The following is a 144,179-nucleotide window of genomic DNA, read 5'->3' as shown; positions in this document are numbered from 1 at the left end:
CCCCTGAACTGGAGAACAAGAGCAATCATTTCAGCAAAAGTTTCTGTATGGCAGTTGGAGAGAAGTGATGGTTTCCCCATGGATTAACGTTTCCTGACTTTGCTCTTCACACAAAGGTTACAACTACTTATGTTATATGCAAGCTATGCATAATAATTAGAAACAGGGTACATTGTCTAAATCATCGTACTTGTTAGCATTTCAATGCAGATATCATTTTAATCCTTGCATTTCTAATGTCAACAGTAGCTGCTTAGAGCTGTCATTGAAATCTTTAATTTCTCTCCTCTTCATATTGCATCTATGTGCACACATTTTTCATTGATTATGATTTGGCATTTCTTCTAGGTTTTTATAACCTTGCAGTAGATTTATGCACACAAGAACTTAAACTGGCAATCTAGGACATGCAACACAAGAGAGAAGATATGTTTGAATGAAAAGTATTGAAGTTAGTATTCTATTCAGTAGGATTATATAGCATAATAAAGGTCAGCTGTGATACATACTATTACATTAACATGCTAAAGGATGTGTAGTTGTAGTAGTAGACGATATGAAGGTTTTATTTATTATAAAAGCAGGTCATGCTTTAGGAATAAGTTTAGGATACCAATAGACAGACAGTGGTAGTGGATTATTGTAGGCTTATAGGAAAAACCATTTTCATGTCAGATGAAACAATCAATTTAAAGCTGGAGTCAGGATCTCAAATCCTCACAAAGCAAAGAAAAATATCTGAGGAGCTTTAGAAAGAAGCTTTCGTAAGGGCTTTGAGCTGGTGTGGTTGTTTCCATTAGCAGGTTTCTTGGTAATGGATCTATCCATTCATATTAAGCACATACTGAAAAGTCCTGACAGTGACAGTGACTTTTGCACCACATGCATAAAGAACATAAGTGTTTTCTGTGATGTGCCATAAATCAGGACATTCCCTGACAATTGAAAATAAACATTTTGACTTTTTTTGACCAATGATTGCCACCATCACCATAAAAGGGGGAAGAATTTCTCTTCTCTGTGGTTTCCTTATGGAAGGTGATGAGTGCTACAAAGTACTTAAGGCCCTGTACAAGTCAGTTCTGAAACACAGTTCATGCATTACTTATGAGATTTCACTGAAATGTAAATCTGAGCAATTTTCACTTGTTCCCTTGGTCTTAAATGAAGCAACATTTACTAAGTCCAAGGAATCTTTCTCAGAGTTCAAATTCTAAGGAAAAATGTGCAGTATGGTAAAAATTATTAATAAAAAATAAATACATGTCCAAGCAAATAAAGCTTCTGCACTAAAAATCTTCACATTTGTCTGTATTAATGTTTAATGTATTTGTAAAAAGCAGTCCTGTTTTGCAGAATATAGCCAAAAAAGTGTCCTGCAATCTACTAGCACTTATGATCACAGCATGGGTCCAAAGAGGATTGCCAGAAATGCATCATCCATGTTTGACAGATCAGAAGAACTGTACAGAGTATATTAAAGCCATATTATAGTTACTAAAAGGAATACAACAATATTTCTCTGTTAGGTCCAAAATTAGTGGCTAACTTATCGTTTGATTGGCTTAAGCACATAGGATATTAGCAGTAAGTGTTTTAGCTTGCTAAGAAAACTCAGTTATGACCTACAGAAACAAATTGCACAACAGGAACCTAGAAAAATTTTTTACATTATGCTAATTGTAATGTTTTATAAATGGCATGTCTTTCTATTCTAATAAAACAAAAATATACCTTGAAATACTATGATGTGCTCTACCATAACCAGTTTACATCCATGGTATAGAGAGCAAAGCACAGCATATAGTTTCTTAGGCATCTTTTAAAAATGTTTAATAATTTATCTGGAATTTTATATGATATGTAGCACTTAAAAACAATATGAATTTAGCACACAGACAGAATATACTTGCTCTTGCATTCAGATGATTTTGCAAAGGGTTATTTAGCGATATTGCTGCTGTTCCTGCATTTGTGCCCAGGTAGGAGCATCATGATTTGCCAGTGCAATGAAAAATATTTCCAGTCATGTTTAGAAGACATTTCAACTTCAGCTGAAAAAGACATTAAAAAGGGTTTTTTTTTAAACTAAAGATTACAGCTATCAGTAAAAATTTTAAAACACGGAATTCACACAGAATTTTAAAGTGTTAATATTAGAAGTAAATGTAACCCCAAATAAACATGTTAGATTCAGACACCTTGTGGAAATACAAGCTCAAGTTATTCTCCCTTGAAAGATAAAACAGAGCAGGGGATTTGAGCAGTCCCAAAGTTGTTATACATATGCACACGTGTCTAGTTATAATCTGAGAAATTAATTCTTTGTTATTGAACAAAAGCTTAATCTCCAAACTCCTCAGGGAAATAGCCTTAAACAGGTGAAAATAAAATACAATTAACAAAGAAGTGAAAGAATATGAAGAGTCATTTGAGACAGTAGAGAAAAAAGAAAAAAAAGGCAAAACAAATTAAATTTTCTAACCTGGATAAATCTTTGTGGAAATACTAAAACAAAAAAGGATAAGAGGAAGACATTAAATAGATTCAAAATTATGAGTGTACTAGAAAACATAGTACAATAAACTTCAACCCAGCCTCTTGGGGAAAGATTACAAATAAGAACTGTAAACTATAAGAGAAGTATTTTGTAGAAACTGTATGTTGTTCAAAAATAAAGCAATCTAACTTATCTTCCCAGATGCAATTTTCTACAATTTAATTTGGTAAGATAAGTATTGGTTTTGGTCTTTTAGCCAATTTCTGTCTAATTAGCTTTAATTGTAATGTTTACTTCTAATTGACATTCAGCAATTCTGAGTTATTCACTATCTAAAGAGCCTCAAAAATATCTTAAGTCAGAGCAACAAATTCAAATGCTGTTCAAAAATTCTCAAGATACTAAAGAAGAGATTCCAAAGTGATTGCAAACTTTTCTTCTCAAAGGAGGAGTCCAGGGTAACTTACAATCCACTCTTGTAGTTAATGGCTCCCACACAAGAGAAGCAGAGCATAGCACCACATCTCCAAAAGTAAGTACGATTGAACTGTAATTTGTAAGATAAGAGGGTTTCCAAATATGTAATGTGATTAGGAATGCGCTGTTGTACATCATGCAAAATTCACCTCTGTGTGTACAGCAACTGGTTTTAAAGGGCCAAGGAACAAACTGCATGTTGAGCATTTCCAAAAAAAAAAGTAAAAGTTTGTCAGACCAAGATTCCTTCCTATCAAATTACCTAGGATTGCAGTCTCCATAAGGGCAAATTCCTATTTACAGGACAGAATGGGCAGAACTTTGAACCACTTGAATATCAAATCCTCTATCATTAATTTGACAGCAAGGAAAAGTTAAGGCAAGGTCTCCAGTTTCACTTTACATCAGAGAGTATGGGTGTCTTTGTGCTGACTTCAATGTGCACACTAATACAGCAGTGGAGATGCAGTCATAGACTGGCAGCCATGTACTTCAACACCCAGCTTGAATTTTAGTTAATAGTCCCTGTGTTATTGCATATGTAGAAAGAGAGATACAAATATATTCATTTTATTCTTAGTGTGCTATAATCACACCTACATTTTACTTTGCAGTTATACCTTCAGAGAATAACTTTCAGGATTATTATTCTGGGAAAGTCCCCAGGAAAATGTCATTCAGCCTCTGTATCTTCTCTCCTATCCCTCTCTGTTGTATCCACCTTTCTTCCTCCTGAAATTTTCTCCTTCACACCAAAAGTTTACTATTACTTTGAAGTAACAGGAATCAAGGACAAGGGAGAGAGCTCGCTCTATCAGAGACAGTGTTGAAAAGTTCCTGAGGATGTGGGAGAGAGGAAAAAAAATTGTTGCAATCAAAGACAAAGAATTTGGAGGTTGGAATGCAAGGAATTTTGGACAAGCCAGAGGAAAGATGAGGGGAGGTATACATATATTTACACACATATTTGAGGGCCAAAAGGAAGGAAGATTGCATATCTACTGCAATAGGTTATTCACTAAATCCTCAATTTGCCTCCATTCAGTCAGCTTCTTGGTACCATTTCAAAATGTACCCAAGCCTAAATAAAACAGTTATAGAAAATATCTGCAAAGCTCTTCAGACTACAATAAATGGCAACATTCATCCAGAAACACAATGTTGATATATTTCATCCATTTAAAACCTTTCTTCCTTTTATCAAGTATATTTCAATCTTTATCGGGTCCTACAGCTAGAAAGAGGCTTCTTAAATTATAAATGTGGAAAAAAAAAATACGACTCTTTAGCTTGCAACGCTTTTAGGTTTAAGAATAAATGTGATTTAGAATATTCCTTTGTTGCATACAAGTTTTTAGTAACTGGAAGTCAAAGTCAGTGCACACTGAAAGAGCAATGTAGCCAGTTTGTCTCTAAGAAATTTAGGGCAGCTGAAAGGCTCCTCTCAGACAAACACACAACATACACATGTCCTAGAACTCCCATGGAAGAAACACTGTGCACTCCAATAAAGATTTCTACAGGTAAAAATGCTTTTTTTTTCTGCTTGCAGTTTGCAAAACCTTCTCATTGCAATCCTATAAATATTTATAAACATATTTTATATAAATATAAAATTTAAATCCTTTAAATCAAAAAGAAGCATAGTTGCTAATAATATCCAGATTGATGTCCCATCTTTGAAGAATCTCAGACGAGGGAAAACTTTATTCCTTTTCTTTTCATCACTACATTAACAAAGATGAGAAAGGACCACAATATCAATAAAGCCCCAATTGTGTCTCCAAATATATGTGTGTGATTCCACACTCCAAATTCAATAGCCCAGGCTTCACCCAGAAATGAAAACAGCAAGGCAGAGATTACATTTTGTTGATAGGAACAGACAGGACTGCAGATCTGCCAGTCATCTCACCATCTTGTATGGAGCAAGGAAATACAGTCTGGTGCCCAAGCTATTTCTCTTAGCCATAAAAGCAACAGCTTCTCCTAGACCCTGCACAGTGGTAGATGCTAGGTACCGTTTAAATAAAATAAATGTATGCATCACAGCAGAGGAGAGGGAGTGGAACTGGTACTTTTGTGCTAACCCTTCCTCTCTGAAAAACAGCAGCTCTGGTTTCTCTGAACAACTTAGTCCAGAAATAGATTGAAAATCAAGAAGGTAAGCTGAAGATCAGCTACTCAACAATTCAAAGTGATTCTAGAAGATTCTCAGCTAACGAAGTGTTGACTGTGCATATCTGCAAGTCAAGATCAGCAACAACAGCATGAAAATTCAGTGTTTCGCTAACATACAACAAGGGAATAAGTATTGAGCAGTGGAGGTAAGGAAAGCAGAGAGAGAGTTCAAATTATGCATAATCCTTGATCATGCATAATTCCTCCACATTTTTGCACCTTTATTCTGATTCCATGGAATTTCGTCTTCAGGGTGGGGGGAGAAGGGAGAGGCAAAAAAAGCACAGGTCTAGCCATCACAGTTATAGAGAAATCCTTTAGTTTGAATTATTTTCAAAAGGCAAGGAAGAAATTCACAGATGCAGGAAGATCAGAAACAAAAAGCAATGATACTAATTATTCCTTTCATGAGCAACACTAACCTAAAAGTGTGAGTTACACCCTCTTCCTCTCACGACAGCCTGACACAGAATACCCAACCAGAAAATAAACTGAGAAACCATACCATCAAAAGTTGAAAGATCTGTTCTGCTCAGGGCCAAAAGAGGTAACCAGCATCAGCTCCCTTGAATTCATCAGCTGTGATCCTTCCTTCCATTGGATTCTCGTCACAAACTTCTGATGACATCACTACATAGATTACAATGGTTTCTCTCGCAACCGGGGGGGCAAGAAATATGACAGCCAAAGATTCAAGCCTAATTAAAGTCATATTATTGCCAGGTTTAAAAAATAAACAAAAACAAAAAATCCTGAGTCCTGATCCATATATATATATATATATATATATAAAATTGTCCAGGTGGATGCTAAGATTTAATATTTCATAACAGGAATTATGATTATATTCTGAACACATGTAGAGCAGGTTATGTGATGATCACAGGTTAATTCAGTTTAGAAGGGATCTCAGCATGTCTCTAGTCTAACCTCCTGCTCAAAGCAGAGCCAGCTCAGAAGACAGACTGCTGGAACTTGACTCCATCTTCCTGATGACCTCCTCCTCCTCCTGCAAGCTGCTGTTAGGTGTCCTCAAAGCCATCTCTTCTCTAGGTTGAACAAACCCAGTTCCCTCAGTCTCTAATCACAGGACAAGTGCTACAGCCCCCTCATCATCTTTAAACTAGTTGAAAATTAGCTTCTAGGTAGAAATCAAACACATCACAAATTCCTTCATTCATCCAGTAACAACTTGAGGAGGAAACACAGTAGAAAGGTTAGAAATTAGGTAAGATACACTTTTTAGTAGTGGTGCTAAGATCTACACTGGTGCAGTCAAATACCAAACTGCTATACTGAAAAATAGTGCTATAGCATCTTATGTAGGAGATAATTCATAAAATCACAAAAAAAAAAAATCCAGTTAGAAGGAGACAATCTAGCTCAACTTCCTTCCAAAAGCAAGGTCAGCTATGAAGTCAGGGGTTTAATTCCTCAGTCATCTATTATCACTAGTGGCAGATGAAGAATTCAACCCTGTATTCAAAATTCCATTCCTTGCTAATTCACATGTTATTATAGGATTCTAAGGAACAAAAATATTTTATTGTGAACTTGGAAATTATAAGGCAAGAGGGAGGGGTAGCCATCTGTAGTAGAATACATTGCTTCTGTTTACATTCATCCCATCATTTTGTTTACAGTGAACCCTCCTGAACCTCTCCTTGTTAGATAGGATGCCTTCCCTTTGTGTTAAGCAGGCTTATGCTTGAAGTCAGAATAAGCAGATGGAAAGAAAACTTTTAACAACAAGAGTGCTTCTCCATTGTACTTATGATGACAAAACAGTACAAAGTGTCAGCAGTAGGCAGAGTCTCCTGCCATCTACAATATTAGGTATATTGCTGATTTTCTTAAATCCTGAGTAGGCTGCTTCTGAGCAACTTGAAACATGTAGAAAATTACTAAAAGACCTATTCAACTGAAGACAAAATTCAAGGGTAGTCTTTCATTCTACATTCTATCCTTTTGTGTATAATAAATACAAAAGAAGCAGTCAACCTACAGCCTTGGATCAGAGGTAGTGCACAAGTACTATTCATCTGCCTCTCTACTTGCTGTTTTGCAGTCAGGGCACCTCAGGCACAGGCAGGAAGGGAAATGAATGTCTCAAACAGGCAATTACAACTTGCTTCTAGCTGACCTCCTCAGGGTTGCATTCAGACATAGCGGTTTGCACAGCAGTTTCTGGACTCTGCTTCTAGATCTTCCTGAACACATGGGATTGCTGGAGAATTCTTGGGTACTCTGAGAGTCACCAAGGATCCTGCTGCTGCCAGAAAAGGATAGCTACAGAGACTGATGTCTCCAGCAAGCTCTAGCAGCCTCTAAGAAGATCTCATAGCTGCTCTTGATCAAAGGGTGTTATAGACCTAGTCAGGATATTAGGAAGGGTCAAGCACCCTTTCAGCAGGTACTACAGAGAGACCTAAAGTGCATTAGTTTCCACATAAGAGGGCCAAAAAATTTTTTGTATGTGCCTAGCCAGCAGTAGTGACATGACATAAGGCACAATTCCCACCAGTGACTGGAGCAACTAGTCCTGGCATCCTCTTCAAGGACTGAGGACTGCTTGGAAGAAAAAGGATCCACTCAACCAAGTGGAGCAAAAGCATCTTTGCCAATAGGCTGGACAGCCTGCTGAGGAGAGCTTTAAACCAGGAACAATTTGCTTTAAACCAAAGCAATTTCCAAGAGAGATGGCAGCACCCAATACAGAAAAGAAGTGATGGATGGGGTTGGTAAGTAAGTTGGTAAGTGCAATGTCATGTAGACAGAAAATACCTCAGTCTCAGCTGAAGAGGTTGCCCCAAGTATATGCAAAAAAATGAAATGCCAAAAGGACAGAAGACTGTACATGTTTTCTCTGAAATCCGTAAAGTGATACCTCTCTGAAATGCCTGTACACCAGAGTTAGCAGCATAGGGAACAACAACAGGAGTAATTAGATGGTCTGTATGCAGTTGCAGGGCTGCAACCTCATTCATCTGGAGATGTGGGGAAGTACACTCAGGTGCGGCAATGGGTGGACACATTATTAGGAAGCCTTATTAGGAATAGTGGATCAAGATAGATCCATCATTTGGAAGCTGAGGATGGTGAGGAGGTAGAGTTGCCCTTGATGTGAGAACAGTAGATGGGCGATGAGCCATCTGACACTTACAGGTTGAAGTCATTGGGTAGACCAAAATTGGTAATGTTGAGGTGAATGTCTGCTACCAACCACCTGATCAAGAGGAAATACTGGATTTTGTGGCCTTCTTCATTCAGCTGTAACAAGCCTCACTTGCACAGGCTCTGGTCCTCATGTGGACTTCGACCACTCCAACATCTGCTGAAGGGACAATACAGCAGAGCACAAGTGATTCATGATGTTTCGGAAGTGCCTTAATGCTGACTTTCTGACACCTGTAGTCAAGCAGCCAACAAAGATGATCTGTCGGACCTTATACTTACAAACAAGGAAGAGTTGATCAAGGCTGGGGACAGCCTTGGCTACACTGACCATGAGATGTGAAGCTCAGGATTCATGAAGGAGGAAGAACACAAATAGCAGGATCACAGCCGTGGAACTCAGGAGAGCAGACTACTGGCTTGTTCAGGAACCTGCTTAGAACAATCACATGGGTTATGACACTGAAGAGTCCAGAAGAACCGTTTGATTTTTCAAGGATCACTTACTCCACGTTCAAGAATGGTCTATCCTGATGTGCAGAAGGTCAAGCACAGGTGGCAGGGAACTCCTGAAAATCTCAGCTATAAAGAAAAGAAGAGATGGCAGCAAGGATAGTTGACTGGGGGGAATACACAGATACTGTACAAGTGTGGAGTGATAGTGTTAAATACACCAAAACCCAACTGGAGATGGATTTGGCAGAGAATCTACAGGGCTGTCAGCCTCGCTTCAGTCCCTGGGAGGGTAATGGAGCAAGCAACCTTGGAAGTAATTTCCAAAAATATGAAAGAAAAGGAGAGAGTAGTCAGTATGCATTTATGAAGCAGATACCTAAAGAGCCTTTTATGATGACATTTTTTCTTGACTTTAGCAAGGATTTTGACACTTTCTCCCGTAACTTTCTCATATATTGGTGAAATACAGAGTAGGTGAGTGGATAGTAAGGTGGATTGAAAACTGGTTGAACTGCCAGCCTCAGAGGGCTGTGATTTGCAGCACAAGGTCTGGTGGAGACCAATCCTTACCCTGGGGTTGATTCTGAGGCCAGTGTTGGTTACCATGTTCATTAGTGATCTGGAACATGAGCCTGCATGCACATGAATACGAAGAATGGCTGGTACACCAGGTGACTGTGTTACCATTTTCGAGCCACCTCAACTGCCTGAAAATTGAACCAACGAGGAGGTCATGAAGAGGGAACGGCAGAAGTCCTGCATCTCAGAAAGAATAATGTCATCCACCAGCACAGGCTAGGGGGCCAGCCAACTAGCTTGAAAGTAGCTCTGCAGAGACTCTGCAAAGGAAGGAATGAACAAGGTGACCATGAACCAGCAACATGCCCTTGCAGCAAATGCAACCAGCAGTCTCATAGTTTGTGTTAAAAGTGTTGCCAGAAAGCTGAGAGAGGTGACCTTTCTCTCAGCACTGGTGAAGCCACTGAATGCATTCCTGGAATCCCCAGTACAAGAGAGACATGGACATAGTGGAGCAACTCCATTTATGGGCCATGAGGACAATTAAGAGACAAGTATCTCTCCTATGAGGAAAAGCTGAGAGCTGGGACTCTGGAAAAAGAAGGTTCACACCTGATTCTGTCAGTAAAGAAGATGGAGACAGACTTAAGATAACAACTATAAATTCAAATACATGAAATTCTGTTTAATCATGGGGGGAAAAAAAAAGGAAAAACCCCACATTTTTAGCATGAAGGGGATTAAGCATTGGAACAGGTTTCCCAGAGAGGTTGTGGAGTCTTGGCCCTCGGAGATATTTAAAATCAGATTAAACACAGCCCTGAGAAACCTGTTCTAGCTGGCCTTTTCTTGGAGAAGTGGGACTGGGTGATCTCCAGATGTCCCTTTCCACATCAATGAGTCTGTGGTTCTGTGATCAGTTTGATTGCCTTTCCAAACATGTGACCAAAATGCAGGGACCTTTCATTGTGTCATGTGTACATTTGTGTTCACTTGATGGGAACAATCCTTTGTTTAACTATATTACAAGAATGCATTCATATCCATAACAGAAGAGGATCATGACCTATAAGCCCTGGAGTGCTGTAGGAACATGTGTATGCTGCACTGCACCGGAAACATTGGGAACTGCTGATGGAGTAGATTCTTTTAGTTAAAAAGCCTAAGCAGAGATGTTATAATTAGCTATGGATTCAAAGCTATATTTGCTGGTAGTAGAACTCCCAGGAAGAATTACTCTGATTTACAGTAATTTTCCACAGAGGATTTCAAACTTGACAAAAAAATTCTTATGAATTCATAATATAACAGCAGAGATGAGGAAAGTTTTCTGTGTTAGAATATTTTTGAAATATTTTTGCATCCTTTTTTTACTCTGATTACATACAAGACTGTGCTCGCTAACAAAAGAATTAGGAAGACTGAAAACACATTCACTAGAACCAGCTATGAACAAAAATACACTGTCTAGTTTGCAAAATATTTCTATTTTTCAGACTTTTCTATTTATTTTCACTGCTTTTAACCAGAAATCATTGGGAGGAAAGGGAAAAAAAAAAAAAAAAAAGAAAATCTGACTTCAGTCTATCCTATTGACTCTGGTACCTGCAAAAGAAAGTAGAGATGGAGATTCACTCTACTGCTCTGAATTAAACAAAGTAGGGACTTGAAGTCTGGTCTTCAGAATCCCAGTTAATGCCTTATGGGTTAATTCAGTGGAATATGTTAGGCAAAGAAAAAGTCTGTGGGGCTAATATGACTTTACTACGCCTTTACAACATCAAGCACTAAAATAAATCAGTTCTACAATTTGCACACTTTAGCTTCTTAGCTAAAGCTTCTGCTTAGCATTTTAATTTTTTAACATTTTATGGAACACAGAAAAATTAACAAGTCTAAAGGGATGTATTTCTAGATGAGGGTTTGTTTTTTGGAAAGGATTTTTTTCTACCACCAAGGACATTGCATAGAATGATTATAATGTTAACAGAAGTCCTTTTTAGGATAACAAAGCATTCTGAGGGATGAACTAGGTTAATTTTAAGAACAAAAGCCAGCAAGATAAAATAAGAAGCACCTGTGGCATCAGAAAGGTAGAACATATGATTCCTGATATAATAGCTGCTTGTGAATCTTATACCACCACACATTATAGCTATGTGATATATAGACACTTACCCACACATATGCACAGTGACATGCAGTATCACTCCTGTTTGCATAGCCACACTAAAGCTAGCTTTAAACTAACTAGGTAATTGTTAGCATAATCACAGCATCTCAGTGCAGACTGGGAGACCTACTTGAGAAATTTACTCAAGACCCTTTGCTAATCCCTACCAAGGCCTACACTTCCAAAGCAATAATAACAACTGTGTTTGAAACAGAATGTGTAAAACTAACCTTGTATATTGTCACAAGGCATACTTATTCAATACCACTGAAAGATATTCTCTAACATGTAAATCATCCATGGACAAAGAGAAGGAGCAGATTAAAGAGCTGCCAAACAGGCAGCGACCTTGTAAATTTATACCGCTTTTACTATCACCTAAGAAACATCTATCTGCATCTTTGTTCAAAGGTTCACATCACAATATTTCAGAAGATGCAGTCTCACCTGGCTAAGAAGCAGTCACAGTGAGGTATGGGGAGCCTATAAGAGCAAGATATTAATTTCAATCAACCAAGGCCCATTAACCAGACATCCTCTGGGATCCTTTCTTACGCCAACTGTCTGATTACTCTCTGTCTCTTTCCTAAGTCCAGAATATTTTTAAGGATCCCAGGATGTGGCAGGAGCTATGAAATTCAAGCTCTTCAAACTAGCTTTCCTCCAGAAAGAAGAGAGGCAAATGGATCAACATCTAATTGTTTCAACCATCGTGTTGTTTAATCACCAATTAGACCTCATTTCTCATCTGCTAACTTCAACCTATCGATTTCCACTCCTCTTGTTTACTATAAAGACATGTCTCCTCCCTGATCAGAGGAAGCAGTAACTGTGACCCCACATAAGTCCCAGGACAGCTGGCTGTGAGCCCGCTCCGGCTCAGCCCCGGCATCCCCATGAGCACACAGCTCTGCCTGTGCCTATGCCCAGAAGTCCACATGAGGAGCAGGGCATTTTATTGCAGGCATAGCTGCACACTAACAGGTCTGAAAGCTTCAGGCTAAAGTTGGCTCAGAGCAAACACCTGACTATGCAGATACTACAGCAGAAAGCAGCCCTCGGGTCGTGCCTGCAGAGCTCTCTGTTCGCATTACTTTTCTGACTTTTTCAGACTTTTCTTAGAATAATTCTACATAACAGGTTGGGATGGCACTTGGGGTAGCTATAGCTACATAACACCTTATGTAGGGGTTGTATAGATGCCTCTGCACCGTATAAGTACCAAACTCAAAGCCACCCTCAGTGACTGCCTGTCAGCTGTTCTTGGGTGAATATATTTTTAGCAATATCTCAGTATTCCTGATGCTAAGACACCTTCCTGACAAAGTTTTAAAATCATTGTCTCCACAAAATGTTTCAACTTCTACAAAATAATATTATCTGACAAAAAAATGGTGCATCCAGTAATGCTGAACAGTTCTACCAGTTTCTTAAAATAAGCAAAAACATCAGTATCAGAAACAATGAACTGCAGTGAAATGCATAGGAAAAAAGGTAAAAAGTGACAATGTAGCCCACAAATTAAACTCAAAAAAAGGTTTGCATTTATTGCCTGGCTATTTTTTCTGTTAACCAGTGTAAACCTACTGTTGGTGCAAGATGTTGAGTCACCACAGCTACTGCTGTACATTTTCTTGTTGCTGTGGTCTGAATGGGTTATTATTATCTACCTTTTCACAGTTTATATAGCTTATTGACACTACAAAATCAAATTTTTAACAAAAGGATGGTCTGTCATTTTGTGGAAGGTAATCTATCACAAAACTATGCTTCTTTATCTGCATCTATCAAAATAATCTGATTACTTCTAAGCTTTCCTAAACTATTCAGAAGGAAAAAACTGTTAGAATTAGGAGTTACGGTTATTATGTCATTCTAATGTGCTTAACAAAACAAATCATTACAAATTCAAACACTTTTGCAACATATATCTGTTGCAGGGGAATGGACATTAACATGGCAGCAAAACCAATTTCTTATGTTCAGGAGACACCCTAGAGGGCTGTCCTGGAACAGAACTTCAGTTCTGGATGGGCTTAAATCAGATAAAACCAGTTGAAGGAAATAAAATAAACTAGAATGTTGGAGAACAGAAACTTCAGCAGTTCCTATGAAGAAATGAAAAAATTGCGAACCTACCATCACAGATAGCTGTAGAGACACAGGCTGATTAACGAAAAAAATATAGCATCTGATTCTGTGTTTGGCTAGATGCTGAAAAGCAAAGTCCATTTATTTAGAAGAACAAGACGACAAAGATACAATCTGTTTAGAACAAGAATGTAATTTTCAGTTGCATGTCCACTTTCAGCAAGTGCAGTTGCTGCGGGAAAAACAGAAATCGAATCACACTTGCTGCTAAATACATATTTAATTGCTTATGTTTTTTTTATATTTTGTTTTGCACCAGACTGTTTACTCTGCTCATGATGATGTGGAATTAGTGTTGCAAAGTTTTCTGCTTCTCTTAGCCAGTCTTAAAGTGCCGCCTAGTGCATGTTTAAGGCAATATCCCAGCCTAACACAGAAATGCCAGGGCCGAGCACATAGAATATTCTGGCAGATTTTATTTCATGTAAAAACATCTCATTATCTCCCTCCAGTCAATTTCATCAAATTTTAGTGGTTGAAGTCGATTTTGCATCATCTCTGGGAATGAGTATTAGTAGAAGTTAATCCAATAAGGCCTTGGATTGATGTAAAGTAAGAAGAGGTACCAGTCCTTTTTAACCTGCACAGCTCTGACAGAGGAGGGAGAGCTTGTTAGGAAGGCTGGAGCACCCCGGGACCAGCTCTTGGCACTGGATCCCACCCACCAGGATGCTTGCAGTGACCCAACACAGCAGGCTGGACCCTACCCACAGAGCCATCAGCCCCACAGAGAATATCCTGACCCCAGACCTTCTCTTCCCTACTCAGCAAGAAAGGATAAGACCCTATGGTTCTGTTTGGATTTAGGAAAACAAAACTTACGGAATGGATTGAACTCTTCTGAGGCTTTGGAACAGAGTGACAGGGCCTGATACCATCCATAGAGTCACAGCTGGCTTCATCAAAGTAAGCAGCTACAGCAGTAGGTACTGCTAAAAGCTGCAGTTATTTAACCACATGCAGACATAGCATTTCACATCATCCTAACTGCTCATGTTTTCCTCAGGAGTGAACAAATCACTAGTGCTCTGTGACACAGTAAAGGAAAACAAAGAGGGATTATCCCTTTTTTTAATCACAAAAATAAAGAGATGTGGCTTCAAATCCTGTCAAGAATTACATGAAAAAATCTGAAACTCCCTGTGCTTCTAACTACCTGACTTTTGCTTTAACCACAGACTTCTCCCTCCCTTACAGAACAGAGTACACCCAAAATGATCTCTGCTTTTCATTCACTGATGAATTCACATATTCACATACCACTGCAGTGGTATGATAGAGTTTGTTTCTCAAATGCTTAAATATTACTCTTGATGTATAAGGATCTACCTGTCTTTTATGATACATTGTGATAAGCTAATTTCTTCTGCAGAGCTTTCCTAGAAATAAATTATACTGCAATATGGAAGTCAAATGGAAATAAACTGTTACAACATCTTCAGCTGCATAATAAAAAAAAAAAAAAAGAGAGAGTCCTTCGGACATCACTCTCACATATAAACCCAAAACCAGTTGAGGATCAATAAATACATCCAGCTGGCAAATCTCAGTGAAAAGATGTCCTTATAATTAGGGCAGCAGCATCTGCTTTCCCCATCCCTCCCTCATAGTAATCACTTCGATCTTGCCTGTTTAGATATTTAGCATTTACACTGATGAGAAGAATATAAATTCCCAGAGAAAAGCCACTGCACATATACATTGAGAATATTTTAACTCCTCTCAGTTTTCTCTTCTCTTTCAGATTAAATCAGATTTCACACTATGACTTTACCTTTTGTGGTTTTATTAATTTGTGCCTAATTACTCATAGAGCTCTTTTGGCTTGACATTATTCCTACTTGGGTTCTGTTAAAATATCTTCAACAGCTGTTCCAGATCAGTGTAAGAATTGATTTCACATTCTTTTTATCATCAGAATTAATGAAGAGAAAGAAGTACCTGTCTTGCTGTGTGGTCCATGGCAAGTGGTTTTGTCTCTGGATTTGAGTTTCTATGTCAGTACAACCTTCACAAAGACTCACCAACAATCTCCTTTTTACATTCATATAGCATTAATCACACCCAAAAAAATTCCAAGAAAATTACCAGCAGCAGTTTTATATGTGTCTTTTACTGGTATATTTAAAATTGATCTAGTGCAGAATCCAGTGTCATCAGACCACAGATAATAGGACCCAAAAGATTGTTAGTCCATCTGGTCAAGACAATAAGACTTTTTACTACAGGGTTTGAAAACACCTTATAATGTCACAGCAAGAAGTGCTATGCAGTAATGAATTAATTTATTTATATTTGCCACAAGCAGCTTGTTCTCTCATTCTCTTCCCTGTAACCAAATTACATATGCAAAGTAGGATCTGGTAGGATTGTTTTTCTCTGCATAAATATATACATACTGCTGTGTGCTTATATTAGAGAAGTCAAGGTCAAAAAAGTGTAGGTTCAATTTGAAGCAGCAGCTCCCACTGAGTTTCCCATAGGAGACCATTTAAAAACCTCTGCTGAAATAGAGCTTAGTTGCCAGAAGAGTCAAAGTGTCTGTGTCTGAATGCTTTCTTCTTAAACTTGTGCTTGGTGGAGTGCTGCATGGACTCAGCTTTTAAACACCTTTAAGTTTTCAAGGGGTTCAAATTTGGTAAAGACTGAGAACAGAATCACTGAAGTGTTGTTTGTAAGAGACCACTGAAGCTCTTCAGTCCAGTCTCACCCTCCAAGCAGAATTATCAGCAGAACTGAATCAAGTCATCAATAGAAACTCCTCAAGAGGTGGTCAGCTAGCTGGGTGCTGCACTGCACTCTTGGGAAGAAAGGATGGCTAACTTGACCCTCCCCATTCAGAAATTGTGGCCATTACCCCTGACATATCTGCACCTTCTGAGGAATATTTGGTTCTCTCATTTTCATAAGTCCTCCTCTTAAAGTAGTTGCAGACATCTACTAGATCACTCATTAGACTCCATGTGACTGTATGCAAGCCCAGCTCCCTCAAAGGGCACATGCCTTATACTCCATCTTGATGGCCCACTAACACATTCTCACTGAATAAATTACGTATTTACTTAATTGAAACATGGCTGTGATCTGAGTTAAAACTTCCTAAGTCACTGATTTTCATGTTTAAACATACTGTAATGCTGTGAACTCCTAAGCTGCAGCTAAGGCATCATCTGCTGGGCAGGACAGTACAGAGAATTTTTTTTTTAGAGGGTTTTTCTAATGCTATTATGCAAGAACTTACGCAGAGAAATTCATCCTCCCCACAGAGAATACTGTACTGTGGCTGATATTACCTCTAAGTACAGTTTAGGTCTAAACTGAAGTCCTTGCATGTATCTTGTTAATACGCCATACAGTTGTGCTTTGCACCCACCCCTGGATCATTTTGATGAGAGTCATATCACCTTACACAACTGAATAATGCCATATGCCATGCATTAATTAAATTGATCATATCTTAGTTCACCTTTTTCTAGATATTCTGAGGTTGCATAATGCCATGGTCAACTACGTCATTCTAATGGATCTTTGTAATAACTCCAGGTAAACCTTCAGTAGGTCTGGAAGAGGATTGACCCTCTTGAGAGGATTGAGCCACGTGAAAGATCAGTTAGCAGAAGCATACTGCTCTTGATACTATTGTTTGTCTTGGACCAAATGTATACAAGTTCAGTATTTTTACAACTAAAATCTGAAGTGAACTCATCAGCAGAATAACCACAGTCACAATTTCATTATCAAACTGAAAGGCTAGAAATTAGAATGTGGAATGTATTTTCAATATACAATCTACTGTTTAGCTCAAAGCAAGAGCAGCAGTGTCTGGCCTGGAAAGCACTCCTTGAATACCACCTAATGCTTAGGCTAACATAAGATCTCCTTCTGGTGGCTCTTGTGTCAGTCACTTCCTTTCCAGTCACTGGTCTAAAAATTGCCTTTTTATCCCTGAAAATTTTGACTTCAGAAAACCACTTAAGTAGCTTTAGTTCAGAACTGTGTCAGCTCCACTCTAGCCTGAGCTACATCATATTTTCCTCAGTCAGACCTATTTGATCCAATGCATCCAGTTCACTGGTTGTTTTGACATCTGCATTCAGAGAGCCATGCTATTCCAATATGGCAACAAACAAACAAACAAAATCACAGACTCTGACGAATAACAAATTTTGAAAAACAGAGAAAAGCTGCAACAATATTTATGATAGACACCACATCTCAAAATTTCATTTTAAGCCCTGAAAGATGGACTTCTATTTGTAGGTTGTATGGTCCAATTTATAGAGGCTCTTCTCTAATTTTGCACATGCATGTAAACAAGTGAGAAAACAACATTTTAATTTGCTCTCCCAAAAGGAAAACAGTTTAATCCTGGATCTGAAAGTTTTCTGGCTGCCTAAAGCCAGTGATAAAAACCTAAATCTACCCTACCTGCCAATATCTGTGTGCAGATAACTCATCTAGAATCACAAACGTTTTGGCTTAGTTTTAGTCTAGCAACTGTTTCTGAGGATTTCCATCACTTTTACACAAATGCGAATGTTTTCCATGCATCATTGCACATCAGCAACATTTTCCAATGTCTTTTTCCAATAAATTTTTACAGAAGACCACAGCAGGAAATTTTACATGCCCCATTGGGCTAGCAATCATTAAATATACAACATCCTAATGAAAGGCAGTTTACAATACCAGGAAAGAACTTTTCACACATTGACAACCAGTTTCTCAGCTTTTGAAAGCTGCACAAAAAGGCTTCCAGCTGCCATACAGTATTTGCCACCAAACAAAAACTAATCCTTGGCAAATGTCTTTGCAAAAAATAACTACAGAGGATAATAAAGTAGTTAAAAATGGAGTCACACCAACGAGAAAAACAAATACTAAAACAATCCTTTTTAGCCTTGTTTCCTATTTCAAATTGATATGGCTCACTCTTCCACATCATTCTCCCACCTGTGCAAACTTTGACGCAATATACCAATTTCCAGTCCTTCAGCACAGACAAATACGGTAAAAACTGTCCTGGACTCAGCCAAATTTCACACATCTCAGTATTCAATAGTACAGAACCCCAATTTTGTTCAGCGGAAGCTTAGTACAGGCTGACAAAGTAGTATTTTGGCATTCAACTATGTTTTTCATAAAATCCTGATCCATTCTTAAGTAAATCCCATTTCAAAAATCTGAGCAAGACAAAGAAGTATAGGTTCTCAAGGCTCTTGCCTTCACTTCCCCCTTGGCTGCACATGGACCTGTGACAGTCCTCAGGGAAGCAAGACCATGGTTATGGTCTGGACATTAACAACAGAGAGCAGAAGCCTTTCAAAAAGGCTTGCATTTCACTCTTTTTGGACTGCAGGAGCCAGTCAGCAAGGCACACAACAGTGTTAACCCCCTCCAACACTGCTAGAGGAACGGGTGAGACCTGTTCTCAGAGGAGGAATGTCGAGGGGTCAGGGAGGCCAGTGAAGCTGAACGGAAAGCATTCAGGGTTGTTATGGGCTGGGCATCAGCAGGGCAGCTGGGGCCATGCTTGGCAATGCACCAAGGAACAAATCCAGCCTGGCAAGAGTAATGAAAGAATCAGATGATTTGAATCAACATCAAAGGCTTTATCACAATCCCCTATCCAAATCCTACCCAAAAAGTATCTTGGCATTTGGGAAGGGAACTTAAGATGATACTTGTGGAAGAAATCCCTGTGGGAGTGGAACCATCATGCTGCGCTCCCGGTAAGAATCAATCCTCCCAGCCAAAGCCTGTATTCCCAGACAGCAAACTTCAACTTTCTCAGAAAAGATGGTGAGTTTGCAGCTATGTGATATGACTCAATGCAGAGCCAAAGGCAATGGCATGCATCTGACCTATTTTAAAACACAAAATGTGGAAATAACTCTCAGCAAGAAAATATGAGCTTTACTTGCAAGTGCAGGGAGGCCAAAGTAGTTCAATTATTTACCACCCAAGATGTTAAGGAGGAAAATAAGTCTCTCAGCTTCCAGTGTTGCTATAGAATCTCAGAAATATTCATGTCTCTAATTACTAGATGATGTTCCTAATATCCTTCACTAATACTCTCCTCTCATTTTTTCCCCTGATCATCAGCAATCTTAAACTACAAGTATCATGAACCAAACCCATTTAATACACGAATGGGGGTTTTTCTACATTGTGTTACATTATTTTCTTATTTACATTAGAAGTAATATATTATTTAAACATAAATTAGTTGGGATCAGAAAAATGCAATGTTAGAAACAAATAATAAAGGGACAAATGTGCATTTAACTTTCAACTAATTTATAATTTTGTAGTTCCACAAAAGAAAAATAGGCTTTTCCTGATCTCTACCTCAAAGCAAAAGAAAATATCACTAATGTGGAAACAGTACATAGGAAATGTGTAGAAATTATTTCCCTATTTCTTTTAGCCTGCCCCCAAGAACTCCACATTAAAAAAAAAACACCTCAAGCAGAGGCTTGTTTTAAGTATCTTTTACTTAAACATCTCTTTTTCAAAGCTGCACTTTTAAACAGAGGGAACAAAATTTTTATGTGCTGCATTTGTAACTTGCACTTCAAAAAAAAAAAAATCAATGGCAACGTGTTTTTCTTTTCTCTCTCTCTCCAAGGAACTTGTGCAAGAATCATCTTTCAGCATATCTGTTAAGCTTATTGGCCTGCTCAAAAAAGAAAAAGTAAAATAAAAGTACAGATGTCTAATGCTAGAATTACCTAAGGTAGCAAGAGCCAGCCAGGAGCCTGCCTCCAGTGACATCTATGAAGATGTCCTTTCAAAAAAAGGAAATGTTTGCTCCCTCTCATCACTGATTTTAATAAGATTCATTGGCTGAGACAGCTATTCATGCACAGCAGTTATGATCCCCTCAGACTTTCACTGACCTTCAGGGAATTAGAAAAGAAGGAACCAATTTCAATTCCTGAAAAGGAGGAGGGAGAAAGGCAAGCTCCCTCTTACGGTGTAAAGGTAAATACTTCAACAGAAAGAGCTCTGATGTTATAAAAGAATTCCTAACAGCAGGGAAGAAGGCATCAAATCAACTGCTGTCATTTTAAATATTTCCTACAAAGGAGGAAATATGCTTTAGTGCAATGAGATATCCAGCAGCGGATTTTTATGTAGCATGCTCAAGAATTAATCTCCACGTTCAACCCTGCACTACTACAGCTGAGTCAGCACCATTCTTTTAAATGACCTGATTCTGCAATCGCATTATTAATATCATGAAAATTACTTTCCTCTTTGCTGTTTTGTGCTATCAATGGAAAGCCACAGAACCAAAATGCATTAGCTCTCACAGGTCTCCTCTAGGATTATTTGCATCAATACAAACTGAATTAATCATGGAGACACTGGAATAATCACCAGTCTCATGCTAGTGCCAGAGCTATGTCAGGGGCTGGGGTTCACTTCTGTAAAATGTTTCATTTTATTTGTGTTATTGTCATCTGAACCATGCATATTTTATCATTCTCTACCAGGGTGATATCTTGTAATCTACATTATTATTCTTTTTTTATTTCTTGGCATATTTTAGATAGCTTTCTGCTTTATGTTTCCTAAGTTGTAAGCCTAAATTTTTAAGTGGCACATGCATCTGAAGACAGGAATTCATTACAAGAAATACCAACATAATGGAGACCCCCTTTGTTTTTGCAAGACTTTGACTCAACCTTTGATTTGTATAGCTGTATAGTGTTTTATATAGCTGCAGCTTTTAAATGCAAAGAGGAGAGACACTAACAGGGTACCAGAGGATTGCTCTGATGATCAGTAAAGTTTAACTCTTATTTCTGAGCAGTGTTACAATTCAAGTGGACTGCAAATGTGAAAAGCGAAGCGCTTCAGAAAAAGCACTCATGACAAAATTGATCAGTTCAAATCCAACTGAGCAGGTAACTAGTGGGTTAAAGGCAATTTGTGGAGTCTGTTTAGCAACCTAAATTCTAAAAAGTTCAGCATTTGTAGCAACATATTAGTAATCGTTTTAAATGTAGAAGAGCCTCAGATCACCAGGGTCAGAACTCAGATAAAAGTGCTGTATGTTTTGTCAACATGTTTAATCTGCAAAAGGAATATAAAAAGATAATTCATAAAACAAAAGTAACCAGACTTCTCAAAAGACAAAGAACATACTAGGAACACATTGAACATTGTGATATACTGCCTTAAAAAATTACACCTACCTCAAAAATAATGTATAAATACACATGAAAGAGAGCCAACAGATACAACAATAGTGACAATAAACAGTCTTAAACACTTATACACAAAAACAGGAGCCAAACAAATTACTTGTACTGAAAATGGTCATAGAAACTTATGTTTATGTCACTGCTAAACATGGTTCAAGCAAGTTTTCAACCATGAAAGAAAGATATCCTTATCAAAGAGAATTCAAAATAACCAAAGTGCCACATGGTTACCACAGGCTTTGGAAGAAGGACAGAGGGAGAAGCCATTGTCTTGCCCACCACTTTTCTGAGTCCTTCTGACTTCCAGGCCCCTGTTGCAGGGCATGGCAACATACGAATGATTTCCCAGAGACACAAAATTTCATGATGCAAACACCCTCTAAGCAAACTGTGGAAACAGTAAATGAATCACTATAGCAGAAATAATAAAACTGGAATAGCAGAAAGCCGCAGTGTACTAAAAACATACAATTGAAATGAACATTAACTTTTAGTGGAGTAAATATATTCATCTCTGCCTGAAAAGAGGCAAGACCTATCATTTATGAAGGGCAAGGCCTTTCATGAAAGTACAACAGCCAATTTACCCAAACATTTAACTGGCCTATTTTCTCATTAATTTTCTCCTGAAATGCTTTTTCTTCCTTGTATGTGGAAAACAATGCTTCACAGAAGTCCACATGGGGGGAAAAAATCAAGTATTTAATCCTACCCTGTTACTGTACAGATCCAGTTACCATAACAACTTGCTGTAGCCCTTCTCATAATAGGCTTAGCGTAGCTTGTCCACAAAACTATTTTGTGACTGGAGGTACAGCTAGTACGCTATTCCACATCCATGCAACCTCTCTGTTGCCAAAAATCAAATTTATTTCATTTTAAGTGTAAATATAGTTCACAATATTTGAGATTTTATGGCAAGAAAAGCCAGACTACAAGAAAGCTAGCAATCGCACCACCTATCTCTCAACATAGCTCTGCATTTGTCATTAAAAAAACAAACAAACAAATAAATAAATAAATAAATAATGCAAACCAACATAGCTGTTCATGTGCTTTAATATTTCATTGTGCCATCGTGCTTATAACAGGAAATACAGTATTTTCAATACGTGTGTGGATTTGTGGCTGTATTTTCAGGCCCATCTCAAAGTAGTAAAGGAGTAGTGCTGTCTCTAACTCTACAAGATAAATTCCACAAGATCTGTATGAAAGTTTCTGCCCTGGATGGTGCCTACTTCCCCATGAGAAGGAACTCTCTCAAAATGCGTGTGTGTGTGGGAACCAGGATGAAGGCGTGAAGTGGTCCTGACTTAAAGATGAAAAATCCCCACAATTCCACTGGTTTTACGTGTAATTGTCTGTGTTCTTCATTAGACTTTTTTACTACCTTGTCAATTGTTAGAGCAAAATTAGAGTCCATTTTCTGGGGTTTGTAATTTCTTTGTTTCTTTTTTAAAGGCATTTCCTGTTTTAAATCCTCCCCCACTGACGTTTAATTCTATCTAAATCATTTGTATCTGCAAAGTTCTTTGGGTTCTTCAGATCTGATGTGTGTTATTTTATGAAGCTTGAACTTTAAATCATTTCTAAATCAAAGTAAACAGCATGGCATATTTGGATTTAATTTGATGTGCAGATACCATTATTATCTAGTTAGCAATCTCCTCTCAATTTTAAGTATTTTTAAAAGATCACTAAGAGAAAAAATCTGCAGTATTTCAGTCAATGCATGCAAGTCTTTAGTTAACACAACATCTAACCTTAACTATGGATAGGTTTTGTCTCTTTAATTAATGAGTGATGAAGAACAGCCAGAATTTTTGCATATAGGCATACTAAGTGGTTCTAGTCTGATTGATCAGCACTTGCTGAGCAGAACTGGCAGGCTAGCAAGCACTGCTTTGGTGATATCAGCTCAGCTCTGACATCAGTAGATTCCCTACTACAAACTCACTTTTGGACCCATTAAAATGCTGGAAATTGCATTGTCAATAAAACCAGAAAAATGATATGAAAAGCAATAATTTCCAACTTTAAATAAAACTGTACTGAAATATTCCTTGGAAAAATAGCAGTATCAAAGTCTTGGCAAATCATTACTTTGTTCAACTTAATACTGCAACTTCCTCAATATTCAAAACTGAACAGTCTTCTGTGGAGGGAAATTCAATGTGAAAGACAAAGAGCTAATGAAATAACAGTACAAATTGAAGGTTATCAGAATCCTTACAATTATAGCAAACTCCATGGTCAAGGTAGGAGGTTTTACTGTACACAAACTAATGTCATGTTTCTCTTAAAAAGAAGTGTTATATATGGCCAACCCATTTAGATGAGGGAACAAAATACACACACCTTTAAGAACAGGAGTTTGCAACTCCTTTGCAAAACCCAAAGCTGTTGTGCAAGACACCAATTTGTAAAACACAGCCTGAACAAAAGGTGAGAATGAACTCCCTGGGAATTTAGTGCAAATGCAGTATTTGGAAAAATAAGTGGGATCGTGAGGTTCTGACACAAGGTATGGTGGAAGCCCAAGAGAATTTTAGTTAGCGATAGAAGGTCTGGAATACACAAACACCGAAACTGCTTCCTGTCCAGTAAAGCTAGACTTTCATGCATCTTTTCCATACATCTGTCACATGTGTATACAGGATGGTGCTAGAGGGTCATCTCGACCCTCCTCTGAACAAGCTTCAGCGTGGTCAACCATTTCAAAGAGCCAGAAGGCTAAAGACATCGATATCCTGAGATGCTGTGACAGCTGTACACCTACAAAACACATGGAGAAACAGGTGCAGAGCCACATCCAAGTATACATGCAAAGCCTGCTCTATTGTCAAAACATGACAAATGAGTTTGACCAAGTGAGCCTGTGCTTTATGCTTTTCTAAACACAGGTTTTTCACTGTATCTCTTTACAAGCAGCTGAATGTTGCACCAATTCATAATACCCTGAGTATTACCATTTGCAAACTGCTTCCAAGGAAATGAGTACTCAAAAATTTGTCGGAGACCTGATTAGATGGTGAAACGAATCAGTGTTAAAACAGCAATAGACTTCGATCAGTTTAAAAATTACTTGTTTGAACATCTGAAATCATTAGCGAGGTGCAAATGGGAGTGATATAATATAGTGTTGAGAGCAATTAGATTGGAGTTCATTTTGTAGTGTCTATTAAGTACATTATTTTTATCTGGCTTAGAAACACTATATTACTTGCATAATAGATGCAACATCCATTCTCCTTGAACATTATTATAGATGTCTTTTCAGTAGCATTCGTACATGTGAAAGCAGCAGTAAAAGTAGTATTTGCTCACAGCTTGATCTTTTTCTGGGAGAAAGCTGAAGATTTCAGTGGATCAAATACTTATTCTGCTTTCCAAGCTCTTTAGACATTTAGCCGAAGACCTACTAAAGTAGTCAATGCAGATGGAAATGAAACTTTAAGACCTAGATCTACATGGTATTTTGAATTGCTCTAGAAATATCCAGCTACACATATTAAATAGAATGTAACTTCCTTACAAAGTGCCATTAATCTGGAGGCTATACCTCCAATTTCTCCCCAAATTTACAGTATTACTTTTGAAATAAAGCCAAGTACAATGAAGAAGTTCCAAAGGGATTCTATTCAGAAAATATAGTGACCAAAGTCCCTGAGTTTTCCCTTATTTATCAAATTGATTTCATATTTTCTATGTGAAATTCTGATGATTGCCTCTCTGTCCTCTTCCCAGCAGTTTGCCTTTGTCTCCAATTAAATTAAAAAAATAAAATAAAGCTCTTTTTTATATCACTTTGCTGTAAAAAAACAACTGGGAAATACAGCTGATTTAATGGTAGCCTGTAGAAAAATATATGTATTGACTGTAGTGGTCTGAAAATCAAGATATATAGCTCAAAAGGGACCTATTGACAAACAACAGGGTTTTCAAAATATCATTGTTCCACATAGATTTTGATCTACTTCCATTAGAGTATATCACATTAAGGGCCTGATTCAAAGCAGTTTAAACTCAACAGGTTATTAGTGAGCTTTGCATCAGATCGCTAAGCCTGGAAGTCTATACACATGAAATAAAAAGTGCCATTTAGAAACCAATAGTAGGACTGCCTCTACGTGATTTGTGTGCAAAAGTAAAACCATGCAGAAACAGACTAGTAAATGGAGGACTTGTTCAGTTTTTTTCCTAGTGGTTGTGTTCACCATGAGTCAATTCTAATGCACAACACTTACTGATAAATGGACCACTTCAGTCACTCAGGTAGTTTTCCTCATAGGACCTACATGGGATATACAGAATTAAACTTCATTTATATACAGAAATTTGAGGCCTTAAATACGCTCACAAGCAGAAATTCCGTCACAGTAAGGGAAGCTACTAAGCTGAAACACAAAGTTCATAACCAGCTTTTTCAGCCCCAGCTCTTAAATCTCCTACTTACCCAGGCACTACTGAGATGTTTGTCTCTGTACCATTCCTAGATAAAAAGCTACAGCTTGCTTCAAGGAAAGATCAGTAGATCAGATCAGTGGCACCAGTGTGTTCCACAGTAGCTCTGGATGGGGATTCATCCTAAATCAGAGGGTAATTGCCTGTTTCTCAGAGTCCTATTCCAGGTTCCACAAGTAGAATTTCTTTTTTCTAGGGCAGCACTGACATGGGAATCGGCTTTGGCACATTAACCTTCATTATTTAATGTGGCAAACGTTCCTCATCTGCCAAATAATTTATGCCTGTTATTGAAGCTAAATCCTTAGAACAAACATATTAACTATATACAGAATCAGTTTCAAATAAATCACAATTTCTGCCCTGATGCCAAGTTTTCACTTGGGAGCTTAAATTTTTGTTGCCAGGCAAATAAAAAACTGCTGATCCCTTCATTATTAGCACTCTACAGCTATCAAACTATTACTTCTTATTCAAATATTTCCTAAAAACTCACCTTGCTGAAAGGCGTGATTGTGGGGGACTAAGTGCATGATCTTTCACCAAGCTTCATTCATCCTGTGTTTTCAGTCAGGTATTTTACAGGAGCCACACATATCAGTCTTTGTCATATGTTTATAAAGCACAGCGTACACCAATAATCAATAAAAGATGTAACAAAAGGTTAAGAAGCAGAGACAATTTAATCAGAAAAAGAGTTTTTCCCAGTGTCATAGGGATTTCCAATTTCTTTTTTTTGGTTTTCCCTCCTGCAGAACGTGATGCCATGGAAGACAGAACAAAGCAAGGCAATCCAGCTAGTGAGTTCCATCTAGTTCCCATCTGGAAGCTGATAAGAAAAAGATTAAGTAGAAATCATCCCAAAACATTTCAAGTGTGAATTATTTTTCTAAAGCAAAATGTTTCGTTGTGCCTGTGCAAAACACAAAATTGTATGTATTAAAAAACTCTACAGAAAACTAATCATGTTCAAAAAGTAAAAAGAATGACATTTTTATTCTGCAGATGGCGGGATAGAAAATAAAAAAACAAGCTTTTGATGCAATTTGTTCCTCCTAAAGAATTTAGTTTTTTTAGGGAGGGAGAGGTTTTGATAGTGTTTAATTTTAAACAATCAGTCCTTCAAAAACATCAAGTCCCTTAAAGCAGAACAATTAAAATAAAATAAAATAAAACACTAGTTTCTGCCCTTGCTGGAAGATGGGTAATTAAATAAAACCCAACAACAGTGAAAGCAAGAAGATTACACAGAGAGTTAAATAGAGAGAAGATCTCAGAGGACCTTACTAACAGATGTGGATGGTATATTACACCATTGTTATCAGGCAAAACTATTCTCTTTGCTTGTATATTAAGTTAATGTGTTAGTATTAATACTTAGGGATTTGAAAAATATACCAGATTTCAACTACCATCATATTTCTATATGTGCTAAGGATCAAGTCCCTTATGTCAGGATGCATCCTGCAAAGTATTAGCTACTTAGAAGTTATTCTCCTGTTCATCTACCTCCACATCTTGCAGGGTAACAGGACAAGAGTAGGGGAGAGAGGGGAGGCTGACATGGGTGGCAGCAACACTAATTCTGCCTAATTCTGACCCCTCACTGAGCCTCCATTTAGGCTCCCAACACCACCCACCCAACAGGGCTAAAGACAAGCAAAATTAGAGCAGTCCATTCAAAATATCCCCAGGACTGATCTGAATTGACAGTGTAGAGCTAAGGGCTGTGGCATGTGCACAAGTGGGGAGAAACAGCACCCAAGGGCCCCAGGTCTGACCCAGTCAAGAGAGAGGGAATCAAAACATTTCCTCATCTCCCCTACTGCAGCCTCATACTTCATTTGCATTCTCCAGTTTGACCCCCACTCAGCACCCCATGGGCCTTGCCAGGGGTTTGTCTTTGCATTCGGGCAACAATCCCCATCCTTTATATCCATTTCCCCTGAGCAGCTCCACAGAGAACCTCCCTGTGCCAGATCCAAGTGATACAAACAAGGGCAGGAGGCTCCTCAGTAGAACAAGGAGCCTTCCCCCCACCTCTGCAGTGAGAAACAGGAAACATGCATAATTAGTTAATTTAAACCCTCTAATGAGTGTTGTTTTATGTTCTGACATTAAAAGATGTAAGAATCATTTAAAACCTGGAAGGCAAATTCACTATTGGTGCAAACAGCTGACTCCAGTGACATTCAGCTTGTTTATGCAAGCAGTGAATTTGGCCTGCATGTAGTTTTTGCTCAATGCTTCTGTCAGACAATGCAGAACAAACAATATTTGGCTTCATCTCACTCTGGGCAGATCAACTATTTGCACCCAGGACTTTTTTCTTTGTTTGCCATTTCGAATTTTCCCCCAGCCCAGGCTTTGATGTACCTTTATAACAGCTGCAAAACACATTTCATGCCAAGGAGCAATTTGCAGGCACAGCACTAGACATTTCAGAGCATTGCTAGTTATTCATACAGTATTTTTTTGGCAGCTTTTCGAAAGATAATACCATAGAACTGTCGTCTCTCACAGAAACAAGTATTTTCATGCATTTGTCTTTTCTGTGAAAATAATTTATAATTTTTTACCACAACAGAAAACTCATCCTAGCAACATAGAAATTTTAAATCCAATAGTTTGCTTTTAATAGTGCTAATTCTAAAGCAGTCTTAATGAAAGCTATCTTGATGCGTGTGTACAAAGCATCTCTTGAAGGTAACAGAAATGAGGCAAAAAAAAAAAGCAACCCCATAAAAACACCTTACATCCCCCACTGCATGCTTCAGCTGACCTACCTTTCCCCAGGGAAAGGATGCAACGCATGATAAATCATATGCATGCTGTGAAAGCAAAGGCTCATCTCTCTGTTCCTGCTTTTTCTGTACAAAATGTACACAGAAGTACTTTTAACTTAGATAATAATTCCACATGAGAAAGGGTTTCTGTTAAGCAGACCTAGGTCTTATGCACTTCATTTACTTAAAACCAGGCTAGGAAGGCCCCGACCTTTGCCATTATTGAGTGACTGCACCATAAAGACAAGGTAAATAATTTTTGTTACCAAAAAAACCAAACCAACAAACAAAAAAAAGCATACCTTGCACACATTCTTTACTATCAGCAAAAAAAAAAAAAAAGCTGTTCATGCTAGCTTTGCTCAATGAAACGAGTTTTCATCACAGGTTAGCTTCTGGAATATAAGAGGATGATTTAGGTTTAGCTGCCTTTTAAGACCCAAATGTATTTCCTACAAAGTTGTCCAAGGACAGTTTCATCAGAGAATTTAAATTCCGTTGATAGTTAACTACTAATAATCCATTCCTACATGCCAGCAGCCCCAGGGCACCATTTCTATGCCTACTACCTTTCCTCAGTTCAGCAGGCACATCGCTGTTCTCTTACGTTGTGTTTCACGTCACAGACAGGCTGAGCCATCACCCTGAGCTACATTTTCAATGTAGAAATCAGACATTCAAATCTCATGTTCTGGAAGACATCCATTTCTACTCATCGAACCCTCCCCACCTCATTCACCTTGTCAAGAACTCATCTCATCAGACTTAAAGGCATCCTGATATTCTTGCTTTTAGGAAAGTATTAATTCATCGCCGGGATCTGGACTTGAGGCACTTCCAGAAGAACCTCCTGAGAAGTGCCACCTGCAGGACGTTTCAGCTCACCAGCGCAAGACCCCTCTGTCCTGGAAGGCAGGTCAGCCCTGCATGTGCAGGAAGGAGTGTCCTTCTCCCATCTGCTCCAGGCCCAGAACCTCTCTGGGAAACAGAGAAAAGGATAACAGCTGCCAACTCACCACTCCGCTCCTGCCCCCTCATGCGCCATCCCCAGCTGCCAGGCAATTTGATATTCACTTGGCAGCAAGCATCTTGTTCTCTCAGAGAAAGTAAACTAATTGCCATCATTATTACTGTTGTTTCTCATCCCATTTCTGCTTTGTGCCACTTGGCTCTTTTGATCATTCATCTTAAATATACACAGACTTCAATCCATTTGATTTATCAGTGTTGTATTCTGCAGCTTATTACTCTTTTCAGAAAGTACGTTTTCTCATAGTTTGATAGCATTTGGATAAGTAAGGAGTCAGTGTCTCCCACTGCACCTTATTTACTTTTCCCCTCCTTCCACATATCAGTTAATAAAAAAAATAAGGATGCAAAGTATAAGAAAATCTTATGAGATAAGCGTGGCTGCAGAAATATACAGAAAAGTTAAACACCATCACCTAGGAAATCAATAGTAAAGTTGGGAAAACTTCCAATCTCTTGATCTAAATCCAGCAATCTCAAAAATTGCTTTATTTTTAGCATCACCTTGGTTTCATTTATGACATATTTCTCATTTCAGTTGTTTGAAATACTTTCAACATGAAATTAAAAATAAGTGACAAGCTGTCCTTTATTTTCCTGGTTGAGTTTTAAATTAAAAAGAATAACCTAGCATCATCCTTACATCCTATATTTCAAAATTTAAGTTTGATTAAAAAAGAAAAGATTAAGTGAATAGCAGAAATTGTGGGTATTTTTTGTTTAAAATGAGGAAATTTTTATTTAAAAAAAGGGAAGGAAAATATCTACAAGTATTTCTCAACAATAACTTGCTGGAGATAGATACAAACATTTCAGTTCAATCTGGTGTACATAATATTAATTACACAAGAACAACAGTCAAATCCTAAGGATTCATTTCTCAGGGTCTTCTAATATTTAAAACTTTTCTTAGAAGCATTTTTGGCTAACTAGGTGGTAGGTGAAAGAGATACATATACCCAAAATGATCAGAGCAGGTAGTACAACAACTAGGTAGCTTTTGAGTTGTTATTTAAGAGACCCAGGTAGCAAAAAAATACAGCCAGTAAGGCAGCTGGATGCACAATTTATTTCCCGTCTCTTTTCTCCTAATAAAGACTACTTCTCTGTCGTAGCAGCAACATTCATTATATTTGGAGCAGTGAAACAATGAAAACATCATCATGCTGTAATTGGCCTGAGGGATGCTGACATGTCAGTTCTTTCAGTTAGAGGAAGATTGTGGCTCATTCCTGCAGCGATTCCCAATCAGAAACAGCTCTGCAGCTGCAAGTTCCTACACCTTTGTTATAGCTATTAGTCTGTCCCATCAGGCTTAGATATCCTAAAACGCAGTAAGCAAACTCAAAACTAATAATCAGTCATCCCTACTGGATTCCACTTTGGCTTGTAACAAATTGTGGGGTTTATGAACAATTACAATTAAATAATTTTGTGATGAAACTGTTATTGAGAGGCACCACAGAACAAAACCAGCTGCATAATTCAATTGGTTTTCTCACTAAAGATACATTGTTGATCAGTATTCTTCAAATCAAGGCCTTCTACCCTTGTGTCTTGTAAAAGACAAAGGACATTTCTCTAACCTCATTAAGTTCACAACAAAGACCAGAAGGAATACTCTCTTCAGTTTTAAAAAGATGACATATGGTGTGTTCCACAGGATTGTCAGAACTAATCTCTGAAATCTTCACCTTAAATTGGCTGACAACTGTGCTAAGCTAAAGTTATTTTTGTATTAACCCTTAGGAATACAAGCTCTTTCCAGATTGCCAGCAAATAGTAACCTTTGCAATTCCATTTTGCTGTCGATCTGAAAGGCTCAAGGCAGTATACATGTGCTAACCTTCAAAACATCCAGTAGGAGAGATAGCAAAGCCACTTTAAAGGTAGAAGTATAGAGTAACAAAAAGAATAAATAGATGGTAAGATAAGATTGCAATTCAAGGACAGAACTAACGTCCAAAGTCCTAGCTCATAGCTGCAGACAGTCGTCTGTCGTTAAATGAAGTATTTCCTAAGTATTTGCCAGATACACCACAACAAACTTCTGAAAACTAACACTTTCACATTCACAGAAAAACACCCACATAAGGCACTCACTCCAATTTTGTTGGCTTTATGAGAGCCGTTCTGGTTGGGACACAGAAAAATATTAGTTCCAACACTTCCATTCATGTACATCAAGAATTTTATGAAACCAGGGAGATCTCTGCCTAAACAGATAATCAAATTTCTATTATCCTGAGCAAAGACCCTGAGTGAGATGTTCAGATATACTGAGTAACTTGTTTCCCCTCTCCCACAAATCTATAAATGGCTATTCACAGATTCCATGAAGAAAGCTGATTAAACGCTAACATACTCAGTTATTACAGCCAGCAGTCATGTAGACAGAACAGGACTTCAGTAAAAGGGAAGTTTTTTTTAATTAAGTGCAAGAGTCACCAGCTTTAACTTCTCCCTCCATCATTTCTGATGGTCTCTTCTAGCTTTTGCCAAAGGCTGTTTCTACCATTACTATGTACGGTATCTAAAAAGATCAATAAGATCAGTGAACACTAGCAAAATCTGTTTTAACAATGCATCCAGACTTATATTTCTCAGAAACTAGACAATTTAGGCATTCCTTGGCTTAGTAGTAGAGAAAAGGAAAGCTCACATCTCCAGAAATCATTTCCCTTTGATCATTTCTTGATCAGACACAACAGCTTCCCTCAACTTCATCTAGAGAAGTTGCCTTAACCCTTCCTAGATTTTCAGTGCACTAAGGGATATTACAACATGTTACTGCTTCAAGGGGAGGTATTTTTCTCATAAAATATTTGACTAGAAAAAAAAGCTTTTTTGGAAGCAAGGAATATCTATTGTCCCCGAGATATTTCTGTGCCCTCAACCACAAGTTGGATTCCTACACATTTTTATCTCTAAACTTTGCTCCTCACAGCTTCTTCCTAGCTTTATTTCCATAAACAGCTACAAGCCATGCTTATTTTTGATCTGCATGTTCATTGTGCTTGACTGTAGTGTTAGCAATCACAGTCCATCTGGGTATGTCTTTTTTCTTTGTCTGACTACTGTTTACAGTAATTTGCCTCTGCATACTCCCCAAGCTGTGAATGTGGTTATTCAATCATGATACATAAATATCATTTCAGAGACAATTTCAGAATCAACAAAAAGCATAGGCAAAAAGATGGGCATTCCTTTCAGGAACAACAACAAAAAAATCTTCAGTTGGTGTTGTTCAGGCAACAGCATAAACTTATATCCAGTCTTGGGGACACATCACTCAGATTCTTGTGAAAAAAGAGTCATCAGAGTCGGAGACTCTCTGGCATGCACCAAGAATTCAGCTTGCAAGCTCCTCTAGGCAGAAGAAAAGAAACAAAGAAAGCATTCAAGTCCCTTTTATATCACATACACAAGTGAAAGAGAAAAAATAACACCAGCATAAACCCTTCATCTAGCAGCTCATCACCTCCATGGGAACCGCTATAGCAAATATTTCGCATCAGTTTCATATGGATCACAGACGAAAACTGGTTAACCATTTTCCCCTCACAAAGATCCTTGTCCTGAAACTGCTAGCATCTTTGTCATATAGGAGTTTCTTGTTTGACAACAAAAGAGAAGCTTAAACTTCAACAGTCCTGAAAATTAAGCCTCTAACTCTACTGTGTTGCAGCCTATTTTCAAAACTCACTGCATTCAAAGGAATTATAAATGTCTATCTACTGCTCAAAATCATACCCGTTGATTTTATGAAGGGGTTTTTTGCATCTGTACGGTCATAATAACATAGGTATGCCTAGATTTTTGCAAACTTTATTCCAATTATTCCTTAAAAATTAATAGTGGTCTTTTGCAGTAGACTAGTACAAGTTCAGAATCTATGGACTTTCTTATAGAGCTCTGAGGCATTATGTCTGAAAGAAATACAGACATTACTGCAGAAATCCACATCAACAGAACCCAGAAAGTGTTACAGCTGACAATACTATAAGGTTGTAGGATCAGACAGCCACAGGTGGCCTATAATTAATACCATTGCACTGACAAGCATATGCATGCATATATATATTGAAAATTATTTATGTGCATAAAACGATTTTGTCTTACATAATATTCATTACATATAAATTAATATGTAATATAACTAATTCTCTCCTATAACAATAATGGTTTCCAGTTAGACCTTACACACAGTAAAAGCTTAAGCCTGTGCCAAACCACATGTCAGCACTTATGAGCTAAGGCAATGCTATAACACTGTATCCATGAAGCACTGGCAGCCAGCAGGCCCTAGATTTGCAAACATCTAAAAATCCAAGCTTGTTTTACACCAGCTTTATTGGCAAAAGCATTTTGCTTTTAAACTGAAGTCTTAACCTTTCCAGGGCAACACCACTTTCTACTGCACTTTGCTGTTTCCAAATATAGGCAGAAACAGCCCTTTCTGTAGCAGGTTCACAGAAAGGTGTTCAGTACATTTCCAAGTGAAATACAAATCTATTTTCCCAAGCAAAGCAGTGAAATACCAAGGGTAGGGGAAACGGTTGCTGCTGGCCTTCAGTAAGATGATGTCTGCTATGTGAAACTACATAGCTGGCCAGGATCTGTGTCCCAAGATAAGTTTGTGACAGCCTCCAAAAATCATAGAGTGATAAGGTACTGTTTCAACACCATCTGTAGGTCCTAGCTCACGCTACCTTTCCTACTGGTTTCAGTGGTCCAATTGCTTTTACAGTGCAAGTCTTCTGGCCACACTCTGGTAGGTTCAGACTCCCCAAGTGTGTCCAGCCCCTTCTCTCTAGGTGGGGAAGCAGCTCTCTAAAACAACAGTGCACTCTTGTATGAACACGTAACTCCTGCAGACAGCCCAGCACAAAGGGACTCTCTCGTTCCTCCCTCACCACATTTCTACACTTCAATGTTTTATCAAAAGGTTTGTCTTCATGACCAAAACATATTTAGAATTCTCCTGGATGACTACAGAAGAGCAGGACCCCACACGCCTCCTACCTTTTCTTGACTTTTTATTCAGCAAAACTTCATTAAATCCTATCACTTAAATAACCATGACATTAACATGAACACTTGCCACCACTGTGTTACTTACTCTCCTTGTAACATCAGGTCTTTTTAACATAGAGCATCTCTGGGATGAGGACTAATTATTGCTTTGTGTTTGCACTCCAGCATGATTGAGCCCTACTTACAAGTGTTTAAAATAATAATTGCATACTTATATAAATTGCCACAGAGACAATTCAAGCACAACTACTTTTCTTCAGTGCATGTAGAAAAAATCTCACTTTACTGTCATTTGAAAAACAAGATATAGCACTGAGGACAATAGGAATTAACAAATTTAGAGATAGACAGAGATACACACATACATATATATAAGTCACTGTCTAAAACTTCAGGATCTAGGATGAAATTTTCATGACTAAATATGTTAATATCTGAACCAACTCTCTCGTGAAGAGAGAAAACAATGAAATAAAGCTCATGAAATAGGCATCCTTGAAATTTGACTTGAATGGAATTTCTTTTCCACTACTTGGGGTTGAATTAGCTTAACATTTGCAAGATGTAACATCATTGACTTTAAACTAGACGCAACATCTGATCTGGCCTCAAGTATCAGACACAACCAAAGCCATAGGGTTTTCCTAGCAGAGCAGATTTTTGCCTGGAAATTAAGTGTTAGTAGCTCCAGGTTTACCCAGTACTTCATATAAACGATGGCATACATTAATGTGACATAAGCTTTCCAATGAGTTCATGATAGAAACAGTGTTCATGAATCAGTGTGCCAAACTCATTCCTAGTAGTATCAACAACTCTCCATCAGACTATGAATAGTGCTGGGTTAGTATTGGGTTTTCAGAAATCAAAGAACCTGAGAAAAAGTGGATATTTTGATCTATGTAAATATTAAACTACACAAAATTATGATGAGACAGTTAAGATGATATAGATTATTACATTAACCTGCCTCAACAACCCGGAAGGAGGAAGGAAAGCCGGGCCATGAAAATCATCTGTAACTGTTTAATGTGGATGAAAACCAACAATTTAGAACTGATCACGTAATTCACAATTAGTGTGCAGTGTTAATGTGCAATGTACCTATATCAGACAGGCTTTACTATATTTTATAAAATATAGTATATAAAATTTATATAAATTTTGTATAAGATACAAAGATACCAAATAAGATACAAAATTTAGCATTTGTTGAGAGAGATGGAGTTTAAACACGGGTTTAGCATCTTAAAAAAGCCAACTTAGAATTTGAACAGCCTAACATATTACTGTACTAAATACCACAGTATTTTCAGAGAATATGAGTATGTTTGCCTAATTTCCTGAAATGTTATTAAGATACTAAAATTGCACGGGAAAGCATAACTGTGCCCTCTTGTGCACATTAGTAACACCATCATATGACAGACCTTGCACATGCCACATACTTCTCTGCCAGCTCAGTTTTCAGTTTATGAAACTTTTCATGGAATTTAGTTAACTCTGGGAATAAGTCCATAATGAATAGCACAAATGTGACAGATCAGAAGCAGCAAAGGGAGATGCACCGTAGGCCAGCCCTCCATCCCTACAGCTCATGAGCGCTGTTTGCCCACAGTACCCTCCAACACCCCTCACAGGCAGAGGAAATTATAAAGTTGAATTTTAGCTGAAGGGAAGAACAAAGTACGATACGCCTGCAGCACATGACTCATTCAATATCATTACCCCCAGGCCAGCAGTGTTGGGGAACATTGTTACAGGCAGTGATTAATGCCATCTTTAGTATTCTAAGCATAAGTGGGGCTTTTTTAATTGGCTATATGGGTGAGAATTTATTTTTTTTTTAATTAACAATAATGGAGCACAGTATCCAGAACTCCAAAGACTCTTTCCAAATAAAAAGTAGTTCTAGCAACAGTCTCTGAGCTTTTCTAACAGAGTGAAATAAGGTAACTCTGGCGTCATTGGAAAATAACGCTTGCTGAAGAATCCTGCTCTGTCCACAGGCTCACACATCCTTCTGAAGAGACCTACTGAAGATCTTCAGGTAAATTGTTCCCCATTCAGAGTCACACGACTAATCTCAACACCACTTAGACTAAGCCAAAACCAAAAGTTATTGATTCTCTCTGCTTTTCAGCAAGCTAATTTTGAGTGTCACATGGATGAACAGAGTACACGAGGGTCTGGCTGGATATAGCACTGGAGTTCTCTTTGTAGATGAGTTAGATTCCCTTTCTTCTCATAAATAATTTAAAATAAATTAGGATTTTCAATCTAGATAGTATAGTTTAATTACACTACAATTTTATGTCCAATAGTAAGCAAAAAAAAGAAAAAAAAATGAAACATCACAACAACAAATTTGATTAAGTTTTCAGTGTGTAGAACAGGAAGTAGGTTTTTTGTTCCCTTCCTATTCCCACCAGAGTATTTATATTCTTGACACAGTGTGACAGAACAGTACCTTAATAAGTAGGACATAACTGCTTTAAAATATATTTCAGTACTGAATAGGTATGACTAGGGTACAAGTGTTGGTGTCCAAATTACTTCTCGACAGAAGAAGGGAATCTTTACAGATGATTGCTTGACTTTTGTAGGATCTTAAAGAACATGTTAGACCCTTTTCCCATCCACATATTTTGTTCTCCCTATTGCTGTTCTTCGGTTGTCATAGCTGATAAAAAGTTAAACAGTGTTCCCCATTATAGAAGTAACATTGCATGTATTGGGATTAAGGCAATGAATACAAACTCGTAGTCACCAAAATTTTCAAAAACAGTACCAAGAAATGATGAGAATTTGTGTAAATATATTCTCATATAGAGACATATGCACACAAGAGAGTGCAGGTGATACCTAAAACACCACAGGACTTTATGAAGTAATAGGATTTGATCTTTAAAAAGAAAGAAAAAAAATTCTGAAAAAATAGTGTGACAATAAAAATACAATAGCAAGCTACAACCACAGTAGCTGCACTAGATATTGCATTATTATATTCTCTTTTCTGTGTATGTGACCTGTGTAGCCTCTCCAGAGACACTCATCTCCCTGTGGGCATAAGCTGTCCCACAGACTGTACAGATACCACTGCTCTGTGCGACCAACCACCTGTGATGCTTCAGGAGCTTCACTGAAGACACACAGACCCACTGAAACCAGAGGTGAATATGCCAGGTAAGCAACTTTCGGGGCTTACACCAGGCTGCGTTTACCTTCCCCACTCGAGCAACCAATCAGAAAGAGGAAGAATGTAAAATGACAAAATCCCTGAAGCCTACAAAAGAAAAATTAACAAAATAGCAAATCTAGATCTGCAGGAAAGCAAGCAGAGCCCCATTGACAGAAATGAAAGAGCCTGAGACAAGTTCAGGCACCCTCAATATTAGGACGGATAGGTTTCTTTGCTGTCTAAAATCCTTCTACTCCTGATACTATGAATAAATATTGTATTTTAAGAATCTGTGCAGATGAAGTGCATAAAAAATTAGTTTTGCAATTATGTCTTGAAATGTTTGGGGTTTTTTTTCCATGCTGATTAAAGAACTAACATAGGCCTTTTCTAGTAAAACATCAAGTATTCACATGTATTACTTAGCAGCCATTAAAAAGATAAAAATCTACCAAAATACAAGCAAATTGGTATTGAGCTACATCAAGAGCAGCTTAAAAACCCATTTCAACATGAGATGGAGAGAGTTTCAGCATATTGCACAAACTTTAAAAATCTCATTTTTGTATGGTTTGCAGAAAAAACACAAACTACACCCTGCAGCCACAGTCTGCTCCGATAAGAGTTTTATGAGACTAAGCATGATTTAAAATGGAGTAGTCTTTTTTTCATACATAATTTTCTGTTTCTCCCCATTCTATCTCTATTCCAGAAGTTAATTTTTCAGAAGTACTTTTCCCTTGAATTGGATTTTAAATACTCATCATTACAATTTTGTTAAGTAAGACTGCAAGCACAAATGCCTCTCTCAGTCAGGAAAAATATGTTGTGAGAAATAAAATTTTAAAGTTATTCAGTTTTCAGGTAGCATCTTTGCTTGGATTGTGTTTTCTTTTTTTTAACACACAAACAAAAAACCCTTAAAAAAATTTCCATAACTCCTGCAAATCCAGCCTGTAAATAGATCCAGTTTTTTCAAGAATCTCCAATCCCCTGTTGACACAATAATCCTTCATGATCCTTCAGCTTCCAGCATGTGCCACCTAACTAATCTCAACTTTCCCATTTTTAATAATTAATAATGTTCTAATATTAATCATTCTTCAACAATAGATGAGAGATGCATCTGCATGGATTTTGAAGTAGAAGGTTGAATCTTTATTAGCTGCAAGGTGATCCCCTCTTCCAAAAACGTTACCTTACTGGGCCTAGCCTGAGTTAAATTACTTCTTTCATCAGTCAAGGAATCACAGTTAGCACTTTTAAAGCAAATCCCTTGGCTCCTCTCCTCCTTATGAGGATAAGAATATATCGGCTATACCCTAAGACTCTGTTCATTATTTATCCCTGGAAGCTGATTTTCTCAGTTTTACTTTCCTTAAAAGAGTTGTAAATTGATAAACTATGTCCCTGCAATATGACCAATATGACAAATCCTAGTTTCACTTCCCTTTAAAGCAGAACTGTCCTTTAAAATGAAAGTAACGACACAGACACCTACTCTCTTTTCTTCCAGACAGAGAAAAACAATTCAGGTCAAAAATACACAGGCAAACCAGACATACAACCCTGAGATTAGCTCAGTTGGTTAGAGTACAGGGCTAATAACACTAAGGTTGTGATTTTGATCACTATTTGATCAGTTACAAGTTGGAGTCAATGATCAGAATATTCTGTGATATCTCCGTTGTATGGGAGAAGGGCAGGCAATGATTCCCAGTGGCTGCAGGAAGAAGACCAGACCCTCTCATTCAAAATGTGAGGGGAGTTACCATCCCATAATCAGAATTTTTAAGGGCAAGGCTATAAGGTAAACTTTAGCTAGGGGTCCATTTTAGGTGCGCTAACAATGATTAAATGTGTCAATTAATAACTAAGCAGTATTCCAGCATGCATCAAACTCCATTGAAACATCTTTTAATTCCAAAATGATTATCTTTGCTTTGATCAACCCCCATTAAAGCATGGAGGAGTTCAGCATTTACTTCATTTTCAGAATTTACTGTGTTGTAATGCTCCCTTTTAATAACTGGATTTGAGATGCAGCACAGACTACATATCTTCCTTCAGATAATATTTTGAAAACTACTCAACTTTAAATTATTTTTTCTGCCTCTCTGGGCTCTTTTTAGGTCTAAAAGCATCAGACCTACAATTTGTTATATTGCATTGTTATGCAATCACAGATTTCTCACACCTCTCTTTCCTCTGCTGGTCATCCCACAAACAACCACTACATAAAATGGCCTATGCTTCTGTTAAAAATGGGTTTTCCATAGAGAAAGCCTCAAATTGAGAATTAAAAAAAAAATAAAACTGAAAAAAAATTTCTGAAAACCAACTTCTCTCTTTTAATTAAAAGGAAAAATATTAAGTTGTCTTCAGGTTTTCTCAAGGACATTACAGCAGCCACACCAGACATCAGCTTTAGGTTCTGGAAACACACCTCAACAGATTTTTCCCTGATGAGTTCTGCAGAAGCACAGAGGGTCAGCCAGGTGGGCAGTCACCAGCAGAGCACATTGGTTTCAAGAGGCCAGGCAAATCGTTTCAATCACTGTGTTTGAGTACTAAAGCACCGAAACAATATTGCTGAAGGAAAATGAGGGGAACATTGATACAGAGGAAGGTCAAAGCACACAAACTGACATCTCAGGGAGAAGCAGAGACAATTTTATTGAATGCTATGTTAATAAGGGTGGAATAGACACCAATACTGTTCGCAGCTCACATAAATAACATTGTGTGCAATAGCTGGTAAAATGGTGGGTGTTAAGGTTTTGCTGATGCATTTTCTCCCAGAGAAAGTAAAGTCAAAAACCTTTTGTAGGATGGTTTCATAACACAGTCAAAAGCCGTTTGTAAGAGATAGCTTCATTAACATTAAAAAGATGTAAAAGTATGACATTCTTCTTGTACAGAGAACAGCTACAAAGGTAGTAACCCTCACCTCCTGAATATCACTTTACGTTACTTGATAGCAAACCCCTGTGGAAAACACATTAAACAATATTAGCATAGAGCTTCCTGTTTCACAGAGAACAGAATCTTCTCATAGTGACTAGAGCAAGATAGAAGAAAAATGATGTTGCAAAAGGTGACCTCTGAATAGTTTTATAGAGAACTGATAATATAAACCTACTCTCCCAGCACAAGAATTGCAGTGACTAGCTAAGGAGGATTAGTTCAATTCTCCTATAGCAAGGAGAAAGTATTTTGTTTAAATTTAAGAAACTACAAATTAAGAAATATGATTACATTAGGAAGAATTCAGTTTTGTATGACCTTTCCCATTGACAACAGGGTATGAGTAATCTATAGAAACACCAATCTTGTCATATCAAGCAGTGCATAGCAGCATTAATGCTGAAGACCTTCAAGACTCCCTTAATGATAAATGGTTGCACTGCAGTAGCACTAGTTAGCATGCAGAGTGTCCAAATCCCTTGAGAGACAAAATATTCCCACAAATATATATCACTGATTTTGGAAAGTTTTGGAAAGTAAACACAACAGATTTCGTACAAACAAACTGAGCAATTGAAGGCAGTCCTCAATTTTATTTAGTAATCGGGTTGATTTATTTTTTTTAGAAGCAGAGTACAAATTCATACAAGTTTTAGTCAATAAAATGCTGCTTTTATAGTCTATAGAAATGCTAAACTTATAAGCTTTGAGGATTTATACATAAATAAAGATGAAGCTCAGAAATAGGTATGGCATTCTTTCACTCCTGTTTAAAAATATGTAAGAGTCTTTGAGCCAATTTGAACGATGGATTTTTCATAAATTCAAGTATTCCTATTTTCCTGAAACTTTTACATTAAAATTTTTGTTATTTATACTTCCTTTCGCTTTTCACTGTTAAAACAAACAAACAAACAAAAACTCATCAGTATGGTTCTTCTTATCTTTTCTTTTAAAAAGGAGCTTTGTTAAGGGTAGTTGCGAGCTGCAGATACCCTCCAGCATCTGCAGCCCAGCACCCTCTGTCCTGGTTGCTGGAGCCCAGCCCAATGCCTGGACGCATGGCTCTGCCCAGCCAGAGGACACGGCTGCTGCTTTCCCAGTTGCAGGTTCAACCAGTAGTGAAGCTACACGTCTCAGACACACACACACACACAGAGGACACTGACATGGACAGTCACACAAGCTGCCACAGACAAGGTGCTGCCTTCAACAGCACCTTCATACAGAGCTCATAAAACACAAGCCAGACAGCCAGGTCCCCTCCTCCTCTCCAGCTGGCAGAGGTGGAAGATCACTAGTGAAAGCACACAAACACACCCCTTTGTGTATCCCTCAAGCTTCTCTGTCCAACTCCCCCGCCCAGGTCCTGTGCCCTGCTGCCCATCCCACAGGTGGGTACTGGTCAGCTGGTCCTGCTGAGGTTTGAACAGGCACTCACACCTGGTCTGGGGGACGTGCGCTCACCCCACCAGCAGCAGTGGGCACCAGGCACACAGGCTCTGACCCACACTCCCACTCTGGCTGCAGGCGCTGAGCCCCTCACTCACCTCCCTCACACTGCTCCCAGCCTAGTGGTGGGAGACGAGACCTCCTCGCCTGCTCCAGTGGGTGGCACAAACATGCCAATGGCTCCAGTGGGTGACATCACAGGCCAGGGGTGCCCACTTCCCCAGTCTGACGCCAGCTGCCCCAAATCCATTCACACGGGACCTCAGCAGCTGGCAGATGTTCCTTGCAGCACTCACACACAATGAGATTACAGAGAGAGATCTTGAAAACAGGATTTAATCAGAAGATTGGACAGACTGCAGTGGTCAGGTGGAGGGCTCAGTCACGCAAACATACTGACCAGCTCTGTTTACAAATGATGGATCCCTTTCACACACCTTTCTGTCTACACCCACATTGTTCCTCCCCGACCCTCTTCCCCTGCACATTCCCCCACCACTTTGGGCAGTACCACTAACCTCCTGCAACATCCTGGACCCTCAGGTTTTACAACTTTATCAGTTGCAATGTACCAGCTTGCTTAAAAATAGCTCATTAATTTTTGTTTCTTGTCTTTGTACCATTACATTTGTCCGCCAGGTCTGTCTCTCTATTTCAGTTATTGCTTCCCCCTTCTCCTTTACATCACATTTCAGAAGGCCCTTGACCGGATAATCTTACAGAAACAAGTGTTCCCATGTTCCCCACACTCTTTATCGGTTAGTTTGACATAGCCCTACATACTCCCACACAGCCTTACAAACTGCTGATTGAAGTGAAATCAAGAAAGAAATATACTTCAAAAGTATCCACAGATAAATTGTCATGGGAGTCTTCCACCTTCTATTCTTGCTTCTGGTGTGCTCAGGCAAGAACAGCATTCACACTCATGTACAGAATTTATACTCCCTGCATTTTCAAAGCAGCTCCATTATATTCCAATGGATCCTTCAGGAAGGAAAGTAACACTCAACATGAGTAAAGGGTGCTTTAAACTCAAAATACTAGGCAGATTATACAGATTATACAGCAACAGCCATTCAGAGGGGAAAAAAAAAGCCTATGTAGTCCACAAACCAAAGACAAGCATGTAGTCAAAAAATTCTATTTTCTATGAGGAGGAAAAAAACTATTACACTTTCTCCAATGTCAAGCAAGCCAATGCTATAACTGCTTCACTCTCTTTTTAAAACCCTCAAAATGTAGAAAGCTTTTGAGAAAACAGCATAATTTTGAAAGAAAGTGTATTGTTTCTCTCCCCCTTGTTTCAATATTTGCCCAGGTAACTCTCTGTTCAATCGGTGCCCAGCTCACTCTCCTCACCTTGCAAAGAAGGGCAATATCAGTTTCAGGAGTAGCGCTATCCAATAGTGCTTGAAACTCCCACAACAGCAACCCTGCTACAAAATCCAGAACAAATGGTAAGCACACTGAGATTTTTTTTTTCCTAAATAGTTTGCATTTAGGAGTAGCAATAACATACTCAGAAAGGATGGACAGGGAGTCTAAAAACTTGGTCAGGGAAAACACATAGTAAACAAAAGTCAAGTCATTAAAGCTGGGGAAAGAAGAACATGATATCTTTGGAATTCTCTACCCCACTCAGCAGTTCCAGAAAGAGTTTCTAGACTTCAAATGTCTGATCTCCTAAAGAGTCTAATTTAATCCTCCCTTCTCCTGAAAGCTTTTATTGCCATTTTTTTTAATTTATTTTATTTTCTCTGTAACCTAAAGTTCAGAAACACTGCCAGGAGGACACTAGAGATTATACTTAAAATATGTTACACTGGCTAAAGAAATTGTATCCAATATTTCAAAACAAAATTCTTGGAATTAGAGGATTCAGTGTGGAGCTTTTGTCAATGTGTTAATCTAGATAACCAGTAGGCCCTTACAATGCACAGAACAGACAGAGCCCATACTCACTCACTTTATGCCCATGTATTTTAGGCTGAAAGAACAGTTTCCTTACAGTGTCTAAAGTGCCCCATCTCCCTGTTTAGCATGCATTTTGTGTTAGAATTTAATTCCTTCACATGCAAAGAATTTGACACAACACTGTTAGAAAGATTAACCCTTTCCCCAACCTCAACCCCTCCTAGGAAGGTATGTATACGTGGCAGTTCATACACATTACCTCACAGTGGCTTCAAGTATCAGCGTTTCATAGCAATTATACTTTACAAAAAATTCTGCAGCTTCCAATTGAACCAGGCAGTTTTTACGAAGAAAAGTGCTTTATTATTTTTTTTCTCCTCTTAAAAAACACAGCTTATGAATTCTACCTGCTTACTGATACATTTGACACTATTGGAAAAATAAGGCAGCTGATTTAGGAAACAAGAATTATTCACACTAGGGAGATATATATCATTAACCATTTTTGTTTCTTAATCTGTTCTTCATGTGTTGTACATAGAGCAATTCTGCCACCTAGAGTAAAATCCAGGTCCAAGATAAAAAGATTTTGGTGAACATGCACTGTCTGCTTGACTAATTTGAAATGGAAGAGGTACCTTCTGTGGTAGATAATTAAATGCAAATATTATGGGTTTATTCACCTTTTTTTTTAAATCAAGCTACAAATATTTAGTCAGCAGCTTGCTATCAAAATCAGCAGCATTGCCAGAGAACCAGGTGAAATATAGAATAAATACAGTTGAGATAATTTACATTTTTATTGGCCCTTTCTTTACATACATCTCCAAATATTTCCACAATTTCACAAAGTAGTTATCCATTTCCCCATATAAATGGGATAGAATTCCCTTAACAAGGTTTTAAATTAGGAATTAGTCTACCTGGGCAAACCAGAAAATTATAACCCAACTGAACAGAAAAATGGCTCCAGTTTATTCATATATATATATATATGTTATATTTCTAAAGATTCCTATTTCAGAGGCCAAAAAGTGCTACCATTTGATATGTAAAGCACTATCTGTTAGCTGGGAGGGGAAAAGTGAGGCAATGACATGGCAAAGCAATTCCTTACAAAGAGCTGATGATCTTCAGTTTAATTTATATAAAAGCTAGGATTTTAACATCTTATTAGTATGAATTAATGCATTTACACCCAGTTTTCTAGCTCACAAGGATGAAGAACTTATGTCTCCTTGGATACAAATCTGTGGTTTTAAAGATTCTGATAAATTTAAAGCAATAAATCATCCTATTCTGAGGGTTGAAAGGACATATGCCGAGCTCTTCCATGAGCAGTTATGTCAAAGTACCAAATAGCACATAATTTTCCCACTAGTGACTCAAATACATTTGTCACCATGGTAGATGGAGATTTGCTTGCAACTAAACAGGCTAAAAATATTATTTTCTTCCTCCTGGTTCTCTGTCTCAGAGAGGGGAGAACACCCTATAGAGGCTACGCGGGGTTAATCCCATGGCTCACCACACATTGGTTGAAAAGGCATGGACAAGAATTCCCTTCAGAGGCAGGTATTGGATGTAATCTTCAGATCACAAAGTCTTTAAAAATTTGTTGCTAGAAGCCAGGAGAGTTTGCCAGATAAAGCATCTGGGGGCTTTTGTGGTTTTTGTTTTGGTTTTTTGTTTTTTGGGGTTTTTTTTTGCACTTCTCTTCCTTAAAACACCTGCCGCTCCTGAAGCTGAGATAGTGAGATAGCTGAACCTTGGCACGACCCTTCCTAGCCATCCTCATGTGGTTGCTTTTGTGATAAAAAAGCACCAAAAATGAGTTGTTGCTGGAATTAAAAAAAGTCTGTGCTTATTGGCAATAATACGTTGCACCAAATGCACACAGAACACTTCATCTGAGGATCTAAGTGTTTTGCAAACATTAATTAAGCTCTGCTCTGCTAATATGATTCACAGAATGCCATTATCACACCCAAGGGATGCAGGAAAGAGAGCCATTGAAGCAAAGTATAGGGAAGCAAGCCCTTGAAAGCACAATGACTCCATTACAGTTCACATCAACCTACAGGACAAAGAAAGTAAAGTCAAGGATTACTCAGAACAGAGCAGTTGATTTTTATGTGATTTATGAAGCATATATACTTTTTAAAAGTACTGGTTTCTTCTGACCTTTCTTTCTTTTCTTGTCACTTGTAGGATTATATATTATTAGCATTTCCCAGTCCTACTATTATTTCTGTATATTGTTATCTTCCTAACCTTGAATACATTCACGTTTCTTTTCAAATCTGCTAGTCTTGACCTTCCAATCATTTGACCTTTGAGTATCACATTTCCTCCTAACACCCTATACCTCAAATTCTTTCACTTGACATTTCCCTCCAGAAGTCAGAGAACATTTTTCCTTTCTCAACCTTTACCACATTTTTCAATACTGCACTGATCATTCCTGACTCCCTGGGGAGCAAATCATTTCCTATTGCTAGGAACAGAGAGTAAATAGACATAGTGGATCTTGGGAGCAAAGAGCAGTAAGCATTCATTGTTCATTCCTACTCCCTTTCGTCTCATCTCCATTACAACAGAAACACACTGAAGAATGTGTCTTGAGTTGTTCAATAACTGGTATGTTCTGTGTTGTGATAGGTCTTTATAGCATCAGTCATGTTATCAACAAGAAGCCAGAATGACTGAGAGCCTCTCTGGATTGCCTGTACACCAACATTCACAGTGTGCAGACATGAGGACAGAAGTCTGCACGAAGCTGGCAGGGCTACGATCTCACTGGGACCATGGAGACATGGTGGGGTAGCTCACACAACTCAGCTGCTGAAATGAGTGGAGGATGGTAAGGGCATGATGGTAAGGAGGTGGAGTTGCCCTTGATGCGAGAGCAATGCAGGGGTTGGATAAGAGCTCTGCCTGGGGATGAATGATAAACCAGCTGGCAGATTACAGGTCAGAATCGCTGGGCAGACCAAAACTGGTAGTGCTGCAGTGATTGTTTGCTATCAACCACCTGATTCAAAGTATTAGATATTTGTGGAGTTCTCCAGACAACTACAAAAGCCTCTGTAATGCACAGGCCCTGGTGCTCATGCAGACTTTGATCACCCCAATATGTGGTGGAGGTGCAGAGCACAAGAGATTGAGGATGTTTCAGGAGTGCATTAATGATGATTTTCTGATACTACTCATCAAGCAGACAACAAGGGGAAATGCTCTGCTGGACTTCATACTTACAAAGAAAAAAAATAATCAGGGCTGTTGTGATTTAACCACGACCAGGTATCTCAGCCCCATACAGCCTCTCATTCACTATCCCTGCAGAGGGATGAGGGAGAGAATTAGAAGAGCAGCAAACGTAAGAAAAATCATAGGTTGAGATAAAAACAGGGTTGAGATAAAAATTAGTAAAAGCAATTGTTTACTAAGTCCCTTAGCAACAGAAACTCCCTGGAAAACTCCTTCCCAGTTTTACTGCTGAGAACAATGTCATATGCTATGGAATATCTCTCTAGTCAGTTGGGGTCAGCTATCCTACCTGTGTGCTGTCCCAGCCTCTTGTCCATCTCCAGCCCTCTCACTGCAGCAGGCAGAGTGAGAAATGGAGAAGGCCTTGATACTATTTCAGCACTGTTCAGCAACAGTGAAAACATTGGCATGTAATCAGCATCACCTCGGACACCAACCCAAAACACACCACCCTACAGTCTGCCATAAAGAAAATCAGCTACGTGCCCGCCAAACCCAGTACAGGGGGTATGAAGCCTGGAAGCAATCCTGAGGTGTGGAGTTCAAGATCCAGAAAGGAGGAAACAAAGCACATAGCAAGAATCTGTACTCCAGGAAAGATTACTTTTGGTTCCCTTACGGGCCTGTTTGGAGGAGCCACATGGAGTACAGTTCTGAAGAAAAGAGGTGTTCATAGCAACTGTTTGATTTTTGTTCAAGGATCACCTCTCCAAGCTCAATAATTGTCTATCTCAATGTGCAAAAACTCATCTATCAAAAAGGAAAAAAATCAAGGGATGACAGCAGGGACAAGTGATCCAAAATAAATACAGAGACACTGTCCAAGTGTGTAGTGATGGAGTTAGGTACATCAAAGCCCATCTGAAGCTGAACCCAGTGAGGGACACAAAAGGCAATAAAAAAAGTCTTCTACAGGCACATCAGCAACTTAAGGAAGACATGGGTCAGTGTGTACCTGCTGAATGGGGAACACAGTCTATGGTGGCAGAAACAAAGATAAGGCTGAGGTACTCAATGCCTTCTACACTTTGGTCCTTACTAGCAAAATCTGCCTTTCAGAAATCTCAGCTTCTTGAAATCATCAGAAAAGTCTAGAGCAGGGAAGACAGTGTCAATAGAGAAGGAATGTACCTACAAGTGCTGAGAAGGCTGGTTCAATGTCATTGTGAGACCACAAACAATGATCTTTGAAAGGTCATAGTGACTGAAGGTTTCTGAGGACTGGAAGACAGTAAGTGTCATCTTCCAGAAGGGCAAGGAGGAAGATCTTAGAAACTACAGGTCAATTGATCTCACCTCAAATCCTGGCAAGGTGATGCACCAAATGATCCTGGAAGATATTTCCAAGCCCATAAAGGAGAGGAAGGTGATGAGTCAGCACAAACTTACAGAGCAGGAATCATATGTGAACAGCCTAATAGCCTTTCACAACAAAGTGATAAGCTCTGCAGGTGAGAAGAGAGTAGTGGATGTCGTTTATCTTTAGTTTTGTAAAGTTTTTGACAGTCTCACATAACTTTCTTACAGATACACTGACAAAACAGACTAGATAAACGGATAATAAAGTGGATTAAAAACTGGTTAAACTGCCAGGCGCAGACTGGTTGTTGCAGTCAGCAGCACAATGCCCAGTTGAAGGCCAGTTACTAATGTTATATCTCTGAGGTGCATACTAGGGGCCAGTACTGTTTACCATTTTCATTAAAGAACTGAAAGGTGGAACAGAGCATGCCAACAGCAAGCTTGCAGATAATAAATATCAGGGAGGAGTGGCTGATACACCAGGCGGCTATGTTGCCATTCCAAGGGACCTACCTCAACAGCCTAGAGAAATGAGACAACAGAAACCTTGTGAAGTACAGGGAAGTCAAATCTCAAGTCAGATATTTGGGGAAAAATAACCCCATATACCAGCACAGGCTTGGAGGGGCAACTGGAAGGAAAGCAGCTCTGCAGAGAAGGGCAGGGGATCCTGGTGGACGAGAAATTGAACTTGAGTCACCACTGTACCCTTAAAACATTCATGGTGCACTAGGTAGAGCCATGCCAGCACCTAGAGATACTTCCACTGTTGATATACATTGTAGATGCTGTCACCAACCCTGCACTCCACAGTACAAAGAAGAGATGGACAAACTGGAGCAAATCCAGTGCAGAGGCATTGTGGAGTCTCCATCTGTGGAGACATACAAAACCAAACTGAACAACCTGCTGTAGGTAACCCTGTGTTCAGCAGGGGTGTTAGATTAGACAGTCTCCAGTGGTTCCTTCTGATCCTAAAGGTTCTGTGCTTCTGTGATCCATGTTCTGGTAACCAAATAAGATGAAAATAAAATGTTTTTTAAAAAAGGAAACTGACTGTTTCTCAGTATGTTTCAAATTCAACATACAGCAAGAGCTCAGAGATTGTTAGACATTCTCATACGGTAACTGCAATCCACCAGCAGGTTAAGCCATCAGACATCTTACCCACAAAAGGTCAGAACACTTTTGAAACACTAGGTGAGCTCACTGAGCACGTTGAATTCCAATTAAGTCAAGCTGCAAGACTTTGAAAACTGGAAATACAAACTATAGAAACAGGGACTATAGCAAAGTCCTTATGTTAATGTCATCAGCTAATGGACAGAAATGACAGGGAAGCTTGAGCATTCCTCTCTCCTATTTGTGTGTACTTCATTAATATATAGAGGTTTTTAGACTAACTACCAACACAGATGTGAAATACACAGAGAGCACTATTGAAAGTCTTTTTGATGGTTTTGTACCACTTATGCTTTACATCCTCAGTACTTTTGTGCCTTTTCCATTCCCCCATCATGTCACTACGAAAGTCCCTGTTTAAGATAAAGGAAGGTGAAACCTGCTTTTTATATTATACTCTTTTCTGGCTTTTCATTTTACTTTCTGTTCACTTCCCCCTACTCCCTCCCCGAATAGGTTAGAGCATTCTGAAAGACAGAAGAGAGTTTAATGTAGCTTTGAAAATCAACGTTTCTCTTTGCAAAGGAAAATGCTTAGCTCTCAGAAGAGTTTTATCCCTTAATCTGGTGAATTCAGAACAGTACTTTTAATTAACAGAAGCTTAACATTCATTCAACCCCTTGCAATAAGCCAGTCACTATTGCATTTATGTTACAGAACAATTGAACTGTCAAATTAAAAGTCACAAAACAAATAAGTGACAATAAGAACTAGATTTCAACTTCTGAAGTTTAACTAAATGTGTTATCTATTTATATTCATTAGAGCAAAGATCTAAAGGCACTACCTTTGCCAATACTCACCTTTGAAGGGCCAGAAGACAAAAGAAATCTTTCACTTCAAAGTGACAATAGACAAAACAACAGAATTTTTCACTTGAAAAGTTCATTGCTCTAAGGTATTAGTGGGAATTTATAGGGATACTTAGCCATATATTTATTTTATACATACATTTGTGTGTATATATATATAAAATACATACACGCACATTAGATGGAGTTCAAAGTAGACAATGGCAATTTTTTTTAAGGAAGCTTTTGGAGTTTGGTTTCTTTTTGTTCCTGTCATGTTACTGTGAAGATTGCCATGTTAGGCAGTAGCTATTTCATCTAGACTAAACCTGGTTGATCTGCTCAGGGTTAAGTCCTATCAGGTACAGCTCACAAACCATACAAAGCACAGCCAGCAGCAGCCTAGGCAAAGTGATCAAATGCTAAGCTGGAATGCACTGGGAAACCTCAGCTGGGACTGCTTTATCTGGCTCCTCAAACAGAAAAGAACAAGGTCCTGCCAATTCATTAAAAGCAGCTTTGAAAGACCTGTATTTTTGTCAAGTATGTCCAGAGCAGCCAACACCACATAAGATGAAGAGAGCTGTGTAAAGAAAGGTTCATGAAGTAAACTTCTTCCCAGTTGTGAGCAAGGCATTACTGCTATGTGTTATCACTGAAAAAAAACCCAGAAATAAACACCACTCTACCTCATTTTCACTTAAAGACTTGCAATAGTACAGAATATATGTAATAGTAAATTATAATCTTATCTTACACTGTGAGACTGCACTTTCTGTCTTCATATACAAGAAATGTTTCCTGTGTATTTCTACAATCCAGTTCTACAGTGTTGCAGAAAGAAAGGGTAAATAAAGATTCAGTAATTAAGGTTAAAGTTGCACTTCCAGCAGGACTTAGCAAGAATTTGTTGATTTCAGCTGACCATATGGGGGGGGGTAGAAGTGAATAGAAATATTAGTACTAATCTTATTGGAAAACACTTTATTTGGAAGAAATTCCCAAGCTAAATTACATAAGCTATAATTTCAAGACAGCAAGTTGATGGAGTGTTTCCAATTTACAGGATAATATTTTAAACCAACTTAAAAATGATAGGCATTGGTAAATCTTTCTGGTGTCTATACCAGTAAACTATAAAAATTCAAGGATACTTCCAACTACAGTTTCACAATCCAACAGTATTTTCCTGAAAAGTAATATCAAAGTGACCTTTGAATTCCTGCCATTTCTATTATTCTCTCTCCCCCAAATTCTTCATTGCTCCAATTACACTCTACAGCAGAGTACTGATCAAAGCAGTGTCTCTTACTGCTACAATCTTCTTTTCTTATCTAGAAAAGCATCTATAGGTAGGACACAGAGATTTCCCTAAGTCTTCCGCAGGCAAATTATGAATGTGCTATATCATGAGCACAGCACTAAAACAGTCATTCACCAGCGCAAGGCCCTGAAGAAAAAAAAGAGGAAATAGCTAATGGTTTAGCAGGGTTCAGGCTGCATTTAAAGTGAGGGAACTATCTGTTTAATTTCCAAGCCTTTCTGTTCAAATGAATGTTTGACTTCTCCCGGGCAGGGAAAAGAGTAAAAAGTAAAAGGTTTTTTTCACAAACAGCTAAGAAATGGAGCCGCCTGCCTAGTTTATGTAATTCTTTGCAGAGAAGTCATCCTCTAATGTGCATACTAATTTTCCCTTGTGAAAAGGAGCAGCAATAATAACCAACAAGTTGAACGTTAGCATATTTGCGACCTAACTGTCAAATCAAAATGTGTGAATTACAGTGCTGCTTTCTCCCCTGATGTTCGAAATCTAACATATGCTGGCTTACACAGTGCTTGGAGATGGAGAGTGTCTTTAAAGACATGGAAAACATACACCCTCTTCTCCCTCCGGAACAAAAGAAAATTAATGTTTGGTTGTAATGCAACAAAAAAAATCAATCATAGCTCTTTGATGATAGGTTTGTCTGAGCTCCCCTGGAAAATAGGACACTTGAGAATACTTAACTACAGTAGACACAAATCTAAAATAGCCTTTGCAGTTGCAGCAAATTAGTAGTTAGGAAAGCTGAATTATTTCCACACAAATCTCAGAACAGTTTGGTTCCACAGGAATACTGAAAGATTTGGCAGAAGCCAAAAAAGACAGCAGATAATCATCTGAACCAAGAGACACCACCATAATCTACAGATGTGTATGGCAAGTAGGCAGTACGGGGCAAATATTCTTCCCGATTTTGGCAAAAGACATGTCTAAGAATCTGGATAAAGGACTGGATGTGTATGTGCTATTGGGGACCTTACACTTGATTTCAATAGCTCTAGATAAAAAGGGAAGCATGAGCAGCAGAACTGTTATTTCTGTTACACACCCAAAAACAAGGCATTGAAAAGTATACAGTCTTTAAGCTGTGAAAATGCCAGCTGGAGTTTCTGCTTTGGTTCAGCTCTCCTTCACAGGACTCCTGCAGGACCTTTATTTTTTAATTACAGAATCTCCAGATAATGCTTAAATTATTACCATTCAGTGTTACTAATGAGGCTCTGAACAGCAGGAGTCTTCTCAGAAACATGGAGGAGCCCCACTTGTTTTTTGTTTTAGTTTGCTTAAATGCTGAAGAATACATTACATCTCTCAATATGACTGATTCAAAAAGAGCAAAGTTAACTCTTACAAGAGAAATTAGTAACACAGCAGCTAATCATTGCCTTGCACAACTGGCCACACTATCAGTGTCTTTATCATATTTTCTACACACCTAATTCCAATCCCAACACTGGGCAAGTTCAAGTTGATTAGCAGATCATCACCAAATCCTACATGAGGCTGTGAAGTCTCTTTCCTGAGATCTAAATGACATCTAGAGCATTCTAGGGAATAAAGTAGTTGACATTATCAAAACTGATCATCTAATTGCTCTTCTACACTTTTTTATGCAAATTCCATTTTTCCTATCTTTAATAAAATTAAAGACTGGTAAATCTATAAAAGTGCCTTCACTGTTCCTATCAGCTATGCAAGTATATTATTCCTATTAGTTTCTTAATTCCCAGCTGCTATGCACACTGTCACAAATAACTTAGAGACCTCTCAGAAGAACTAATATGTTTCCTTTTACTCACACTACTTTGGGATGTTGAAGAACAATGATGCTATTTTTTTCTTTTCAGGAAAATAATTCAAGACTGCAATAACTAGAACTCCTTCAAGGCTTTTCCTTAATTTATATTGGCATGATTGGAAATTAGAGAATTTTCTCCCCTGCCTGCAGAGCCTCAACTAATATACTTGCTTATGGTTAATATTAGCAATGGCACCGAGTAGTTGCACTACAGCAGTTGGCTCAGACACGAGATCAGTAGCAATGCCCAGGAGCTCTGGTCAGACTTCCCTAACTGAAGTATTTCAGGCTCAACAAACCAAAATTCCAATAAAAAAATTCAGAACTTTCCAGAAAACCTGGGTTTGCTTGTAAGATGAGGAGATATATTGCCAACAGCAATGCAGCAGAGGTGTCCCAGACCTGATTTAGACGCTGGGGAATGTAGAGGTTACTGGAGGGCCTAGGCTGCACTGCAGAAACTCTTATTACACAAGACAAAAGTCAGATTCACTACAAAACATCATGCTGAGGGAGATGGTGGGACGGAGGGATGAGCCACTTACTGACAGAAATCAAGATCACTGATATACAACTACTTGTCTTATTTAGTTAGTCTACACCAGAAAACTTAAGAGGATGTATTCTTTTCTATTCAAAGTTTCTAAATTGAGTTTTTTGGGGTTTGTTTTTGTTTTTTTTTTTTTCATCTACATATTAATTTTAGAGGTTTTACTGTTTACAAATCATAGGTCATACATCAAAGCAGAAACTACACAATTTAAGCACCCCTATGGCTGAACAATTCAGCAATGCCTAGATGCATGAAAGCAAGGACTTTTTAAAGTGACAGGTATCTTATTAGAAAAAGTCCACATTCAGAAGCCCTTTGCTTGTTAGGTACTAGTGATACATTAACTTCATCAACTTTCATCAAAACTCAGGGTGTGTTTCTTATGTCTCTGCTGCTTCTTCTACCCAGAACAGAAATTAATCAAAGTCTCTGGCAATGTCAACTGCAATTATCCAGGTTGTTATATGCTCTAACCAGGCAACAGCAATCTAAAAAAAAAAGACACTTTAAACACCACAGGGTTTGGGGATTTTTTGGTTTGGGTATTGTTTTCAGGTTTTTGTTGGTTTGTTTGAGTTTTCTTTGGGTTTGGTGTGTGTTTTTTGTTGTTGCTTTTTTGTTTGGACTTTTTGTTTTGTTGGGGTTTTTTTTTAGATATTTAGGGTAGTTATCTATCTTGGAGTGTTCCTGGTAGATAACCTTTTATCTCCAGTGGTATATCAGATGTTATTTCTGATGTTTTATTTATCTAATATTATTTAAAATTGCTACAAAAAGATTTATACAAAATATAGGCTGAGCAGAAAGCATAATGGACTTTTTTTTTTTTCCCACAAAGTAGTGTTTCCATTCACAATCCTTATTAGGATTTTGTAGCTACACCTTAAAAATGGGTGTATTTCACAAAAGCAGGAATAAGGGAGGGAAAAAAGAAACAAGAGCTGCAATTACATAGTCTGTGTCCAAACTTCCCTTATAAAAACCTTATCCCTTCAATCATTCTTCCAGACTCCTGCATTTCAGAGTACAAACAACAAATGGCATCCTGTTTCTCCTGTCCCCAGCCTCTTTCTTCATCCAAATACATATTCACATGCCTTCACCCCCAACTGTCACATACAATTTCTGGAATATTTCTCTATTGCTAAGAGTCCCCTGTATAAAACCAGCAAGAAAAACTGGAGAGTAGCCGAGTATTATACAGAACAAACACGAAATCCAACACGAGGTTCAGAAATCACTTCCAGGTTATGACCAGCACTAGCTGAAAGATAAGGCCTCTTAGAATACAGACAAAATGTGGCATTTGGAACTCAACTATTTAACTTCCTCTTCCAAACACTGGGGAATAGGTGATAATTTTAAATAAAGAAGTAGAAGAGAAAGGATTAAAGCAGACAAGTACTGCAGCATTAAGCTGACAGAAAATTCAGCTAAACTTCTCTTCAAATAAAGGTACCTTCATTGAATAAAGAAATATTTTCCACTATATAGCTATGTTTGTGGATACTTAGCACATCCTTATAGGGCATTCAAAATAACAGGAAGTATTGGGAGACCTTTCTGAAACTGCTCCACAACTGACTTAATCGGGAGCACTCTGTGCCTAGGAACAGCTAAATGCCCAAAGGACCTTAGAGGAGATTACCTCTCACATTTCAACCCCATTCCACATTCTCCATCTCACTGAGGGCAAGCAGGGTGCTATAGAATTTCACAAGTGATGCCATCACCCAGTGGAGTTGGAAAACTATAATTTAAAAGCCTAGTTTTGACAGGGTAAGGCAAGACTTTGATTCAATAGTAATTAAAAGCAGTTCATCGGGGGGGGGGGAGGGGAAACAACAACAAATCAAACCCTGACTTCAGTGACCGCATACCAACTTGCTAAAGCTGTTAATTAACCAAAGCTCAGTAACGTCCTATGGGATTAGAATGCTCTGTGTTCCACTTGCTTGGGTGCCAAGTCTTGCAGTAAAATAAGACATTCAATATAAGCTATGCTATAATAGCTCAATCAAAATTTGCAGAAAAAAATTAACAGCAGGTCCCCAATAGAAAGGCATTTAGCTGTCTGATGATGCCGAGCTGATTTAGGCTTTGCCAACCTATATGATTTTCCCACTGATAAACAGTTAATACTGTTTAATCAAGAACACTAAGGACAAACTGAAGTGAAAGTAGTGACCAACTCACACACATCAAGTTATTGCTTCTGAAGTGGGCTGTAGACAACTACAGCTGAAAATAATTTATATACAGATTCAATTATCAATACCCTTTCTTTTTATCCAGGAAAATATAATTTATTTTGCACTCTAGGTTCTCTAAACATGACTCACATTGATCCCATGGTCCACCCTGCATTGTCACTCACTCATTTACCTCACTACAATCTTGTCACCTCCACATAGGTGGGATTTTTAGTTTACAAGAGAAGCCACTTTTAAAAAGCTCCTCTTGAGCTTCTTCCTTCTCAGAGCCACTACAAGTTAAAAGGAATATTAAACAACAACAAAGACGTTTGGGTTTTTTGGTAGAGAGCCACAGGCTCTCAAACTAATCCTCGTGCTCAAAATCACAAGGCTACACATTATTCCAGCAGTCACTTGGAAAGGCTTTTCAGCTTGTTCAGGGGGAAGAAAAAAAAAAGCAACCCACGAAACCAAAATCCCAAATCTTCAAAATGTTAAGCAACTTACTCAGAAAGGCTCTTTCCAGCAAAGGCAGTAAGACTCAGGATTTCTAAGCCTAACTGTAGCACCTTGGTTGCCAAACAACTGCCTCCACCTTTCCCTTCCCAGTAATATTGCTGTCAAGCTTTAATAATAGCATGAAACAAAGAAATGTTGGCCAGAATCTTAAGCAAAACAAAGAAAATTTATCTCAAGATAAATAAAAAAAAAAATAAATAAAATCAAAGTTTTTATACTTGGGGAACAGTCTAAGATTAACACTACATAACACTTTCACTAACACAGTTTCACTTTTCAAAATGGAAGTCAGATTTATTCAACATTAAGTGTAACAACACATCAGAAATCAATAAAATCAATTTCCACTTATAAAATAAAGCAAAGTAACATGAATAAACACAGGAAAATACTGTCTGAGACTCTCCAAGCAGGACATTTCTCATACGACTCACAGAAAAGAAAAAAAATATTTTTATATGCAAACAGACTCAATTCCCAAAAACTCAGTTTTTTCCAGTTGTAAAGCAATATATAGCTAATGGGAGGTAAACTAGAAAAAGGAATGAAATGCATCATGCTGTACAACACCAAAGAAATACTCCAAATGCATTTGTGTACAGCATTAACAACATGCAGTAAATGAGGTTAAAAGCAAGTACAGTGTATATATTAGAGACAGAAACTAGTCAGTCTGAGGGTTTTGTTTCTTATTTTAGTTCAACTAATGAAAACAAACAGAAGCCAAGAGCAAGCAGAGGAAGAGTAGAACCTGCATGGAGAACATCTCTTCCTCGAACAGTAGAGCATCTTAGGATTCAAATTGTGCATATATTTACTTGTCTTGGTCCTCTTCTTGCTATGTCATTGAAACACACCCAGATCCAATGACAGGCTTTATGCAAGTATCTACATTTTTATAAAGCAGTAGTTAAACAAAACAATGCAAGTCATTCAAGTTCTGTTAATCTTTTAAGTCAGGCATTAATATGCTGAACACTCACTACAACTCAATGTTATTTAAATTAAAAATAAAAACAAGGCAAGACATCTCCCAAATAGCCTTGCTGAAGACTAGGGTATTTTAATTACGTTTGTTGCTTGGAGGAGAGCAATGTGAAAATACACATGCTACCCAATTCATTTCATTAAGGATTACTTAAATAGTACTTTTCGACAAACAGCTGGGATTTTTGCTTGGTTCTAGGTTCTATTCAGTTCACAGCCTGACAGATTTCTCTTGCCAGTCTTTTTTTTTTTTTCCCCCACAGCAATTTTTTAAAACAAACCCCCAAGATCTCCTATAGCTTTTGTCAGCTATTGATAAGCAAGCAAGCATAGCGCACATGCAAGTTATTAGAATTAGAGAGTCAAATATAATTAACTACAAAGTTCCAAGCAGTAAGTACATCTACATTCCCCTGGGGAGACTCCATCTTAGTGGGAGACGGATTTGAAAGCTGATAAAGAACACAGGTTACCTGGGTCACTTCAGAAGTTCTCTGCCTTCTATCTAAAGACTTACAGGAATCCATTCTACCACTAAGAAGTTAGTACAAATATTCAAGATTGTAATTAATTTCTGTAAGAATGGAGGGATGACTGATAACTGAAGACTGACTTTTGTAGGGCTGGACATACTGACCTTAATTTTAAATAAATTCAAGTCTGAAAATAATTGTGCAGCATTAACTTTAGACATATATAAACAATCAAAGGATAATTTAAGAAAGACAAATTTACCATTCATTCACAAATTGCACCAGTCAATGCTCTACCTAGTTTAACGAAAGCACAGCAGTGTTTTCATAATATCCAACCATGATTTAGTCTTTAAAAGACAACCATTTAGCATTTATCTATTAGTAATTCCCAACTGAAAAAAAAATTATAGTACTCCAAACAACTATCAGTACCTCTTTATTTTTTTAACAGTAGAGAGATCACAAAGAACTGAGTTGAATTAAAGTAAAAGGAATGTGAAGGAAAAAGTTCTAATTTAGATGTCTTTAGCACATGTTAAAACAAAATTGACATTAAGACATGCTACTGAAATTTATCTGAAGCTGCTCTGAGGTCTGGCAATCACCTAAGTTAGTGCTGTAACTACCAAACTTAATGCTAGGTCAAAAATAGAATAGAAATTAGAAATACAAAAGGTAATGCCCTGAAGAGTACACCTAAAGAAGAAAGTGGGGTTTTTTTCTTAGATAAAGAGTTACTGATCTGAAAGGTTGAGATTGAGTGTACCTTTTACCTCCAGCAATCTAAGTTGTGAGTGTTCCTCAGTCTTCTCACTTAGGAGCAGATGAAATACCTCAACTCTTTTTCATCCTCTGCAATGAGCAAGAGGAATTTCTTTCTACCTTGCTCAAATGTGCTTTCCCTAACATCTAAACGGAGAACAACCTTCCAACTTTCATTTCAGTGGAGCATTAAATACACAGAACACACACACGCATAAAATTTGGTAAACTTGAGATTCAAAGTTGCAGAGAAAATTAAAAGGTAACAGAAATCTACTGTGTTTCTGAACACCTGAAGTGGACTTGTGAGTACTGCCATCTTGCTTAAGCAATGTCAGATGGAAGAGCACCTAGGAATAATAGTTTAAAGGTTAATACTGTTACCATTGTTACCATTGGTGCATTCTGTTTATGCAACAGAGGACTAAGTGGAGTGTCAGATAAACACCATCTGTACTGGGCTGGAAACCAAACACATGTATGACACCTTTGAACAGCTACTGAAGCCTCAAAGAATGGTTACCCAAACATTTACACACTGCCAGTCAAACGCTACAGGCAAAAGCCTTTTTTTGGTTATTAGTTATCCCAACATCTCTGCCACTGATAGAAAATTTTAGCAGCACTAGAATGAAATAGCCATGGTGGGCTTAACCAATAGTCAATGAAGATGCAACATCCAGGATTAAAATGCCTACAAGCAGTTTAGAGCAGTGTTTCAAACATGATAGCAAGGCACCCACACACCCCTTTAGTGAGAGCAACTGGAACAGATTAGAAAAGTGTGTTCACCCTACTTAACATATTGTACAAGGAGATAAGCAAATAGACAAGAGGTCCAAGAACTAGTAATTCCTCTATTTGATTTTAAAAAAAATGTATTTTATTACATTCACTACTGCTTGTAAATATGCTTTTAAGTAAATAAAAAACAAATATTTCTTTGTATACATTATGTAAGGTAGTAATTCCTCTCCAGCAATGTATCTTGGAAATGGAATGAAATTATCCTGAAGCTCTAAAAGTTGGTGGTATGGGAAATGCTAATTAGCTCATTTCCCTCCTGTGCATGCCATGTTCCTATATATTGGGAGGTAAAAGGGCAAAATCTTGAAAGCTTTAATTTCTAATTAATGTTATCTTTTTAGACAATCAGTCACAAATTAATGCCTAACTCCAGTTGGCATCCAGAAATATCATAAGAAAACTGAAGTCACATATTCTTGGCTTCAGCATCTTCAAGGCTTCCAAAAGAGGAACTGTATTCTTACTATAACAGTACTATCTAGACTATGATGGAGAATCTTCCCTCTTTCAGCAAATTGTCCATCAGGAAGTAAAGAGTAATCTGCTACGTAGGTACCAGTGGGGAAAGAAAAGTTGACATAGGCCCAGAACTGTCAATGATCTATTTTAAATTCATTCACTGAGTAGTGGGAAAAAAAATAAAATAAAACCAAACAATCAACTGTATCTTTAAGTCCACTGTAAACTGGTCAAAAGTTTCCCATGGCAACTACAAATGCCTTTCCTAAAAATCTTTATGCTTTTGGTAAACAATTGTCATACAGCTTTAGTAAGAACCGTGCAAAGGTTTTTTCTTCTCCCTCTTTGTATAGAGCCACACTCTCGACACTTCTTCATTTTACAGATAAAAGACTTAAAAGGTAACCTCTTCGGGGAGAAGCCTTTTAGGCAATTTCCACAAAGGGGCTCTGTCTTGACAAAGTACTCTAACAAAATATTGAAGAAAGCAAAGATCCTCAACTTTTGAAATACTGGAGAGTTTAAAATAAAACAGGGATTTTCGATATAAAAGCTAAACAAACAAACAAACAAACCACCCAAAACAAAACAAAAAAGTCTCTAATGACACTAGATGATTGTCTAGAATGACTGATGGGTCTTACAAAATGCTAGTGCTTGAACTCAAGACTCACTGACTGCCAGTGAGTTCAAGTTACACTGATTAGCAAATGGAGTCAGAACAGAGGATCTTTGAAGCACATTGTCTCACTTCTGATGTGTTGATACATGCCAGGTACTTCAATATCAGGACTGGATTTGACGTTTGCCAGTGAGGATCTACCTAAGAGTCAGTGCTCTCAACATCCCCGTACTAAAAGGACACTAACTGGTTCAAGACAAGAATTTCTGCATTAGCCACAGTAGGAGCAATGGAAGCCACTTACATTGCAGACAAATTCAGGCAGCAAGAAATGAAAGTGGTCTATTAAAATAATAAAAAATAAACCCAACTCAATTAAAATTAGTTTGTGCTCCAACATACAATACTCACCACTTCTGATTGTATTCATTTAAGCTTTTAGATATGTAATATTTATTAAGAAGCAGATATAAAATTAGAAGACAGCTGGTAATAAACTGAGTGTTGAGAGCAGTCTGTTCTCCAAAGGTTTGCCATTTTGAAGCCAAAATCTATCACTATGATATTCTCATCTGATTTGTTTGTACACCACCATATTTTTTTCTTGAAGATAGTTAAATTATTTATTTTAAAAAGATACTTAACACTTAAACTCACAACCAGTGATGAGTTCAACACCTCCTCCATTTAATTTTTTAGTTATACTTACTACAGAAAACTGAATTTTTCTGTTTAGGCTTCTCAGTATTTGAGTTTGCCTGACTTTGATATCTGAATTAAGAAGAGCTGACCTCCCACTCCTTGGTACCAGATTTTTTTTTTTTTTCATGTGTAAATATTTACTCTCCAGTATCTAAATGCCACTTCATCTTTCTGGTAATGATAGAGACAGAGTTCCTTAAACTTTACACCAAGATCTACTACTCAGCCCCAGATCTTAATTTAAACTCAATTATTGCTGTAGCCTTTTTCTGGTAGTAGCCTTCTCCATGCTGTCTGGGAGGCACAATAAGTTCCCTACTTCTATAAAAGTAATTTTTCCCTTTGCAGATGTTCAAGTGCTTCATCAGGCTTTTAACTAGAACTCTGAAGGCTTAGCATTGGAGTGGTTCTCTGGCACAAGTCTTTTTGCATTGCTGCTTTTCTTCTCTGCCATGTACAAGGTGTACAATCTTTGTTCAAAGGGACCATTGTTACCTTGTGATGACTTTTCTTTGAAGCTATGGCTGTTCAATCTGATGATTCAGAGAATAATGGAACAATATTATGCTCTCATTATTTTCTAGTCCCCCAATTTTTTCTTCTCCAGACTCTGCCAAACAGTTGATTCCTCCTATGCTTTTCCATATAGATGGCATACAATCATACTTTGTTAGACAGTACAATTCTGCATTCATTGTGTTCTCTTAAGGAATTAATCAATGTACCAAGAGTTTTAAGGTACTTGCACATGTAAGGTCTCCATCCTGTTTCATAACTGTCCTCTTCTAACCATTTCACTAACCACAGCAAATGTTTCTGTTAAAATCACCACCACTTCAAGGACAGAACTAACACATTGGTTATGTACAGTGGAACCTAAACAGAGAATGGTAGAAAAACACACATCACTTGATTTAGATTAGTTACAAGTTTTGAAGGCTCCGTACTAGAAAAAATTTAGGCATTCAGTGAATTAATTCTTTCATACAGTACATCACGTACATATTGGCAAGAAGTGAGGCCCTAATCACAGGTCCCCTGGCAATGGCACCTGCTACTGAGGCAACTTTAACACCCCTATGGAAGAGCTGAAATTGTTTAGTCATCACTGGGTAAATTGCTTGTGTTGACTAGAGCAGGGAATATTTCTTTGGAATGTGCCTCAAAAGAAATTCCTGCTCAGTATTAATATTTTCAAACTGAATAAAAGGCACTGTTGCTTAAGCAGTATATTTCTTGTCTCCAACTGTTTAAAAAAAAATAAAAAGATGTTTTTGAACAACTACTACCCTAAGAAGGCTTCTTTGTTACCTCACAGTCATTTCATCTCTCCCTATAAAAGCTTAACAAAAATTGCTTTTATCTGAAGCATGTCAAGTCTCACTTTTATATCTATCTTTATATCTGAAATTATGAGTTAGTATGACAGTATGCATTATAAAATTATACCATTTACTTCAGACGTGTCTGAACAGCTAGATCTTCAAACGATACAAAAATAAAGTGTATGAAATCTTACAAAAGGAGGACATTAAGACAATAATAGCTAATTCAAAAAATATAATAACTTATACACAGCAGTAAGCATAAGCAATGTAGCCTACGACAGCTTTCAATTAACAGGACCTCTGAAACATGTCTGAAACAAGCATCACCTAAAATTGGAACATTCCCAAGCAAAATAATGTTTCCAATTTATTATCTTTACCACAGTACAAACTTTCACAACCCAAACGTCCGTTGTCTCTCAGTCTGTAAACAAAAGCTACTATTTCCTCTCCTCACTTTAAGAGAGTGAATATTTTCAGTCTTCAGTCAAGTTTCACAACCATCACTTGCATAAGGAATCAAGAGCCTTTTCTCTTGATAAATTACTTTTTTTTTTGTCTTTCTTTTTTTTTGTCATACAGCCTGCAGTGAAGTAAAATCACAGTGAAAGTCCTGGGAAAAAAATGATCTTTACAGCAGGACTTGAACCATTCTAATAATAAATGCATCTAACAAAGCTTCCCATAATAAAAGCATGACATTTCCATTTCCAGAAATCAAGTCAATTAGAAATGCTAAATTCTACTTAAAAACCCCAAAAGATCTAAAAGTGAAAAGATTCATCTTCTCAGTCAAATACAAGGTCTTTCAGTTTCACTTGCAGAGACTGTTCCAGTCTGTAAAACAGTAGTGCAATTCATTTAGTTCTACTTCTTTTATTTTTGTTAAAGTCCGGTAGATAAATGTCCTAGGTCTATGGAAAGATAGGAAGATGCTCCAGTAAACAAGAAACTTTGGCAAGCCCAGGAAGGCTTACTAGTCCATTAAAGCTTAGGAGTCCAAAGTGGCTTAAAAATGGTTTATGAATAAACTTTAAAAAAAAAACAAACACCACTGAAAAAGACTAAAAAAAAAAGAAAGGAAATAAATAGGCAGAAATGAATGTAAACTGTCTGAACTTTTTAATGATTTCTCATTGACAGCTGGCACGACCATTACAGTCAGTTAAATATAGGTGACCTACAGAGCATTCCATTAGGGCATCCAGTCTGGAATGCTCAAATGGAATTACATTCCTAAAGGTGTAAAAAATAGAGTTCTCATAACATTACTATAGGTTTTCTTCTGCCCATCTCACTTACACTTCTTCTTAAAGAGGTTTTTTATTTTTGATGGCTTTTTATTTTTTTCACCATTTTGGTAGAGGTCCTGTGGGATGCTACTTATCCTGGGGACAGAAGCAGCTTCATGGCTGGGTTTACTATCGCTGCCGGTTGAAGAACACGAGGTGTGCCGAGGCTTTGGGACTGGGATCCCAGTTGAAAGCTGGTTCATGCTGCAGGACTTCTCCAGGATTCCATTATAAACTTTGCTTGCAGGACTAAAGATCATGCTCTTAGTTTCTGCCATGCCTACACAGTCAGGAGAGCCCCTAGAAATATCTGCAGTTAAAGAAGAGGAGTCTCCCGTAGATGATTCCTCCAATGAGAATTCTTCTGGGGATACTTTCTGAGGAGAAATTGTCTGGTACATCTCAAGACTTGCTGGAGGAGACTGCTTCCTTCCAATGGATGAATTTAAGGAGTCACATTCCGAACCGGTTTCCTGTACTTCCCTGAGTCAGAGCAAAGAGAAGAGGAAACATAATGGAACCATTTCCTTCATACAGTTAAAAAGGAAATTAATTCAGAATCAATAACCTTAGTCTAAAAGCACCACCCACACTTTTCCTTAGTAGTTAATTAAAGAAAAAAATGAAGTTAAATGTTAAGTTAAAACTTGCATTACATCATTTCATTATCTAAACTTAAGGTAATTAATTTGTGCAATCTTGCTTTTGTGGGCAGCAGCATCTGCCCAAAATCAGTCATTTGTATCTCACTTCAAAGAACAAAACTATCTTTCTGGCACATGAAGTCAGAAAAGTTATGAAATGAAAGAAGGAGATTTAAGCCTATCATATATAAAAAGTTTCTTCAGGACAAGTGTCCCTACCTTTCAACAAGCTCATTTGCTCCTTCCAAAAGGAATTTAACCTTTTCCTATGAGGCCATGTAACAAGAGTAGGTACACGCTCAACATGCTGTAAGAATTGTGTTACCATCCATCTTCTCTTCGCCCAGTAGCTGACACTGCTTTTGATCCTAGTTTCAGATGTAAAAGCCAGTAACATATTGTAATGGAGAATCAGGGTTAGTTCAGTGCACCCTGGATTGTAACATTACTTAACTGTATATGACAAGCTAGCTATTTACATACACATACCAGACAAGAACTCTCTGTTCCATGTAGACTATATTAGTTTATATTATCCTATAGATTACTTTAACTTTTGGCTTGGTTTAACCTTTAATTCTAAACTGTTAGTCTCAATAATCCTATCATCAGAGTTCCGAGTGCTGTTTGCTAATCTCCGTACCATTGTTTATCAGCAGAGAAGTAAATGGCTTCCTCCTCCTCTTCAGTTCGATAAAGAGCTGGGCAGCTCGACACAGAAAGGATGTCAGGGTCAGGGGAGTGCAAAGCGTGCTGAGACTGCGGAGATGATGGCACAACATTGCGTCTTGATCGACACAAGCTACTGCTTCTTGCCAGTGTGCTGCTGGGAGGTTTCACAATGGACCCTGAGGCAGAGAAAAAGCAACCCAAAACCCTCCAAGTTACACTGATGCTAACAACATCTACTCTGAAGACTAAACAGCAGGTATCTGCTTCAGTAGCAGTGATTTTTAAATGACTTTGACAGTGTTTGACTGTTTCAGAGCAAGAAAGACTGAACACCTATTACATTCTGCAGTTACATGCAGCAGCTAATCAAGGTGCAACTGCAGAGATTTTGTGTCGGCCAAATACTACAATAACTACAAACACCAAAGCTCTGGCTCATTATCCTCTCCCAAGGAAAAAAAATAGAAAAAAAAAAAGAGGAAGATTTTACTGAAACTCACAACCTCTTATACACTAAAAATAACAGTGTTGAAATTAGTATGTTACACAATGTCCTGTATTTTACTTGTGTGGTGATTTGGAATTTAAAAAAAAAAAAGTAAAAGTTTTGCAAATTAGGCATGCCTAACCAAACAACCAACTGAAATACACTATATTAGTTGAAAAGTAGGTTAGACATGGAAGACCAATTTCACTCATGTAACAGGATAGAAAATATATAATTCAACCTCATTTTAAGCTCAAGAATTTCCTTTTAGATAACACTTTCTTTTACCAGGCTAACTATGAATTTCCGGAAACAAAAATACTAAAAATGGGGGAAACAGCAACACAAGACTTGACCAGGAAAGTCCCAACAGGAAGTGACAAACTCAAACGTTCCTAATCCAATTCCTCCTTCAAAAGGTTATTACACAGCAATACTTGCATGGAAATAAAGCTGCAGACCTGTTTTCAGGCTAGCTGTTATGAGTCTCAGGATTTTCATACCCCTCCACAAACTGTGCCATAGAAGGCATCACTGCTTGTGTTACACACACCAGATTCTTACTGATGTTCAAAATGTTTAAAAAACACTACACCAAAAAAAAAAAAAAATCAACTATTTCTGTCTAGCCTGACAAAATATTTTTTTTTTTTGCAATACCAGGTTAGTATCAGCTAAGTTCTAGATTCACTTCCTAGAATTTCAGAACAGGTTGTCACTCCATTTTAGTACAGGAAATCACTACTTTCAGAAAACAGCAAGTAACTGCACCTTTGCCAACACATAAATTTATTTCCATTCCTGAGTAGAAAAGAAAGGTTTATAAGCCCCACCATGAGAGTTGTCATGTAACTCAAACTTTTCATTTTACTTTTGATGAACTCCCTACTGACCTTAAAAGCAGGTGTTAGGAGCTCAGAAATCATCTTGTGTCATTATAAAAGTACTCCTAAAAGAGCAAGTGTGAGCTAAGAATAAGAATCCCTTTAGTAAATTTGTCCAGGTAAATCAGATGCCATCCTACTCACTGATATAAAAAAACCCCAAGATTGCACCATCAGTAAATTTTGAGAGAAGTTACAAGCATTTTCATTCCTTGTAGGTGTATATACCCAGGAATATGAAGGGTTCAGCTACGACAATTTAACATCTAGAATTTTCTAGTGCATATGAAACTCATTAAATCCAGGAACCAGCTGAATCCTAGTCAGTCCATGGAAAAGTAGAAGTTTCACTATCACCCTCCTGTAAGTACTTTGTTCCAGTGTCCTATATCTATTTCTTATCGCCTTTTGTTCTTCAGCCTGAAATCGATCAAACCACTCTATTACCTGACACCATTTCAGCCTATGAACCCAATTGCCCTGGCACAAAGAGGCCTGTCCGACAGACTTCAAATTTTGTCAATCTTATGAGATCAAAGGGCAGGGGGGTAAGTTAACAGCCCAGTTCATTTTAGATCCAGAGACTGTAATAGTCTCACTCTTAACTGACCTTCTGCATGCTGCATTTTTCCTGAAGCCTCATGAGCATGACAAGCCATTTTGCTTCTGTCCTTCCTTGCATGCATTTGATATTTTTCTCTCAAGGATGGGAGTAACTCAGCAGTTACCAAACTAACCTACAATAATTTGACTCCAGAACTGGTTTCAAAAACAAAACACTTAGCATATTTTCCCTCTCCTTCCCCACTCCCAAGTGTTTACAGGTTTTTTTACTGAGTAGAAATTTTAAAAGCTAGTAAATTAAGGATAAACTACTTCCTTCATCTGACCACTTTAACAACATCAGGCTCTTGGGCCTTACTAAAATTAAAGCTTTTGTAGTGTTATTAAGATTCAGGTAACTTTCATCACTGACAGAAATACTGCCAAATGAACTGACCTTTAACAACCAGAAATTAAACCATAACAGAAAAAGCATACAGTAAAGTTTCAGCTAAGTATGCTCTTACAAACTGCAGTCCTTCTCTAATTGTAGTTGCTCTGACCCAACTGCACTGCAAAGTGGTGACCTTAGGCTATTTTAAAATACAGTTTGAACTTCTTCTGAGAATCCCAGCCCTGGAAGAAAAGTGTCCACATATGGTAGTTTTTTTCCCTACTTATTCCTCAGCTTGATATTGCTTGTTTGAATAGCTACATGGGAGCTCATCTTTTTGATTTGCCTCTAGAGCCCAGTTACTCAAAGCTTCCACAAAACAGGCTCTTGTACTGACGCAATGACTCATGATACCAGGGTGGTCTGAGTCCCCAGTGTATATCTTCTGATCATAGTTTAACCAAAGCTGAATTGCCCTCCCTCCAGCACTTGGCTTCTTTGCCTTGCACTCAAACAACCCACTGTATCCAAACACAAACATTCTGCCTGAAAGCTTCCCCTGGACAATAAGATTTTGCTCCAACCACAACCACTAAAGAATGTTTGCAAATCTATGTTAGCATGTGGTCTCTCAAGGGTGTGATCTTCCTAGTAGTTCAAAGGACTCTAAATTAACACCATCCCTTCCACCTGAAAGAATAAATGTGCAAATAGAAATTCAGCATTATTCATCACAAATTTTTGTAAGTAGCAATCCAAGCTTGACAAGCACTTTCAAAACCTTAGCTGGATTTGCCCCATTCCCCCACTGGAACAGAATAAAGGTTTTTTCTTCACATTAAGTTTATTACAAAACTCAGTTTTCAGTTCATTAAATCCCACATGACCTAGTATCTGAAATGCTAGGTAGAGTTTTGGTCCTTTTGACTTTGATCTAATCCTGTTTGATTTCAGCACTCTCCTCCTACCCAACTGGAAACTCCCATGTCCCCACAACTTTTCCTCTTCTTTTTACTGAGCTCACCACTTACCATGAAACTGTGAGACTATTGGAGGAGTATCTTCATCTAAGTCATCAACTCCCCCTGCGATTGGGTAGGGAGGAATGGAGACTCGAGGCATAACTACCCAGCTGTGATCAGAGTAGAGAGAGGAGGTCAAGCTTGGTAGCCCAGAATTGTGTGCGATTTGAAACCCGCAAATCTTCTCAATCTGCTGCCATCGATAAAGACGCTCTCGCAAACATGTCGTCAACTCAGAGAGTGCTTTCCTGAAGAAAAGCACACATTAGAATTACACACACTGTTCTTAATGATAAAAGCAAAGCAACACAAGTGCATTCATTCCAGCATACCAGAAGACAGAACTGTTCAAATATTCACATTTTCATGTATTTTAAACTGCTTTTCCTAAAATGCAAAACCATTATGACACTCAATTCCATAACTCTCAAAAATGTCCTTGTTTCAGGAATAAGTAAGAACAAAAGACTATGGAACTTATCCTGGTAACCCTCTTACTTTGCTTCAAGAATTTTATGGTCCACTTCATCCAGGGAGGAGCTGTGTGCAACATGTAATGTTCCGAATACGGTGCTTCTCTTCTTTTTTATCTTTTCTGCCTAAAAGGCAAGACAAAATGAAATCCATAAAACCAGGAGTAATATACTTCACAGATGACAAAACATTAGCAATATTGACAGGTAGTAAACAACTCAGAGAAGAAAAAAAGCACTCAAATGCTTATCTGCTTTGCATTTACTAGTTCACATATCTAGCAACAGATCAGAAAAGTCTTTAAGTAGCTGAAGAATAAGTTATTACCTCATCTTTGGCAATTGCTAATTGCATTTCTGCATGCTGTCTTTTGATGTTGTAATATTGTACTTCAACTTCATGTGTTAACTGAAGCCACTTCTGCAAAGCTTCAGGAACAGACCAATTACTTCTCAACTCAAACTCCTTCTCAGCCTTTTTTAAAGCCATGCGAACCTAGCAATCAATAAGAAATAAGAATGTCACCAAGAGTATCATTAGAACTGACAGCAGAAGAAAGTTAAGTATAAGCACCTTCATACCAGGAATACAGACCTGGCATTTCTGAAATCTGGCATAGGACCTTCCATATCCTGTACTACACTCAGATTTTTTTTTCTTGTGATACATGGTTCCTAATTTGAAGTTTAAAATTTTTTTTGTAAGACAGCATTTTTTTAGTACAATAAATCCAAATTTATTGCTTTTGAGAAGAGACAAAGCTACTATCTCTGTCCTGATAACAAGATAAAAAAACTTTTTAGATATATTTTTGTTCAGTGAATCCAAAAACATTACGATAAGCTAATATAAAAAGTTTACAGTTTTTTATAGTTTGAGGATTATTTTACTAGAAAAAAATCATACTTTTATTAGTATGATTGAAAGACGCTCATTAAGTACACTTAGAATTTTTCCATTAAAATATAGCATTTGAGGAATGCTGCTTTAAACACTCCTAAGGACCTAATAAAACTACAACCAATTCAAAGTCAACAGTAAAGTTATAAACAGTTTGTAGATACCTGTACTAATTCTTCCTCTGCATATTTGAGCCTGCTGAGCTCACATTCAGCTCCCTCCCTCAATTCCCTTAGGCGATGAGCTTCCCGTTTTGCATCATTGATCTCATCCATCATTTTGCGCTCCAGATTTTGCTTTTCCACAGCAACATTTCTGTTCTCTTCTTGTGCCTTCTCAAGCCTTCACAATTGAACAAAAAACATAAGAAAATACACAGCATATTTGTTAAAAGTTGTAGTTCTCAGAAGAAGAAAATGCATCCAGCAACAAGAGCAAGCAGCAATGGGCACAAACCAAAGCATGAGGTTCCATCTGAACATCAGGAAACACTTCCACCATGAGAGTGATTGAGCACTGGCACAGGTTGCCCAGAGCAGTGGTAGAGTCTCCATCCTTGGACATATTCAGAAGCCACCTGGACATGGTCCTAGGCAACCTGTTCCAGATGATCCTGCTTGAGCAGGAAGGGCCAGACAAGATGAATTCCAGAAGTCTCTTCCAACCTCAATCACTCTGTGATAATAAAGACTCTGCAAGCTTCATGAATCAGCAGCAATTGCATCACACAGTGTGATATCCCCATTAGGCAAAACACACAAGCTTTTAAGTGAACTATCATTAAAGGTATAATATCAAAATACAAAAGTCTATATACAATTGAGTTACACATGCACCAGAGAAGACTTTCAACTCTCACACTGCTGTATAAGCAATAGAAAGTAATCAGTCCTGCTCTGTTTTAATCTTAAGAGCTTAAAAACATGAGAAATGTTCTCATTTCCCTGTATGTAAATATTCCAAAGTAAACTGTAATTATATGAAAATAACAATATATACTTGTAAATCTGTAGGTAAAAAAGACAGCCTCTATTCTTTACCTTCATCCTCAAGTTCATACTGCCTGCTAAAATATCCAGGTGTAATTTCTACCCATAAAACCAGCAACAATGAAATCACAATTTCCATGCAAAGGGAAGATGAACAAAATCCAAAGGTAGCCTAATGTAAATAATTTATGACTGTAAAGGATCTGTGTTTGTATTAATTCAAAACAAAAGGACAACTAGACATGAACTTTTTTTTATTTTTAGGTTTTATACCTTTCCTGCAAGTCAAGAAGACTTTGCTCTGCTGTTTGAAGACTTTCTAAGTCCTTCATCATTTTTGTGATATGTTCTCTTGAGGTTCTGTTCTGTGTATATGCAAACCAGCAGCCTCCAAAACCAATAACTATAGAAACTGTTAATATAAAATCCTTCATCCAGTTGTGAGGGGGACCTGTGCAGAGAATAACACCATCATTAACTAGTTCACTGATACAGACAACAGATCAAGGCCTTCTCCCTTTTTCCCCGGCCTAAAAGGTGACAGGACCTGATCCTAAACAGAATTACCTCAAACCATCCCCAACAACTACCTTTCAAATGTATTCCAGAGTAGTTTCCATACAACATAAGCAGCTCTGCTCTAACACAATTTACTTAATCTACACTAAAACATTCATTAGATTGAGAAAAGCTTATCAAACTTTTACAGTACATACTCTGTATCTTTACTTTTACTCATTTAAATAGAGTTCCCCAATTACACTTTATCAGGTCAGTAAGACCTTTAATTATGTTAAAGTAAATTCTCCCCAGTTTGTACCCTCTGGAATACCCTATGCTGGGTTAAAAATGCACTTGGAAAAATAAAGTACCTTTTAAAAGGGTGAGTGGCTAACAGCAGCCCTTCTTAAAAGCAAAACTTTGATTTTCAAATTATCATATCCAAGATTCACACACACACACGTCTTTGTTAGTACAATTTTTATAGTCATTTGCACCTTTGTAAGACAGTTTCTGCTAGCATTAAAGGTATAACACAGATACACAGTGCTTTTTCCCCTCCTGAAAATCCCCAGCTCAGATCTGGCCTGACTGATTCAGGAACACCCGACCTGCACAGCACCACAACAAATCTGTAACTTTGTACAAGCAAGAACACAGATCGCTGGTGATGTGGTATGGACATGTCTGCATATGGTAAAATGGGTCAGATGTGGAACTGCTGCATCAAGTTTAACTGCACTTAACTCGGCACAAAAGATGCAGTTATTGGATTTGCACCATCTCCTTTTTTATTCTTGGGGGAAGGTCACCACCTCTCATTCCAACATCCCAGCTGCACTGTCCAAGCTAATTGGGAAGTGATTGTAATGTTAGCTGTAAGTGTAATTTAAACAGTCAAACACATTTAGAGGACGCTTCTTATGACACAAAAGCCAACTTACATCTTTGAAGTGGGGTTATACTAAAATTTCTACATGATTTTACACACAGAAGTGAACTTTGGCCTGGTCACAGCACCTAAAGAACCTTTTTTAATTCACTGCAGACTTCCACAACACATGCCAAGCAATCCATCAGTACATCCACAGCATAGATAAGCTGTCCTATCTACAGTATCAAGTGTCACTGAAAATATGCTCTGCTGAATTCTTACGATTAAGAGGTAAGAAAAAACTCCAAAAAGTTACTAACGGGTAAGAGGTCCAAATAAAACCACATCCAAGGCTTTAAGCTGAAGCTTCTGTCTATGGCTCCGGTCAATTATTTTCAAGTGAGAGATCATGAAAGCATGTTCATTTACTGCTATCCTGTTAATGACAAGACAAAACATTACCTATACCATAAATTATATTCAAAATCAACCTATGCAAAAAAAAGATATCAACAACATTTCTCACAATTGCTTATCTGTAATCTGTAGAACTAAGAGTGAGAAATATAATATGACAGTAGGGCTAGGAAAAAAAAAGCACATCAGAGCGTTGGAAAAAGGAACATAAAATCATTTACCTATTCTTTTCTTTCTGGAAAAATCATGAAATAAATCCATTTAGCAAAGTTAAAGGTAAACATTTGCAGACTTGTGACACCAACTCTGTAATACATGCAATGTACTCAGATCTGGTAGTCACGCTCCAGGACAGGGGTTCTACAGATAGTTTGTTACATATACCCATACAATAGACTGGAAGATATTCAAAAGAAAGTTTGCTACCACACAGAATTATCTGACCTTGGCTAAAAGCTTCCACAGCAAGAAACAACACTTTTATGAAAGTCATATTTTAAAATATTTTGGCAGAAAAAAAAAATACGGCCACCTCTTCAAAACTGCATTCTTCTTTTCTAGCATTTGACCATACCTTGTTAGACTTTACGTTCACATCCTTGTTCCCATATAGAGACTAAAGCAGAAACCTACAAGGAATTTTTTGAAACTAATCCTGAAGAAACATTCACCTGGGAAGTGTTGTTCCATTGACATTGCTGTCTCTGAAATTCTTTTCATATTGGGGCAGTTCAACAAATTCTGACAGCCATTGAAGAGTGTCCTCTTGAGTCCAGTTATGAACTGGAAGAAAAATTCTGTTTAATTACCTTACATTTTTGTAAAAATCAACAGCAAGACATAGAAGACAAGCATAAGAAAAGCAGGCTACAATGACCAAGAGAGTTTAGTCAAATATAATTGCAAAAAAATTAGCATTAACATTCACCAAGGTGTTTCTGGCATTTTGCCTTTTTCATTATATGCTTCTCAGTGAAAGCTTAGGCAAACTATAAAAAAAAACAAGCATGGAACCAATAGAAACATTTCTTTATTAAAAATTCCACAGAATAATTTAGTCTTTTGCTTTAGTTTAAATCAGGACAGCATTTTGTGATCTCTCGTGACTTTGATCTACTTAAACTGATCTCAGCCTCAATCCCTTTGTCCTTGCTACCCTTGTAGAACTAAACACACATCAGCTGGTGCTGTAGTCATTTGAGGCAACATACCAAGACCTTTCCCTGGATGGTGGCTTAAGAACTTGTTTTCACAAGAATTTTCTTACAGGCTCATGCCTACCAACCACAAAATGGGAGCCGATGAGAGGTGAAGAGAGCAGATTGAAAGAAAACACCAAAAGAGAGTACAATTTAACAGGAAAGCATTTAAATCTCTCTCAAACATGCCCCAAAAAGCTGAACTAAATGCAAAAATACTCCCGCTAAGAATAATTATTTAAGTATGTAGAGAATAATTAAAAATTTGCCTTTCTAACAGCAACAATCTACATAGATTTTCATACTTACAAATGGTCTAAGAAAATCCTAGCCACAGATTTTAAAAAAGGGGGGAAGGAAAAAAAAAATCACATTTGTGGTCTTCACAGGCCACCTGCTACAGCTTAAAGATTCACACTGACAAAATGGAAGGGAAATTGTTTGTTCCATTTCTGACTCTGCAAAAGTTTGTCTACACATGAAAAAAAAGTGACAGCCTCCTTTTGAACAGACAATTCACATGAAAAAATTTTAATATTTCTCTACCTAGAACTACTTGCATGTGACAATGCTAGGCAGAGATTTCTGTAGAAACCTGATCATAAAGACACATTCTCAGTGGTGAATTTTGACAATGACCCTTTCAAAAGAGCTGCTAAAAGCTTGATAGGTAAAGCTGCAGGCAATGGAAGCTTTTGTGAGTTCAAATTCATATTTCACTTCACACTGAAACTGAAATAAGGACTTCTAGATCTCCTGTCTACACTAGCATAGCTGAAAAATAAGCTCAAACATTTTAGATTTTCATCACTCCAGATAACCAGAGACAGAACACATTTCACAGACCCACTTATAGCTTTAAGAAACAAACTTGCAGTATAAACCACTTGTTTCCTATCCATATGAATGCCAACACAATCTTCCCAGTGTGCTGTCCCATTTTCTTCTCCCCTTTTGAGCCACAATCAGGTATTGATTTGAAACAGTTTTATTATATTACTCTAAGATTTTATGCAAAGTGTCTGGGCTCTGTTTGTAAACAGATTGTGTTCCCAAAGCAAGGATTCTTAACTCTTTTGTGAATAATAAGCAATTAGACTTACATGTCATGTGAAGTCATTCAAGACTGGTCATTACAAGTCTCAAAAGAGTGGTAAAATAATCCAGAAAAACATCACCTTAACTGCATTCTAGAAACATGTTCATAGACTGATCCAAAGCAAAAGCATTTGCTTTGATGTGACATGTGAAAAAAACCTACTTAAAATAGCCACTACATACTACAGACTATCACTGACAGTGCAGAACATGCCATTTCAGAAGCCACACAATTCACTGAGTTTATAAATTTTGGGGAAAGGAAAAAAAAATACCACTGAGACGTTTCACTTCTGTTACTGAAAGTATTTTGTAGACACTCCAAGTTTTACAGAAATTTGTAGGGTTTTTATAAGTCAATAGTAATTTTGAACATATTATTTTGTAAGAAATTAGATACATATTTAAGTGGTTTTACCACAGAGAGCCAATCATATGTTTTCTACTGGCTAGACTGGTATATTGTCTTCATAGAATATAAAGGAAATTTTCCCAAATAAGTCAGTTATATTCAGGAAAACTTTATTACTCATTATCTATCACTGTATCAGACAACTCCATTAGTACAGAAACTGCAAAATGAAGCAACTAAGGTCTATCCCAAAACAGAATCAGTACTTGTACTTCCTGTACTCTTCTTATACTGTTACTTGTTTATCTAAAAATTAATATCAATTACTTTTTTTTTATTATGTTGTGTCTTTTTGAACAACCAGTCACCATTTAAGCTATCAGTACATAGTCATTTCTTATGCTGATATTTCACAGTCTGAGTCTCCGCTCATGCACATATTTTACAAGAAATTTAGATTTATTATGTAAACTAATACTTCATTCACAGAAGTTCAATGTAGGTGTCTGCAAATCCCCAAATCTTCCAGGTTGATTTAGACTAAACTACACTATTTTCACTTTCCTACTCTGTCAGTGAAAACATTCACTGTTTTTGTTGCTATCTTCTATATGCTGTATGTTGGTAAGAAGTATTGTTTCACTTATCTTGAATAAGAACTTATGAAAGGCATACTTGTTTATTGTACAGCAGCACACAGTACTGAAAAGCACACTGGCCTTTCTTCAACAGAAGCTGTTCCAGCCACTGAAACTCGACACAAGGCAAGTGTGATATACACCAGGTGGACTGAAGGGCAAGCAGGCCAGCTGAAACTCATCTTAATCAGCACTGCCAGTTAGAATGTGCCAACTCCTACTAATTAGCTGGGGTTGTAACTTTTCCTTAATTTAGTCACCAAAAAAGAATACAGTGCTTCAGACAGTGGAGTAGCAAGTCACAATTACTCCGAGTTAAATGCACATAGCATTACAGAGTAATTATCCTTCCCTCTCAACACCTCTTTTCACAAACAGATATCTTGAGAGAGAGGATGCCAACAACGTGCCTTGGGAAGGCAGGTGTAGAAGCTACAGTGTTTACACCTCAGAGCAGCACTTGGTCTCTAGACTTGCATCAGCTGCTCTATTTCAGATCACAAATTATTGGGTTGAGTTTTTTTCCTACTTTTTTTAACTGCCCTCTCAAGATGCTGAAGGTGAAGACAGCAAAAGTAGCTTTAAACTGGCCCTGTACAGAAGTCGGTCCTTGCTAACCCACATTAATGGCCGATTAGAAGATCATTTTTTAATATTAAATTTATCACACAGCACAGTGCTTCCAGGCAGGGAGGCTTGAAGTAAAATAACACTGCAGTGTCAGCCTCAGTACTCTTATGGGCCTCCTACTCTTTTCAGAAATCAAATTACATTTTATAGGAGTATTTCATGGCAAGCAGTGAATGACAGCCATATATTAGGCTTGAAGTTGAGAACAGGCTGACCAGGCACAAAAGATTGTTCTGTATCAAGCATACAAAAGCATTTCAAACTTAGTTTTTAGGACCTTCAGCAGTAACATCAGCAGCACACACCATTATGTAACCCATCCTTAGCTAACCCCTGCTTGCATACATTTCTAACCTTCAGATATTGAAAGCCTGAGACACCAAATGATTAAAGTGTAAGGCAACCATAACATCTTTGTGGTATGCAGTTTAGTCCCAGTTGCTGCAACACTTGTGCAGCAGTACATCAGAATACAACAGGTGATCACATATACAAACATAAAACCATTTTTTATCTTTTTACCTAATAAATAAGGTACCAGACTTTAGTTCAGCATCTATTTTTCCACAGAGAAGGAAAGAGAGTTAAAGAAAACAAAAAGGTACACATACAAGGCAAGGGAGAAGCTTTTTTTGTATTATAGGGCAGTCTGCAGGATATACTATACATTAAAGGTCAAATATGCCATAATGGTAAAAAGAGTTACTTTTTTCTAAAGCAGTTTGTAACAAGTAGGTTTGGTAGGATTCGAATTAGTCTGACAACAGCTGGCCATTCATGAACTCCAGGTTTGATCATGACAGTTTCAACTTCATTACAAAATCAAGTCCCAAGGGACAATGCTACAACACCAAGAATGCAGCACTATACCCTACTCACAGAGACACATGTCAGAGAACTACCCAGTTGAAGGCCCTGCACTGATTTTACAATCTCCGTTGCTACTGAGAATAAATACCTACCCACCTCTCTGCAGACAGAAAATTCATATGATCATAGCTCATTACATGGGCAAAAAGAGAAGGCAGGCACCTTCAAGTGAGAGAACTTTCAAAGATAATTGTACAAAGACTGGTACTAAAACATCAAAACAAGTGCTCATCTGTCCCCTTTTCTGCACTCAAAACCTCTACCTCTTCAAGGCTCTAGTAAAAAAATCACTGAAGATGCTCCTTTGATTTTAACCTATCAGTAGCTACTCAGCTTATTACTTTTGAATAGCTGAAAGGCTCTCTAGTGCATGTATAAATACTGCTTAGTTAAAACACAAGGCAGTCAAAGAATACAACAAGCATATGCTGGCATTTACATTTAAAGAGCAGTAACACACCATAAGTCAAAGACTCAGAGAGCTGTGTTTTCTGTTTGAAACAGGTATGCTAGTTCATAGTCACTCCCCTAAATACAGCACTCTGTAGAATCAGACTATGAGATTAAAAAGTTTCAAAGGTCACAAAAAGCATATTATAACTACACTAAATGAAATTAAAGTCTTGTTTTGGCATGATTTCATTTTCTTCCCTCAAATCTTATCTATCTTGCATCACCAATATCTTAAACAGAAAGCACCTTTAAGCTATTTGACAAATACTTAAGCCAAACATTCACATAAAGCAAGCTTTATGGCAAGGAATGTGCAATTCTACTCTGCATAAAGTAGGCAGCAACAGATCCATAAGATGTTTCTGCATACACTGTCAAGAGCACTATTTAGAGCTTGTAATTCTCACACAGTCTCAATAGAGTACTTAAAAGTTTCAAATTACTGATACTGTCATTTACACTACCTTCCATCCTCTTGTTTAATGTTGTCAAATTGCGTTAAGCTGGCGTTATAAACTAGCAGCACATACAAAAACAAAGCAATCAAATTCCTAAAACATTTAGAAAGGAAAAACAGTATTTTTCCATGTCACCTAAAATCAAGTGAAGGTAGTTCATTTTCTGAGGGGCTTCCTGCTTTCTAACAGTCAGCACATCACTGGTAACACTGCTCAGCAGCCTCATTCTAAAGGTCTCCCTGTGGTGCAACTTAAGTTCTCTCAACAGCATGCCCAGTAAAGCCACTGTGAGACATGACATTCCTCTCAAAGTCTTTTGAGTCTTACTCACGCTGCACACTATATTCAAGAAACGTGAAATAAAGATATACACAATAGACAAATTAGATACTTCTGGTAGCCTAAATTTTTGAAGAGTTACTCATGAGTTAAACCAACAATTACGGCGAGATAATTTTTTCGGATAATTCAGTTGTAATACTTTCATAGAATAAGCTTTTCAGAAAATAGGTCTTTACAGAATATTTGAAGAGATGAGGCTAAAGATCACTAGTTAAAAGATATTTACTACACAGCAAACACCTCTTACTTCAGACTGCACTTCTACATTAGCTGATCTCCTACATTAGCAGAATGGGCAATGGTATGTTCCTAGTTTCATTCCTCTCTTGTTCCTACTTCTAGTTGTTTGACCAATACCAACTTTTAGATGTCTCTATGAGCACGATTAGCACATGTCCTAGTTTAGGACTGGTATTCTCAAATATAGTACTTGGTTTCCCCTCCTGCTCCAACTGGAGGCACAAAAGGCAAAGTCAGAGGTTGAGATAAGAACAATTTACTGTAAGAGGCAATGAGATAAGAAAACTAACAGCAACAGCAACAATATTAATAGCAAAAGGTATAAGAAAAAGAAACAATTTACACAGAAAGCCCCCCCCCACAATAAACAAATAAGGGTCCATCGCCCACACATCTCATAGAAAGAACCCCTTCTCCCCAGAAGAGAGACAGAGTTCTTTTCCCCTCCCCCAGCAATGATGTTAGGGAGTATAGAGTAACATACAGGCCTTAGCCACAAACCCTCCCAGCTTCTGCAAAAAATTAATCCTGTCCTGGCCAGAACCAAGACAGCACACCACCTTCAGAATGGTGTGAGGGGAAAATAAATTAAGTATTTCTCTCCTAACAACTCTAACATTCCAGATATCTGGAATTTTTTTTTAAATCACTATACCCTGGGACATATTTGGCAATGAACTGTACATTAAATACTATCTTTTGATACTTGGAATATTTGGTTCAACTTATTTCATTTAAAACAGCATGAGGGAGGGCTGGTGGTGTTGTCAGTCCATTTTACTGTGTCCCAAGTTTAACAGGATTTTCAAAAATGCTTTAACCTAAGAATTCTAGGTTTTCATAACCCAAATAAAATTTACATTGAAGTGGAATTACATAGAATTTTCAACTCTATAAAACACGCAATAAATATTTAAAAATAGCTTAGGTTTATTAAATTAAAAACATGCTAATCTGGAAATCAGCACTTGCACTAGTCACCTTGATAAATTAGAATCTTATACAGATGAGTGTGTAAGCTATCTTAGTTTACTTACAATGCACCAAGCATTGGAAATTAACAATAGCTGTACTAAATAAGTTCTTAGGTTTACATATGCCTATAAATAACAGCATCAAAATGGACTCATGAAGATGCTTCAAGTCATTCATTTACTTGTCTATACCTGGTGGAAAAATTCTTGAATTATGTCTGTGTCAATAACCACCATCATTTTTAGTTATACTTCTTTACCTACCTTCAGATGTTTTCCAGCGTTTCCACAGATCCTCAATGGTGATATGTTTGTCTTCTCTGTGCAGGTGACTATGTTTATTAGAGGCATCCTTGTACTGCATATCTTCCCTTAGAAACTGAAGAAAAAGGAAAAACTCAAATACCAAAATAACAATTTCTGAACAGAAACCACAAGGATATCAGGTAGACAAGAGTTCTTTGCTATCTCTTCCCCATGCAAACAACACAGAATTCATCTAAGTTCTCTAAAAAGACTCAGAAAGCATGTTAAGTACTCTTACAAGATTTGTTTTTCATCATGATTATATCCAAGAAAAACTGAAGCTTCAGTTGCTAGTATTCTAGATTTAGCAGCATTATTAGTATGCCTTAGATTTACAGTGATTACAAGAATTCACCGCACAAGTCACACTGCATACTTTTGTACTCTGAAGACATTTAACCAACTTTGTCTACTTCAAAATAAGACCATGTAAATTTGAAAGTGCACCAGTCCTTCATGGATGAGTAATACTTGAATCTTGCTCCACCAGTTAAATGCAACTGCTTGAGGATGAGAGTAAGCTGTTGACTAAGTATTACTAAAGTCTTTTGATTAGACAACAAAAATTTGACTTTATTTCATCAAATTAAACAACAAAAGTCATCTGAGGGGCAATTTTCTTCTCACTAATCTTTCCTTAGTGGTTACACTCCAAACACAGAAGCATTACATAAAGCTGATTCATTCTCAGTAACTAATAGAAAGCCTTTTAGTAAACATGATAAAAGAAGTTCATGCAATCATGTCAAACATAATGGGTAGTTAGGCACTGGAACAGGTTGCCCAGTGGAGTTGTGAATGCCCCATCCCTGGAAGTGTTTGAGGCCAGGTTGGATGGGGCTTTGAACAACATGATCTAGTGGAACGTGTCCCTGCCTAAAACATGGGGATTGAGACTAAATGATCTTCAAGGTCCCTTCTAATCCAAAACGTTCTATGATTTTATGACAGCAGTGTTGTACTAGTATTTCACAAGTCACTACAAACAGATTCTCCAAATACATGCACAAAAGACTCCCATGGAACCACAAAATTCATTCTATTTTTATTTCATACACGCCTAGAAAAGTTGGAATAGCGGTTGGCAAACAACCTCCCACTAATAGTGGAAACCTTCCATAGGTATCAGTCCCTAAAATCACAGTATGAGCAATCTCTGTGGGTGAAGACCTTAGAATTTGTATCAGAAAACTAAAATATGATACAAATAGTACCAGAAAACTAAGTCATCTTTCACAGCAGAGAGCTTGCTTTCTTCAGTTCCTGAAGGATGAAGTTGCTCAAACAAAAACAGCTACAGACAGTCATAACAGCTCAGTAAAACCAGCTTTTTTATGTGGCTGGTCATATATCATCACCACTTCAAGCAGAGGTGAGGAGGAAGGCCAAGCTAATGAAGCACTGCAGAAGAGCCCAATTCTTTAAATTTAGTCCAAGTAACAATTTACGTGTAGAGCTTCCTGTATAGGCCCCATTTCTAACAAGTCATTCAAGAAATTGAAGGAGAGACTGAAAAGCAGCCGATGCTAAACCATAATATTGACTCTTTATAACAAGAAACAGAGTATGATAGCAGAAATATGCAAGCAAAAGCTAACACTTATCAATTTTCCCTTACTAAAATATTTTTACTAGGATGTAAGGAAATCTAAAACTATGTGAAAGGATTCAAATTTCTCCTCTAACTTGGGATACAATACTAATTGCTTTCTCTAAGCCAACCATAGAGCCATAGTATCCAAATATAGGTTGGATGCAAATCCTCTCTCATTTATCTATTACTTCAAAACTTTGATTGTCAGACATTAGCTTTCTAAAGCCTTTTGATTCCTAAAATAGCTCCATTTAGCCCATAAAAACTGCACAAGCATTTTTAACTCCTCTTCCCCATGTGAATGAGAATGGCATAAATTCAGATATTAAAAAAAAATATATGCACGCACACACACATATACAACAGAAATACAGGATAAATTTATGAAATATATGAGAACTGAAAAGAGCAACCTGTTGGAGCAAGGGCTATTACAGAACTTCTGAAACATTATGGATCAGCAGCAGTAAAAATGTTTCATAAACACAGAACTGTATGATGTAAATGTACGCAAATGTAAAAATATCGGCTGCATATTCCATAGTCCAAGTAGGAACTCTGACAATACTACCATGAAGCTGGAAAATTCTACAACTATCATTCAATGTGCAACCAAAGATGGATTATTTTATTCATTCCCATACCATCTTTATGAAAGAGTAAACTGAAAAGCAGGAACTAAATAATAAGAAAACAAGGATAATATTCTTATCCACTTGTGTCTCTAAGCCTTTCCAGATTAAAGTAGTCTCACAGCTGGAACAGCAGGAAAGAACTGGTGTTTGCCCAACTCACCTTCTCCCTCCAGACTGCAAGTACCTACTACCAGCTGACACCCTCAGCATATCTTTTGTGAACTTGGAAAAAAATACACTAAAAATTCAGCAAAAAATATATGTTCCTCCCTGTAAAAATTGTCTCTCTTCATATGGGGGCTAAGGTAAATGCTAACACTCCTCAGCTTTCTAGTAACTGATGATAAGACTGCCCTTGGTGACTCCAAATGTCAGGTATGGACATTTGTTTTAAAAAACAATTGTTGTTGGACAGTGATGAAGTTTCTGAAGAGGAACAGAATGCATACATGTACATATGTTGTATGTACAGGCTTAAGCCCATTTTGCATCTTCTCAGCTAAAACTCAGATCAGTTTTGTTTATACAAACTTGCTCCTATCTTTACTGCTAGTTGTCAGCAAAGGCTGTAAAATAGTGAAGGATGAGAACACTTGTGCAGTTAGAGGTCAAGGAAAAATCTGATTTGCCGCTAACAATACAGCTCTTAACAATACGTGGTCAGAAGGAGAGAAGGAAGATGCCAAATGACAAACAGAAGAGCTTCACGGTGTTACATCTCACCCCAAACTAAGCACTACAAGGAAGCCTAAGAGAGCACTGCGATTTAAAACCCGGAGGAGCCGCTCCTGCCGTTCGGCGCCGGCGCCCGCAGAGGGCGCAGCAGCGCCCGCGCTCGCAGGGCCGCGGGAAGCGCGGATCCAAGTCCGCAGCACGAGATTTCCCGGGAGGAGAAGGCGATACAGGACCTCGTTTACACCGAGAGGCGGATTAGAGTATTTGACTGACGTCCTTTATTGAACAGGGACTGTCAGCACTCAAACTTGTGAGCAGCTCGCAGTCAGTAGCAAGTACAGTTACTGCTCAGGGGGAGAGGATCTACACCCATGAGAACTTCTAAGTGAAAAGCCCATCTTCTGTTCTATCCTACCCACACTGCTCCCAGATCCTGTGAAAATAATCACGATGGCTTCCTCAGCGAGGTTCTCTAGCACCACATGGTCCCAGCACTAAAGTTAAGAGTACATATAGCAAGGAAGAGGCCATCGTGTTTCCAAGAACGAATGCATTTAGTAAAGAAGAGCTATATAACAACATCAAATATCTTTCTTTAGTTTAAAGGATCTTCGTTTCAAAACTGGTCTAATATGAAGTGCTTCTTCACAAAAAAGAACTGTGTCCTAAATTGAAGAAAGAAAAAAAGATAACAACTCTAGTAAAAAGAAGATTTTTCTGTTCCTTGTCACGGCAGCTTATCTCTCTTCTATTGCCCTGGTCATTAAGTATACAAAGAAAAGGTTAGAAAAATAACTCTAAATAGGGAGGTTAAAAGAATAAGCTCTAACAAAAACACATCTAGGGATTATCTTAGCCAAAACATAATTACTCAGGAAGGAGAAGTCCTTTTAAGACTACAAAGTTGAAATTGAGAAAGCAACAGATAAGTTACCTAAAAACTCTGCGTGACACACACAAAAAAAATTCATTTGTCAATATAGTTACTTCAAAACCAAGTAGACAGTAAAAAAACCAATCTACACTTAGACTTCAAATGGAGTCTTGATCCCAAAACTCCATAACAACTGTACCTCTACAAAGATCAACATCCCAAAGTCCAAGGTTCGGCAGTGTAATAGCTAGAGAGGAAACTTTTTCCTGCCTGGAGGGGACAGGACTTGTGGAGCCCTGGAAAAGTTCCAGGGTCAGGTACACACCACCTTCCTTCCTCTTCAGAAAGCCTTTAGTACTGTAAGTTTCACCAAAATCCAGTTAACTCATCAACAAAGACCAACCTGAAGCAAAACAACAACAAAAACAAAACAAACAAACAAAACACAACAACAACAAAAAAAACCCTGACCATTGTAAAAGAGGTAAAAAGACACCCCAAAATCCAATACAAGTTTGACTGGTATCAGAGACAGTGCTTGCAAACTAAACTCAAAATATGGAAGCTGCAAGAGACACTTGCTCCTTGAAAAGCAAATGAGAAACTGCATATTTTTGCAAATGCCAGTGGAAAAGTAAAGTTAACACTCACTAACTGCAGCAGGAAGCATTCTTATGCTGTTTATATTTTATTCTGGGTGAAGGCTCAAGTTTATAATTTTCATCAACTTAAAATAGACCCTTTAACTGACAAGTTTACTTTCAGAGCAATTAATAAAATTTCCTGGCTAAGTATTACTCTCCTCCTCAAGCAGTGTTATTTCCTTCAGGTTCATTCCTTCTAAGGGAGACCTGCAAAAGTTACAATTTCATTTTTACTATAACCCTTCAGATTTCCTATAAACCTTCAGATACAGCCAAGTCATTGCTAGAAAGCCTTCCCATCTATTGCTACCAGACTTAATGCAGCTATTGCAATGTCACATGTACTGAATAAATTATAATGGTAAATGTGCTTTTAAAAAGCAACATATTATAATTCAGGTATGACAGCTTTTGCAACTGCCTACCCTACAGAAATGGCTTCTAAAGATGTTACACAGTAAAATAAGAAAATGTATTTAAGCATAACAAAAACATTACTAGAAAAACATAGGACATAATAAGGAAAGTGTTACCAAGTATATCTTAAGTAATCAACATATTCTACCGAAAAAAGATTATTGCAGTTCAAAACAAAACTGCAGCTATCCTACTCTAACAAACTTTGCAACCTTTCAAAGCCAAAGAATTTCCAAGGGGGCATTCCATTGTAGCAGGACTACATGCCTGCAATGCTACATAAACAGGTGCAGACAGCTACATATTATTAGCTTAAGTACCTCCAGGGAGGCAAGGCATGAGGTAGGTCTGATCCAAATCACGTTGGAACAGGTTTCCATGCAACTGTACCCATGATAACGCACACTGCTTCCCTATAGGACTTTGCACAATTTAGCCATCAACTAACACGCTCATAACGTTTTCAGACAAATCCTGGCTCCTTATCCTGCTCTGAAAAAACAGTGTGGACATATTCAGAATTGCTCACAAAACTTCAGGAGACTAAAAGACACTCTGCCTCGGAACAAATACATTAGCAGTTGAATAAAAAAAAAATTAATGCACAAATGGCCTCTATTAAGAGAGCTACAATAAATTAAGGGAATCAAAGTAACCAAAAAGCTTCTGGGGAAAAGGTTCGCGACATGGGTTAGGAAGTTCAAAATGCTTGTTTGAATGATCAGTGTTCGTAACAGAATGTTCTTGCACAGTGAGATGTAAAACATGCTCAAGAGCCATCCCAGTATCATGAAAAAAACAGTTGTAATGTTTTCAGTTTCTGAACCACTGCAGCAGGTATTTTTCCACATGCAGAATTTTGCCTAACCAGGTGACACTGAAATACAAAGTAGTTTACAGAAATACGAACATCAGTTTAAGGACCTTTATTATATAAATGACAAGGACAAAACCAGAATACTAAGGGAATTTTAAAGAACATTTAACATCTTGATGAGAGCATATTTGCAGAGAACAAAATGAACTAAGAGCTTGGTCTGTAGCAGAACCTCTCCCAGCTGAAATAACACCTGCAGTAGGCTCCTGAAGTTTAACCAAGGCCCAAGATGCACTAAAGAAATGGAGATCAAGCTTCTGAGCTATATCATCTGTTACTTTTTAACATCTGTTCCATACACAGCAGTACTTCCCCCTCTTCAAAATCTTCTGCTAAATCTTTACTCCCCCTCAAGATGAAAAGAAAGACAAATTTTGCACAAGATTTTGCTTTTATTCAATAAGACAGAAGGGCTATTCAATTAGCATCATTCCAAGTTTAATGTTAAATTCTCAGAATGTTTTTTCACCTCACACTTTATGCTCCTAATATCCAAAATATACATATTTAAAATGGGAGCACCACACTATCTCAGCATCTAGTTCTTTAAGATTTCCTGTCATGGAATGTCTTGCAATTTTGCCCTAAGTGTTTAGTGCTCATTACTGTCCAGAACAGAGTATTCAAATGAATAGGGCTCTGGTTTGAAGTACTAATTCATGTCTCATTCATTTTTTAGATCTCTTAAAGAACTATATAAAGAACAAAGATATCTACAGACTTCTTTCACCAATTCATCATCATACAAATTGAATAGGTAGATCTATTTCAGTAGTAATTCAGAAAATAATTTCACATTATAAAGTTAGATGTTAAATTTTATTTCTCCAGGTTGTCCTAAACTAGTATTGTTGGTGCAAAATAATTTAATTTAGTAAGCTTATAAAATAGATTGTGATGTACTGGTGCATGTACCATTTTAACTGCTAAAAGAAAGGATGCATAAACAAACAAAACTATGACTAGCAAATTAATTACGTAATAAAAAGAAGTATTAGGAGCATGGACTGATTCTCCTCTGTAATAAAACTTTGCATCACAAATGAGCACTAAAGGCAGGATATACTGAAGCATATGCTTCTGAACTCACCCCAGTTCTATAAATTATTAATTTTTAACTGAGTTGTTTACACATGACCTCTGTATTTTATCCATTTCTCTTTCCTTCTGGATTCTTCCTTTGACCTTTTTCCTTCTCTCAAAAAACACAGCATACTCTCTCTCAAGACATCATGTTTGTTGAACCTGTCAGATTGTTTGCATCATGGATGCAAATATGAACACAAGTCCTCAAACAATATCTTCACTTCAAATGGAAGATTTTGGGTTATCAAACATTCTGCCCCTGTCAAAATTACTATAGCCAAAGTGCTATGTTACTGTTACTATTCCAGAACAAATCATTCTAGTTAATTTTCCTGCTTTAATCACTGTATAGAAGACAATCATCTTCGGTAGTTTAGGCCACTAAAGATAGATTCTTTTTGATTCTTGTCTCCAGATAACATTTTTAAGTCAGGCATTTCTGCATATTGTCTCTGCAGTTTGAACTTTGACCATCCTTAAAATCCATTCAATGCTTCCAATGCTACAGTCTTTTCCTCTCCATACTGTACTTTGTCTTTTGTTTGTTTGATTGTTTTCTCTCAGGTTTGTTTGGTTTGGGGGTGTTTTTTGTTAAGTAATAATGCAAATTCTCTCATTAAAAAAGCTTAAACAAAATATGGATACATTAAGTGACCTATCCAAATATCCCATGCAAAGCTGTAAATTTGTGCCATTAGCTTGGTGTGACATTAGACATACAGTAAGATACTAATATTTTTTAAAAAATCAATTTATTCTAATACTATTGAGAGATTCCTTGAGAAAGTTACTTCATGTAGGACCTACATATGGAGGTTCTTTGGAAACAGGAACAATCTATGAAAATAGTGAATATATGTCTGTCTTTCTTCTAGTGACTCCTTATCATTAAAACAAGTCACGTTCACATGGTGTAACAGATGCTTCCTGAGGCAGATAACCTCCCACAACACAACTACAACCTCAGTTAGTAATATTACATTCTCCCTTTCAGTTACCCACTTACAGCCTATCTCTTGAAACAGGTTTAAACAATTGCAACCTTGTATATATTAATAATAAAGTAATGCTAGCAGGACCTAGATCTGATAGAAAAATTCATATTAGACTGCCCTAACAATAAGCATAGGTTTGGAGGTTTTTTCATATCCTTCCTTTTTCCTTTTCTCTGCTGCAACATACCAAAAAATAAAGAAGAAAAAAAAAAAATCTAACTAGTCTATGCTCAGACTAGAGCCCTTTAACTTCCTTAGAAGACTTCAACAAATCCCTCATGTGTTTCCATAACTATTAAATCCCGTGCTAAAAATTTAGATCATGTTTCCCCACATTAATGTCATCAAGGTCAAATACAAGCTTCTTTCCAGCCCATATAAAGTAGGTCCAACAGGCTCCCAGTATCAGACCATTTTTGAGAAAATAAGAAATTTCTTATAACAAGTTCAAATTTTCTTATATCCTAAAAAAACCTCCTTCTCTACAGAATGATTTTATGTGAGCCTTCATTACACAGAGGAAAAACAAACTACAACATAAAACAGGGTATGAAAATATTAGGAAAAATAAACAGGGTGCAGATGAAATGTCTGAAATCACTGTTGGGAGTTAACTGGATTAGCAAATTAAAATAATTAAAATAAATAGCTCACCTTTAGCTCTTTTTTACCTTCCCCTCTCAAAATAACTTATTTACAAGAACTTCCTTCCTTGGTGTAAATATACACTTGTAACAGTGTTGTAGTGCTGGTAAAACAGCAGAAAGTTATTCTACTTTGTGACATTCTTCCTGCCAAATAAAAAGCTGATGAATATCTCATCAACATCCTCAATATGCCGCTCTTCCAGGAGTCTTGCAAGTAAAAACCATGAAGCATAAAACAGAAAATCCATTCCCTGCTGTTAAGTAAAATCCCTGTATTTCATGTAAGCTTTACTTCTAATAAAGATTTTTTAATTATCAGTCCTCATTTTTAATCAAGGCAAGCAGCACTACCCACTGTGACAGAAACAAAAAAAAATCTGGTTCTGAAATAGTGTGTATTAGGATATATTTAGCATATATTCAGACCTGTAATCAGGTAACTATGTAACTATGTTGTTGAAATGGAGATCTTTTACTACTAAGTAAAAGAAGAACATACAAATTACTAGCTGAACTTGCAATTAAACTGCATTTCTCATTAATTTCAGATTTGCATTTAATGCCTTAGAAGAAAACACCCTATGCAAATACATATTCATCACTGATTTGCATGGAAAATACATGTAGAGTTAATTTGCAGGGAGGGGGTTATTAAATATTTCTTCAATAGTTTAAAATGAACTAGCAGAAACAAGGGCTACATTTCAGTCATCTTATTTTATGCATAATAAGTAGTCTGAATATACAGTTTCACTCATCTGTCAGTACCCCAGCTGAAACAGCATCCCTCATCAACAGTTCTAATTTCAGCCACTTAAACAGGTCTTAAGAGTAGCTTCTGTTGCTTCCTCTAGAACAGGAAGAAACTTAAGGGCAGATAAAGATGGTCCACTGAATACCAGGACAGATCTTCTGAATACTAATAAAAAGTTTCCAATGTATAAATATTTCTGTATTTTCTTCTAACTTTCTCAGCTTCCACGTATAACAAATGCAGTACAAGTCAAGAGAATCAATCAAAGTGCTGGAAGTTCATTAGGAAGCTCACACTCCATCAATGATGTTTCAGTTTTCACACTGGACTGTGTCTATCCCAAACATTAATGTCAACCACCCAACATTTTGCAATAACAGAGCTAGATTATTTGCATTATACTATAAAAGCCATGGTAGTCAGGCAAAGTCCCTGGTGACTGGGAAAAGGGAACCATCACTCCTACTTAAAATGAGAAGAAAGGAAGACTGGGGAACTAAAGAACAGTGAGCCTCGGCTCTGTGCCTGGAGCAGATCCTAAAGGAAGCAATGTTAAGGCACACACAGTGATGTGATTCGAGACAGCCAGCACTGCTTCACCAGGGGCAAAGAGTGTCTAACCCACCTGGTAGCCCCCTGTGACATAAACCCCTGTTGTCTACCCAGACTTCTGAAAGGCTTCTGGTATGATCCCACATAACCTCCTTTTCTCTAAACTGGAGAGAGATGTTATTAAAAGGGTGGACCATTTGGTGAATAAGGAGCTGGTTGAAGGGACACAGCCAGAGAGTTGAGGTCAACGGCTTCATGTCCAGGTGGAGGCCAGTGATGAGTGGTGCCCATCAGGGACTTCTGTCAGGGCAGGTGCTCTGTGATATCTTCATCAGTGACAGACAGTTAGACTGGATGCACCCTCAGCAAGTTTACAGATGACCCAAAGCTGGGCAGTGCAGTTGGCACAACAGAAAGATGGGATGTCATCTAGAGGGACCTGGACAACCCTGAGAAGTAGGCCCACAAGAACCTCATGAGGTCCAAGTGCAAGGTGCTGCACGTGGGTTGGGCCAAGGCCAGACATGAGCACAGACTGGGAGAACTCACTGAGAGGTTCTCATGGATAAAAAGCTGGACATGAGCAAACAGTTTGCATTCACAGCCAGAAAGCCAACTGTATCCTGGGCAGCATCAAAAGAGAAGTGGCCAGCAGGTCAAGGGAGTTGATTTTTCCCTTCTATTATGCTCTTGTGAGACCCCACCTGGAGTACTGCATCTGGTTCTGGGGTCCTCAGCACAACAAACACATTGACCTGTTGGAGCAAGTCCAGAGGAAGCCACCAAGATTCTTAGAGGGCTGGAGCACCTCTCCTATGAAGACAGACAGAGCTGTGATTGTTCAGCCTGGAGAAGGCTGCAGGGAGATCTTATTGTGACCTTCAGTACTTAAAGGAAGGGTATAAAAAAAGAGGGAGAACAACTTTTTACACAGGCAAGTAGTGATAGGACAAGGGAGAAAGGTTTTAAACTGAAATAGGAGAGATTTAGATTACATGTTAGGAATAAATTTTTTACCCAGAGGACAGTGAGGCACCAGAACAGGTTGTTCAGAGAAGTCGTGGATGTCCCATCCCAGAAGAACTCAAGGTCAGGTTAGATGTGGCCTGTCGAAGCTGTTTGCACACAGGCACACAGAAAAGTAAGTAACATCATATTAAACTTGACAAATGATAATTTAGAACCTAACTCATTCAGGGAGAGCAGTCTTCTTCTAGATGTTACATAAAAGGATGACAAAGCAGGGCAAGAGTCTTCTCTCATTCATCTACAGTGAAAACAGGTATCAGAGCAACATGACAATACCCTCATTTTTAGGGGACATCTTCACTCCCCTTCCTTTCTCAAGCCTGTGCCTAACAACTGCCAGAATGCAAAGTAAACACAACGAAACTACATAGGTATTTCCACTCCTAACTAGTACTTTTGAGAATCCTGATGGTAAAGTTGAGTAAGTGTTGAGTAAGTGCAAGGGCATGTCCTTTGCCAGGACCACCAGGAGCCTGCCTACCAAACTCATTTGAACACAGACACAAAAAACTTTAGGCAGGTCTGTATAACCTTCCTTAGTTCATTGGTCTTAATCTACCATTAACTCTACAGCAGGAGATGATTACCACTTGCCTGTAAAATGTAAGCAAAACCAGAAATCTTTCCAAACTGCTGTCTGTAAAAGGTATTGCTTTGCACCATGAAGTACTTGCAACAGATCAAAGGCAAATAGGAACACCAGTGATGCCTTAAGCAAGAAAACTTTGAGCAAAGAAACTGTAATACCAGGTGATGGATCACATAAACCTCACCACAAGCTAAGCTGACACCATTTGCCTACTTCTTACACCAATCACAAAAATAACAGCTTTTATACACAGTGCTACAAAACTTTCCTTTAGGTTAGAACAATGGACAGTAATATCCCATTTCAGATAATTACAGAAATTAGACTTTGCTTCCATATTTGTCTGAGGGAAGGGCTGAATTAAGAAAAACAGCAACAACTACTCAAGTGCTGGAAGATAAAGAGCAGCTATACAAAACAATGAGGGGGAAAAAAAGACCTCATGCATGCACAAGTGAAGTTTTTTTTACTCCTACCTCATCACTTTCATCTACTTCAATACCACCATCTTTGTCATCATCCATTTGCTTATGGATCATGCGGAGAGCTTCTAGGCTGAATCGGTCCTCCTCAGTAAAGCATGGTGGGCTGAGTGAACTGCAGGGATCTAAAGCGGGGAAAAAAAACCAAAAACAAACCAGAAACTTTAGTTAGTGTCACTCCAGAATATAAACATCCCAAGCAAAAGAAAGGGCTTACATTTCTGTATTGTGTACCTGTACTTCATTGCCATAATCACCAGGTAATAGATGTCAAATTTAACTGTAAAATAATAATTATTACCAAAAATGTGAAAGGGGGGTGTGTGTGTAAATCAACTCTTTTTTTTTTAATCCAGGAAGGAATCCCCAAAAATAAGCTGGAATGGTTTTGATCACTTTGTTTTTTTCCACCCCAGTAACTTACTATTTCCACTTTTTCTTTTATCATCTACCCTCAGTAATATGTCACTACAACAGCAAATAGAGTCACTGCATTTCCCAAACTCCTTTCTGAACGTCTGGGCTACACAGAGAGCGGTGGAGGAGAAGGAAAAGAACTGTCATGTCATACAATCATAGCTTCATAAACAGGTAACAAAGGGATGGTAATCACATTGCAGATAAAAATCTAAGTCAGTAGTACTACTGAACACAAAATATTCAAGGAGGACTGCAAGAGAAGAAAGTGCACTGCAAGAAAATTTCAGCTGATATATTTATATGACTATGTAGTACATGATATATCACTCCCGTACCCTCTGATTACACACGGCAGTTGCCGTGGAGCAGGTTTCCAAGTCAAAAATAGTATGTTTTCATTTGCATTCATTACTGAAGGCTCATGATTTGTGCACATCTTATGGTTCAGCTTGCACCACATGAGCCTGTTAAATCTCTGTTCTTTCCCTTCTATAAGGCATATATCAAATGCTCCAAAATTCTACAATGCATAATGATCAACCATCATTACGCTGGTCTTTCACAGTCCGAGGCATTAACTAATAGCTAACTATTTCACTAATTCTGATGTATCCAACATCAAAGAACAGAATGTGGAGAAGGATACAGAAACCTTTTTTTGAAAGTTCAGCGTCAATAAGATAGTGAATTCCCACTGTAGCAGGCATTATAAAAATGCAGTGACTAGTCCCATAAACTGGTACACTACACTTTAATCAATGCAAATACAAATTGAGGCAACATATGAGTAATTTTTGCTTCTTCTAGTCTATCAGAGGATTAAGCTTTCATATTGCTACAACATTTATTAAAAGGCTCATTTATACAAGTAATGTAAAGGAAGCACATACAGAAATAGAGAGAATCAAGAGTTTGCACAGAAAAATAAATTTATTGTTTTATTATTTCATACTAGTTGGATTAACATGATTCTGCTTTTCTATTATAAATTTTAAAACAATCAAAAATCAAAAATAATTAAATGCATAAGGCTACAAAGTAGAAGAACGAAGATAACCACAACATAGTTGTAATCTCAGATGCATAATTAAAATAACTGATTCCCAAGACTAGATGCAAGTCAACGCATTCTTACTTTACAGTCAAGTTTTATTATACAGAAATTAAGAGAAATCTGTCATCTCTGTTCAGGACCAAAAAAAAAAAAAAAAAAACCTTAAAAAAAACCTTAACACCTCACTGACACTGTCCCAGAACAGAGAGATGCTGCTTTTAGAAATACTTCATGTAATTCAGAAAGACAAATTTCTAAATCTCTTCTTTACTAAATTGCTAAGTATTAAATATTACTAAATATTTAATTACTAAATTATTTGCTAAATATTAATCCAGGCCAATCACAAACTCTAATTTTCAACTTTTGAATGCAACTAATATTTTATTAAGAGACACCAAGTAACTTTTTTTTTACATTTAAAAGAATCTATTTTATTTTTCCATCTTTGTTTTATTATGAAAGGTTTAATTTCACAACACTCAACCTTTAAATTTTTGCCCTGCAATTAAAAAATTAATATGGTGGGGGGCATTAAAGGACTCAGCCCTGCAATACAGGACTATGTAGAAATGCTGTAGAAAGGCTTCCCTTGAAACAGTAATAAATCACCTCTGCTAGTAATTAAATTCCAGTGGCCATGAACAAGGTGTATGAATTTACTTAAATACAACACCTATCAAAAGAACCATCTTTGTATTACATGTTTAGATCTATACTGTATTTTAAGTTAGAAGAAAGTATAAACATCAAAAACTGATAAACAGGTCCCCCAAACACGCTCAACTTGCTTAATTTATACTTAGTTCTATTCCTACATAGAAGAAAACATCAGATAGTGTTCATAGGCTGCAAGCACCCACTCAAATGTTCTTTCATTTGGTTCAGCTGAAAGCCCAGCTTTTCAAATCAAAAAGGTTTTCTCAAAGCACATTTTCACACAGTTCATGTTGATCAGTTCTTTAATCAGAGTACTTATCTTAAATATGCCTTTTTAGGATATTTAAGCATGAAGGCACTTTAAGGAGCTATGGTTCTTCTTGAGAGAAGTAAACAGGCTGCTAGTGCTTCAAATGTCCCATGCACTGGCTCCAAGAACACTTGATCTCTCTCTTAAGAAACTATAGAGTGCCAATTGCTCTCTTTGGGACTGAGAAACAGAGTAGGACCACATGTTGACTGTAATAAAAATTAACCCACTCTACACAGAATCCAGATTTACTTTGAAGCTACTTACTATTATAAAGCTGGTAAAAATTAAACATTCCCAGACTGACAACACAGGTCATCAGCCCCTTCTTCAGAGAACAATCTCAAAACAAACAAAAAATTAGAAAGCTACTCCAGCCTAAAGAACAAGTGAAAAGCATTTCACAAGCACACCTATGGAGCCCTACCAAATCCAAAAAACAGCTGACAGAAATTTAATCATCTGCAGCTCTGCAGAATATTCTATCATGCGGTATCTTGCTTCAATTGCATGGTAAAAACAATTCAAATTACTGCTAGATGAAACATGGTTAGTTAATTGGATATTTATATATTGGATATATTTGATATGTATATATAGGATATATATTGGATATATTGGATAAAAGCCAAGAGGAAAAGTCTTAAGATACAGCAAACACCATAGATACAGCCCTGAGGCCCCACAACCAGTCATAAGAATAGTTGATAATTTATTTTTCACTTTGAATCCACTCTATTGAAGGTGTTCTGGGATTCCAAACTTTCTACTGTACTTTAAGGACAAACCTAATTTCATGTCTGGACCCATTTCTCTTTCCTAGTGTGTCTGGTGTGTTGTCATAAATACACTTAGACCAAAATGATCATCACAAGAAAAAGTAGAGATGATAAATTCACCCATGGAATGATAGCTTGGAATTTGTGCCTTCCTTTAACAGAAAGCACAGAAGAATCAACAAAGCAAACAAAAGAGAGAAGGTGGACAAGAGGCATAAAAGCACAGCATATGTCACTCCAGGCACCATTTATTTTACAGTCCAGTTTTTCATGCTGGTCAGAAGTGAGGAAGTTTCAGAACTACTGGTCATAATAAGGAGGCAATTTGTTACTAAAAACTAAATGCCAAACTCATGGCCCAACAAACTTGGCAGAGGATTTTGAAACAAACCCCTCTCCTGCCTTGAGGCAGTAACTTGCCTCCAAGGCAAGGGGACAGTCTTCACCAGTTCACAGGAGTCTCTCATGACAGACAGTCTGATAATGAACAAAGCACAGTTATCCAACCCAAGATACAGGAAACTTTGTATTTACAGGCAAGGGGAAAATAACACTTCACACCCTTACCCCCACCCCTCCTTTCCCCATCCCCCTTCTCTCTTTTTCAGTGAGGTTAAAATAAGGTGAGACTCCAGGAAAAACTTCAGATTGAAATTACCCTCAGCTTTAGATTCACAGCCCTTTATTCCATTCCCTGAATACAACAGAAGTTAAACTTAGAAAGTGACACTGTCAACACGAGTCCTTAAGGAAAATTAATTACACTGATATCTTCAAGAGCTCATGTCAGCACAGCCCTTGAAATTTATTTAGGAATACACCATTAGAAATGATTCCAAAGCAAAAAGGTATATGCACCTTACAGTCTTTCACCTATCCTGCATTTACTTTTTCCTAAACTGCTGTGAGGGTAACAGACTTTGGAATGAAAACGACTGACAGACCAAGTAACAGCAGTTCTTTCTCACACACTTCCTTTGCATGTGGACCCTGGAGCACAAAAGCTATGGCTGTGCCAAAGCCTGTGACAGTGACCCCAACCAGGTGTTTGCAGTTCCAATCCAGCCCCAAAGTGCCCGAGCCTTTATTTGCTTTCAATGCCTAAAAGAGCCTTTTTAAGAATGAATGGACACACAAAACCTTCATGATTTTTCAGGGCTACCTGGAATCAGGTACACACCTCCAAATTTAAGATTTAAATGCCTTTTAATTTTTCCATTAGTTCACTCAGAGCAACTTAGCAGGTGGAAGTTATTTGAAGAGACTAACTACTACACATCCCTTTTGTTCTGTGAGGATGTTCAGCGTTCACCGAGAAGGGAGAGCACTTTTTTTATGCTAACATATGGCCGTCCTATGGAAACCCACAGTGCTTCCACGACTGCCTTTTACTGGTGAATTCAGCACTGTTGTGCTAGGTTTATGATTCCTCATTCCTAAAAAGCCATCTGGAATAAAGGGAAGCCTCACAGAAAAGGCAAGCACTATACAGTGTCAGTTTCCTAAGTACATACTCTCAGCTTAAAATAACCAGCACGCCACGATGACAGAAGTGGATTTCTTTGCATTTTCCAGAGACAAAGCAGGTATCTGCAATACCCCCAACCCCCTACCAAATGCATCTTCACCTAACCAGGATTACTGTTTCCTTATATTTCTGTTGTGCTTTAGTTTTACATGTACTTCAATACATTACAGTTTCCTCACCAATTCAAAATATGACTCCTTTCAATGCACAAAACCTGTAAGAGAACATAAATTTTTGAAGACCCGAGTACAAATCCGAGTTTCAGATACAAGAGGGATTAATGAAATTACTGAAAAAAGCAAGTATTTTCAAGAATTTTGCCTGATGTTCAAACAGCTATTCACAGTAAAGGCAATAAACATGTTTTTATCTTAAATCCTTACATAAGTTGTCAATAAAAATCTTCAAATGCTTGAGACACAGCCTCACAGTGAGCTTCATTTAATCTTTCAATTAGAAGCTCCCAAAGCAAATCACTCCTACTCTTAATAATTAAACTCCTCCATATGGCAAGTAGGCTGAGCAGGATCTAACAGTTAACTTGACAAAGTAATTTGTGGCATTATTTTTCACTCCAATCATTTCAATAAAAGTTCATCACTGCAACACATCTTTCCACATCTAACATTTTTAAAAACAGACAAAATTTTGACAAAAAGCATAGAGTGCCTTTTCTTCTAATCACAATACTGATGTTACTTAACTGAGCTTCCTGAAGAGGAAAGTGCAATAACACTGATGACAGCAGGGCAAGGGAAAGGGGTGCAACAGGAAAGGAGATTCAGAACAAAGTTGTCTCCAAAATATTTGAAAGTGTTAAGTTTCACATTCGGTTTTTCTTCTGCTCTATATTAGAAATTCAACTAACTTCTAAAACTGTTTATAAACTTGTTCAATAACAGCAGATTAGACTCCTAAATTAAACTCCTGACTGCAAAGCCTGGTATATGAAGCACTTATTTCTGAATACAGATTTAATGCTTATTGAGTGGTAATACTGCAGTTTAACCAAAAAAAAAACCACCAACTATATATATATATATATACACACACACACCACCACCAAATCCCACCTATTTACAGTCAGGCTCCATGAAAGCTGACATGATTCTTTTAAAATCCACTAAACATTCTTCATTTTAAAATAATGACATTTCAAACAATCTTAAAATAAATCATTACAACTTCACTAGGTATACAAGTGATCTTTACATGAGGGAGCCAAACCTGGTTTTGTCGCTACTGAAAAGCGTCCATTTATTCTGCTACTTCAGTATCTTTTAATATATACAGATCAATTATATTCTTTCCCCCGCATGGAAACTTGATGAGGCAAGCAAGGCTTTGATTTTTTTCTTCACCACTAGCTCATCTCTGCTTTCTCCACACCCACAAAAAATCTGTCTAATTCTGAACTTCAACTTTATTTTCTATACATGGGGAGGGGGGAGGGAGGGGAAATCAGTGAGATCATTTATTTAAAGCAGAAATTCAATCAAATAATGTCATTAGCAGAATCAAGTGTTAGGACAGGTTTAGATCAAAGCTTTTCTAATCTTTCCTAGATAAAAAGCCTCAAAACAAATTGCAGAACAGCAGACACTTAACTTTCTGATCACCTGTTAAGACATTCAAAACATCTTACACTATCTCAGATAACTATTTAAGAACTTTGTAGTCAGAAAAACATTTACTCAACGGAAAAGATGCAACAGGAATTCTCCAGAGAATTCTATTTGATGGCAAATCAAATTTTCCTTTTAACTTAACTGCATTAAAAGCAGCTATTCCAAATCAGCAATGCTTGTTTTAAAAGGAAATTGCAAAAAGGGTTTTGAATATGTTAATCATGCCAACGATTATTCTGACAAGACAAAAATATCAGTATAAACACTTCATTTAAACTGATAGGAAATTAATTATAAAATTACAACACTGTTCTGATTAATTAAAAGTTAAGAAGATGGATTCATGGCTTTTCCATCTCCTTCCCACACCCTCCCTGAGCAATGGCAGATTCGAAGGGAAGAGGAAGTTGGACAATTATTGTATACAATGGTCAAAGTAGACTGATTTAGAAAAGGAACTCCTGCCAACCATAACAGAGCAGTATGTGAGGAAACTGGGAGATACATCTTATGCAAGCCCTCTAAAATTCCAGGTTTTTCTCCTTCCAACCTTACCTGCACTTCGATACTTACTATACAAAGCTGCAGACACATACGAATATTCAGTGCAAAAAAAAAAAGTTCCAGATGTCTCATTCTTATTCCCAGCAATAGTAAAGTCTGTTTCACTTTACTTATATTTATTAGTACAAGACCAAGAGGGGAAGTATTTAAAGTAGTTTAAATCTAAGTTTTCATAGTTTGGTCAGTGAAGACTACCTCATGCATCATTAAAAATGTATGATGTACTCTTTGCACATTATAGCAATTATCAACAGCTAAAATTATAATAGCTCCAAGTAAAAAAAGTTTGCAGGGGTTTGAATTTGACCTAAATGCCTAACTTCACCTGGAATAAACACACATCCTTAATTCAGACAAAATTAAAAAGGACAGTCAAGTATTTCTGCCTTATATTCCATACAAGTTCAGAAGTTACAGCTATTTGAGAAATACAAATGTGAATTTTGAGTTCATTTGTCAATAAAACATTCATTAAGCTGATGAAATAAGTTACAGACGTGTATTCATATATATTTAGTGACAATGTATAACATGCATCTAAGCACATATAACAACACACATCTAAGTTTTTATATATTTTAGGTCTGACTGATTCTTTACTGGTGTTCTAACAAATTCCTTCCTTTTCTAACAGTAGGAAGCTGGAAAAAGATGCAGTATATCCCTGATGGTACACTTTAATCTGCCCAAGAACTCGTCAGCTCTTAAGAAAGAACAGCAGCCGCTTTCTTAATTTGGCCAGGAAATCAGAAGACTGATATACAAGTGATCTCCAAATGACTGATAATAGGTCCATGTGATTTCCAAAGCAAACTTGCTAGTAATCATTTTCTAACTAAAAGCTCATTTTCTTGCTTAGAATTTCGTCCTTGTTAACATATTAATCTGAAAGCCGGATCTTCAGCCTCCTGGTGAATGCCTATAGTCAATATTCAGTGTACTAATTTCTATTCAGATATGGCTCAAGAACTGAAAAGAGTATGAGGCACTAAATCCCTTTCTGAAAGACAGTGATCTGCAGTATACAGCAACCATGATAGTATGGCTGGTGATTTAAAAATTTACATTTTTTTTTATTCATACTCAAAAGGTAGCTCACAACTTCTAAGACTGGAAAAGAGGAAGGGGAGAAACACTGGAAAAGGATTTTATCAAGTTTTACAGATGTGGTTTTAAAATTTAAAAGTCATATTACACTTTCAGACAAATAAACTGAAATTTGCTAAAATTAGAGGAGTGTAAAAGTGAAATTATTTTCATATAAAATGATATATATATATACGCATATATATAGGTTTAAAGTTTTAGTCACGTCAGTGTTTCCTCTGATATATTTGTTTTCACATGTGATTCATAATCATATCCTATATCCATGAATCAGGCATGTAAGCATGACATGGTTGGCATTACTGAATTACTTCACTCTTCTACACCATCTGATCTAGTACGCATATTATTAACTGTTCCAACCAAGGAATCAAATTTAATCCTCTGTGAGCACCATCTGTAGCATCATCAGTTCCCTCAAAGTTCCTGTAACAACATGTTGTCAGGATGTATTTATACTTTAACAGATCATATCAGAATTATACAACTGAAACCTATATTAAAAAGATGTAACATAGTTCTCACAATAAAGGAAGATTGAAATAAAGCATCAGGGTCCTCTTTTTTAAAGGCACAATCTGTTAGGATTCTAGCATTTGAGTATTAAATTACAGGCCTATGTTTATACTTTCAGAAATAAAGAGACACTGAGTGCATAGATTCATTTTATTTAATCAATAACAGCATAATGAAACACTTCCTTTTAGCACCATTCAATATATCAGTAATTGTAAGTCTGTATAAATATCAGTTTCTTTAAATAGCCCTATTAGCTTATGTGAAAATTTAGTGGTACAGATTGCTGGCTAGTTAAGGACTATCCTACTTCCAGAAGCTTACGTGAACTGCTCTGCTGTTAGCACTCCAACTCCAGATTGCATAACTGGCAGTTTTGCTCCTACTAATATGCTGCTAAATATTTTTCTCATGATGAATTTCACCAAGTGATAAACCAGGCTGACAAATCTACTTATGGTGTCTCAGTTCACCTTGGCTTATTTGATGCAAATTAGATTTAAAGAGCCTCTTAAAAAAAACAATCTTTTAAAGAAGCAAAAAAAATTTAAGAATTAGATACTCCCACATCTCTGGAGATAACACATTATCATTACATTCAGGCTCAAACTCAGCACAGATAGTAAGATTTACAATTATCAGAATGTTAGAATAAGCCGTAGTGGTACATATCTCAGATACATCTTGGTTGATACCATTCCAACAGATGTATTTCTGGCCCATAAAAACAGTAGGAAATGCAGTTGTTTTCCAACACGTGTTTTGTAGCTGTTAAAGCGGTGAATAAAACAGAAGGCAATTCTTACACAATGAGCATACTCTGCGCATAAAGTCACGCACTGGAATCACTCAGAGTAGAAAAAGGGAAACTCAATTCAATTAAACAAGAACTCCAAAACCTAGAATAAGTCCTATCATGTTAGAGATTTAGCTCAGACTGATTGTTTTTAAAAAAGTTCATACAAGTTCACACATGGTTCTTCCCATCTAAACGAGTTAGATAAAATCTGGATACAAGTTTAAAGCAGTAATATTCCACCTTTAGACAAACCTCAAGTGGTTGCATACAGAAGGAAACAGTAAGGTCCCCAAAAACTCTGCATTTGCTTGAACACACATCACCAAATACTACTTGTACAGCTTCAAACACTGTCAGCTGCTCCCCAACTGCACAAGCATATTCAGGATGCAAGGAAAAGCCAAGGCAATAATTTCACATATGCTCTAAGGCAGAATAAGCCAAAGACTAATGCTAAAAGGATTCCTAATTGTTTGTGCCCCCACCATTCTTTCCTGTCCCTGTACTTTCTCCTTTCTTGTACCAGTGCAAGCACATTTTTGCAATCATGCTGCAGGAAGGATCAGGAAATTGATTCTGTCTGAATTTGTTCTCTATGCGCCTGCACAAACACTTGCGACAGCAATGGTGCAGGTGAGGAGGAGGAAATCCATGCAGAAGCAGAGAAATGCACTTTATAGCCAATGGTGCTGCTTAGCTCTGGTCCTGACATGCCTCATGTTACAACTGAATCTAACCAGCTACATGCTAGGTGATCAATAAGCTGAAAAAAAAATTGAATTAATGCAGTGTAACAACATTTACACTGCTTGAGTGAAAAACTCCACCTCATTGTTTAGATCCTGGTTTTTGCTACTAGGAGGCATAGGACAAGGCTGTGTTTGAGACAACTTATTGCAACTAACACCATCAAGTGTTTTTCCAAGTTTTTTTCAAGGATCTTGTGGCCTTATAAAACCTAAAACAGACTAGGGTAATACTATAGGAGATGAAGTAATTGCAAACACAAATAAAACTCCTCAACGTTTGACAAAAAAGCTTCTACCACCACTGCCAGCAAAATCAGAATTTGTCCTTTCTCCATGGCTCTCCCCAAGAGCCTGGGGAAGTCACAAGCTCCAGGCATAGCTGGCTTTGGCGGCAGTCAGTCCCACACCATAAACAGTAGGTCTTGAGAGACACCACATCTCTACAAACATATACCAGCAAGCCCAAGGTGTCTGCTAAGTGCATGTCTGCCCCAAATACTGCTGTAATTTATGTTGTGCCTTCATTCAAGATCCATTTTCCAAAACCTTGGCGCCAGAGCACGCATTAAGAATTAAATACACAGGACTATAAAAAAACCAGCATAGTAGAATCCATCCCAAAGTTGACAAACTGTGACACTTGGCTACACAAAGCCAAATGAGTTTATGTTTGGGGACTTTTTTGCTTTCTTCAGAGGCTTTTTTAAATTTTTATTACAGGCAGCATGAGATGACAGCTTTCTCAAGATAAGACACAGCCAGAAGTATACTTAGGGAAAGCTCAAAGGGAACAACAAGGAAGTATAAAGATCTTTTATAATTTAAGACTGTGATAACTGAGGTTACAACCAACTGCGAAATAATATTGGTATACGATATCTTTAAATGTAGCAAATAACACTTTGTGATATATAATCTACTCTTAAGTCTTATGTCTTATGTTCCTGATATACACTGGGAAAAGTCAAGATGAAATGAAGGATAGTATGCTTTTTTCAGATGATGACTACTTTTACTTCCTAGAGTCATTATAAGTACTTTATGACATATATACATATAATTTATTTAAACATAAAATTTCAGTCTATATTTTAGACAATTACATAAGTTTAAACACTAATTGATTTGTATCTATCATATTTGAAAAAATAAAGTATGATAATTAATATCTTAATTTTGTTTTTTAACTCTGCTGGACACATACTGTGAACAGAGCTGAGCTGTGTGTCTCATGCACAGCATTAGCAATGCTTCTGTTGCTATTTGCTCTCCGTAACAGACAGCAGTAGGAAAACAGGCACAGAGTCAAACTGCAACAGACAAGTGTTTCCACTACATTACCTCGTCTTAATATATCAAATATCAACACATATAGGCAGTCCATCATTTTCAATATCAAAAAGCAAGTGACTTCCCAAAATAAAAAAAGCCATTTGCCCGTCATTAAACATAAATAAAAACAAACCAAAACCATGAAAGATTAATTCTACTTCAATACGTTCAATTAGATTCCATTTTCAAAAACCCCAGGAAGTTAATTTCACACAACACTTTCTGCTTCCCACTGAAACACATTACAAATAGACCATACAGAAAAAACACTTTTACTAAATCAGGACTGTTTTCAAATATGTTGGGGTTTCTGTCTGGTTTTGTTCAGTGTTCTGTTGCTGGTTTATGGTTTTCATAGACAATAAAGTGCATCTGAAGTTCTTCATTCACATCTCAGAGAGGCATGTTTTGTAATACTATTCTGCTTTGTAATTTTACTTTGGTTTAATCAAATACAAGGAACATATATTCTCTAGGCTTTATCTCCAAGGCCTACTCTCATGCCCTAAATGCAATACCTGATAAAGTTGACATCTAAAAATCAAGTATTCAGTCATATCTATCAACCACCAAAATGTTTTAATATTTTCTATAATAACACAGTGTTATAAACTGTGTTATATTTGTTATAAAACTTTGCTTTAAATCTTTTCTGTATAAAACTTTGCTTTAAATCTTGTCTGTAACAATTTTAAAGCAATTTTTATAGCAAGTCATCAGCTGGGGGCAGGGGGACAGTGTTTTTCTATTCTGTACTTCTGAGGAATACTGAGCACAATAGTCATGCAGTTGATACAAGAAAATGGGTAGCATATTTATGCCTTACTCTCCAAAACAAAATGCTACATTTTCTATTTGTTCTATTAAAACACAAAGGAAATAGTTTCCCCCTTTCATTCAATTTCATTACTTTCTTTACTAATGTTTAAATTAACACCTAAAAGGTATCACTTGTAAAAGTTTCCAGTTACCATCAAAAGAGAGAAACATAAAAAAAAAAACTCTTCTGACATTTAAAACATTTGCTGAAGTTCTCTTCATGCAAGTGCTGACCCAGCACATTTACATCCCAAAGTATGAAGTAAATACCTAATGATAACAAACAGAAGAAAGAACAAGGCAAGACTGAAGAAGCCCTTGGAAAAACCTGATTAAATCCCAAATAGAATCATCTGTGCACAGGTTTTATTTCCTTTCAACATGTATTCCTTATGTCAATAGTAAGTATTCATGCATACAAATGAACTTCTCCTAAGTAATGCCTTCATAAAATCTGTATGTATCAGCTACAACCAACACATTGTACATGAGGAAGAGAGATGAGTTTCAGCTGAACTTAAGGCATGCTAGGAGAACAGGGTGTCAAGAATTGTTATGCCCACAGAAGCCCAGAGCTTGAAAATAGGGCAGGAACCATTCTGAAGAAAGAATTTATCTCAACAAGAACAGGTACATTTGCTCCAAGAATGAGGGGTTTTTTTAAAGCTACACTATGTTGTATAAAGTTGCTTTGCATCTTGTAGTTCCATAAGAAATACTTTTCATGCTAAGAGATATTTTGTACACACAATCTTATAAAGGTAAAAAGCTAGAATCTATTTTACATGGCCATGTCTAGCCACAAATGAATGACAACCCACACTTTTAAGTGAGATCTATTGTACAAGTCTACACATCTGTGCCATGGTTAGAGTAAAGAAGCATCCTCACAAGGTTAGCTTTCTAAAGCTCTGGCAAGATTCCATGTTGTTTTGGTAAGAAGCCTCACCTTTCCTTTCAGTGATTTAAAAACTGAGGTATCTGAGATTCCCTAGGGACTAATACATTAAAAAGTTTTAATGGCTGTATGCCATTTACAAAGTTTAAAGATAAATATTTTGAGAACGATTAGCAATTTTCATATGCAGACATAGGGAAGAAAACACAGGGCTGTTTCAAAATGCTTTTGTTGGTTTTATAAGCTACAAAATCAATTAATGAAAAAGTGTTACATAAGTTACTGCACTACAACTGCAATCTTGATCAAAAATAAGATTCAAGATGCTGTTAGCGAAGTTGCAGTTAAGAGCAGTGGGAAGGGAAAGAGAAGGGTGTGGAAAAGGTTGAAAAAGAGATAAGACAGTAAATCATCACTTTTACTGATCGACTTAGAGCAGTGTAAAAAAACCACATCACAAAAAACATTTAATATATTTACAAAAAATAATTATTTGCAAGTTTACTTTAGCCATATTTTGACTGGAAAGCTGTAGAAAAGATTGCATTTATTATTGCACTAATAAAACAACCAAAATCAGATAAATTGAAGTGAAACTAAGGAGATAGAATTAATGGAACCAACACCCTGAAAAGGTATCCAAATCTATTCCAGTAGATCATTTCTTAAGCTGAAACAAGTTCTACCTCAACATGAAAAATACTGAGCTCAGTAGTGTATAACTACCCACAGCAGCATCCTAGAGAAGGTGAAAACTCTGAAACACATTCAGGGCTTAAACAGAACACCAACAAGAATTCATTCCAACCTTTTCTGAACAGCATCAGCTGCTCCATGTAACTGCATACTGAACTTGGGCATTACTTAAGGGTAGGTTTTAATGCAATCAATTAAAACCTTTTCTTTAACAATTGCCAGGAATAGCTTACCTAGTAAGCAGAGTAAAGCTAATAACATTTTTAAGTAACAATATTGAATCAGTCTCAAGTAGCAAACTAATATGGAGAAATCAGTGCAGCAAACATTGCTTAAGTTTACTAAATGTAACAGTGTAAACAATTGCAAGTTTCACTGGGCTTTTAACTCTAAAGGTCTGGAAAATATAGAAGTCAGCAGGTAATGTAAATTACTCGCAGTAAAATTTAATCTCTGCATTAAGGGTTTCTTTGTTCGTTTTTGGGTTGGTTTGTTTGTTTGTTTTTCCCAAGAATTGTAATTATTTCAACAGAAGTTTTAACAAACAAACTTAAACACTTGGGTTCTTTAAATTCCCTTGTTTCATACAAGATCACATGGTTATTGATTTACTGATCCCTTAAAAGGGATTATCTGTTGTAGTAAGACCTGATTATTAGAATTCCTTTGGCTTGGCAATTAAAATAAATATTATACCACTACTTAAAGCCATAGACAGGACTGTAAGAGTATCAGATTGTGGCAAAAATTAAGTATATACTATCCCAAGTACAGACTCCAAAACACCCTAACTTTAATAACAGGAAAGTTGAGAGTCAAGTACAACTTTTCAAATTACAACAAAATTCTGCAAATACCTGCAGAAATAATAAAAAAATCTACTTAACTAAAAATACAATCCTATGTTGCTACCAAAGCACTGCTTTGAAAGAAATCATTCCTTTTGCCATCATTTACATGTACTTTTCCAGAACAGGCCAAACAAATACAGGAAATTCCATAAATGCAGATCAGTGTGGTGACAAATGAAATAACCAGCTCCAGAACATGGATTTTTACATCCTTTTATTTTAAAAGCAAGTATTCCATTTCTTCCAAAAACAAGTAACAAGTAATTCCTGCCCACACTCCATCATATGCAACATCATATATTCACTTTTTAAAAAAAAAGCAATTCTTTAAATGAACACAAGAACACGCTCTTCTTATCTGAAAGGGCTTTCTACCTGTGGGCCTATTTGAAATGACTCCAAAAAAGAGACAGCATGAGGGTGAGGGCTGTCATAAAAGGAGATAAGCTTTTATATGCTTAAACACCCACTTGCACTTTTCAAATTAGATCAGCATTTGTCAGAATAACATAATTCTATGTATGCACAAAAAACCCCACTATACTCATCAGGACAAATAAGAGTGCAGACTATTGCTAAATAAAAAATATCTGAAGTAACAGAACACAAGCAACTGCATAAAATTAAAATGAACACAAGTAGGATTTTAGCTCCAGTTTTTCAAAGGGACATCTTGATACAAATGAGGTCTGAAGACTTGCACTTCCTCAAAATGTTTTACTTTTATTCCAGTAGGTATTGCTACGTAACAAACTACATCAGTACATGCCAAGCTCATATAACAATAACTGAGCACAGGCCCATTGACCTACATATGAACAACACCTGCAGTAGCCCGGTAAAACACAGAAGGGAGAATGGTTTTCCACCTTATTGAAATTAGGCCGAATGGCAACCTAAAAAGAACAAACCTGGGCAACAGTTTCATTTTATATTTTTCCTCCAAAAAATGCCAGTTAGAATCCATTCAGTCATCCCCACGATCTTGATCCAAACCTAAAAGTGCCACCCCAGCTCTGCCTGCACACTCTACATTAGTTTAATCTGTTTTCTGCAGTGTAGCGAGTTACCCACCCACACGAAGATGTGGCTGATAGAAGCCACACCTCACAGAGGCTTCAAGCAGAAACAAGGAAATCAGGCCAAACACAGAGCTATGTCTGCTGCATCTTGTCTTCCTGTCACCTCTGAGACTGCAAACTAACTCAAAAACCTCTCTCTTCTCATTAGCATCTTCCCTGCTCCGGCCAAAGCCCCACTGCCAAGACACTCCCAGGTCCCTGGCACAAGCACCAGACAGGAGCACAAACTGCAGCACAAGCCCAGTGCAAGCTGAAGCTGCAGCCTCTGGTGCGTCAGTAACTAATCAGGAAGATAACAGAAAGATGATTTCATAAGTCAGTCTTGAGATTTTCTGTATGGGTGCAAATATTTAACTCAGCTTGCACACGCCTCAGGCAGGACTTAGGAAGCGAACATAATCACTTTTAGCACATCGCTGAGCAGTCTACAACTAGAACCACCACCCTGTGGTTTAGCACAGTGCTCAATTCACAGCCAGGAAAATACTTTCTCTTCTGTTAGGGGACAAGAGAGACAAGAATTGTGTTGAAATTAAAGGAAATAATATTCCCATAATTACATACTCAATTGGAAATACTTAACTCACTAGAATCTAAGCAATATTACCAAAGAAGTTTTGTGCAAAAATGTGCATAATATGTAAATAAAATGTTGTTTCTTAATAGTAAAAAAAAAAATCATACCATTCCTTATTTGGTATGTAAAATGTTTTATTAGCAGAAACCAAGAAAATTTTGCCTTGTTTCAGTTTGAATCCACAGGAATTCTTGGACACACAGAGCCACAGATTCCTGACACAATGTCCTCCATTTGCCTGCTATTGAACACATTCACTAAATATGGGAAAATTACCTCTCCCTTTAATGCCTCTTTTTGCTCAGCCTACGGGAGTGCCTTTTCTCTTCCCTCATCAATACAATAAATATTGCATAAATATATCCCAGGAGAAAAACAGCTACATTCAATTCTGCCTGAAAAGCTTTGACTTTGTTTTTTCAAGGTGAGATAGTATCTTACCTGAAGACAAATTCAACAGCCAGTAAATCATACAAAATCCTTTTCAAAAGCTGTTGTACTCCACAGAAGAGAGAGTACAACATCTAAAACAAAACAAAATACAATTTTCAGAGACAGGATATAAATGCAGAAGAGAAATATGGAACACATCTTATGTACTCAGAGGTTTAGAACCATGCAGTTTATACCTGAAACAAACACTGAGACCCTTTTCCCTGTCAGTGCTGGAAAGCTACAAGTTCAATTGCAGAAATTACACTGAGCATAATGATCTTCTTCCTTCCTTCCTGTTTTGCTGTTGACAAAGGAAAGCATTTAACAGAAAATGCCATCTATGACAATTTGCAGAGAAATCCAAGCCTGAGCTGCAGAGAGGGAGACGTGGAGGTGAAGGGACAGAACAGCTGACCACTGTTGATCTCCACACTAAGTCACCCAAGGTAATTAAACATATTGGAATGTTTTAGAGAACTTCTTACCAGAAAGACTGCTAATTGGTGTTAACTACATTAAGTTATTTGCTTAATAAGCAGCTACAAAAAGTTGCTAAAGAGAGAAAATCAGAGGTAATTACACCTTCCTTGCTTGAGTACTGTGTGCTGTTCTGCTCATCTCTAAACAGAATGAGAAGAATTTCAAAGGAAGAAAGGGGAGATCTTCATACGCAAAAAACATATGATAGAAAATAAAGGGAAGTAAACCAAACAGTGAGGGTTTTTTTCCAATTGATAGTATTTTCAAAAGCTACTAGTTAAAAAAAAAAAAAAAAGAAAAAACAAGACAAACTGTCTTTACATGGTGTAATACACCATTATGACAATAAGTTCTATTGATCCTCATGTCCAGACATCAAGCTTTTTTCCAAGTGAGATCTACATGCTGGAACATAAAGCCATGTTTATTTTAGATAAGATAAAAATCAAGCAGTCTGGAACAAGTCTTCACACTTCAGGACACAAGGCAACTAGTAAATGTTTTTTGTTAGGAAGAGTTATATTAAATTGCTGTGCTGCAACTATGTGCTAGACTTCCTGCAATATCCTTTCTCAAGCTCCAGGGAGAGGTTATTTCAAGATATTAGATAAGCTATTTATTTTTCTAAATTTGTAAGGTAATTATTAGGTTCTTAAACAAGGTTTTAACCAGTTACTTCTGGACCAGCAAGGGGGCAGAAGCACACAGTAATATGCCTAAAAGCCTATTTGTGAATAGCATCAATTATTGTCTGCAAGAGCAGTCTTTGGGAAAAAATACAACTCCCTAAGGAGTCTCCATGGATTTCTACATTACACCATCATGGATAATATACATGACTTTTAGCTTAAAGAAGAAGACACCAATGTTTTAGTTAAAATTGATCCCACAGAAACTGAATCCTCTCTCCTATCAGGAAGTGAAATTTTAACAATACAGTTGTGAATAACAGACAGTGATAGATGCTCTGTAGAAATGCAAGTAAGTTTGCTCTTTTATGAATGCAGCAAAAATATTGTCCAAGACCACTTAGTTCTGAACACAATATTTTGACAGTCTGTGAAGATCTACAATCACATCCAAAATTTGACTCCATTAATACTTTTTAAAAAACGAGGTAACAGAAGAATGTGATACATGCATCCTCCAAGTCTTTGGAAGTAAAGAAATAGTCATAAGTAAAGCTAAATTATGTATAGAAAAGGGAAAAAAGCATTTAGGCTTTCTTGCAGTGTATTTTCAGTACTAGTAATTTTTTGGACAATCCATTCTTGTGCATACACTAACACAAATTCTGCTAAACGAAGTTTTTTTTAAAAAAAGTAAACTTACCCTAAAAACAAAGGTGCTTTGTCAATGAATTAGCTAAGAACTTTCAGTCACGTAACAAAAGTATGCAAGACTATGCCATGAGTGGAATAAAGAATTCACAATGTAACTTGCCAGGCGCCCTCAGAGTGGAAAGTTTCAGAATCACCACATTTCTCATATAAAAATAAACCACAAAATTAAAGATGGTTCTTAATTTAGCATTTCTGTCTTGCTTTATAATTGTTTCTTATATAGTTATAAACTTTATACAGGTAAAAAAATACTATTTGATTACACAAGCAAACACACCAAAAGAATGAGAGACAAGGAATAATCCTGAGCAACACTGCACAGCTTCCTGACTTGTTTACTGCTGGGAACTGCGTATGCAACCCTTTAAACCCTACACAAAACAAATTTGTCACCACTGCTATCCCAAAGACCTGTATGTCTCTAGGATAGTATGCTGTTAATGCCAAGAGGGTTTTTTTTTCTAAACAAATGCAGCCTTTTTACAATGGATTGTGCATCATGGACAATCTTTGGTACTCTCCCTTTACAGAACTTTTCCCCACCCATCCCTTATTCCACTGGCAACTTTTACTTAGTTTCTCTATCCGTGCTCAGTCAGTATCCACCTTCTGTTAAACATTCATGAGGCCAGACTGGCAACCTCTCCTTAGTTACTCTCTTCTTTCTACAGTCTGGGACAGACTGTAGAAAGACTTCTTTCTACAGCTGCTTGGGACATCACATATTGGACCAAGCAGGTGCATGGACAGAATGGAAGAGTTAACTTTGACATATTTTTTTGCTGAAAGTTGACTATGCTACTTTTAATTACAGAATATTTAATATTCATTAAATATTCAGTTATTTACAAGCATTACTATGTAAGTAGACCTTACCTAAGAAAGGTCCCAGTTCAGAGGAGACATTAACACTGCCACACAACAAATAAAGGTCCTTTTGCATATATTGACTGAACACAAAAATCATTTCCAACATTAAATGCTGGATCAATCATCAACTCTGACTGAAATAATACAGGCATTCATTAATTGGGTAGAAATCACAACAAGTTAAAATAAATTCAGACAGTAATGAAACCTTAACTAATCTAAATTGCTTTGCATCATATTTATTAAGAACAAGCTCTGGATTTCTCAAGTACTCGCCCTCACATCATTTACCCCCTATCTGAGGTGAACCACCTCATAAACAACATAAAAGCAAAAGCTGCATAGAAATTTACTCCTGGAATATTTTTTGAATACCTCACTTAGCAAGTTCCACTGGACATTCAACTGAGGAAGTAAATAACAGGTGTGACCAAAAGTGAAGGTCAAGTTGGACGGGCATCCAAAGACAGAGTTTTGCCCAAGGAAAAAAAAAGACATTAAGTTAAAAAATTATATGACAGAATAAGTCATTCTATACTAGAAAAATCAGTACTTCTAAATATATTATTTAGTTATTAAAATATTTGCATTTAAAGAGTTATCCTGCAGATTTCTAGAAGTCTTAACTACATGAAACACATTCAGCTGTCTCAAAATTACAGTACAGAACTTAAGCATAAGTGTTCATTTATTACAACTTGCATTAATCACAGACAACAGATAAGACTTCTCTGCAGATTCCAGTGCTAGTCCAAAAAAAATGAAGACACTCAGAAGAATCCTATAAGATATTCCCAACAACTTCTAAAAGATCCTCAAATGCAGAACAACTGTAGCCTCCTAACAAACTGCAGATTATATGTCACCAAACACTCTTGAAGATTCTGGGTTTTCTCTGTCTCTCTGATATCTTTTAAAGACAAGCCTATGCCATCAGAAAAAAAAAAAAGACAATGCCCACAACTCTCATCCTTCCAACTGCAAACACTTTGAACAATAATGAACCACTAAGAGCAACTCCAGGGCTATGGTAGCTTCCAAAGCAGAGTAGGCAGCCCAGCATTCTGCTTGTGACTAAACCAATCACGGTTGCATGATACTGAACAATTGTGGGCGAGGATATCACTACTTCTAATTTAGCACAACATTCTGCTATGAAGTACAAAGCGTTACTTGAAGTTCCCTGATGCAGTTAATGCAGAGGTGGAATTGTTCTTTCCTTTTTCCATAGCTGTGCTTCAGTCTTATCTACAGATCTAAAATACTTCTGTTATGAGTTTTCAGAACCACATTAGCTGATGGCTACTCTTTACTTCTGATATTCCTTATGAACATAGGCAGAAAGATCTAAAACCATCTGTGCATCTCACATCCACCAAAAAAAATACATTTAGTAAAGCAGGGAAATTCTTTCTGGAACCTACACAGCATTTTCAGTTATGTTCTACTGCACCCAGCATCTTACAAGATCCACGCAACTCCTGAAGCAAAAGTTTAGCAATAGAAAAATGCTGCATTTAGCTCGTCAATATTCCTTTTCCATTCTTAACTTCGAGCAAAAAATAAGGGGTAAATCAAATGAACTGAGAAGGCCTGTTAAGGAGGGTTGGGGTACACAACCAGAACATTCAAAACATGCAGAGGATTTTTTGGGGGGAAGGAAGCAAGGCAAATGCAACAGATAAAACTTTTTTTTAAAATTTTACCAAATATATTATGAAACATTACATCCTAAAAAATTTCCTTACGCTGCAACCCAAATGTTCAGATGAAGTCAGTAAAACAGTTCAAAAGGTGAAGTGAATGCAAACACAGATCATCTTCTCTAGTGAATAAGTCATCTACTAAGAAGCCTCAAACCTTCTGAAAGCGATAAATTATTTCTAACAAGGCTATCAAAGATGGGGAGAAGGAGTTAACACCACCTCCCTTTCCCTGAGTAACACAGTAATTATAGCTTCCTAGGTAGTATTACTGATTGGCTGAAACCTTATCCTGCAGCATTTTAAAGCTAAATCACATAGAAAACAAAGCTTAAGTGCACTTAGGAAGCACTGCAAACATAAATACCAAATTAATATCCAACCTGAACAGCAATTATTCATTCTGTAGCATTCAAAAAACTTAAAAGACATGAAAGAAATGTGACAAAAATACCTGACTAAACAGGGTTTAAGTTTACATATAAACCTAAACAGATTAGAGGCTCCTTATAACAGAATAAGGCACTGCTTCTAGAACAGTTCTCATATAGAGCTGTAACTGAACTGAGTATCCTCTTCACACTCAGCAGAAATCTAACAGTGAGCAGACTTACTGACTAGATCCATATGTCCAAACAGGGTTTTCTACCTCATGACAAAACAAGTTTACTCTGTTAGAGAAGGAGCCCAGATGGTGACACCTCAAGAGATGTGAAATGAATCCCATCCTTAAAGCTTCTGATCAAGTCACATCATGGGTATGGGCTTCAACACCTCTGGGCTCTACGAACTCAACAACGTTAAACACCAAATTAAAGTAATATGAACTGGTGAAGCAGAAACTGTGCATAATAATGGCTACCCAAGTATGTTTTTCTGACCACATCTTGAAGTTTGCATGGTCTGAAGTTTGCATGGTCCCAGATGAGGCTGCTTTCTCAAAGTCTAGTATAACAACAATAGCCTTGGCATGAGCAACAGCCACTCAGAAAAGCCAAAGAGAAGGAAGCAGGCTCGCTGCTGGATATATCCAGTGTGGGCAGTAACAGCTGCTGCTGGGCTGGCTGCTTTCCTCCACCCTGGGTCCTGTACCTCACCAGTAACCACCACAAATGCTTCACACAGCACTGAGGCCAACAGCAAAACTTTCTGCCTACCCTGCCAAATGCACACTATTATTTCCCTGTTTCCTCTGAAAGGAACAACTGGACAAGAGCTGGAAGAGGCATGAAAGCCATCCTTTGGATAATGACACCTTAACAAAAATAAAATATAATTTCTCATAGAAATATTTAACCAATATTCAGATATCTAGGTATACCCACTGTCTTTAAAATCTTTCAGGGTAACAATTAAATAACTGAAGATGCTTTCATTACAATTAAACTTTATATCCATTTTAATTGCTAAACAAAAAATTACAATCAGTAAAATCAAGGGATTTCTCGTATTTAACAAACCAACTAACTCAAACTTGTAGTTTGAAGTATTGTTTATTTAACAACAGTTCAAGATAGGCCAAAGGAGTAGCAAGTTTCAAAACATTTATAAGCAAGAAATCCAAGACCATCAGGTGAGGCTATTTCATAAAACATGTGAACATGTCAGAGCCAATGGCTCGGGATTCATGCAAATATTACAGGCTACTTACAGCTCTTGGACAAGATGCACAGGGCAAGTACAGCACTTACCCTGCCCCAGCACTTACAACTGCAATACTTTGAGAACTTCATTATTGGTGTTGGCAGCTCTACTTGACACCAGTATGAACGTCATAATTCAACCTTTACAACATCTCTAACTTACATTTACTTCACATACCAACACTAAGAAAATACTTAGGAATTATGCTCTCCACTAGGTGTCCAACAACCCTGGGGTTATGTAAAATACTTTAAGAAATGCCTTATATGCTTTGGCTCCACAAAATACAGAATGCTCTGTAGTCAAGTTCTGATGTTACATTCACTACCTAGCCAACCAAAAGGAGCTCTTTGAAACATTCAAGCAGTTGCACAAATGGCAACCTCTGTGTTAATTCCAGGACATAAACTGTTGTTTTCATCTGTGTGCAGAAAGCACCAAAGAATTTTATATATAAGTCAGTTCTTCTTCAAAATTCAGAATGCAAAACTTGCCAAGGAAAATATAATTATAGCTCTGTCTTGATCGTGAAATATATGTTCCTTTCCAGCCACTAACCAGTCTCTTACTAGAATTAAGCCTGTCCTTTACAATCATGAAAAATACAGCACGGACCTGAGAAAGCAAACTCAATTTGCACTCCTTCGAACATCACACTTTTCTTAGTTTTCATGTGCAGCATGTCCTTGTTACCAGCAGAGTGTTTCACTTCCGCTTTCATTTTAATTGTGTACAAAAAAAAATTGAAAAAGGCAAACTAAACTTAGACATTCATGAAATGTTTCAGCAGAACCCAAGGCAAGATCAGACAGTTTCACTTCAAGTATTGACAATCATACAAGAAGCAGTGAAACAACTACTTTTGTTCCATGAAGTCTTTTAAACCTTTTTTTTTTTTTTTTTTTTTTTGGGGGGGGGGAGGGGGGGAATAAAAGATACAAGAGACCACAAAGTCTGAAAAGTTAGTGATTTTCCCTCAACATCCTGCAAATAAGAGTGGCCTGGTAGGAACTACAGAGTGAATGCCCATTTTCCAAAGCAAATTGGATGAATGATCTTCAAAAATGACCTGATCAACCTCTAAAATTGTCACACTACTATCTAAAACACTACAGCAGGAAAGAAACTTCAGTCCTAGGAGAGAGCAAACCAATACAAATCAACAGAAGAAACACAGTTCAATAAAATCAATTTAAAAAGTGAGTCAGTGCCAGCAAAAATTTTGCCAGTCCTCAAATTGAAAACACCCACGTAGTTACACCTCCCAAAAACTAACAACATAAATTATGATGCAGCTTACTACAACATTATGACATTCTCCTTTATCTTAAGCACTTTATCCTTATTCTTTCTACTTTAGCAGTCAATTTAAACATCTGCACAAAAACAAAACTGAAGTGCTAATGGAAAGAGCGACTATTTTGTCAAAGTGTCTTGTCTCAAAAAACACAACCATACCTTACAGTCTCACATAAGACTAGCACAAATATAGGAATTGGCCACACTGACTCAGAGGTGTCTATCTAGTTCAGCCTTGCAGAGGATGAGTTAGCAGCAAATGGTGCAGTACAAAGGGTGATGGAAGTACAATCTTTCCCCAAAACAACACATTTTTATTTTGCAAAACAGTCTGCTGTAATGAGTTTTCTAGCTCAATTCTACCTGTTCATGCAGGTGTGTTCTGCCCCTTTGCCCTGGAAACTGGGAAGTGGGGTGGGGATATATCTATTTTTAAATATTCTCCTTATTTTCAATTAATGCCTCCAGGCCTCATAGCATGAAAATAAGTACCAGTCTTCCCATAGTTGCCTCCTTCACAATACTCAAGATTTCAAAGAGGTCTACCACATCTTCGCTATCACCTCCTAAGACCCAAAACCCATCTTGGCTGCCATAGCACTTTTTCATCCCCCCCCCTCCACCTCCTTGGCCTTCCTTGCTTCCAGTCGACTGTTCATTCAGCCTTTGTTTAGCTAATTTCAGCATATTATTCCAGAAAAAAATGAACCCAACAACTAAACTGAAATAGCTCAGCATGAGGAAGAGGACAGGCTGAAGGCCTAAACCACAGCTGCCAACACATGTCTTTAGGTTTTGAAGAACTACAGCCACAGGGCAGGTCTTTTAACACCAAGAAGTCCTATTTTCTTTTCTTAACAAAAACATATATATAAAAGCAGTGACTGGCAAGCTTTATTCAACCATTTTCTGGTTTTACATATCCTTTCAAGTGACAATGATGAGTATTTTATTTCCCTGTCTTCATAATTTGTAGTATTTCTTCCTGAGCAACAACCAGGCTTTTTCCAAAGACCAATCCACTATTACTCCCAAAAAATCTCAAGTATACAGCTAATCAGAGATCCAATGAATCAGTTAAATCCAGTCCAAGTATACATTTAATGGTTTGACAGTACTGATTAAAGTAAGCTCCTTCCTCTCCTCTCCCTGCACCACTTTTTTGCACTTCAATACTACCGTCTCATCACCCTGTCACAGTCACACATACTGTGAAACACCAGAGACCTCTGCAAGCAACAGCAGTTTACCTTGAGTACCACTTCAACCTCCTGCTGCACACCAAACTTCCACTCCCTTCTAATGCTCCATTTGTAACCATCTATTTGTGTGAAGATGCATCCTTTTTCTTTCCGTTAAGATAACGCTGTACCTGTGATTGCTCATCACTCTTTTGTAAGGAAATTGTGATATCTGTGACCCTGATCACAGGCCAGGTTGCACACAGAGGTTCCATTCTGTTGGAATAAGGAAGTCGTACCGCTTGTCAACATCAAGAGAAATTAGAGCCTTGACTGCTGTTCACAGGATACTATAAACAGACATGAGGCAACATAAAACAAGCTTCCCAGTGCTTCTGAGACAAAAGAGAAACACATCACAGATGCATAGTTTCTTAGGATGTTTACTGCATAGAGGAAACAAACCAGTTTTACTTGGATTTTTTCATAACAGTGTTTAAAAATAGTCAATTGGATGCATTTAGAGTTCAGATAGGTGAAGGTTTTTTCTTTCAAACATCTACAGCTGAATCAGTATGGGATGAGTTTCTATTATTCTGTATTAATAAAATCATATTTCATCAGTTTTACTTAACAGAAATAAAGTTACACCAGACATGCAATTTTAGTTTTGAGAATGACCTCTATTACAATAAATCAACTGGCAAAAACCAAATTAATTCCTGAAACAAAGGTTTCATCCCAAAGCATGGATTTTTATTCAAGCTTACTACCTACTATCATTTAACATCAGTTACTATAATCTAGAATAACTAATCTCTTTAAGAAGCCCTACTAAAATCATGGTTCTACTGCTAATCTAAAAGTCTCCCTCTGCAAGTACTATGGATAGTTCAGTATTTCCTTATCAGTTTTGAATGTCATTTTTCAGATTCACAGTTGGTAAGACCTGTGTAAAACATTGCTTTTTGCAAGTACCTAAGTCTCCCTTACCCACCTTTCTCAGTCACTATTTACTTGCCATGAGTGGGCTTCTACTCAAATGGTTAATAATACCTTCCTCCAGCCCTGTTACCTTCTGTCAGATGCTCTTGTGCAGCTGTGCACTGAACTGAAGCAAAGACCTGATACTGATTGGAAAAAAAAAAATTCAGTCACAACTTTCATCTTGATCAATTCCCCCAAACTAGTCCAACTCCAGATGTGACAAGTGAGCAACTGGAACACACAGAAAAGGCCAGGAGGGAAAGAAAGAGACAAGCAGAAAGGAGGAACACTCCTTTCTGAGAAACACCCGACTCCAAGGTCAGGTTAAACCAGTAAGGAAGTAACATCCTTTAAAGGCTGCAGAGCTACAGGTCTGGCACCGCTGCCTGCAACACTAACACAGTAAGGCCAATTATCGGAAGTGGAGTTTCACAAGACCAAAACCAAAAAGCCACTTTAGTTAAAATGCAGCCGTAGAATGAAATGCCAGTGAATAAATACACAATAGAGGTTTGTACACTGAAGTCAATAGAATCCATTTCATGGGCTCTTATCTGTACTTCAAACTGACATATCGCTGTGTTGTTTCCAAAGTAACTACAATACCCTCTATGGCGCTGATAGTTTCAGTAAACATATTTAGGGAACACGAACCAGGTATGAACAAGAGACTGAGGCAGCCCTGTTCAAAAAAAATACTGACAAAGTTAAGTTTTTGAAATAAAAATTAAAATATATGCTGAGAAAGACGGAGCTGTCTTCATGCATTTCATGTGCAACTAAAAACCACAAGTAGGAAAGGATATAAATATATTTTCACTTCCTGACACATGACAATATAAATTTTGGAACTATATGATACTATATAGTCTAATTTTCATATTTAGCAAAGCAATAAACAATACTTGGCACTAAAAAAGCCTTTTAATTTTAACTTCAAAATAATTTTTAATACTTCAGGCAATGAAAATAACTAAGTCAACAGTATTTTTCACACAGGTTTACAATGTTACAGCAAGTTACCTTCCAACCTTCTACATATAGCAATCTAGAATTAAAACTACAGTAGAAGGAAGTCTCCTACTCAGAATAACTACCTTTCATATTTGTTTCAAAATCATCCCAGAACACATGATTTGGGTGTGGTTTTTAACAGTATAATATTTCTTGTTTGTTGTTATTCAAATAAAAATATTGTGTAGCATTTCAAAATGAGGAAAAACTAATCAAGCTTGTCATTTTAAGACTACTAGAGAGAAACAACATAAGACATTCTTTTTATTTGCTGGGCATATAAACAAGCTTCTTACTGCACCTAGTGAGGGCAAGGGGTAGGAATGCATTTCAAGTAAAAATCTGTGGTTGGAAAAAAAAATTCAGCAGACTGACAAAAGTTATAAGTCAAACTCGATAACTTCTTAGCAAAGCTGACTGAACATATTTCTCCATGTAAACAGAATAAATAAATTTTAAAAAATCATTTATTGAGCAATTCACTCATTCATCAAAATGCTACACATGGGGAAAAAAAAAAACCAACACACAAACAAGAAACGTTCAGGAATTAATGTTGACCAAGCTCCAGAGAAGCCAAGAGGAGTTATTTACTATTAGGAATAAAATAGCATTTGTGTGAAAATTTTGTTTCTAAACAATTTATTTAACTTGCAGAAAACTCTGAATTTTAAGTAATTCAGCACACAGAGTCACTAGATGGAACCGAGAAAAACTGTTCCTTTATCTGTGTCACATTACTACACATGCTTAATAATTACATACAATAGCTCCTTACTTTATTCTAAACCACAAAGCAAGAAAGAGCATTCATACAACTCCTTCAGGTATGGAAGGTTTCCCTTTTCAAGGAGTACAGAGCCTAGAAAACCAAAATGTCTTCACCAGTTTTTCATTCAACAAAACCTTGCTTAAATTAATACTCTACCACAAGGTTGTTTGCTTTTAAACACAGCTTTAAATAGGTTGAGATAAACTACTGTTTATTGCTCATCTCAGTTTTAGAAGCTGAGAACATGCCAATTTCTTACAAATGAACACTAACCACAGAAATATGGTACACACAAAAGAAATCAGGTATTAAAATTTTAACTGGAGACTGTACCAGAGGGCTGGGCTGCTGACAGCTTTTAAAAGCTTCATGATGCAGAAGAAAAGGCAGAAAACAGAAAGCGTTGCCTAGAGGAAAAAGATCAAATCTATCTTTGCATTCCTATAAATTCTGAGCTACTGCAAAAGTTGAAGCTTCACACAATCCAAGTAGCCTCAAGTAACCATTCCAGTGAACACAAGGTTCTGTGGTGCAGCTTGTGGTTTGCGATACAAGCTGCCTTAAATCAGTGATGGGTTCCCACCTCAGCATCCAGAAAGAGAAGCAAGATTCACCTGCAGTAGCCTGACACTGTCTGCATAGAGAGGAAATTTTCTCCAGATATACTTCAAGATCTTTGCAAGGGACCACAGGAATGGGACTGAAAAGGTCAGTGGTTCTTACCTGTTAATTCGAATTCTGTTGAATCAAATGAGTCAACAGTTCTGAGTGCTGTGAGCTCAAATTCTTAACTGTTCTGACAAGCACATTACCTTCAATTTCCACGACAGTTTTTAGTTAAAACTCTAGAGTACTTCTCATTACACAGATTTCAAGATGTTTGTACCAGGTCTCTAAAAATGCCATGGTTTTTGAATTTGAAAGAAAATGAGCAAGATCCAGAAAAAAAGGGCAGAGGGAAGAAAGCTATCACAAATAAAACTCCCTTAAATTTGAAGTGCTCAGGAGAATCAAGTAAACAAATGCAAATTTTCCAGTATCCAGACAATCATCACATTCTGTTTATGCTGATTCTAAATTTTAACAACGCATTATCATTTTATTCACCCCTCCCCTTTCAGATATGCAAAGACAGTTTCCATAGTAACAGGAGAGACTTAGTAGTAACCAAAGGCAGAATAGCACTAACTTATGTAATAACTTGAAACTCACCTTGGTTTCTAAAATGTATATGTACTTATATTAGGACAACAAACACAGTGGTTATTTATTCTTTACACACACCCTATTATGGTCAAAATAAACATCTCAAACCCCTGTATTTTAAAAAGTCAGTTTCACAGATAGGATGTAACAGACTAATCCCAATTAAGTCTTTTCAGACACCAGGATTTCTGCAGTAAATTACTCAACACTTATGTAAAATAACATATTCTTGACTTCTGAGCATTCTTTGACAATGCCTTAATAATAAAAAAAAAAAAAAAAAAGCACCACTAATTTTCTTAGCTTTCCCACATCACAACTCTTTGCTATGTGTTCCTCGATGCTAACTGAGAACAGATCCTAAATACAAAAAAAACATACAAGTTAGAGCAGGCAAGCTAAAAATCGATTAAAGGGTATCAAACTTACTTCACACAAACATTAAAAAACCCCTGTATTTTTAGGTGTTTTTTCACAGTGATAGTATCATCATAGGAAATCTTATCAACTGCTCCTGTCACTGGGTACAGTCCTCATTTGACAAATATATGGCAGCTCAACCAAGTCATGATAGATCAGAATCCCTGGAGTTAGGTAGAAGAAAATGAGTCATGCCCAAGTTGTGTAGGACCAGCTAGCCAGAATCTGGTAGGAGGTCCTCAGAAATGCAGAGCTGTCTTCAGAAAGCTTATAGCTGAAAGGGCAACACAAAAACCTGCTGAGGGAGGGATGACACAGGGACCAAACATTTCAGGGAGAGAGGAGTTTAAAGAAAGGCTCTGCTACAGACTACTGTAAGACAAGAACAAAATACCAGCTAAATAACCTGGCTAAATCACAAGGCTAAGACCAAATCTTCAGAAGAGGTGAAGCTGATGGTCAAGGAAAAAAGCTCACAGGACACCAGAAGGTGCAGAATGCACTAGCAGAAGCACAGAGGAGTTACAGTCAAAACACTGGAAGGCTGGAAGGCAAAAATACTCAACTATGGGCAAAGGAAGTTACAAGTGCTTGATATCTTATCTCTGTGTGGGAGTCCAATGCCACTCGGCTACTTAAAGGCCAAGATTCTTCCTGGTTAATTGTTTTTTAATATTTGCTTCAAAACCCTCTACAAATCCAGCCATCCACAGCTTTTTTAACTATATGTCATAGTTATGACAAGTCAACTGCTGACTGAGCTATCCAAACACAGATCTCTCCTGAATTTCTCCTATTCTTTACCAGTAAAAATAAAGAATATGATATGAAATTAAAAACTTAATTAAACTGAGAAACTAATTAGATTTCCAAGATAGATGATTGCATTGAGATGCTATCAAAAAGTAAATGATAGCTTGAAGTTGTCATCCTTCAGAGGAGACAGGACTTGAAATTTCTGTCCTCCCAACAGAAAAAAAAAACCCAAACCTGTAGTGTTGAGTTTTCATCAGTAGCAAAAGCTACTAGCCTTAAAAAGCAGTTTACTAAGGAAGCGGTAAAAGTCTCACAGCTCACAAACTTTAAGACCAGCACAAGCCAAACTAATCATGCAAAAGCATTTTGCTACGTGACCAAATTCATCATTCTCTTTGTATTAGTCCACCACACATGAAGTCTCACACACAACCACCAAATTCCAAATGCATTATTCAAGACCCAAAAGGTCACAGTTTCACAGTCACCTAAGTGATACAATGCTATGAGCAGCTCTGTTCAGACCATCACTTGGTGCCATCACAGGAAGCAGACCATCCTTGTTCACCCCTGCTGACTCTCACCCACACAGTCCTCCCTCTTCTTTGCACTGGTGCTACTGCTTAAAGCAAGTCAGGAAAGAGTCTGATGAGAAATTCATCATTTTTCCTGTTGCCTGTGTTTCTTTTCACATCTAAGCAAGTTAAAGCAACAGACAGTGGTCATCAGCACTAGGGGCAAGCCGGGTACAAAGCAGAAAGGGAGCACGAACTCCTTCCCTCCTCGTGGGTTTCGAGTAGTGGGATGAGCATGCCTACTCCTACTAGCTCTCTTGTGCTAACAATATTGCCAGCTGGGGTCAACTCCAGAGAAAAAAGCCACACTTCAACAGCCTCCCACAGGAGAACAGCTCAAGCCAATTGTAACATTGTAGCTAAAAACACGTTTTCCAGAAACCTTCACTTCTCAAATGCCAAAATCTGATTAATTTGAAGAGCTCAGAATGTTAAGATGATAGCTAATTCCAGAATAGAAACTCAATTAAAAGAAAAATCTTTTCAATTACTTTAAGGAAAAGGTTATGTTATGCTGTCCATTGTTTCTTCAGTAAATACAATGCAGCGCTGTAGTTCAAACTGATCTAGCTCAATATTATAAGACATAATTTGAGAGAAATTTATTCGCCAAATACAGGTCCAGGTTCTCTGTCTCACCTCAAAGGCGAGATCATGGATCTAATATAAACAAGAAAAGAATCCAGAATTATTCAAAAACATTGCAGAATTACAAAGCACCTTAAAAGTCAATGAATAAACAGCATGCAAAAACCCAGTGGCATCTTCAGGCCCAGAACAGAAAGTTCCTTAAAACTTTCTACCAAATTAACTCAGGAACAAGCTGAGCCAGCGTGAGTAGGGAAACAGCCTCATGGTGTTCCATCCAGTGAAGACACAGTTTTGTTGATCCAATTTTCATAACCACAACTAAATACCTTCACGCAGTGTCAGATGTTACATATTTAGCTGTCATTTAAAAATACTGTTAAAAAGGCTCATATACACAGGCAAAACAACAGTACTAACATATATAAATACCTGAGTAAATATGGCAAAAATAGCATCTTAGGCTCTTCCCTAGTCCTAAAATTCATCTTGCATCCCTTTTCTGTCAAGTGTTTAGATTATCTTTGCCAGCTTCTGCTCTAACCCACTAATAAACCTCTAATGGGAACCTGTTTAAAAATCTATGTAATTTGACTGTTATAGGTAAAAACTTTCCAGCCTATATTTAATCTAAATCTCACCCACTAAAATTTACTTCCTCTTAAACTACATCTGAACCACAGAAAAAAAAAAAAACAGAAAAAAGTTTAAAAAAAACAGTGCTTCTGTGAAGTATTTCTTACATACATACCCATCCCACAACCTTTTCCACCACACCAAAATAATGCAACTCTACAATGAAAAAAAATAATTACTCATGGGTTCAGAGCCTCTCAATCCACATTGCTACTTTCCTCTGTACTTTTTGGGTTGTTTAATACTCAAGACTAAACACAAAAGTGCAATCAAAAAGAAAAAACAAAAGCCTTAAACTGATTTCACATACCCAAGGATAACATCCACTTTTGCCATCCACATGTTGTTCATTTAGACCAATTTGTGACTAGGAGTCCTAAATCATTTCCTACATCTCTGCTTCCCAAACATCTCTATTTGAGCGTTCTACAGCCCCTTCCTAGTGTGGCATTTTATACATAGCAGCTTTTTAACTTCTGGGTTGTACTTCCCAAACCTGTTAAAATGACTGAATTAAACGTTTGTTCTATTCTTCTCCAAACAAGTGCTGGCATTCCCTCCTAACTCAATGGTGCATCTGCAAGTTTTCACTTTCAAGAAAATGACAGATAATATAACTAAAATCACCCCCAGAACAAGTCATCTGGTTTTCTCCCAACCTTCAAGAGATTTTCCAGTTTTGCAAAAAGTAATTTAAAACTATTTGGGGATTAGTTACTTGACAGGCAAACTTATACGATCAACTGAAATACCGTATCTATCAACCAGATGAACATGGAACTACGCTTAAACCTCCTAAAGTTTAAAACTGATTCTAAGATGGCTTTTAACCGTATTTATTTTCCAGACCAAACTGTTATGTAATACAATAAGCCCACTTACAACATAGATTTCTCAAATAATTGTATTTTTTCACCAGACAAGAGGGATTGTATTTCATCACTGCTGAGAGGGAGAGGGTATGGCTGATAGGCATCTCAGTATTTCAGTCCATAAAATATAAAAACAAATTACTTTTTTCCATACAGACTGACACATCAAAATTGATTAAGCACAAAATGTAGAAAGCGTCAGCACTATACATAGCAAGAACCATTTAATACCACCCACAACCAGATTAATGATGATTAAAAAAAAAAAAAAACAACCAACAAAAAAACAGAGAGAGCGAGCTGTTCCAATACAGCATTTTCACAGCACCCTTGGGAAGTACAACTGCTGCTTCACAGACTGCGGATGTTCCAACTTCCTTAGTTTATACAGCAAGCCAACAGATTGGACAATTCAGATTTCAGAAGTGTCATGTCCTCAAACAAGACCGCCAGATCACGTAGCCTTGCGTCTCCATCTCAGAGTTATTTTGTGAATATTGTTGAAGTTTCATTAGTTATAATTAAAATTCATGTTGTTAAGGTGTTAGGCTGGGCAAAAACCCATACATGTCCCATCCACCGAAGTTCAGTAATTTTAGCTCAGGGAGTCAATACCACTCCAAACAACATCAGAAGTTTTTCTCTGATAAGAAACCATGCTACTTTGATTCTGAAGGGGTATGGGTTTTTCTTTTTCTTCCACCTGCCACGCTTCTCCTTCCAATTATGGAGCTTTTTAAAAGGCACATTATGAGATATGACAAACTCTTTAATGTTTTATAGCACTTCCCTGCATGCAAATCCCATTTTCCTAAGTGAAGTGTCTGAAAAACTGTAAAGCTTCCTACCGCTCATTACAAGACAGATTCAGAATGCGTATAAGCAATTCAAAGCCATCAAAGCCTGTTGAAATTAGATTATTTTAAACGTTTTCAGCCCAACTGCTGGTTTTAACTGCAGGCATTTACCATTTGCCCTGAAGTGCTTTAGTATGAACATATTCACTTTTCTTAACAGAATTAAGTGAAGGTTGGAATGCTTTCCACTGTTTCCTGGAGAACCGAACGCCCCCGAGGGCAGGGATGGAACCTCCGCCCGTGCCGCGGGGGCTGCGCTCCGACACAGCGGGACCCGCGGGGTGCTGGGGCGGGTCCCCCGCGCCGGCCCCGGCCCCGCAGCCGCGCTCGGTGCTCGCACACGGAGCCCGCACGGGCGGCACCGCGGGAGCGGACACGGAAGCGAAGCCTCCGGCTCCCAACAATATCGCTATTCAACAGGACCTCGCACACATCCTGCGGCGGCTCCTTCCCGGGAAGGGCCGCGCCGGGCAGTACCGCAGTGCCGCCGCCGCCGCAGCCGGACCCCCCGCAGCCCGGCCCGGCGCCCTCTGCAGAGCCGCACCGCGGCTGCCCCGCGGCCAAGGGGGGCGGCTCGGAGGCGCCCGGGAGCGCCGCGGACCCGGCGGGAAAGACTCCCTCCCCTGGCCGGCAGCCCGGCGGGACCCGCGGGCCGTTACCTGTCGCCGGCTCCGCCGCACAGGGGGTGGCACCTCCCCGTCCTCCCCGCCGGCCGCCGCCGCCGCCGTCCGCAGCCTCCAGGTCGCAGCCCGCGCCCGCGGCGGCGCCGGGCAGGAGCGGCCCCGGCAGGAGCAGCGCCAGCAGCAGCAGCGCCGGCAGCAGCAGCCAGGTCGGCACCGGCCGCACGGCGGGCGCTCGGAGCGCGCTCATCTGTGCGGCGCTGCAGCGGGGCGAAGGCAGGAACAGGAGCACGGAGGGAAGGAAGGACGGCAGGAAGGGGCAGGAGCTCCGGCCGCGCCGCTGCCGCCCCGGCGGCTCCGAACCCGCTCCGCGCTGGCCCCGCCGCCTCCCGCCGCTTCCGGCGGCCCCCGCGCCGCCGGGCCACACGTCACCGCGCCGTGACGTCACCGCCAGGGGGTGGCGGGCAGAGCGCGGGTCAAGTTCCAGTGCCGGCTCCTGTCCCGATCCCGATCCCGGCTCCCGTCCAGTCCCGCTTTCGACCCCGATCCCCAGCTCCGGGCGGGCCGGAGCGTGGCAAGACGCGGCCGTGCCGTCGGGCGGCGGGAAAGTTGTGTCCGGCTGCGGGAGAAGCGGCCCCGGCCAGCCCGCCCCGGACCCCTCGGAGGGGCCGCTCCCCCGGGCGCTGAACCCCTCAGAGCAGACCGGGTACAGTCGGGAAAGGCACAGCGGGAAAACGGGGCGTTTTGGGCTACAGGGCAAAACGGAAACCTTGGACCCTGTTAGAATTGCCCTGGTTACGCCGCCGGTGAGGGCACCTGAGGGCAGCGTTCCGAACGGGAAGCACGAAAGGAGTTTCGGTTCGGTGTGTGCCGCACCGCGCTCAAAACAGCAACAGAGCGGAAAAAAAGAGGTGCTTCGGATCTGATCCGGCACGCTGAAATCAGGAAAACTAAGTCTTCACAGAGATTAAGCCACGATTTCATTGTGATTAAAATCTTGACTGAAAAAAAAAGGCTTTTGCTTAAAGTGTTTCTATCAAGCCACTGAATAGGAGTAAAATCTATTTCTCCTGTTGAAATCTGTGGGATCTTCCACCACTCTGTTTAGAGCCATTTGACGAGAATTACATAGCCTTTAAAGATCAAATTCAATCTAATATCTTAGGTACACAATACATGAGAATAATGCAGCACGGATGCCAAAAGCTATATAAACACCACATTTCCTATTAACTGTCTCAATTACCTAAGAAATAACAGAAGGGGGTTGAAAGGGTCTTGAGAAAAGCCTTTGGCTGTTTCATAGACCCTAAGGAGACAGGAGCATGAAATAGAGTGGTACAAGGTATTTCTGCAGGTCAGCAAAATCTGTGAAGCTAACTGTGAAATCACTATAATAGTATTAAATGCAGCAGGAAACAATTTTCCATAGTTGGCATGCATAATCCATCCCAGCTGAACCATATTTTTCTGGGGAAAAAAAATACCAAAACTTTAAAGTAGTCATATATCATATGAAGATTTGGAAACTGTGTCTAAACCTAATGAGTTGTGTTTGAATTGAGAAGTCCATGCATAGCCTTATCATTTCTGTTGGTTAATACAACAGCCTTTAAACACCAGCAGTATCTGACCAGATCTTGTGCAAAGAGAACAATGTAAAGCCTGTATCTTAAGAAAGCTTGTTCAATGTTGTTTGACTTTAGGGAGGGGATATGAAGCAGAGTAAATTTCCCTGATGGAAATGAAGAAACCAGCTGTTAATTTAATTAATAAGGTAATTTTAAAATACAAAGAGAGAGGTATGCATAAAGAGTACATGAAGAGGAAAGTTTCCTGGAGTGTGAACTATTTTAGCTGAGAACCAGTGCAGTCAAAGAATATGGACTACATGAGTCCTATGGAGAAAAGCCATGCATTAGGATAGCTGTGAGATGGGGCACATATGGAGAGCACTTCAATGAAAATGCCCTGGGCCTGAAATAGAAAATTATCCTTGTTAAAAATCCTCTTTCAATATCAGTTCATTTTCACCTCTTGCTTTCAACTACAGCCCAAACCAGGAAGCATTAAACAGATTGTTTTCAAGCAATGCCTGTGTTCTGGAGCTGGGGAGAGGTCACCCTAGCAGATCTCACAGGGAGAAGCACATTAACTGGAAACACCTCCTGATGCACTGCCACTTCATATTGTGCCAAATCAGCTGCGTGAGAATCAAGGAAGGGCTACAGCCTAACCCGTTAATCCACAGTAACCTAATCAACTTCTGGTTTCAGTATGAGGACACAAATTCTGCTAAGTGCCCTATAAGGCTTGATCACAGAATCAGAGAAAAATATATGACCTTTTGTGTTCATCTGATATAACCCCCTACTCAGGCCTGAGGAACACCACTCATAACCACATGCCAGTTTCATTCTGAACTGTTGACTGCTACTTTTTAAGTAGAGTGGTTCAGACTGCTTTCCACCCTCCTCATCCACTTACCCAGTCCCTACAGGACCACAAAGATGCTCTGAATACTGTGGCAAAAACCTTGCTATAATTAATGTGTGCCGCTCTTATCACCTCAACCACAGAGCCAGTCACCTCATGACAGAAGGCAATCGTGTTGGTGGAACTGTGCTGGGTTTTCTGTATTGACTTGTCCTTCATCATCCCAGAAATGGCTTACAGAAAGATTTGCTCCATTATCTCTTCTGGGAGAGATGCTAGGAAAGGATGACTGATCTGCAGTTTCCTGCACTTTGCTTTGATGATAGAGGTGACATTTGGTTTTTTTCCCAGTAACTGGAAATCCCATCTGATTGCCACAGCCTTTCAAAGGTGATAGGAAGCAGCCTAATGATATTACTCAGCTTCCTCAGCACCTTTACAAGCACCTCCTGTCCAGTCCTAAGGACTTGCAAACATCTAATTTGCTAGAGTATCCCCAGTTCAGCCTTCCTCTACAGTTAGTAGCAGTCTCCTACTTCAAACTTTGCCAAACAGAGCTCTGTGAGGCCTGAGGGCTGGCCTGGCTAGTAAGGAACAAGGGAAAGAGGACTTTGAGTATGTCAGCCTTTTCACAGTCTTTCATTCTAGGTCACCTGCCCATCAGCAGAGCCTGTGGTTCTTAGGGTTGCTTGCTTGCAGTGAGACTGGTTTGATGGTTTTCTCTGCCTCTGGGTGTACACAGCTGTGACAGAAATGCTGGTATTGGTGTGAATGGAGTATGAATGGTAATACCTGGGTGTGGGGGCACTGGATGGAGCACACAACAGGGAAAGGGTTCTCAGCATGGACTGTGCTACTGGGATCCAGATTAGCAGGTCATCACCCAGTACATCTCCAGGCAGTTTCACAGGACACCTATTTCTGGAGAAAAAGAGCAATGGAGAAACCCTGATGACTCACAGAGTTTGGACAGGATCAGTATCAGCTGCTAAAGGCTACCAAGAGGCATATTCAAAATCTGTGCATGGCTGCCAGCCTAAGGAGTACCCAGAAGACATGAGGAGATCTTCACAGCTAGTGTCACTTCCCTCCAATGTAATTACAATGGATGCTGGACCTAACAACATCTGGACACAGGCATGGCTGTGGCAGATGGGCAGCCTGGTCACCACTGCCGTGGTGCCCCATGGCTGTACAGGCTCATGGAAGGGCATGTCCTGGTCTGCTGTAAATACACCCACCTTCCCCACAGAAGGTCTGTCACTGGGCTGTGCTACACTGTTGATAGAGTGTTGCAACAGTATTTCCCACAAGTGGGTATATTTATCTTTTGCAGGAAGAAAACTGGTCTCAAGGCCTAAGAATTTGGCCATTTATGTTATTTTCTGTCATGAATCCTGCTCAGTATTAATGGACTCCTACATGGAGTCCTAATGGACTCTTGGTTGAATTTTCTGAGTGTACTTTACTGTATGGATAACTTGAGAGACTTTTTTTGAGTCCTGTCCTCCATCCCTCCATTGACCTTTGGAGCAGAAAGCTTTTTTTCTTTTCATTAGTGTGTATTTTACTGCTTTGAGTTGCCATTTCTGTCAGCAATTTTATCATTCACCTAGCCTTAATCACCACACTGATTTATCTGAACAGAAAAAGAGAAACAATTTTAAGAGTTGTTTAATGCCCATAGTGCTTTACAATATATACATTCTGCCATTCCTAATATAACTCTGAAGCAGGCTTGAATGGTTGAATAAAGGGAAAAAAATGCTGCTGTTTGGTGCTGTTTACAATCTCTCTAAAGCACAAGCTGTGAATGCTCTGGGTATATGTGAGGACTCATGAGCAAAAATATAAACCAGGCTGATAATAATAAGAGGAGAAAGAAACCTTGTTGGCAAAACAGAAACAAAGCACAAGCTGAAAAAATGGTGTAAGGTCACATTACAGAAAGGAAGATTTAGACAATGATACTTATTTATTAAAAAACAATGCAAGTACAAACTGACAAATTTCAAATTCAGATAAGCAGTAACCACCAGATTACTGGTAAACTGTTCAATAAACATTTAAATCTACAAATGATGTGAAAAGAAACATTAATTTTGAACAGGCTTGAGAGTAAAATTCAAATGTCTTTTCTTGATTAGAGAAGTTATTCATATCTGCACCCAAATTATGAAACTTTCTAGTTCTCAGATTTCAGGCTCTGATCCTCCACCTCTGATGAAGGTGAAATTTTATTGGCTTTGTATTTGTCAGGATGAGAGGATTTGTTTAGAAACCCCTTCTCATTTGTTTCTGGATTACTGAAATTTATTTTTTGAGGAAGGAAAGTCATTAGTTCAAGAGGAAACTTTACCAAGTATTTTAAGTAGTCCTGTATTCCCAGCTGTTAATGAACTAAAAAACTATGGGTCATAGATGCTATTGCAGTCCAGTAATGAAATTGGAAGAGAGAGAATGGAAGTGAATGAAACATCTTCATTATCTGATGAGAGTATTAGCCCTTATGATCTTCTTATCAATGGCCAAGAGGCTGGGTATCTCTCAAATGAGCAAATTGCCTGGTAATACGCTAAAATGCTGGGAAAAAATGACAAAATGTCTTTCAATCAGCAAGAAAGAGCAGTCATTAAGTCTGCAGATCTGCAAAGAACTTTTTGATTAAGTCTCCTAATTTTAGATTTTTTTTTTTCAATCAGCATTGTCACTAGTATTGCAGGTTTTTTTTTTTCTATAAGATTTATGGAATAAAGACAAATGTAAAAGAAGTCTTGGAGAATACAATGTTCAGCAAAATGTTCATTGCAGCTGAGTTTCCTATTTTCATGGAAGCTTTGCTTATCCTTTTTTCACTTTGTTGAATTCTTTATGGGAACAAAGATGCCATTCCAGCTAGAAGATGTTGGCTAGGCAGACTGTAGTTGGATTCTGTTTATTTCAAAAATAAACAAAGAGTCAATCTGCTTATACAAGATCTGGAGGCACATCTGGAGGTACGGAGTCTGAAGGAAAACAATGGCAGAATGAGTGGATAAAATATTTCAGGCAGCACTTTGATTTCTGGAATCTGTAGTAGGAGCTGAGCAGCTTGCCAGGACACAATCTTACTGGTGATGCAGGAGCAGAGATCTTGGCATCTGACTGAGTATTATTTGGCATGTCAGCTGGGTTACAACAAAATGATGTTTTGACAGCTAAAGGACATTTGGAGCAACACAAAAATGGTTGTGGAAATGAATACAGTACAGATTTAGGTGATCAGAAGTACGTTAAAAATTGCCAAGGTAAAATCTTGGAGGTCATGATGTAACAGAGTTCCTCCCCTCATCTGCTCTACTCAGAACATACCTCACTATAACTGGTTTTGCCAAAATTGATTGCCAGACTGTAAAAGTCTGGGCACCTTATTAAATTTTAAGAAGGTTTTGATTGTGGCAATTTTGCATCCACAGTAAAGTCATAATCGGTTCATTTGTAGTTCATACTGTTTTTAAATTATTAGTATAATCTTTCCTGATGTTTAATGAACAGCAATACTAACACCAACAAATCCACATATTAAAAACAATTTGCTGGCTCTCTTTTTCACTTTTCAAGCAATGTGAGAATTCAAGCCATGTCAACACAGAAGTGATAGCTATAGAGGTGACTCACTGAAAAAGGCTATCTCAGAGCAAAGGGAGTACAGATCATTTCATTACCAAAAGAAAGAAAAAAAAGAAGATCCCAGTATGTACATAATCTTTCTTTCACCTTCCCCGAATCTCAATAAATCTCTAAATCAACCATTACCTAATCAGAGACAGTCAATGCTTTGTGTCTTCTTATTCCCTCCCTTCCTGGTAGACAGGAAACAAGGAAAAGCGCAATCAGGAGGTGATGAAAGTCACTACTGCACACGAGTAGCTTTTATCTTATAATAAGCATACTGACCAACTGTGTGAAAAAAAGATAGAATTAAAATCACAATTTTTAAAAAATATCATTTGGACATAATAATTTAGCACATTCTCATGATTTCAGCAAGTATTGAAGGCTGCTTCCTGAGATGTGTTTGGGTGTTTCCACTTGGAGAAAAAGAAGTTCCTATTTGCTTGTAACAGGAACTGTCAGGATGGAGTCTGCCTTACAGTGGAAATCATTTTCCCCTTTAAGACAATTTGGGATAAGAACAAAGACTATTTATGACCTGATGAAGAAGGAAGAAGAAAGTGACCAGAGCTTTTACTTCAAGTGTAGTTTTGGTAGTTTTAGCAGCTGTTGATTGAAAAGTGGAATGAGCAATCACTCAATCAGAGGCCAGAGCTTCAGTGAGTGGGAGATTATATTCTCATGATCTGTGACTAACAGAGAGTAATAAAAAGCCTAGTGAACATGTGTATCATGTAAATACAATTCTGTTGTCAGATGGTTTGTGGTGAATTGAAATGGCTGCTCTAAGGTCACAGCAAGCAGACTGTTTCCTGGAATTTCTGCAGGCAAGTTGTACATCCTGTAAACAGGAGCTCTCTAGATTCATGGCATGCACTGCCAGGTACTGTGAGTGACACAGCACATAATAAATAAGATCATTCTGCAGAGGCAGAGACAGTTAGTTTCAAATCACCCAGAAAGTTGAAGGAGATATAGAAACCACTGCTGAGAAAATCAGGTAACAGGTATTTCATCCTTGCTTAATTTTTGTATGTTTTGGTTTGGGTAATGGAGACAAAGCATAAGAGAGCATATGCTTAGTTACAAGGTCATTGGATACAGACCATTTTGGTACTGTCAGAACACAACCTTGGGCATTTGGCATTATGACTTACTACAAACAGCTCTATTTCTTGAGGAGGGGAATAAGAAAAAGGCAAGAGTAAAATTTCATCCATTGCTTACATTTTCAGAAGCAGTACACTCTGTTCATTTTTGTTCCTGCTTTGTAGGCTGTGGTACTTGGAAGGTTGTATGCAATCCTTGAGCACTGGAGTTGAACAAGCTTTCATGATCTTCCTCGGATCTGGACTTTTTTTTTTTATTCCTTTATCTGCCTTCATGATGAAATTGGGAGAGTTTTGGTTAGGGGTGGGACAAAAAAGTTCTGCATTCAATGAAGTTTGTTAGCTTTCTCTAATATGATCTGTATAGGACAGGTTGTATTTTTTATTATTTATCTACTATATAATGAGTTTTAGCAGCTCTTTTCAAAATGTTCATGGTAGTTAATAGAAAACATGGAGAAGGGCTCAACTAGAAGTCTAAGTTGAAGTCAGTCAACTCCTAATCCCTTTAGAATCAATAGAGAGTAAGGGGAACTTCAGGTTGTTCATTTCTTACTAAAGTAAGCATTCAAACAGGAGGGGAGGGAAGAAAAGGGAAGGGGAGGGGCCTTACTGGGGTGATATCACTAGAAAACAACCGTAAAGGTAAATATTCACAGCATGAAGGAGTTTGAATGCATATCCAGTAGTAATAGGTAATTATAATTCCTAATTATTTATTAACTGCATTCATATAGATGCTGCATTAATTTCAGAACCAATCTTGAAGGACTAGAGAGAGACTCAGCAAAGTATTTGGCTCCAAAGATGTATTCCCAGTGGGATTAGCTGTGCTAACACCAGCAGTGTTCTCCTTCACCTGGAATCAGTGTGATCATTCAACACTGGAAGTTTCAATATCACTCCAGGGCTAGTCCCTTCTACTCAATCTTTATATTTTGGTAATCTGTAAAAACAGCCAAGCTTGAGAAACAGCTACAAGAACCAAAAAATTAGGTTCATAGAATGATAGAATGGGTTGGGTTGGAAGAGACCTTAAAGGTCATCTAGGAGGTGGCTAAAGGCTTCTGACCTGTAAAGGCTTAAGGCAGATGTGACACCTCTCCAGAGTTACTGAGAGACAGTGCAGTAAACTATAAAGTATAGTAGTGGGTATTGTTCCTTAAAGTGGAGCAGTTGCTTTGCCCTTAGAGTTTTAAGCTGTAAAGAACATGTGATGTACTTCTTAAATTCTATCAACTTCCCTTTTTAGATCTATCTGATGGCCTGAAAATTCCCAATGAATAAGGAGGACTAGTGAAAATTTAAAATATAATCCATTATGGAGAAATAAAAATCTTAAATGCTTGCATTAATCCTCACTAAAATTTTAATACAGCATGGAGTCTGGAAAGAATGTTTCTGTCCCATAACAGCCCTGCCTTCAAATGGCCCAGTCCCACCAAAAGCACAGTTGACCTGTTTGCATTGGAACAATTTCCTGAGCAGTATCAGTAACCATCTCTGTGTTTAAATGTCTGGGCTGAAGTCAGGAAAGAGTAATTTATCCTGCACTTGTCATTTAATAATCTCACCATGGTGCCTTCTAAAAAGGGGTAACATTTCAGTCTAGAGAAAGTTGTAAAGGTGGCTTACAGTTATGTGGAGAACATGCTCATTTTGGTTGGGTCGTGTCCAGTTTTCTGAGAGATCTACAGTAAATTCTACAAAAACAGGAACTACAAAAGCCAGTATAACTCAGAATATTTTTCATTAAACTCTTTGGAACTTGTGAACAAAAAATCTGTGTCTATGAGGGGCTATTTCTTCTATAACATTTTACATTGCATATGTGTTTGAGCTGCTGAAAAAAAAGGTGACATTTTCCTTTATAAAAGTAAAACAGACTGAACTGAGATTTTATAATATCTTTCAGAATTGTTTGTTTAGCTAGAAGAATAGCAGCCTTGATCTGAAAACACAGAATAACTGTGGGATTACAGTTAATGCTTTTAAACTAAAGAAAATATAAATACATATAACAATATACAAAGTTTGTTATTCAACGAAAACAAAAAATCACATCTGAATAGGCAAAGATGGGCCTTACGTGTCAGAGAGACTCTTGCTCTTCATGTAAAAAAATCGCCCACATTTTACTTACCAAAAAAAAAAAAATTTGAAAAACCCCAGGGGACAATTTCACCATTTTGCAGAGACAAGGAAAAGTTTGACAAACTAGAAAAAAGTGTCAAGACTCTAACATCACAGCTTCCTATTGTACATACCATGTAAGATGAGACTTGTTTTTTTTCTTTGGCCAGATTTCACCATTCTGGTTTTTTCTCTGAAAACAATACCTTTATTTTGTCCTAGCCTCATGTTCTAGAATAGTGTGTAAAGATCTAGTGTATACAAAACAAGGAAGTTTATTTGTGCAATCCACCATCTTGGCCCTTCCCTCAACCAAAGTCAGTAGTAGGGGTGAGTTTTCTGGGAATATATTCCATTACCTGCTTGAAAGTTAGTACATAACACTGCTGTGTGTGATTTCTTTCAAAACAAAGGTGATCACTAACGTCTTAGACAGGTTTTTTCCACCTTTGAGCAAGCACATAGTTTAACATCCAGCCTGAGAAAATTTGCACTTACTATGGTGTCTGCAAATTCCATGCTTCTCTCTCCTTATCCCCTTCTAACTGAAAGCCTGGCAGACATGCAGCACACTCCTTCTCCACAAAGCCTCTCCAGTGTTTGCATTCACAATGGTGGCATAGAATGTTCGGGAAAACATCCCGGGCATCGGTCCCTACTGTTTTGGGAGCACTGCACTGACAGGAAGGTCTTTGACGGATTTGGCTTTCTAAGATTTCAAACCTCTGTTTAGTCTTTATTAACCTAGAGTGATGCAAGCCCAAGCATCCACTACTTCCATCTTTTAATTGTGTGTTTTCAGGTCTGAATATTGATTACCCACCTAAATAAATAACAGCTCACTCTCCACTATAGCACTTACCCCTTATCCCTATTATCACCTAATGCAGAAATGGACTAATACCAAAACTTTAAAGTTTTTCCAGGATTCCTTCACAGCAGAATAGAAACATAATATTTCTCAGGGAAAGATAAGAGCCCTAATCATAAAGGATTATATTTTCTGTAAGCTGTAAACTGTAATTCACAAAGACAGGAAAACCAGATAAGGCAAAACTATGTAAGGATGTTTGTTGAATATTGGAAAAAGAGAAGAGAGGAGAAGATAAAGCTCTGGAACAGAAACAGTGGTACAAGTTTGAATTTCAAAATTAATATGCACGTATCAAAATGTCACTTTATCTTTCGTATGATCAATAAAACTTATTTGAGCTTTTAAAATAAAAAAATTAAGAAGAAGTCAGAAACACCTTTTTACCCTTTGACATACACGTTTTAATTGTTGAATAAAGATGCAATATAAAGTCAGTAGAACAAAGCGCACTTTGTTAAACATACAAATAGCAAATGATCCCTTTCTGTGTTACAGATGTCATAGTCTACAGAGTTTGAGCACCTTTCTCTACACACCCTTTCTTTCAAGAGTAGCTTTCCCCATACTGGAAGTGCATTCCATGACATGAGGCAGAGCTGGGAGAAAGGCTCTCCTGCCTGTGTATTAGTGGTGAGAGGTATTAATACTCACTAAGACCACTTTCCCATGTCTGCTAACTGTAACGCCTTCAGAAACCGCTTATGGTTAGAATATCTCAAATGTATCACAAACTAAAGTTAAATATCTAATTATGCCTTATTGTCAGAAATTATGGAGAGAATTTCTTCACCACTAATGTGAATGCTGCAAGCAACTGGAACTTCCTTCACAAGCTGTAACTATGCCAGTTTTCCATAGTTAGAACTTGATCTTAACACTAATGAACCATGATTGGGCTTCAAAGCAATGTTTATTTTTTGTAACCCAGAGGCACTCGGAAAAAAAATGGGAGAAAAGGGAAAATGTTGTGACACTAGACTTATAATCAAACAAATTTAGATAATAAATAGTACAGAAGAGATAGAAAATTAAATATTATTGATCTTTACAACATAAATTTGTGCTGATATACTGTTTATAATTGGACGTATTCAGGCTGTAACTATCCTACATAGAGCTTTTCAGAAAAAAAATCATAGAATGTACCATTCATGGGACACATTACTCTAATAAATGAACTATCAGATACCTGTTAAAACATATTAGGTGGCTATAACATAATATTTTGTCCTTGACTATCAAATTCCAGCTTGTCTCTTAGCAACATGATATGGAGTTTTTTGTTTAAAACAAAGCACAGAAACTTTGTCTTGCACAAATTGTGATCTTTAACTCTTTTGATAAGTATTCCATTTATTTTGGTCATAATCCCAAAAGAAACAATTTGTTCAGATTGTTCAGCCAAATACAATGTCATTTGGCAAAGCACCGTGGTCCTCCATAAAGCCTATTCTCTAGAGATAATTGTTTGCACATATCAGTACTCCAACATCTACAACAACATGCTGATTTTGAAATGTGGGTGCACAGAGGCCCCACTGCATCCTTCTTCAGAGACCCTCAAGTTCACCTCCTATAACCAGCAATGCCTGACAAGACACAGAAGCAGGCAAACATCCCTGGGTTTAAACAAAGCCTCAAAAAAAGAGAAAATTGCCAAAAAGCAGTATTTCTCCCTTTGTGTTCATTTGAAGGCTGATCCCCTGTCAGCATTTAGCACAGTGAGATTGCATTACCACCAATTATGTGCCGCAGTCTTACCAAGCATGGTGAACCCAAGATAAACATCCTGCCCTAACCACAGACTCACTCTGCCCCCAGTAACATCTGCTGACTTGTGCTGCACTGTGTCATCCACAGAAGAGACAAGTATCCTGAGACGGTTCTCCAAAGCATAAGTGTCCAGTAATGCTATCATTTGGTAGGCATACTACTAACTGCCTACTTAAAAAATACTGAGCTGAGACATTTTAACACCATTTTAAAGCAGAGCACAGCTGTCACACTACTGGATCAAAATGATCTTCCCTGCATTAACAATTTTGTTAAGGTACTGAAAAAGCTGAGCATGAAGTGTGCAGGAAAAAACATCTTTCTGTGATCTCAGATAGCAGCACATCTTATTCTGGATTTTAGAGATTACAGGTTATTCTGTGTTTATTTGCTACAATAAATGGTTCTTGCAGAACTGCTCACAGAGGTGCAGTCTCACAGCAAGCGTGGCCTTGTGCTAAAAGCCTTCAGAAGAGGTATTTTTTCCCTCCTGTACTGTCTTAAACCCATAAAAAAAAAAAACCCAACCCCACCACGGTTGCCCTTCAGCACTTCTGAACCTCAGTATCGTTCCTGTGGCTACTACAGGGGGAATTGTTCACAAGGGTTGTTTCTGCTGCTGGTGCCGCCGGGTCCAGCAGGAAGGCTGGCTGATGCCCCTCCGCCGGTCGTTCCCAGGGGCCCTCACCTTGGCCCTGGCCCCGTCCTGCTGCACCCCCTGCCCAGCCAGCGAGCTTCCCGGGGCTGGAGGAAGCCTGCTGATCTCAAATATGTGCTTCAGCTAATTGCCTTTCCTGTGTGGGCTGTGGGGATGGAAGCCGCTGGTGCGGCACCTGCAAGCAGCCAGGCATGGACGGGAACGGCCTGGAGGAAAGGAGGGAAAAGGAAGCACCCAGCAGCTCCCGCCACCCGGGCTGCATCCGTCCCCTCCCTCCCATTTCCTCCCCAAAAATACTGGACAGAATATTTTACTGATTTGTGAAAATATGTTGAAAGGTTCTTCCCCTTCCTCACTGACAATACAGCCCCTCAGTTTTGCAATGTATTCCAGTATTTTTTATAAAATGCTTATTTAGTGTTAATAAGCAGCTTGCTATATCGCTTTCCCCAAACTTTATATAGCAATTCTGTTTCAAGGAATCCCTTCAGTTTTGTTGGGAGAATTTTATAAAATTCATCAGAAGGCTGTAAAAGAGGCACAAGCTTCCAGAGAAAAGCAACCAGGCTGATGAAGGGACTTGAGCACAAGTCCTATGAGGAGAGGCTGAGGGAGCTGGAGTTGTTTAGTCTGGAGAAGAGGAGGCTCAGGGGTGACCTCATCACTCTCTACAACTCCCTGAAAGGAGATTGTAGCCAGGTGGGTCTCAGTCTCTTCTCCCAGGCAATCAGCAGCAGGACAAGAGGGCAGGGGCTTAAGCTCTGCCAGGGGAGGTTTAGGTTGGATATTAGAAAGAAGTTCTTTACAGAGAGAGTGATCAGGCATTGGAATGGCCTGCCCAGAGAGGTGGTGGATTCACCGTCCCTGGAGGTTTTTAAGACGAGGCTGGATGTGGCACTGAGTGCCATGATCTGGTAATCACAGTGGGGTTGGATCAAGGGTTGGACTTGATGATCTCGGAGGTCTCTTCCAACCCAGTTAATTCTATGATTCTATGATTTAGCTTTCTTTTAAATTTTATTTTATTTTATTTGCTGGTTTCTGGCAACAAGTAAAAATGTGTCTTTAACTGGAGACTCTTTCCAGCCTTTTCTCTTTACTGGGATATCTGTTTTACAGTCTTCATACTCTCTCCATTTCTCATAATAAAATTTGTTACTATGACAAAAAAAATCCACTAAAAATTATAAACTGTTCTAGTTATTCAACTGTTCCATTACCCAGCCATCAAGATTTTAGCTTCAACATATTTTTGGAAGTAATGAACAAAGATAAGTTGGGTACATTTTTAGACAAGCCTATTTACTTTTGCATTTTTACAAGTCTATTTAACATTAAAAAAACCCTTGACAGATCATAGCCAGAGTCCTAAGGTAAGCAGCAAAAAAATTTGATCTTTATCTATAAATACGAAGACAATTGGTTCTTGTGCTGCAATGTCTCTTAATATTGATTTCAGATGAGAGGGTGGAACAGACCAAGAAAAACAACTGGACTAAATTGACCCACTGAACATTCAGCTGAGCCTGTTTAAACCAATGTAATTATCAATTTAGATATGATTCTGCTATCATATCTGACCATTACTTTAAACAGCAAAAATGAAAAAGGAGTTTTAGGAATTTGGAAGTCAAAAGATAGACCACAGACATCAGCAAGTTTGAACTGATCTCTAAAGAACTGAAACTTAAATAACTGATACTACCTGCATATACAAGAGAGGTATTTCACTGCAAGATAGGAACCAGTCATTTTAATATTTGAAGAATAAACTATTTAAAAGAAAGGGCGCTATTTAAGCAAGGGAGATTAAAAACACAAGTATCGGCCAGAAAGTGAAACACAATATTTTGTCGGAACTAAATGAGTAACTGAGTGGAACATGAAAACAATAACACTTCAGTAAAAGCAACTTTGTAAAACAGATTTTAAAAAGATATAAAAATCTAACAGTAGAAGTTGAAGCCTAAGGTGAGGAACTAGTTCATTTTTTAATCTCAACTTAATCTCATTTTTAAAGCAATTATACTCAATATTCCTGTATACATGTCTCTCTGTCTGTAGGCACCTTTCCGTGTCTCTAAAACAGCAACTTAAACGCCTGACAAAAGGCAGCAGAGGTTTCCAAGAGATTTGCTGCTATAGCAGGTCCTGGCTGAAGTGCTGCCTGTGGCCTTTGGCCACCCCAGAGGTGAGAGGAAGAGCTTCACCCCAGGTACACGGAGCAGCTGCCCGGGCAGCCACACCAGTGGCCTGGATGAGAGTGTGGTGACCCACATGAGCTGCAGAGCATGAGGGTCCCTGTGCAGCCACTGGGAGAAACACTGGTGAGGGTCAGGAACAGGAGTTAAGTACCCCAGTGGGGAAGGTCAAATGAAAAAAAAATCACAGAATATGATCAGTTGGATTGGACCCACAAGGATCAAGTCCAACCCTTAGCCCTGCACAGGACCATCCCCAAGAGTCACACCATGTGCCCAAGAGTATTGTCCAAACGCTTCTTGAACTTGTCAGGCTTAGTGCTGTGACCACTTTTCTTGAGAGCCTGTTCCAGTGCCCAACCACCCTCTGGGTGAAGAACCTTTTCCTAATATTCAAGCTGAACCTCCCCTGAAACAACTTCAGGCCATTCCCTCGGGTCCTGTCACTGGTCAGTGAGAGAAGAGATCAGTGCCTGCCCCTCTTCTTCCCCTCAAGACGAAGTTGTAACTGCAATGAGATCTCCCCTCAGTCTCCTCCAGGCTGAACAGACAGTGGGTTAGGGTAATGTTTGCATTCTGCACCATGTACTTGTACAGAGCGATGGGAATTAGAGGGTCAGCAGGCCTGTAGGGAATCTCCCTTGCTATTCAGTAAATACTTTTAATTCTCTAAAAAGCCATGGTAACCTTGTAATGACCTTATGGAGCCACAATCCTTGTGAGTGCTTTGTAACATTATCATTTCTAAATTGCTACTCAGTCTTACAGATTTTAAAAGATGCAAAATGCTATATTTCTACAGGTAGATGTACATTATCTGTTGTTCTGAAGATGAAATAAGGTCTTCTAGGTACTACACAAACTGAGTATTCAGAATTGTAAACAGGAATTCAAGAGAGGAGAGACTGCTTACCTCTTTCAGGAATTTACACTGTAATCTTTAGCAAATCACTTAATCTTTCTATGCCTCCATTCCCCATACATAAAACAGGGCAATACTTGCTGTAAAGGATAAAAGCTGTCACATGCCCTTCTAAAAACAGGCATAGAAAAACCTCTACTTAAACAGTTAAAACAATTTCTTTCAAATACTGAGGAAAAGATCAATTTTCTCTGTTATCCAGAAGGAAATTTCCCCAAGTATTCTCACTGGATACATTGCAACTGTTAAAGCAGTTTGGTTCTTTCTTTAAGAAGTAATCATACCGAGTCCACAACATTACCTTTTTTAAATTGGCCTTATAAATTTACTACCAGTCTATAAAATTCAGTATATTTTTACTACATTATCCTGACAGAGACCACAAGACAACACAGACAACAAGAATCACAGACTTTTTTTGACTTTGAGCCTTTTTTGGGTGTTAAGATGCACTTAAATCAGATGATTGATTCCAACTTTGGTATTAAATATATCAGTGGAAAAGATCTGAAAGATCTCACAAAAGGTCTGA

The 144,179-nt window shown here is 37.9% G+C and overlaps 1 protein-coding gene across 5 annotated transcripts; it reads right to left on the bottom strand.

Annotated features, from left to right (window-relative positions):
• Window positions 1-45,461: 45,461 nt before the first annotated feature.
• STIM2 (stromal interaction molecule 2) lies at window positions 45,462-128,152 on the bottom strand. 5 transcript variants are annotated; one of them, XM_050337694.1, is made up of 13 exons: window positions 127,927-128,152; window positions 93,255-93,385; window positions 81,369-81,483; window positions 74,522-74,633; window positions 73,754-73,869; window positions 72,332-72,509; window positions 71,234-71,411; window positions 70,497-70,664; window positions 70,194-70,294; window positions 69,705-69,943; window positions 66,337-66,541; window positions 65,913-66,061; window positions 45,462-65,532 (listed from the first exon to the last, which is right to left on the bottom strand). In XM_050337694.1, exons 1-13 carry the CDS (start codon window positions 128,135-128,137, stop codon window positions 65,495-65,497), a joined length of 1,941 nt encoding a protein of 646 aa, XP_050193651.1. In that variant the 5' UTR covers window positions 128,138-128,152; the 3' UTR covers window positions 45,462-65,494. The 5 variants fall into 5 exon arrangements, with proteins under 5 accessions (XP_050193651.1, XP_050193647.1, XP_050193648.1 ...); XM_050337690.1 differs by lacking the exon at window positions 65,913-66,061; XM_050337691.1 differs by lacking the exons at window positions 65,913-66,061; window positions 127,927-128,152 and adding an exon at window positions 112,764-112,869.
• Window positions 128,153-144,179: the final 16,027 nt, after the last annotated feature.

Source organism: Myiozetetes cayanensis, unplaced genomic scaffold (assembly GCF_022539395.1).
Source record: "Myiozetetes cayanensis isolate MyiCay16 unplaced genomic scaffold, myiCay2020 scf7, whole genome shotgun sequence".
Classification (NCBI taxonomy): domain Eukaryota; kingdom Metazoa; phylum Chordata; class Aves; order Passeriformes; family Tyrannidae; genus Myiozetetes; species Myiozetetes cayanensis.
Note: the sequence above shows the minus strand (reverse complement) of the source record. Positions and strands in the feature narration are given on the sequence as shown.

What these genes read in the sequence shown, in the direction of transcription:
- STIM2 (XM_050337690.1), bottom strand. Translation starts at nt 128,137, where the DNA reads ATGAGCGCGCTCCGAGCGCCCGCCGTGCGGCCGGTGCCGACCTGGCTG. An exon ending in AATGGAACAACACTTCCCAG is followed by an intron (nt 73,870 to 74,521) that starts GTGAATGTTTCT and finishes TGTCATTAACAG; the next exon opens with GATAGCAGTAAATGAACATG. An exon ending in CAGAGGAAGAATTAGTACAG is followed by an intron (nt 70,665 to 71,233) that starts GTATCTACAAAC and finishes ATTGATTGCTAG; the next exon opens with GTTCGCATGGCTTTAAAAAA.